We start from the raw sequence: 144,179 nt of genomic DNA, 5'->3' as shown, positions 1-144,179 counted from the left end.
GCTTTAACCAGGGCTTTGCTCACGTTCCCTTTTGCCCACATGAAGCCAGTTGTGCATTAAGAGATGACACAAACATCTCTTGAAACAAGAGATTTCTTCTTGTTTTCTAGAAGAAATAGCGAAGCTGGTCTAGCGCTTGGTGATATTTCCAAACAGTCCTTTTGTGAATGGCCGTGAGAAGATGTCCTTCTTCAGCCAAGGATGAAGCCTTGTACTTTGTATTATTTAAAGTACCTGATGCCATGCTACACAACTAGTGTGTGTGCATCCATCCATCTGACAGATATTTATTGACTCACCTACCAGCTGACTCCCTGGGAAGCCAGAGCAGTTTGCCAACTAATATGGTTAATTGGGATTTGATAAGTGCTATAAAGACACCAGAGATTCAGCAGTTTCTCCCAGCTATCGAACTTATTTTGGCTAATGGATATCACTCCCACTGCCATTTCAATCTTACAAAGAAGAGGATTGAGTAGTCAGAAGGTGGAAACTTAATAAAAATTGAAAGTCAGAGATGGGAGGGAATGAAAGCAGCAGAGGAAGGAGGAGGCAGAGACTGGATGGCCAGCAAGGCCTCAGTGCCCTGCACAGTTTAAGCTGAGCCAGGTATTCTTCCTGTTTCCTTGCTTGATCTTTGCTTGATCCACCCTCTTGCCGACGCCCTCACCTGGAGGAGTCAAGCCCAGCACAGATGCCACTGAGACAGGTCAAAGCCAGGGAAAGGTCCTGGGATCAAAACTTGGCTAAGTATGATCCAAACTTCCAAGCAGTCAGAAGTAGAAAGAGCCAGAAGATAAACCTAACCCATTTTTGAAGGGGTGCCAAAGGTGAAAAGCAGGAAAACCAAAATTACTCATCAAGTCTAAAGGGGGAGCACAGAGCCAGAAGCTGAGAGGAGAAGAGGAGTCAAGCAAGTCAGTGCCAGGTAAAAACAGAAATAGAGGTTGAAAAAAAAAAAAAAAACAAAGCAAAGCGAAATGAAGGGTCCAAGACAATAATTGGGAGCATTCCTTGGGGTTTGATAATGGATTTTATGGGTTAGCTTAAGTTAAAAGCAAAAGATGTGAGCGGGTACCTTCCTTCCTTCTGACATTATCTCCCACCTTGTCAACAGTCCATTGTTACCAAGGCATTAACAACACTTACCAAACAAAGTCTAGAAGCCCTTTGGGCAGTCTTGCTAAGAACCAGCTTAGTCTAGACTGATTTGGCCTTGAGGATGACCACATCTCCTCAGGACAGTTCTCCCTGGATTCCTCCATTGGCTATTTTGGGAAATGACGCACTTGGACAAATGGTCTACCTAAATGAATGGTTCAGGTCTGAGCAGCATGAGACACTGGCAGATAGGAATGCCTCCCTTAGCAGCAGGAAATTCAGCACTTACCATGTCCCATGCGGCATGCTCTCCCAGAATACTTTTAATATGATATCCCAGTGTATTTAACATTTTAAAATTACTCCATTTGGTTAAAATCAATCAGATTTTTTTGAGGATCTTGGTCTTTCTCCAGCCCAGTTTAAACCATAATTTCCTGAAGACTAGGATTATCTCGCCATGTTCTTTTTCACGTCCCCGTCGTTTCTAGTCAAGCCTCAAAACGTGAAGTCTGCACTGTGGGTTCATAGCACCTCAGAGATCATCTCGATTCTCCCCATCCCACAGTGGGAAAGTGACCTCAGTCAACGTGGAGTAGAGTGTTTAGTATCAGCCTTAAAATAAGTGTTTTCTTTTTTATTGTCTTTTCTTCCTGTCTGCTTTTCAGAGTAGAAGCAACAGTAATTTAAACTTTTCTACTATGTGACCTACACTCCACAGGTACCTTATAATAGCTGAGCCAGGGCTTAACAAAGGAATTGGGTGTGTGTGGTATTTGTGTGAGCATGTGCTTGTGTGTGTGTGTCACAATCTGATTGCCGATGTGGGATGGGAGATGGGAAAGAATGTTTAGGCACTTGTGTATTTATATCAAAGAGATGGTAGGACCCACAAAAGAGAATTCATTTTTTGTGATGTTAATGTTATATTTTGGGGGGAGGTTTTGGGGGAGGAAGATTTGCTTCTAAGGGGTGGACTCATATCTCTGTGTGGGGAGGCTCAGTTATAACGACAACTGAAGTCTCTCCTGGCGTTGGGATATTTCATTCTCGTAGGGAGAAATGCAATGCTCATCCCTCCTCCCTCACACCCCCCACCACTTCCTTGGTGCCCTTCCAAGGTAGGGCCCTTGGTGCTGGCTGCTCATTCCTCCCCCAGGGGTGGCTTTCCAAGGCCAAGAGGGCCAGAGAGGGCTGCTGCCAGAGATGCTTCTGTTCTGGCTCCTTCTCACTCCCCTTCCTGTCTGCTGGGGCTTTTGGTGGCAGCACCTAGTCCTGACGGGGTGAGAGTACCACCCTGGAGCGGATGGTGTGTGCACCAGCAAGCATCCAGTCAATTCATGAGTTATCCTCTGCGTGAGCTGGGCTGTGATGTGCCGTTATCTTCCTGCTCCCATTTTACACTTCACACACCAGCTTTCTCTCCAGACAGTTGTTTGATCACTAACTACTTCGAATATCATGACCATAGGCTCATTTATTTTTTTCTGTTTTAAAGGATGGTGCTGGTGTGCACAGGGAGCAGCCACGTCAATTTACACATTTGCCAAGGTATCCGATTGTGAGCTGCCTATCAAGGTGCTGACTTTAATAAAAGCTTATTACCATGAGCATTATTTAGCATTTATGTGGCTCCTCACAATTGTTTACCCATTATTTCTCAGCGCTCCCCTGTCCAGGTGATCAGTGTTAGCAACCCGCATTGTAGAGGCAATAAATCCGGGGTCCTGGAGAGGTTTTAGTAATATCCCCAAAAGGACACAAAGTGAATAACCACAGAACAGTGACTTTCCTGGAACCCCTTGAAACTGGCCTGGACCCCTCTCCCTCTAGCATACTTGGCGAGTTCACTCATTCCATCATCTGGTTTGCAGACCTGCACAGGGTGGGCTCTTCTCACAGATTGCAGCTCCGATACCCTGAGGCCTTCCCTGGCAACCTTATCTACAACAGCATCCCTTCCCCAAGGCTCTATCACATTCCTGTGTTTATGGACTCCACAGAGCTTAGTGCCACCTGAAGTTCTCGTTTATGTGAAGTTGTGTGTCTTTGTGTTTGTTGTCTGTCTGCACCATTCAGGAAGGTCATCACTATGAAAATAGCAGTCTTGCCTGGGTTGTTCATGCTGTGTCCATCCTCTTTGTTGAAAGCACCTGTCATTACAGTAGGCACTCAGTAATGCTTGTTGAGAGAATGACAAGGACAGACCCTGTAAATACTGTTACTCACACGTCATTTTCTTTGCCTTTTCATCTCTTTCTGGATTTTCTGGCCATAGTCACACATACAGTCAGTTATTCTCAATTACGCTGGAGCTAATGATCCAGGCTGTGGATGGCCCAGGTCCTTGGCTTCCTTCCCTCTCTGGCTTCCTCTCCTCTGGAGATTCCTCCAGATCTTTCGGTCTTTTCTGGCCTTAGTTGAGAGGGGTCGAGAGGAGAGTAGGGCAATGAAAGTCCTATTAGACAATCTTGCAAGTTCTAATAGCTTTTGACAGGTACAAAGTTGAAATTATTGATCTGAAGATTTATTTTTTACCTTATTTGTGGATTTAAAAAAATGCATCTGTTTTATATATGCAGTACAGTGAAAAGTGCTTTGAAGAAGTTAAAAGCACTGGATAAATGTAAGAGAGAATTATGTATGCATGTAGTCCCATTAACCTTGGTAATTGAGACTTGGTTGTAGATTTAAAATATAATTAGTTTTGATAGAACAGTAGCTCACACTTTTCTAATGGGTAGAGCCAGACGAGGCTTAGAAAACATACCTTTGGTACATTTTATTTTTGAGCCATCAAATCAAGACAAAGCTTACAATCCCTTCAGAGGCTAAAAGGGTGGCAGTAGTGGTGATTTCTCATCAACAAGTAAGAATAGGCAAATGGTCTTAAATGATTGAGTTTTCTTGCTTCAAATTTCAGGACAATGAGAATACAGTTTCCTCCGAAAAAATCTTAGGCTGATCTTGGGAGAAAGACCCCCTGGATCATCTAAAAATAAAGTTTTCTATTTAAAGGTTGGTTTTAATGTTCATTATAGCCCTATGTGCTACCAGAAAATGGTTTGCCTTTTTGTTTTAAACATAAGGAATCAATATAACGCCTTATACCTGATAACCTGTGCTGTTGTATTTGGTCCTCCCTACAACTCTGTCCATAGATATTATTGTTGCCACTTTATAGATGAAAAAATGGAAGCAAAACCATTAAGTGCCTTCCCCAAGGTCATAAAAGAAGTCACCAAGAAGGTGGTGTGGCTCAAGTCTCCTGACTCCAGTTTACTATTCCCCACAATAATGTTGGAAAACCACATTGGAAGGGGAAGACTCATTCCAAGTACTGCTGTCACACCAGCAAGCTTCAAAGGTCAGGCAGATATTTTACTTTACGGTTAAATTGGCCACGTTTGCTCAGTGTGTACTATATCACAGGCCCTGTGCTTTGCCCTGGGAGGATTCAGAGAAAGTAAAAGACGGATTAGACTTTCCTGGCTCTTACAAGCTGGTGGGAATGGGAGACACATACATACAAACGTGGAAGGGCAAGGGGGACAGTGCACTAAGAGAGATACACAGCTCTGTGGGAGCAGGGGAGGAGCAGTCTCTGAACACGTTCCAGGAAAGGGGTCACCTTCCATGCCAAGATGAACTTTGCATGAATAAAGATTTAAGTGAGGACAGATTGAGAAGAGTGAAGAGGGGAATGGGGTATCGACCAAATTTCATCCACCTGCAATTTTACCTACTCAAATTTTATCTACCACGGCAAGAAGTTAGTGTCTAATATTTTAAAATTACTTTTAAATACAAGTATTTGCGTATTAGTTATATAAATAGAGGTAAACACCAGAACAACTATGATAGAAACGGCTCAAGTGGTTTCCATGGGGAATGGAACTGGGGGGATAGGAAGGATTGGGGTTGTGAGGTGGGGGAGGGCCTGCCATGGTTCTTTATAAAGCCTTCAGTACTATTTGGTTTTAAAGGCACAGGTATGGATTCCTTAGGTAAATATTAATTTTTAAGTGAGCCTTAAAGAATGAGTAAGGTTTCTCCAAGGAGAGGGAGGAGGGTGGGTATTTATAGCAGAAGACCCAACATTAACAGAGAGAGGCGGCAGGAGAGCAGAGGGAAGAGCAGGTAACCCATTAGGATGACTGTGGAACACACCTCCCTGCGTGGGGACACATGAGCTGGTGCTTGATTGCACAAGGCCTTGGATAGAAGGGCGCGCACAGACACACACAAACACACACACACACACACTCATGTGGTTGTCGGCAGGAAAGCAATAAAGGGTATTGGGCAAAGGGGTGATATGCTCAGAACTGAGCTTTACGTACAGCAGTGGTTCTCACCTTGGAGATTACCTTGCTTGTTAAAATTGCTGGGCCCCACATCAAAGTTTCTTCTTGAGTAGGTCCAGAGTGAGGCCCGAGAATCTGCATTTCTAATAAGTTCCCAGGCAATGCTAATGCTGCTGGTCTGGGAACCACAATTTGAGAAGCAATAATAGAGTAATCTGGCAACAAGGAGAAGTCGAGACTAGAGTAGTGGGAGAATGAAGGTCAAGGGACTGTTCCACTAGGACAGAGCAGAAGGAAGGGGGCCCTGATGGGGAGTGACGGTGAGACAGTCCAGAACAGCAATCAAGAGAACAGACTGACTGCTTCAAAGGATAGAGGACCATTGGGCCATGTTCTGGGTCACACCAAATCACAAATCACTGTGAAATCTCCAGTGCTTGGGCCAAGTATGCCAAGAAGCACCTGAAATTCATTTTTAAAGCAGCAATCCTGTCTAGAAATTAAGCTGTCAGTTTTACCTTACTTTCCCTTTCTTCCCCATCTCTAACCTCATTCTAGTGCAATTTAGGTTACAACAGCATCTTCCAGGGAGAGCATTCATATCTGCACGTGGTCAGAAAGTGTATCTGTCTGTATATATAAAATCGTATTAAAGCTGGTTTCCTTATTATTCCATTTTAGAACATCCCTGTAGCTAAATGGTGTTCAAAGTAAACATGGAGAACAGAAAGCATCCATCTCTACCTAGTGGGGCAAAAAAATGACTGAATTCCCATACCATATAAATACCCCATGAAAACACAGAGGAATCCTTGATCCACCCAACATTCACTGAGTATCTGCCTCGCGGCAAGCACTGCGGATGTGCTTGGATACAAAGATAAATAAAACGTGGGCTCCACTCCCAGCAGTTCAACATCTAGCAGTCTTTGTCCCATGCTCTTAAATCTTGCTAAGGATTGGGTTTTGTTTGTAATAGAAATTCTAAAGCAGGGACAGAAGAAGTTATCTTTTCTAAATTGCCCACCTCTGTTGTCTAATTATTCCACTGAGGAAAACACTTGGTCCTGGGTTACTTCGCTGAGCTCAGATATGTTTTGCTGACACACAGAGTCTGGGCAGCATCCAGCCCCCCGTTTACTCCCTGGTCTTTAAGTCTAGTAAGTATTTTATCATTTACACCTTTCGATGTCCAAAGAGAGTGCCGCTCGGGGTTTGACACATGTAATTTCCTTTACTACCTCCCCAAATAACGGGGTCATTTCAGGACCAGGACAGTTTGGCACTGGGACGTGTTTCCCAGAAGTACTAATAGCTCGAGAGAGGAGCAAGTGTCTTCACAGCTGCAGGTCTGGGTGCCGAACTTTCTACTGTCGGTGACAATCATGTCCCAGTGAAAATGTAGAAGTGAACCAACCCTGAAAGGGATAAGGTGACAGGGAGTGGTGTTTACTTGAGTCAGAGAGTAACTGAAAATGACTTCTGCAGCTGGAATCAAACAAAGGGTTGAAGGTCAACTTCCTCTTTGATTTTGGCTAGTCAGCAGTTCAAGCAGCCTTTTCAAATGTTTCGTGTCTGCTGACTTGTCCAACTCTATAAAAGACCCCACATCTTGCACCGACCTGCACCTCTTGGGCACTGGAGCGAAACAAAAGGAAAAATGTTCCGTCTTATTAGAATTAATGAAGTCATGCCACTCACATCTGTCCACGTTACTCCACTTTGGTCACCACCATTGTGGTCCATGCTGACATCATTTCTCTCGTAGATTACTGCAGTGGCCTTCTCACTGGTCTCTCACATCCTGTTTACCCCATCCAAAGCATTCTTCACATTAAATCACTGTAATTCATTAATTCACAGTATTAATTCACAGTAATCTTTTGGAAACTCAAATAATACAACTAAACTCTGAATACCCTACACATATAAAGAAATCCTAACTTAAAAATTTCCCCTGGCTCCCCATTGCTCCAAAGACTTAACTAGTTGATTTGGCCCAGAGAACTCTGCTTAATCTGTGCCTCCCACGCTTTTCCCTCTTCTTGCTGCATCACGTTCCTCCCTCCTCACTCTCTCTGCTCTCATCACCCAGATTCCTCTGCCTGGAACACTTCTCCCTCCCTGCTTTGCCAAGTTGTCTCCTACTCACCTTTTACCTCTTAAGCCTTATCAGCTCCTGAGGGGTGGGTGAGGAAGACCCTCTTCTCCTTGGTTAGGCCAAATCCCCATGTTTTGAACTCCCTTGGCACCGACAACCAGCTCATGAACCCTTCATAGAATGTAACATGGGACATTTACACAATCTTGTATGATTAATTTCTGCCTGATCTCCCCTCTAGACTGTAAGATCCATGAAGGCAGAGACTCTACCTTTTTGCTTACTATTGTATTCCAGAGCCTGGCATAGTGTCTGGCACATGTTAGGTACTAAATAAATTCATTCTGAAGGAAGGAAGAATGAATGAGTGGTAAATTGATACTTCTACAATAATAAAGAGGAGGCCTAGCATTTTAAATGAGTGATAATAATGGGTAGCACATATTAAACTTCTAGTGTTAGGTAAACACTGTTCAAAACTCTTTACTCATTCATTCCAGTTCCGAGGACCAACCCTATCAGTACACGTCAGTATCTGCACATAATAGATGAGATCTGAGACTCAGGCTACTTGTGCAAGGCCAGGCAGCCAGTGTAAGGTGAAGCCTTAACAGTTGTCAATGTTGTTACTCTATTTATTACTATTCTCACCTTGGTGGAGTTCCTAAGAGTGCCATCGTCAAAGGGGGTGGTGTTGGGCAGGCACAGCCCTGCCCCCAGGCCTCTGAGCGCCTGCTAAGGCTGGGCCTGGAGTGAGAGTTTGGGGGCCCAGGGGCTGTGAGGGCCTGCCCACCGTAATGGAAATGGCAGATGGAGGAAAGGATCCTTCAGGCTGGGCAGTGGGGAAGATCACTCAGGCATCCAGAAACCTTCCTCAGAACCTGTCTTTGAATTAAATCTCAACTCATATCTTCCAGAAGCCTGAGGTGAGATGTCTGGCCGTGTTGCTAGTGCCGTCACCCTCAAGAAGCCAAACAGGCTCTCAGTCTCTCAGGCCCTGCCCCCGGACGTGGCCCCGCCCCAGAGCATGCTGGGCAGGACCTCCCCATAGATCCCTCCCATTGCCAATGTATTCCTCCAGAGGATTCTGAGCTCTGCTTGGTGTTTCCAGCTGTGATGAGGTAAATGTAGTCTTGGTCCTCTGGAAAAGTAGATAATTAAGGCAGATAGTCCACACATGTGAAAGTGTTGGGACTTGGAAAGGGCGGGCAGATCCCAGGTTGGGAGGATTAAGGAAAGCATTGAGGGAAACCTTTCAGGATGGTGGGAAGGAAGGAGGAAAGAAGAGATGGAGGATCTCGTTTTGGTTTTGGTTTTGTTTTGTGTTGAAGTGTTTATGAAGAAAAGTTCCCATCTGATGACTTCTCTGTTTCCCTCTGGTGGTCCAGCACATATGATCAATGAGCGAGGAGTGTGGACAAGGTGTAGGAAAGTGGAATTGTTTTGAGAACTTAGGCAAGCGAGTTGACTGAGAAAACAATCACAGAAGCTCCCCCGAGACAGGGCCTCTGTTTGTTGCCTCCACTGGGTGTCCCAAGTGCTTGGAAGAGCGTCTGGCACATGGTAACACAGGAGGAATGACTGGATTCAGAGGCAGTGGTGGAGCTGAGCAACAGATGTAGAACAGAAGTTTATGGGGCACAAACACACTTGTGTGATTTTATCCAAGAGGAAGCAGGCCCTTATTTGAAGGCAGTTCTAAAACAGGCAGAGTTGGATTTTGCTAGACAGGACGAATGAAAGAAGGGGGTAGGCTGTTTAGAGCAGAGCAGTATATTTAGGTTTAGGACTAGGTGATGCCCCATGAAGTTTTCCTTGGAGAGGGAGGAAATGAAGACAAAGGTTGTCAGGTGAGCAGGGGAAAGTATAGAGTGGCTTGTAGTTCCTGAATAGGTTGAGGCATTAGCATGCTGAGGGCATAAGCTGAGAGGATAAAGGGAGGAATGTCAGACTATATTTTTTCAGAACACACAAGTGTTGCTGGTGATAAGTTCTAGGATATGGCCATAACTGAACTGGAATGAAGGTAAAGGACTCTAAGATGAGAAGGAGCAGTGAGAGATCAGATCATTGGATGGTCTATCTGCATGGATGTTGGGGCCTCTGATTGATTCCTTCCACTTTGAGTTCCTTTCCTGTCCACAGAATTGGCATTTCCTCTAACTCTAACCTTCAGTCCATGGCATGACTCTGGACAAGAAGGCAGAAATGGGGTGGTGAGAGAGAGAGCTGAAGTAGACATCCGTTTTGTTTTTGTTTTTATTTTGACACTCAGCATTCACTCACCTTCCAAAAATAGTCCTTCTTTTGCCCTCTGGGGATCTAACCCCGTTGTCAGTTTCAGTCCATGTCAAGTGGAGTTGTTTATCACTAACGCTCTTACTTTAAAGGAGGGCATTGAAGTCAGGCTTGGCCAAAAAGATTGGTCCATGCTTTTGGCAACAGTGATTGGTCAGGGATGGGCATGTGACCCAACAGGAAACAATAAGGCACAGTGGGACTTTTGAAGGGACTAGTGGGAGAAACAACCCATTTTTAGCTGCGCTTTTAGTTTGGAAGATGTAGCTACGAACTTGCCAGACAGACTTACAAGGTAGCCAGTCCAGAATCTAGAGCAGAGAAATGGATAGAAACTGAAACTTGATGACATCAGCTGAGCCCCAATATGAATCCTCCTGCGTGAGGGCAGTCTTACTCCCAGAGCTTTTTCAGGTGCCTGAGTCAACGGATCCTGTTTTTAAAGTCAGTTGAATTGTACTTGCCATCATTTACATCCAAAGAATCCCTCACAGCGTAAGGGGGCTCTCCATCCCTGGCTCCCTCTTCTGTGCTAGCACTCTGAATATACATTACCTTCTCTGTCCTTCAGGTCGTGCCCTTCTATAAAAGAGGGTAAAGAAACCTACTTCAAAGCATTGTAAAGTTTAAATGGGATAATATACATAAAAAGCATAAATTTGTTTCACAACATTGAAGTACAATAAGCAGTACTTAATTTTTCTAAATTAAATCTGGCTCAAAGACCCCATTTTCAAGGGTAGGAAGATATACAATAGTAGTCATTAATGGGAACTTTTTGCCTATTTAGTTAAGTATTCACCATGAAATATGTAGGTAAGAGCCTGTGATCTTGAGTCCATCTTGGTTGCCCCTGGGATTTTCATTGCCCAAGCCCTTCAGGCCCATTGAAAAGCCAGTGGCTGCACAGCCTCTGTGCTAAGTGTGAGCAATGCCGTGTCTTGCGACAGCTCTCAAGATGATGGGGCTTGATGATTAGTCATCTCAGCATCATCACTTCATCCCTTAAAACATTGTGCTGTCTCCTAGAGGACTTCCACACAGAACCCGTCCACCTAAGGGACTCGTCTCTACATCCTGATTCTCAGGGTCTTGGAGCCACTGCTACCTTTAGGCAACTCTCCTTCTCTCACCCCAGCACTTGTGTCAACCCCTATCTCCTCTCTCCTTGGAGCAGCCAGCTAAAGTCTCCTCCCACATGAGGGTCTGGACAGGACTGTACAACAGGTATCTCACAACTTCTGTTTGGGTTCGGTAAACATGAAAGCCATTAATAACTCCTGAACCCAGAAGCCCAGAACTTCCTGTAAGACAAATGAGGAAAGGTAACTTTTATTCCTTCTGGAGTCCCCTCAGGTGGAGGGTAGAAACAGCATTATCCTGCTTCAAATGAAGCTTGCCTCAAGCTGGGCAAGAATCCCTGCAAAGGAAAATTACCTACTCTTGTCAGCCCAACCCCCTCCCACAGTGAAGCATTGCTAAACTTGCATAATACTCAGTTCCTTCTCTACCTCCTGGCCCCCATAGAAGGAAGGAACAGACCCCGAGTCTCCTGGGAGAGATAGGGAGGCAGCCTCCACAAATCTCTGAGCTTCCACTTGGCCTCCCTAAGGAATACCAAACGTGTCCTTGTGACCCCAGGAAAATAGCCTAAATTAGGCTCTGATCCAGGGCCAATGGAAGTTCCAGAGGAAAGGCCTCAAGAGGAGCCCCGGGGCCAGCCCCGTGGCCAAGTGGTTAAGTTCGCACGCTCCGCATTGGCTGCCCAGGGTTTCACTGGTTCGGATCCTGGGTGTGGACGTGGCACTGCTCCTCAGGCCACATTGAGGCGGCGTCCCACATGCCACAACTAGAGGGACCCACAACTGAAATATACAACTATGTACTGAGGGGATTTGGGGAGAAAAAAGAGAAAAAAAGAAGGAGAAGATTGGCAACAGTTGTTAGCTCAGGTGCCAATCTTTAAAAAAAAAAAAAAGAGAGAAGAGCCCCTTCTCATAGCCTGGGCCCCTTCATTGTGGCTGCAGATTACGGCACAGTTCTGAGTGTTAATCCATGTGAAGGCTGCCTCAAGAAAGCTGATTCCCTTAGGCAGCACCTGGTACCAGAGAAATTCACAGTGCCTGAAGCTGAGATCTGGGGTTCCCATACCCAAGCCACATCAAGGTACCAGTCAATTCATGCATTTTATTCGCCCTGACATTAGGTTTGGAGTGTGGGCTTGAGGGTATAAAAATTCAGGTAACCCATTCCCATCACATTCTATGTCACTGAAAATTCTTCGGGTGCCACAGAGTACCATGTAAATGAGACCCCCACCCCCACCCCCATGCCCCCCAAGCTGCACAGCACTGATCTCTGGGTATAAGCAGCAAGCCCATGAAATCTGTTTCTGGAGAAATTCCTCCTCATCTCTCCAGTCACTGTTCAGCTAATACGTTTTCCTTCTTTTGGTAAGAGTCCTGCTTTCCCATAGGAACTGGAATCTGGGAAAAAGGAAAACAGTACTAGAAGCAGAACAAGAGTGTGGGATCACTCCTGGGTGGTACTGTCACCTCATTTGGACAGTTCACTGCCTAGATGTGCTGAGTGTGCAAATTCTGTCTCGTTGCCTCATCCAGTGTTTCTCTGAATAGAAGCAAATATCTGGGCACCAGGTATGACTTGTTTTGTGACCCCAGCCAGTAAGTCAGCCCTTTTGAGCCACCACCTCTCCCTTGGTTAGAAGCTCTTTGGCAATGGGTTCATGGAAAACATCCCAGAATGGGAGCTACATGCTGAATTCCCCTAGTACTGGCTTTGCCATCGATTGTGTGATTCATTCTCTCTGATGTTCAAGCTGTGAGAAGCAAATTTGAAATGATGGATGTGCTATATTAACTATATCAATAAGAGCAGAAGTTAAACCTTGCAAGCTGTAGGGTTTGCTTCCTCTATAAGCCTGGCTATCTCTATGGGAACTGAAGGTTGCTTCTTTAGGCCTATAGTCGGGGAGCTAGAGCAGAGTGGAGATACGGTGGCGGAGCGAGGATGAGCCTTCTTGCACCTAATTTTTCCTCCCCTCTAAGTCTGAATACTGGCAGTGGTGAGGCAGGTGGTTCTAAGGGCTCCTTTCACTTTACCGTTCATGATGACCCCACACCGCCTTTACCTCCATGCCACCTTTCCCTCCTTCTTTGGATGCTTCAATCTCTTTGATGTTTTTCTTACCAGACGTTACTCCGCTTAGCCATTAAACAGCTTTAACTTTGATGACGTGGATATGGATGAGCACAAGGATCCACTTGGTCCCTTTGGTCACTTTTGCTTCAGTGAACTCAGTGGGATGTCCAAGAAGAAACCCTTGTGTTAGGAAGAGTTCTAAGAAGGTTCCAAAGATCCCTTCTTTTGCTAGTCACACCCTTGTATAAACTGCTCCCCTTGAGTGTAAGCTGGACCTCGTGATTTGCTTCTGACTAATAGAATAAGGGAAAGGTGATGGGATATCATTTCCCTCATTAGTTTCCAAGATTGTGACTTCTGTCTTGCTAGCAGACTCTCTCCTGGCTTTGATGAAGCAAGCTGCCATGTTGGAGAGGCCTACATGACAAGGAACTGAAGGTTGCCTCCAGCCAACTCCAGCCAACAGCCATCCAGGTATTGAGGCTCTCAGTCCAACAGGCCTTGAGGAACTGCATCCAGCCAGCAACTATAGAAGTGAGCAAAGAAGTGTGTATTTCCCCAGTCAAGCCTTCAGCTGAGACCCCAGCCCCAGCTGCCACCTTAATTGCAGCCTTGTGAGAGACCTTGGAGCAGAGAACCCAGGTAGGCCTTGCCTAGATTCCTCACCAACAGAAACTATGAATTAATAAATACTTGTTTTTTTAAGCCACTAACTTTTGGGGTATTTGTTATATAGTAACTAACACACCCCTAAATTACTGTAACCTTGGTGTAAGATGTAGCATGGATGGGAAGGCAGGCACCAAATGAGAGGACAACCTCCTTGACAACATTCCTGGAGATACTGTCTTTAATCTCGAAGACTATCCCAAGTTCTCTTAGCTGCAGTGGTATCATTGTGCTCCCCCCAGCCCTGATTAGTCTCCAGGAGGTGAGGCCTAGGTAAGGTAGTGCTGGGTGGAGTGGATGGCCAGGATGTGGGGTGTTAATCTGTCTGGAAGGGACATTTTGAGCTCAAAGTGACCCTCAGGGACCATGAGGAGTGATGATGAGGTCATTCTTCCTTTCCTCATCTTTTCCTTGCTTTTTCACTCACTCCACCATTCCTTTTCCCCTACTTGTTGTCTCCTTTTGCCCCAAGTTCTGGGTGGCTGCCCGACGACCATTCCTACAAATGATAGCCAGGTGATCTCTTGGTCTTGCAATAATTCTACCAAGCTGGGCATCCTGAGGAAGTTTCCCTCGGGAGCGGCTCTTCCCATTCCTTGAGGTGTCCTCACATGCAGGGAGACCTCATTGTTGAGCTCAGAATGTGCCTTCCAGACAGATTACCACCCCACATATAACAGATTCTTCGGCGGGACCCACCCAGTTCCTGGACCCTGCCCTGGCCACTCTAGTGTCCACAATCGCAAAACCCATCCATACACACACCTGAACTGACTGCTCACCTGTGAGATACTCAGGAATCAGCAACTTTTTCTAAATGAAGGTAAGTTACCGTTTTCAGGAAAAGATTCATATCTCTGGTCCTTTTCAGAGCTGCAAGGTCTCTCCTCCCGTCTGCTCCAGGAAGGGTAGAGGAAGGGCAAGGGTGAACTGCCCCCCATTTTCGTTAGGGTCAGCTGAGGCGTGGGGACGCGGCCCACCACCCAGACCTCCTGAGGGAGAGAAAGGCTCTTAGGAGCAGGTGACATTCATTTCTCACCAAGAGATCCAAGAGCAACATTTCCCCCTGCCACTCACCTCAGGGCCTAAACACCCCCACACTTCCAATTCCAAAACTTTCTGAGGCAACAAGGGGAAATTCTGGCTGTATCCCTCTAGAGGAACGCATCCCACCCTGCAGCTGTGTATAGTTCAGGATAGTGAGGGAGCAGATGGAAAGACAAGTTGAGCCAAATTCTGAACTTGAAGGGTTTTTCTCATTTTGAAAAGGCCTGGAAGTTTTTAGAGTAAACTTTTTGTACTTTTTATGAAAAAGTAAAGTGTTTTAAGTACAGGACATGAGTAAGGTCAAATACAGGACCCAAGATAAAACTGAGAAAGCCACTGTCAGGCCCTCTACAAGGGACTAGTCATCTTGCAGAAACCAAAAGAGGAGATCAGTCAGAGCTGACTTCCCTCCTTCCTTTCCCTGAGCATAAGTGCTGGGAACCCCAAACCCACTCCCCCAAAGCACCACACAGAGAACACTACTCTCTCTTGGCAGAAACATTTATTGAGGATGATCAGTATCCTTGGTTGTGCTAACTATGGTTCTCATCAGAGGATGTGTTCTCGTGAAAACGGCAATGCTTTCTCCACAAGGACTGAATGATTTCTTTGGGGACATTTTTCCTCCCTGGAAGTGTTGGAGAAGCATTTCCTGTTTGAATAGAAGAGTCAGATCTCTGAACACAGTGCTTTCATTAGAGGTGAGGGTGGCCGGAGGGACGTGGGATACATCATGCATGCAGGTGGGTCTTGGATGGGGCACAGACTCCCTGTAGGGTGGGGAAGGGGGTTGACTCTGGCATAAATGCTGGTCCTTGAAGGCCACAACTTTCCAGGGCTGTCTGATCCTGTCTCTTTTCTGTCTAACCCTTGTACGAAAACTCTTGTCAGGAGGGACAGCATCTTGGCTGCAGGATGTGGTCCTTGCCCATTCCCCTGGCTGTGGGTCAGAGAGAGCCCCGTAGTTGGAGGGATGTCCCTCGTCAGGCTCTACCTGGGCCTGCAGTTCCCCCTTCTGCTGACTTAACTCTGCAGCCTCAGGTTCGTATCTCCATGCCAGTTTCTCCTCTAGGATCTTCCCGATGGCTGCCATGAGCTCATGAGCTTCAGGAGGCCCACAGCTCACGAGAGCTGCACTTTGAGCTGGGTCTCGGAGCGGTGCAAAGGTTGACGTGAACTTGGCTTTTTGCTGGGGACTTTCCTGCCCTGTGATTTTTTTCTTGGAATTAATCCACTGAAAAAACTGCCTCATTTTTTTTCTGAAGTAACTTTCAGGAGGAAACTGTTCATTCTGTGACAGATACGGGGAAGTGCCCTCTAATTCTCTGTCCTCAATAGAGTGGCTCTTCTTTCTGGCTTTAGATGTCCCAACTCCTGAATCCTCGCTTCCACATTCTCCTGTTCTGGAGTCCAGAGGTCTCACTGTCTTTGCAGCTGGTGGGAAATTCCTATCCTGGCATTTCCATGAGACATGCTTAGAGGCCCAGGGTTCCCGCCAATCCCCATTGTCCTCCAAGTGGACTTGCAGTACCTGGGAAACTCCCATGTCCCCACTGGAGACGCTCTGGGACTGAGTCAGTGAGGAGTCGGAAGGCAAGCTATCTGAAGTAAGGGATATGTCAGCGGGAGAGCCTTTAGGCTGGCTATGTTCCTTGCTCTTCAATTGCAACTTCAACTCGGTAAGGAGCTGTTTTTTAATGTCTGATGGCTTGGAATCTTGGGGAACTGGTATTTTTGGTGAGGGACATTCACTGGTCAGGGTAGTTTCTACTTTGCTCACATTGATATTTACCGTTTGGGAGCTTCCCAAGTTGTTGGTTGTCAAGATGTCACAAGATTGTGATGTAAGAACGCACAGCTCCTCAGCCTTGAATATCTCCCTGAAGTTCATGGTGGACGTGGAAAAATGTTTTCAATTCTTCTCCACCATCTTTTGGCCCTGAATCATGTCATCTCTATCACTGGAACTTACATTCTCATCCCTTGGCACATGTCCAGCCCCAGCTTGCCTTGTGGGCACCACTCGGCTGCATCTGTTATTGTCTAGTGCAGTCTTACTCTGACTCACTTTGTCTATAAAGCTGTGTGTGAGGATCTCTGAAGTCTGTCTGCCATGCTGGATTGCCTGGATGTCCTTGGCAAGCTCCTGGTCGATATCAGAGTGGGATGGTTTTAGGGCCCCCTGTCCTTCGTTGCCCACAGATGAGGTAGCAGGGAGTGGAAGATCCAGGATGGGGACTGAATTCGTTGTTTTCACCTTATTTCCCTGAAAACTTTTAGAGCTTCCCTCAAGGGGCTTGGAAACCTCAGCTTTTGGAATCCACCCCAGAAATATAGGTGGCTGAGGAGAGAAAGTCAAATTGGGGAAGAGGCCATGTTTTGGCTTCTCTCAACTTATAGGATTTTATGGATTCAAGAACTTTGAGGGGTAGGCCCCACCTCTGACTCACGTGAAACCTTATAATATGGGCTTCTAGCACCCGTCGGGTGTTGGGATCCAGAAAAGAAAGCTCTGGAGTGGTCATCTGGGGGTGGACCCCACCTACTGTTATGTTTTTCAAATTTCTGTTTTCCATATTGTTCTGGGAACTCCCAGAAGGAGGGGATGGGTTGTCCTCAGCCAGCCATGAATGACACACCCCGAGGGGGATCCTCCCCACAGTGATCTGCCAAAACTACTGGCTTACATGTAATCTAAGAATGGTTTTCATTTCATTCTGGTCTGTCTCCTTCCTTGAGACATTTAAGAGTTCATTCCCTGAGTAATTCCTTGAGTGACACACACAGCTACTTTTTGTCTCTGAGGCAGCCCTCAGACTCTTTAGTAGGTAGCATTCTGAGACCCTTGGAGGACTATCTTCTGGGCTCTTCTCTAGGATATGTCCAAGATTCCTCTTCATGTCCTGCCTTAGTTGAAACTTTGTTGAGATCGTCTCATGGAAGCTTCCTGGGAAACTCAATTCAGTCTCTGCTAGATCCTTGCTACTCTGGCCCTGAAGCTGACGGAGCTGTGAGTGAGTGTGTCTGCCTTTTTGCTGAGATGTTTCTGTACATTTACACAGAGACTCTAGATTCCTACTGGCATGGAGGCAGCAGTGTGAGAATAGCCTCCTTGGAATGTGGAGCTCCATTTTATCCTGGGGTTCACTGGTGATATGAAAATGGCCAGGAAGGACAGAGACTGGTACATAGGCATGGGAGGACTGGCTGACCAAAGGAGGGGTGAGAGCTTGAGGACAAGTGGCTTCTTGAGATTTTTGGAATGCAGGGACTAAACCCCACAGACTTTCTTGTTGCTTCTGCAACATATGCCATTTCAGGTGTTGATTTTCAGTTGAGATATGAGAGTCTGACTCAATCTGGGATCTATGGAAAGACACTCCATGGTCCCTAATCTGGGATGGAGAAGAAGATGGTAGGATTGAGAGTGGGGATTGAAGGTGGGCATGGGGCTGGACCTGAGTGAAAGGTGGGGGCTGGGATTGGGGGTTGGTCTGAGAGAAGGGTTGCGGATGTACATCGGAGAGGGGAGGAGGGTGAGAATGGGGAAGTGGTGGAGATTCTGGATCCCACATCTTGACTGCAGAAGCATTACAGATTCCATTGAATAAGACAAAATGAGACCCTAGTGGGGCACTACTACTAGAAACCAGGAGAGTGGCCACCAGGGACTCACTGTGCAGAGAGGGAAGACCCCAAAAGAGCTGGGTATATTTCTGCTGCAAGTTTTCTCCCAAAGTCTTGACATACAGTAGCTGTTGACGAATGCTCAGCTGCTCTGGTTTGCCTGTGATGTCCCAGCCAGTTTTGGGGGCTGTGGTGTCTTGTACGTCAAGTGGCTGCAATGAATTCCCTGAAGACATCCGTTGGTTTTCTGAGCACATTTGTTTTGAAAATAGTCCTTCCTCCTTTTCTTTCTTCTCTAAAATCTGGAAATCCATTCTCTTTTTTATTTGTCTTGCCAAGAATGCCTGACCGTTAAGGCCAAGGAAAGAATGGCTGCTGGCCTCCATGTGATTGGTAGCAGAGTCTCCCCAGAGACAGGTCTCTAGTAGACAGAGGGAAACTTGCTCTCGTTGAAAATCAGAGTGTGATAATGTGGGGAGGAACATGTTCCTGGCAGGAGCCTGACAACAAGAGAATTCTGAAATTGACAGACTTGAATGGTCAGTGCCTCTGACTGTTGGGACATAAGTGGACAACCCACCAGGGCTATCTGGAGATGAGTTCTCTGGAAGAGACTTCAATAAGATGGAAACCGATTTAGACTGAGTCACAGTTAAAGGGTGGTCTGTCGGTGGTGAGACAGACAGGCTTGGTGGTCCGTGATGACAAGCTAGTGAATCAAGCTAGTGGATTCATTATCTGGGACAAATTTGGTAAGGCGTTAATATCTTGGGAAAGGGTGCGGTCAAGAGAGAAGATCGTATTCAGAGACAGAGTGGCCTCTGGTTGGAGAATAGGATCCATTGCCTGGGTGTCATGTGGTGGGAGAGGGGGAAGGGCAAGGGGTTGGGGTGGGGAATGGTCTGCTGGGAATTTGGACTCCAAGGGAGGAAAAGGCTCTGGTGGCATAGAGTGACCCGGTGGTGAGGGTGAAAGAAAGTCAGCTAAGGGTGTCATTGGGTTAGGTGAGAGAACAGAGGGGGGCGGTGGGGATGGGTCAGGTGGTGGGGATGGTGTTAGGTCTCCTGGAGGGACTTCTGAGAAGGCGGAGGACAGAGTAAATGATGACTCAGTCCCAGAAGCTATGGAAGCCAGAGAGGACACAGAGGCAGTATCATCTTCCAGGTCCTCCAGGAACAGCAGCCAATTGACCTCCACGGTTGTGCTATTACACACCTCCCAGGAGGGGTCTGGACATAGCAGTTGACGAAAGCAGATGGTATCGCGATGCTGGCCCCGGGGACTGAAGGAGACAGGATATACACAGCTGCAGCCAGGACCAGAACAAATATATGGGGCCCTGGCAGGTCTGACAGAGGTAGGGGCACCCATTGCATACTGTCCTTTCACATCCCCCCACTTCCTTGAGCTCACAATCTATGTTGTTTCCTTCTCCCCAAGACTTTCACAATCTGGATTTCAAAATCTGAGGATTTTCCCTCCCTTAGCAATCTCACGTTTCACTGAGGCCCTAGAAATTCTGAGACCCTACTAAGAAGCAGGATACAGGAAAGAAGGATTGTGTTTAGTCACCTTTGCAGCAGAGAAAGCACCTTCCTTGCCTCCTCTGCTTCGCGCTGGCAAGCTCTCCCACCTGGGAAACCAGAAAAGTGATGAAGACAGAAGCAAAGAGATCTTTTAGGAGGCAGAGTAGAATGTCCTTTATGGTACCCTTGGTAGATTGGACTTGGAGAGCTCCAAGAATTAGGATTCAAGATCGCACGGTTAATGATAATAATAAAGCTCACGTATGTATGTTGCTTTATCATTCACAAAGGGCTTTCATTCATATATGTATGTCATCCCATGTGAGGCTCAAAAACACCATGTGAGGAACATAGGTCACTGGTTACTCCAAGGAAGAATCTGATCATCCAGGAAGTCAAAGTACTTTCACAAGGTCAGGAGACAGAAGTTCTGACTCTTGACATCTCATATGGCCACTTATTGGGCAACGCCCATTGCCCAGGTCCATCACTGCTTCATGCCCAGAGCTGGGCAGAGCAGGAATCTGAGAAATGTTTCAGGTTCTGACTGCTTTCCCATGAGCCTCTCCTCTGAGGGCTCTGTTTTCTGAGAGGGACTGTATCTAGTGACTGACATCCTCAGAGACCATGGACCTGGGACCTCATGGAAAAGACAGGAAGGGTCACCCTTGGAGAGCTCAGGTGGGATAGGTGGAACCTTACCACTTGGTGTTCCACCTTTTCTTCTCCTCTTGGCTCTGTCCTGACACTGAGAACAATAAGAAAAGAATGAGGGGCTGGGACTCATTGGTCTCACTTCTCTGTTTAGGAAAGTCAGATATTTGTTATCCAAGAATAATATGACTCTCTATTTTAATTCCTATAATTTTGCGTTCCTTCCTTTTATTAATTTTTAAAGGTGATAAAATTCTTTCAGTTTTTCCTTCTTTGAAAACCTCGAAGGAGGATTTTCGGCTATGAGGTCCACACTTGATATTCTCAGTCAGAAGTCCTCTGCTCAAGGAGGGCATAGACTCTGAGGCCCACAGTCACATCTGTGCTTCCTCAGATAGGCCCCTGTATCCTGGGACAGAGCTCTTGCTCCAGCATCTGCTCAGAGACTCAGCTCTGTTCTCCTGATCTGCCCAACACGAAGGAAGGCTTGGCAAGTGGCGCCTGACATGGCAAGATGACTCATGATCAAGTGCTGGGAACGGTGTTCTCCTACACAGATCTGAAATGCTAAATAACTGAATCAAGGACTACAGAATCACTGTTTGGGATTTTATTTGGGAACCTACCAGCACACCCAGACAGTCTGTGAGCTTTAAATGGAATCCTTAGTCCTCCCTGAAGCCCTAGTTCTGCCTGTTCTCTTCCCCTAAGAGAGCAATGGTCTGTCCTCTCCTCAGACTTCCCATTTTAGGTGTCTCTCTGGCCCAGCCAAACTCATTTAAAAATGTGAGAAAGGGAACAGGAAAATAAAGAATTATTCTTTGAGGAGTGACTTTTGGTTCCAGCTCCAACACTTAAAGAGCTTGGGAGTCTTTACTACGGTCCTTAGGAGAAGCAAAAGCTGAGCAAACTGAAAATCAGTGGCTTTTCTTGAAGTCACCAGAGAATTGAGGTTGCAGGGCAAACTACTACCCAAAATCTTCAGAGAGGGTGAATGCAGAGAATCACAGTTAAGATCAGCTTACCTGGAGCAGAAGCCACTAGAGCCATAAACTGGTAGAAACACGTAAAAGACACTGACAAACTGCTGAGGATGCATGTGGGCTAGCATGAAAGTGAGAAACTCCTGGAGGACCGTTTAAGGGGAGGCCCCACCTACTCGTGAGTTTTACTTCCAGGAACCCTACTAAGTTCTCACAGTGAAGAACCATGAAGAAACTCTGATGTTTCTGGCACGGGAGGGTGGGGGAGAAAGGTTACCATTTTGAAAGGATTTTGAAATATCCCGAATGTGCTCCGTAATAGAAGCCTCCTCAGCAGGGGAAAAGACTACCAAGCCTTATCCCACGTGGGTGAAGGGCAGTTACCCAACTGCAGCCCCCTGTAGCCTTCCCGTCTCATCTAAAGAGTTGAAAGAAAAGAAAAAAAAAGCTTAGAAACACTTGTGAACGTCACAACCCAGGGACACAGGCCCACTAAAAGATTTAATTATATCCCCTCCCTTAACACCTTCCCACCGAGTCCCCAGGGCTGCAGTATAGTGATGGGATCATAGCTGAAAGAGTTGCAAGGCATGGGCTCTGTTTAAGGAGGAGATTTAGGGGAACCTAAAGACACAAGAAACACAAAAACAAGGACACTAGAGGAAATGGAAGCCTCTGATACGCACAGCTACGGTAAATATTAAACACAGCCCAACACCTAGCCAGATGAGCATAAAACTTCACACTAAAGGTTTATTTATTTCAGTTCCTATTTCCTAATACAGCGTGTCTGGCTTTCAACCAAAAATTACAAGGCATCCTAAAAGGCAAGAAAAAACAGTCTAAACAGACAAAGCAAGCATCAGATCCACATTCACATTGACACAGGTTTTGGAATTATCACACATAGAATCCAAAATAACCATGATTAGTATGTTAAGGGCTCTGATGGAAAAAATAGATGGCACACAAGAACAGATGAGGAATGTCAACAGACAGAGGGAAATTCTAAGAAAGAATCAAAAGGGAATGTTAGAAACCAAAAACACTACAAGAAATGGAGAAGGCCTGTGATTGGCTCATCTGTAGATTGCATACGGCCAAGGAAGGAATATGTGAGTTTGAATATATGTCAATAGAAACTTTGCAAACTGAAATGCACAGAGAGAAAGAAAAAAGTTTTAAAGCCCAGAATATCCAAGAACTGTGAGACAGTTTCAAAATATGTAGCATGTGTAATTGGCATACCAGAAGGAGAAAAGAGAAAGAACAGAGTAGAAAAATATTTGAAGTAATGATGGCCAAGGATTTTCCAAAATTAATGACAGGTTAACCATAGATTGTAGAAGCTCAGAAAAGACCCCAACAAGATAAATACTAAAAAAGTCTATACTTGGACATATCGTCTTCAAACTGTAGGAAACCAAAAGATAAATCTTGAAAGAATCCAGAGGAAAATAAACACCCTACATCTAGAGGAACAAGGATGAGAATTGTGGGATTCTCATCATAAACCACGCAAGCAAGAAGAGAGTGAAGTGAAATATTTAAAGTGTTGAAAGAAGAAAAAACACCACCCACCTAGAATTTTCTATCTAGTGAGATTATCATTCAAAAGTGAAGGAGAAATAAAACCTTTCTCAGACAAACAAAAACTGAGGGAATTCATCAGCAGCAGACCTGCTCTGCAATAAATATTTTTTAAAAGTTCCTCAGGGAGAAGGAAAATGATAACTTGGATCCTCATTAAAAAGAGGAAGAGAAGGAATAAATTAAGGTAAAATGAAACTTTTTTTTTTCTTATTCTCAATTGAGCTAATAATAATAGTGACAATGTATTGGGTGATTATAGTATATGGATAAGTGAAAGGAATGAAAACACTGATACAGAGGACTTACATTAGTTATAAATGTATATTACAAACTCTACAGCAACCACTGAAATTTTTTTTAAAGAACAATTGATATAGTAAGAGATGAGAGAAAATGGAATCATATAAAATGCTTATGTAAAACCAGAAAACGCAGAAAAAGAGAAGAAAAAAGAATAGATATAATGAATAGTAAACAGTTATAGACATTGTAGATATGAGTCCTACCGTATTTTTAAAAAATCACTAAATATAAATCGTGTAAATTCACCAGTTAAAAAACAGAGACTGTCAGTGCATAAAAAAACAACACCCAATTAAATATTGTATACAAAATGCCCGCTTTAAAAATAAAGATACAGATAGATTACAAATAAAGACAGAGAAAAATGTACCATGCTAACACTAACCAAAAGAAAACAGGAGTAACTATATTAATTTCAGACAAAGCAGACTTCAGAACAAGGAAAACTATCAGGGATAAAGAGGGGTATTACATAACCATAAAGGGTCCATGCTCCAACAAGACACACAGTCCTCAACATGTATACATCTAACAACATAGTGTCAAAATATGAGGCAAAAACTGGTAGAACTGCAAAGAGAAATAGTTGAATCCATTGTTATGTTTGGAGATTTCACCCTCTCCCTCAGAAATGGACAGATTCAGCAGGCAGAAAATCAGTATAGATGCAGTTGACCTGAACAGCACCATCAGTCAACGTGATCTAATTGACATTTTTTAGAGTACTTCATCCGATAATACACATTCTTCTCAAACTCTCATGGAACATTCACCAAGATAGACCACGTTCTTGGCCACAAAACACACTTTAACAAAAATAAATAGAGATTGTACAAAGTATGTTTTCAGACCATAATGGAATTAAACTAGGAATCAATTACAGAAGGATAGCTGGAAATCCTAAAATGTTTGGAGATTAAACAACATGCTACTAAACACATTGGTCAAGGAAGAAGTCTCAAAGTATTTTAAACAAAATGAAAATTAAAATAGAACTTAGTAAAATTTATAAGGTATAGCAAAAGCAGTACTTAGTGGGAAATTGATAGCATTGAATGCATCTATTTGAAAAGAAAGATTTGATATTTCTGAGGGACCTGATTTACTTACCTGATTGATGTCTCTCTCTGTCCGAAATATTGGGAAACATGGACTCCTCTTTAGGTAGCAGAGTGACAGAAGAAGGAGCCCCACCCCACACAGGAAGGCAGGGATGGGAATACCTAGGAACTCAAGCTGGAGCTCAGCCATGGTGCATTAACATTCCTCAGACAAAGAGGGTGATCTGCATCACCAGAAGTGCACTGCCACCTCAGGCAGCTGGGCATTAAGAGTGCACATTCTAGACTAGAGTTCCAGGCCCGCATCACAGAGCTTTAGCATAGACACCAAAGGTCCTTGAAGGTCGGGGAGGGGAAAACACAGAAGTGATGAACCCACAACCCTTCCCCCACCATCCAGGCCAGCAAATCAGTGCACCCCTCTGAGGCCCTTTAGATACTTCCAACTTACCTTCCAACTCCACATATTCACCATAGCATATATTTCACCTTGGTGAAATTTTCTATTTATTCTGTTACCCAGCTATTACCTAAGAGCCTTTTATTGCTTGGCGATCTCCTTTTGGACCCCCACGTCATCTTTGAAAGTCGGTCCTGTGCCCAGGGATTTACATCCCCAAGATCTACTCGGCCTTCAACTAAAACTTCCCCTCATACATAATGTGTTTTTACCTGTATGAAACCAGAAATACACTCAGCAGCAGCCCCACCTCCCATTATCTCCTCAAAAGAATCCACTATCACCAAAAAGCATGAGAGAACAGAGTAGCCTGTATCAACCAACAGAAAGCATGAGAAAGAGGGCCACAAGGGCGTGGCGCATCCGTGGACCCAGGGCAAACAACTTGAAAATGTTTGGTAGTTCTTCTTTTCCCCGAATCCCTCTTAGGCTAGTCAGCCTCTAAAGGTTCTCAAATCTGGCCTCCTCCACCCATACGGTGTCTCACCCTGCTGCTCCCTCTTTTTCTCTGCCAAATCCCCTCCTCCCAGCAAAATTTTAAACTTTTCCATTATTTTACAGAGCAATTGTGCTGGACCATGACCTGCAGAGTCAAACTCATCTTGATTTAGGGACTAGGCTTCTCTTTAGCATAACTTCTAGTGAGCACAGTTGTAATCATATTTGACAGTACCTTTAGATTTTGTTTGAATCACACCTATGGTTACTTCTTCCATGAAAGGTTTTATGATTTTTTCCCCATCTACTTTCTATCTTTTCCCCAAAATTCCCATTGACATCTCTGTACCTTTTTAAACAATAATGTCATTATTGTTGATGGTGTATATATATTTATTTCATCTCCCCCCACGCTAGCTAGTCATTTAATAGTTATAACTTTTACAGCTTCATTGTTTAGTGCTAAACTGCTGGAATGAAGCCCTGTGTCATGTCCTCCCTTTGCATGCCCACATTCCCTCGCTGAGTCTGATGAATCTATCTTGGCCGCAGACACCCAATCCTTTCCCTCCCATGTGAGAGGGTTTACCAGTAATGACAGCTCCTTTCTTTCCCTGTCTTCTCCCTCATCCACAGCTTCACCATCGTCTCTACCCAAAAGGAAGGTACACTTCAAGCCCACCCCTCTCATGTACCCTCCCTCGACTGCAGAAGGTCTCTGTTCAGACAAATCCCTCTATGTATCTTTTCTTCTCTGGCATTGCTTTTTTATAGCAAGTCTGGTCCTGACTGCCCCTAAGGTCCCCAGGACTGATGATTGTAAAATCATCCTTTAAAGTCTGAGCAAGATAAGCTCCACCAACAATAGTTTCAGGTGGGGCCGGCCCCATGGTCGAGTGGTTAAGTTTGCACACTCTGCTTTGGTGGCCCAGCGTTTCGCCGGTTTGGATCCTGGGCGCGGACATGGCACATTCATGGACATTCGTGTGTGTGTGTGTGTGTGTGTGTGTGTGTGCGCGTGTGCTGATAGAGAAAGAGGAGGGAGGGAGCGGAGACAGAGACAAAGTGGAGAGATATCGAAAATGGGTCAAAATACTAATGGGTACACCTGGATAAAGGGTATATGGTTGTTTATCATCCATGCAACTTTTCCACAAGTTTATCTTTCAATAAATACATTTTAAAAATGGACCGTTGGCTGTTGTCCCAAATTTTGCCTAACCTTTGAGATTTCTGGCTTTGATTCCCACAGCTGCCATCACTAGCGTACCCAAACCCCAGAAGTGTGCAATGGTGACTTTAAAACAGTTGTCGCAGGTTCTGTCCCAGGCAAGAAACCCTGGATCCTCTTCGCACATTTAAAGTGTGCTAACATTCCAACAGGGTTTCACAAAATACTGGAAAAGAGCATCCCCCCCAAAATTTTTTTTAAAAAAATTATGCATAATATAAAACAAAAACCAAAGCAAAGAACAAAATATTCAACATGTGTACAGCATGAAACCCTTAATTTCTTCCTTATCTGGTGCCACTGGGTCGTCCGTCTTCTGGGGTTTTGTGGTGTGAGTTGGTTTGCCGGCACTTCCTCTGCTCTGCTAGTCAGTTACCACTCCTGCACCGGATTTCCGTCTTCAAAAAATGTGTTGACATCTTTTGTCATATCTTCTCCCCTTCTTGTCATCCTCAAGGGCCTTATTCTTTTTAAATCCTTTACTTGTTTTAGCAGCTTTATTGAAATAGAGTTCACATACTATACAACTTACCCATTTAAAGTGTATAATTCCATGATTTTTAGTATATTCACAGATGGGTAACCATCACCACAGTCAATTTTAAAGCATTTTCATGACTTCAAAAAGAAACTTCATAACCTTTAGCTGTCATGCCCCTGTCCTCTCATCCCCCCAGCCCTAAGCGACCACTAGTCTACTTCCTCTCGCTCTAGATTTCCCTGTTCTGGACAATTTCGTATGAATGGAATCATATGAGGTTCTTTGTGACTGGCCTCTTTCACTTGTGCGTAATGTTGTCAGGGTTTGTGCATATTGCAGCATGTATCAGTACTTTTTATTGCCAAAAAATATTACATTGTGTGGATATACCGTAGTTTATTTACCCATTCGTCAGTTGATGGACGTTTAGGTTGTTTCTGTCTTTTGACCGTTATGAATAATACGGCTATGGACATTTGTGTACAAGTTTTTGTGTGGACGTATGTTTTCATTTCTCTTGAGTGTATAGCTAGAAGTGGAATTTCTAGGTAATATGGTAATTCTGTGTTTAACTTTTGAGGAACTGCCAGACGGTTTTCCAAAACAGCTGCACCATTTTTCATACCCACCAGCAGCGTAGAAGGGTTTCAGTTTCTCGGCCTTCTAACACTTGCTATTATCTAACTTTTTGATTCTAGCCATCCTGTGTGTGAAGTGCTATCTCACAGTGGTTTTGATTTGCATTTCCCTGGTGACTAATGATGTGGAGCATCTTTTCATGTAATATTTTACTTTTGGGGAAGGAGAGGAGATAAAAAAATGTTTGATCTCCTGTGTTTAACTCATCATACAGTAGCTTGTTTTAAATGTATTACAGGAAAAAAACTTTCTTCTAAATCTTTGAAAACACTTGCATGGTGATGTGAAGTCCTTATCACATGTACCGTTTTCTCCTTCTGTGCTCTCTACGTGCTGCAGTCACTGTGTGACTGAGGGACCGCAACATCGTGCACTGCATTTGCTTAGGAAGATTCCTTTCTGCGTGGGGTGGAGGGAGGAGTTAACTCAGTGACTTCTCAGGCTTGACTACAGGGCTGAGCAGAACTGATGGCCAGAGCATCTAAAGCTCAGTGCGTTTCCTCCCCATGGCTCTGTCCATCTGTTTTGGGTCAGTGAGCTCCACAGGTAGTAAATGTCAAAGAAACATGAGAGCTGTGACATGGGCACAAAGCATACACCTGAGAGACGGACGGCAGGATGTTCCCATGGGCTTTTGCCCCTTAACCGTAGTGTAGGAGACGGGCCGTATCACACGTGCCAGATGATAACAGTGAAAGTGGGGTCAGGGGTACATGGGAAGTTCCACTGCTCTTGTGCGTGTTTAAACATTTCTGTAATAGAAGCTTAAAATAATGAAAGAAGCTGGGTGCCTCCTAAAGAGAGGGAGGGGACGAGAGGATACCTGGCAAGGGGGCTCAGTCCGTCAAGATGAGGGTTCAGCTCTCTCAATAAGGACATTTCAGGAAGTGTAATCATTGAGGTTAGGAAGGAAACCTCTTTTCATATAACAGGAAAGAAGGAAAGGAGGAACGGGAAAAGGTTTTTGTGAAGCTTTATTGACGGAAAGTTCCTGTCTCCTGACTTCTAGTTCCTCTGTGATCAGTGGTCCAGCACATCTACTGAGCAAATGGAGACAGCCTAAATTTGAGGAAAGTGAAGGAGATTTGAAATAAATTTGAGTGTCCCTGGAGAGAGAATGGAGTAAGGAAACAGCGACCTAAGCTCCATTTGTTTTGTTCTCATGTTAGTAAGCATGGGATAATTCTTTGTGGAATGAGTGAGTGATTTCCAGCTAGTGTTGGGGCTGAATTTACTGTGGCATCGGTAGACTCCATTGTGAGATTTAATCCAATAGTGATCAATTAGATATAGGAAGGCATTTCTGGGAAAGGCAGAGAGATGGGATTTTGCCAGACAGGAAGGATTAAAAGGGATTGGATGGGGCCCATTAGTAGCGGAGCTTTTTAAATGTTGGTTACCTGACAGACCATCAAGTCTACCCCGGAGAGGGAGGAAATGTAAACAAGAGCTTGACGGACAGACAAGGAGTAAGTGGAAAAATGAATGGCCTGGAGTTGAAAAGTTAACAAGGGGCATGTGAATCAGAAGAATGAGAGACGAGGCCAAAGGGTGGAATGTCCGACTGTAATAATCTGGATGGCTGAAGTGTTCCTGGTGATAAGCTCTGGAGTGTGGCAGTAACTACACTGGAATGGAAGGAAAGGACCCTAAGATGAGATGATGTAGAAACTGAGAGGCTGGTCTTTGGCTGGTCTATCCACATCGATGGTAGAGCCCTCCGTGGCCTCCTCACCTCTTCAAGTCTCCTGCCCTGGGCCCCATCCCCTTCCCAGGACCTCCACAGAATCTGCATTCTTTCTTTGACCTCAAGTTTCAGACATTGTGGGGTCAATGGCATAACTCTGGACAAGAAGATACAAGTGTGGAGTGAGAGAGGCTGTAGTGGACACCGGTTTTGTTTTTGGTTTTTGTTTTAACACCTAGCGTTCACAAGTCTTTCTGGGAAAACTACCTCCAGTGCCCTCTGGGATACTCACCCCATTTGTGTAGAGTGTGCCTGCGTGCGTGTGCGGTTTTGTTACAATAGTTACCATTATACTTGTATCTTTTCTAATGTCCTCAAATTCCTTTCCCTTACTTGGAGTCTTATTTCGTTTGTCACCTATATCTTGACCCCCTCTTTTTACTTACAGGACAATCATTTTATTCTATTTTTCCCTTTTTCTCCTCCCTTCCATTTTTAAAATCATGTTGTTTTTAGAAAACAAAATTGGTATTTTATTTTTCCACCCTTGTAACCATCTTTATTTTACTTAGACATCTACAACTTAATGTATTTAACGCTCACCATCATAATGCTTTTTGAATTTTGCCCCAGTTGACACTCAGCCAATTTTTGAGTCCCAGTCTGTCTAAGTGGAGTTGCCTTTCCTCCCAACCCCTATTGTAAGGGTGGGTATGTGTGCAGTCCATGGTGAGACCCCCATATATCTGTAACCTGGTGCATAGTCTGGGACTCATCTCTGGTTCATGAGCTGCAGGTGTTCTGGGGGAGACCAATTCAAGGCCGTGAATATCAGAGGCAGCACTTCCATCCCGACAGGTGAACTGTACACACTAAGGGCAAGATCTTGTATATTCTTATTAAGCATAGATGGAAGGAAGGCAGCAAGATCACCTTCCCCAAAGAGGGGGATGCCATGCCTCATGACCTCCCTGCAGATATTGTTTAGTATTCAAAGAACAGCCCAGTGCCTTTTTGGAATAAGGCATCAGTGTGCTGTGCAGTGCCTGGATCAGCCTCAAGGTGGTGATGCCTGGATCAGATTGAGGAGGGGGCGGGGGGAACAGGAAACAGGACAGGGTCACCATATGGATGATGAGGCATAAAGCTTTGTTCTACCAGCAAGGTCCTTCTTTCCCCTCTTCATTTTTTCTTCCCTCCTCGCTTACTCCAAGTCATCTTTTCCTTACTCTCAGCTTTATTTTATCCTGGGAGGTAGGTGGCTACCTGGTCAACATTGTTACTACTGGCAGCTGAGTGATGCTTTTGCTCTGCAACAAAATGTCATTGGGCAGTCTGAAGAAATACCTACAGAGGGGAACCACTTCCCCCAGGTGCCTTTCCAGTAGGGAAACCTCAATGTAAAGTTTAAAGTATTCTTCCCTAACACTTTAATATGACTCACATGACAGATTCTTAAGGAGTGTCTGTGCTGTTCCTAGCCCCTCCCCCACCAGCCCAGTATCCACTGCAGCAATACCCTCCCCCACCCCCCAAATCCCATTCAGGGTTCACCCACCTGTGGGGTCCTCTGGTCACTGACCTCTAAATCATGATGAAGCCACTGTTTTTTCTTCATTGTTGATTTATGAACTGCATACCTATTCTTGACCCTCTTCGGATAGAGAAGACCTGTCTTCCCTACTCTCTGAAGGATGTAAAACATTCAGTGAGCGGAAGGTGTGGGCTGCTCTACACTTTCGTTAAGGCTAAGCGAAGAGGCAGGAGGCAGAACCCACCTCCTCAAACTTCATCAGGGAGGAAATGGGCTTTTGGGGGCACGTGATATCTCTTTGTCAACAAGAGCTCCAGAGCACTGGTGACCTTTCAGAAGCCAGAGGAAGCAATCAGTAAGAGCTGAACTCACTCCTCCTTTTCCCTAAGCACAAGCCCTGAGTTACCTGAAACCCATGCCCCCAACACAGGACGCAGAAAAGACATCACTATTATTAGAGAATCATTTATTGGGGAGAATTAATATTCTCCACAAGAAGGAATTATTTTGCGGTGGGAAATTTTCTGCTCTCGAAACGCTGGAAAAGCGTTTTCTGTTGACATAGAGACGGATCCCTAAACATAGTGCCTTTAGCAGTGGTGAGAACAGCTGGAGGCCCCTGGGCCGGCTTGACGCCTGCAGCTGGAGCTTGGATGGGGCACATGCTCCCTGCGGGGCACAGATAAGGGACGCTTCTGATCCAATAGCTGATCTTTAAGCGCCACGACTTTCTGAGGGTGTCTGTTCTGGTCTCTGATCCGTCTAGAACATGTAGGATAATTCTGGCCAGCAAAGACAACTTCTTGGTGGCAGGACTTGGCCTTTGGCACTTTACAGGAGGGAGCCCTGTAGTTGGAAGGATGCCCCTGGAGGGGCTCTGCCTGGGCCTGCTCTTCTGCCTTCTGCTCAGTTTTCACAAACTTCCTCAGGGAAGGAAGGGGCTCTTGAGGGCGAGTGACCTCTGTTGCACACCGCTGCCCCAGTTTCTCCACTGGGAACTTCCCAGGGACCGTCCTGGTCTTCTGAGCCGTGGTGGTCCCAGTAACGGCAGCTCTCCCTTTAACCAGGCCTCTGCTCTGTGCAGATGATATGGGGCGGCCCTTTTCCTGGGGATGTTCTTGCTTTTTGCCTTTTGTCCCAGGACAAAGCCATTGAAAAATGTGGTTCATCTTTTTTCTGAACAGACTTTCAGGAGGAGGCTGTGCCTTCTGTGATGAGGTCTGGGAAGACTTGCTCCCAAGCGTCTCCTCTGATGCTGTGATCTGAGTAGGGAAACTCTTTCTTGTAGGCTGGGATGTCCCCAACCCTGCATCCCCTCCACCAAGCTCTTCTTTATTGGGGCCCGGAGGGCTCAGTCTCATTGTAGCTGGTGGGAATTTCTTATCCTCGGACCTCTTTAGGTCTTTCTTAGGGACCCAAGGCTCCTTCCGCTGCTGCCTGCTGATTCCACTGTCCTCCAGATGGACATGCAGCACCTGGGAAGCTCCCATGTCCCCACTGGAGACACCGTGGGCATGAGTCAGTGAGGCCTTGTAAGTCAAGCTCTCTGAGGCAGGGGCCCTGTCAGTGTGTTGGCCTTGGACCTGGCTCTGATTCCTCTTCTCTAGTTTCGACTTTAATTCCCCAAACAGATGTTCCTTAAGATCCGATGACTTTGGGTCTTGGGGAACTTGTCTTTTTGGTGCAGGGCTTTCAATGGTCCCAGTAATTTCTATTTTACTGTGATTCTCACATATCATTTGGGAGCTTCCTGGCTTGCTGGTTGTCAACACATTACCAGTTTTTGACTGCACAGCGTTGAGCTCCTTGGCCCTGAATATGTCCCTGGTCGTGTTGTGCCCGGAAATGGGTTCCGACTTCATCTTTTTGTCCTGTCGCCCTTCTCTTCTATCACTGGAACTCACTCTCTCATCTTTTGTCTCATGTTTGGCACCAGCTTGCCTTGCAGGCAGCTCTGGGGGGCATCTGTTGCCTAGCTGAGTAAATTTCTGACTCGCTTTGCCTGTGATACCACATGTGACAGGCAGATGAGTCTGCCTGGCACCCTTACTCCTCTGAACAACCTCTGCAATCTCTTGCTTGATACCAGAGGGTGATTGTCTCGGCACCCCTTGTCCTTCCCTGCCCATAGGTGAAGTAGCAGGGCAAAGACGATCCAGGACCAGGGCTGAATTTGTTGTTTCCGCTTTTTCTTGAAGAACAGATTTAGAGCTTCCTCTATGGGGCTCGAAGCCCTCGGATTTGGAGTCGACTTCCAAAGTTGGGTTATTTGAGGGGGGACAGTAGAAATAGGGCAAGGACTGGGATGCAGCATCTTCCAATTTAAACGCCTGTATGGATTCAAGGACCCTGCAGGGAAGGCCCCACTCCATCCTCATACGGAAACTTTTAATATGGGTTTCCATCATCTGTTGTGCACTGGAATCAATGAAGCAAAGCTCCTGGAAGGTATTCAGGGAGGAGTCCCCACCCACTGAAGGTGGCAAACTCCTCTGTATTATTTGGGTGCGGGATTTGTCAGAAACCAGCAATGTCTGCTTGCTAGCATGCCATGAACTGCGCACCGTCCCAGGGAGCTGAGCCTCACTGATTTCCTCAAACTTCTTGCTCAAATGTGCTTTCAGGACATTTTCAAGTTGTTTCTGATCTAGACTTTCCTCCAAGGCCCTTGAAGTTTTCCCTGACAGACTTGCCTTGTGACTATTTAGGTCTTTCTCAGAGTCATCTGCCGGATCTTTATCTGAAGAGCTCTCTGGGTCACTCAACAGATGAGCTTTTGGGCCGTTCTCTGGGCTGTGCCCCTGATCCTTCCCCATCTCCTTCTCTACCTGAAGCAGTTCTGAACCCCTCTCATGGAAGCTTTTGGATTGGCTCAATCCAACATTTAGATCTTTGTTCACCGAGATCCATGAGAGTCCACGATTGCTCTCTGACTTAGCTATCTCTGAGAAATCTCTTGGAGGCATCATCAGTGACAGACACTCACAGATCCTGCGGGGCAGGCCCCACCGGTGTTGGATGAGCCTCTTTCGAAGGTGATGTTCCAGTTTCTTCCTCAGCTCATCACTGAGAGGAAACTCTACGGGAAGGGTGGAGATGGAGGCATGGGCCTGGGAGGCCTGATGGTAAGGAAAGTTGGGAGCTGAAGAACAAAATTCTTCCTGAGATCTTTGGACTACAGAGGGGGAACCCCACAAACTTTCCTGTTGCTTCTGCAACACTTTCCATTCCAGTTGTAGAATTTCAGATGAGGTGAGAGACTCTGATTCATCCTGGGGTCTATGGTAACACACTCCACAGATCCTTATCTGGGGTAGAGGACCAGATGGTAGGATTGGGAGTGGGGATTTAAGGTGGGCCTGGGACTTGACCTGAGTGAGAGGTAGGGGCTGGGATTGGGGCAGGGTTTGAGGCAAGGGTTGGGGCTGGATCTCAGGCAAGGATGGAGGTGGGCGATGGAGAGGTACTGGGGATTCTTGGCCCGTGGAGGCATTTGAGATGGTATTGAAAAGGAAGATTGTGGTGCAGTCACTTGAGTCACGGATAGCAGAGGGCAAGGACTCGCTGTGCAGAGATGGGAGACCCCAGAAGAGCTGCATACATTTTTCCTGTAAATGGTCCTCCAAGATTTTAGGATATGGGGGCTGCTCATGCATGTGCAGCTCCTTTGGTTTGCCTGCACTGCTCCAGAAAGGAAGGGAGAATGCTGAGTCACACTCATCAGCATTTGACTCTGACATTTTCCCCGAAGGATTTAGTTGGTGGCCTGGCCTAAGTTTTTTTGGAAAAGAACCCTTCTCCTCCTCCTTTTCCTTACACATCAGGAAATCACTCCTCTTTTGGACTTGTCTCTCCAGGAGTGCCAGGACATGAGGGCTGAGAAATGAGAGGTTACCAGGCTCTATAAGGTTAGCTGTAGGGTGTCTCTCCAGAGAGGACTCTGGAGAATGGAGGGCAAGAAACTCTCGATTAAAATCACGTGGTGCCAAGGTGGAAGGTGCTAAGAACAAGTCTTTGGCACAAGCTTGCCACCAGGATAAGTCTGAAATTGACAGGCTTGAATGGTCAGTGCCTCTGATTGTTGGGACATAAGTGGACAACCCACCAGGGCTATCTGGAGATGAGTTCTCTGGAACAGACTTCAATAAGATGGAAACCGATTTAGATTGAGTCACAGTTAAAGGGTGGTCTGTCGGTGGTGAGACAGACAGGCTTGGTGGTCCGTGATGACAAGCCAGTGAGTCATTGGGATTCATTATCTGGGACAAATTTGGTAAGGGGTTAATATCTTGGGAAAGGGTGCGGTCAAGAGAGAAGATCGTATTCAGAGACAGAGTGGCCTCTGGTTGGAGAATAGGATCCATTGCCTGGGTGTCATGTGGTGGGAGAGGGGGAAGGGCAAGGGGTTGGGGTGGGGAATGGTCTGCTGGGAATTTGGACTCCAAGGGAGGAATAGGCTCTGGTGGCATAGAGTGACCCGGTGGTGAGGGTGAAAGAAAGTCAGCTAAGGGTGTCATTGGGTTAGGTGAGAGAACGGAGGGGAGCGGTGGGGAAGGGTCAGGTGGAGGGGATGGTGTTAGGTCTCCTGGAGGGACTTCTGAGAAGGCAGAGGACAGAGTGAATGATGACTCAGTCCCAGAAGCTATGGAAGCCATAGAGGACACAGAGGCAGTATCATCTTCCAGGTCCTCCAGGAACAGCAGCCGATTGATCTCAGCAGTTGTGCTATTACACACCTCACAGGAGGGGTCTGGGCATAATAGTTGACGAATGCGGGTGGGATCGAGAGGCCGGCCTAGGGGCCTGCGGGAGACAGGAATTAGAAAACTGTAGCCAGGAGCAGAACAAGGAAAGGAGGACCTGCTGGCCTGTCAGGGGAGGGGCCACCTGAAGCCTGCTGCCCCTTCACAATGCCCCACATCTATGACTTCACCATACACCCAGCAGCCCTCACCCCAAGGCCTTCATTCACATACCCGTTCCTATGGCAAACCCCTCCCATGACTACTGCAGGCTGTACTGAATCCCTGGAATTGCAGAGAACATGTCAAAGAGGGATCAGGAAAGAAAAGACTAGTCACCTTTTCAGAATAGAAATTAGCCTCCTTTTCTCCTCTGTTTCCCTCTGGTAGTTTCTCCAACCTGGGAAACCAGAAGAGCGAATTACATGTAATAAAGGTAGAAGCATAGGTGTTACACAGGAGTCCCTTTATGGGAGACCCTTGGGATATTAACGGGATATTAACTCTGAAAGCCCCAAGAATCAGTAGATGTGGTCAAACGGTCAATGATAATATTAATAAGGTTCACATGTGTTTGTTGCTTCATTTATAAAGTACTGTCACATACATTATCCCATGGGATGTTCAAAACCACCATGTGAGGAACATAGGTCAATGGTTACCTCAAAGAGGAGTCTGATCATCCAGGAAGTCAACGTAGTTTCACAAGGTCAGAAGACAGAAGTTCTGACTCTTGGCGTCTCCCACGGCAACCCACTGGGCAACACCCATTGTCCAGGCCCATCACTGCTTCATGCCCAGAGCTGGGCAGAGCAGGAATCTGAGAAATGTCTCGGGTTCTGACTACCTTCCCATGAACCTTTCCTCTGAGGCCTCTATTTTCTGAGAGGGACTCTATCTAGCGGCTGACATCCTCAGAGACCATGGACCTGGGACCTCATGGAGAGGACAGGATGGGTCACCCTTGGAGAGCTCAGGTGGGATAGGTGGAACCTTACCACTTGATGTTCCACCTTTTCTTCTCCTCTTGGCTCTGCCCTGACGCTGAGAACAAAAAGAAAAGAATGAGGAGCGAGGACTTAGTTGGCTTGCTCCTCTCTCTAGGAAACTCAGATATTCATCCAAGATTAATGTCACTCTCTATTTTTATTACTAGCACTTTGTGTTCTTTCCCTTTCTGAATTTCTAAAGGTGATAAGATACTTTCAATTTTTCCTTCTTTGAAAAACTCGAAGGAGGATTTTTGGCTAGAGTCCACACTTGATATTCTCAGTCAGAAGTCCTCTGCTCAAGGAGGGCATAGACTCTGAGGCCCACAGTCACATCTGTGCTTCCTCAGATGGGACCCTGTATCCTGGAACAGAGCTCACACTCCAGTGTCTGCTCAGAGGCTCAGCCCTGCTCTCCTGATCTGCCCAATACAAAGGACGGTTTGGTCGAATGACGCCCGTCATGGAAATGTGACTCATGATCCAGTGCTGGGAACAGTGTTCTCCTACACAGATCCCAAACTCTCTAAATAACCTAATGCAGGGCCGTGAAATCACTGATGGGATTTTATCCGGGAATCCTCCACCACACCCAGATGGTCTGTGAGTTTTAAATGGGAAACAGTCCCAGCTGAACCCCTAGTCCTGCCTGGCCTATTCCCCTAGAAGGATGATGTTCTATCCTCTATTCAGACTTGCCATCTTAGGAGTCTCTCTGGACCAACTCATTTAAAAATGTGGGACTAGAAATGGAAACAACAATAAAAAATGCCTGTTGGTGGCTTGCCCAGGGATCCTTACCTTTTGGTAGATTTTGGTTTTCCAGAAGGTTGGTAAAGATGGAATCCCCACCAGGAAGCACAGGAACAGAAGAAGCAACCACAACCCACACACGATGGTGAGGTTATAGTCACTATCTAAGAATGTTGAGCAGATGCTCAAAAACAACTCAATATGGCTATTCAGAAATGAGAGAACATTCCATTGACTGAACTCCATTTTCTGAATCGCAAGGCTGCCTGAGGCAACTGAGCTCTGAGAGTGTCCGCACTTGCCTATAATCCCAGGCCTGCATCACAGAGCACTGAAGAGTCACAAAGGGTTTCAGAGGGTGGGGGAGGGGACATGAAGAGGGTGTGCCCATGGCCCCTTCCCCCCACCAGCCCAGCTGATCTCTCCATGCATCCTGGGCCCTCCAGGTCCCTCTGCCCTACCCTGCCATCCTATTTTCCAACTCTGTCCGTTCATGAAATCATACAATTACATTAATGAAATTTTCTGCCTGTTCCACCTGTACTCCAGATATTACCTGGGCCCCCTTTACTGTTTGGAGAGCTTGACTTTGGTTTCACCAATTCCACTGCCTCGAAAGTCTGAAATGCTCCCTGGAATTTTTGCTTGTACCCAGACATTTACACTCAGAATCATATATGTCCTCAAATCCATCTTTCCTTTAGAAAGTTTTTGCCTTACATGAACCCTGATATGGAACTTAAAGTTCTTCTGTACTCATTTGGTTTTGTGAATGTTGAATAACAAATTTTAGTTTTTTGCTTCAGTCAGCCTTTACCATCTTCAGCCAGTGGGGCTGACTCAAATAATTGAAATGAGTAATTCATTACTCAACACTCACAAGACTAAAATCAGTGCAGGCGTACCTCACTTAATGAAAGGGAAATGTTTAGAGAAATGCATCATTAGGCACTTTCACTGTTGTGTGAACATCACACAGTGTACTTACACAAACCTAAGTGGGAGAGCCTACTACACACCTAGGCTATGTGGTGCTACCCGTATGGGACCACTGTCATATATGTGGTCCATCAGTGACCGAAACATCGTTAATATTGTTACGTGGTGCGTGACTGTGGTGGATGACAATGACAAAATGGAGTACCATTTTCAAGGCTTCTAAAATGGAGCTGGGAGGCCATTAAGGAAGTGGGGCTTATGCTTGTACACCACATCCACCACCAGATGTTAACTGAACTTTTGAGCTTTACCTGACAGCAGAGGTCACATCTTGAAGTGTTTCCTCATTCCAAGAAGGGACAGTCTGCCTAGGACCAACTAGGTTCTGGCAAGTCAGCTCACCCCATGCCAGAACCAGTCAGTAACTGTTCACTGTAGACCTTTGTAAGCCTGTGTCCTTTCCTTTTATCTACCCCTGCCTCCTTTGTCTTCCTAGGAGCACATTTGAGCTTCTACTCGAATCTACATCTCCTGAATTGCAATTCTTGAGACCCTCAAATAAACTTTTTGGTTCTTTTGCAGTTTACGCCTCTTATTTGCTGACTTTACATGGTGACAGAAGTGGGATCCCTAGCTACTGACCTTCAATTCTGGTGCCACTTCACAGACACAAGCAAGGTGCCTGCAAAGAATCTTTTGTGCTCTGTCGTCTCCTCCTGGTGGCTCTGGTTCCTGGTGGTAAGTCCTCCTGGGCCTGGACCTCCCATTTTTGGTAGAGGTCCAGACTCTTTCTGTAGGCATCCTTTGATACTGGTTCTGGCCATCCTTCCGTTGTCAGCTTTGTTAGAAAGGACACAGGCTTACAAAGGTCTACAGTGAACAGTTACTGACTGGTTCTGGCATGGGGTGAGCTGACTTGCCAGAACATAGTTGGTCCTAGGCAGACTGTCCCTTCTTGGAATGAGAAGTTTCTTTGTTAGAAACTTCTGTTTCTTTCACTCCTTTTTGGGGCCTTTGATCCTTTGGTAAGTTCATACAAATGAGAAATCCATTTTCTCAGAGGACCACCAAAGAACAGCCCCACTCTGGGACTCCTGCTGGTTTTGTCTTTAAAGAATACAGACCTTCTACATGTAGATTTCTGTCCCACTGGGCCCAGATTACTCAGGGTGATTTAAGGCTTCACTGGCCTAAATGGGGCTCCTTTGAAATTCCTAAATTGGTTTATCTGTGCACTCAATTGGAAAAAGCCTATCAAACCAAACAAATAAAATGGGAAACTTTTTAAAATTGGTATCTTGAGGCCTCTAAATGAAACACTGAAAAGGACACTTCCTTGCAAACCATAACAATGTCATAACTAAGAATTTCAAATGATTAAATGTAAATGCCATCAATAAAAGAATATTAACTCCTGCTGTATTCGTCAGGGTTCTCTGGAGAACCAAGGAGATTATATAATATAATATATATATATATATATTAATATTGCTATATAATAGAATATATAATCCATTGTATCTATATTTAAATTCACTTATTTAGTTCTATAAATTACATATATACACACAAAATTTATATATGAAAGAAACTTTGGCCTCACCCCTAACTGCCTAAAAGAATTTAAGACAGAAGGCCTGTTCCAGGAAGGAGCTGTCAACGTAGGGAACTCTAGATGTGGTAGAGAAGAAGGTACCTAGCCGGGCCCATTTTACACAAGTTCTCTCTCATTTATTTAGAGATGGCCCAGCAAACATTTGGTTTTCTGTCTCCTTGTGAATTGGCTTCCTCCTCTTTGAAGTCCCAAACCATGACCCCCAACCCCGCGCCTTTGTAAAATATCTAAACCCTAACCATAGGCCTGGCAGACACGCTGTGGACTGAGCAGCAGCATGAAGACCAGGGTCAACCTGATGACATTGTGGGTGGGACTACTGGCTGTTTGTCCTCCACATCCTTGTCCTGGGTGCCCAGGAAGGCAGTCACCCAGCAACTTGCAGTGAGGTGTGGCGTGTGACTATGTTTCAGCCAATGCAATGGGAGTGGAAGTGGTGTGTGCCATTTCCAGGTTGGAACTTTTGAAAGCAGGTGTGTCTTCTCCGTGTTCCTTCTTTCTCCTTGTGCAGATTGGTTGCAGACAATGCTACAGGCATCAGGAATGGCGGAGCCAAGAGACGGGAAGTCATGGGTGACTGACACACCCTGTGGAAGAGAACCACCTGCCCAACACGAAACCCACCTTGGCCTGTAAGGTAATCAGACATAAATTTCTACTCTCTGGTTATTCTTTTTAGGGATGTGCTTGTTATTTTCTTAACTATTATGGAAATATTTCAAATATGCAGAAGAGTACATAGTATGACCTCTATCTCCGGCCCCAATATCCAGAAAGAACAGACGTTCAATTCTGCCCTATTTGCTTCCGATGTTGCATTCATTTGCTGGGGCTGCCATGACAAAATGCCACACGTAGGGTGGCTTAAACAATAGAAATTTATTTTCTCACGGTTCTGGAGGCCGAAGTTCAAGATCAAGGCGTTGGCCGGTTTAGTCTCCTCTGAGGCCTCTCTCCCCGGCCGCTTCTCCCTGTGTCCTCACACGGTCTTCCCTCTGTGTGTGTCTGAGTTCTAATCTTCTCTTCTTACGTGACTATCAGTCACATTGGATTGGAGCCTACCCATGTGACCTCACTTGACCTTAATTACCTCTTTAGAGGCCCTCTCTCCAAATACAGCCCTATTTTGAGGTCCTGGAGTTAGGACTTCAACATATGAATTTTCAGGGACATGATTCAGCCCACAACGATATCTGTGTTTTTAAGAAGCAAAATGTTGCCGTCACACCTAAAATTCACATTTCCATCCCGTTCTCCTCCCTCCCTCATCATAGGTATCAATATCCTAAAATTAATTACATTCTTTATGATTCCAAGAATATCCATGTGCATGGCTCCATTAACAAAAGATTACATTTTTATGCAGAGTCAAGACATACATGTGTATGTCTCCGTTAACAAATTCTTACATTGTTATGCACTTATAAAATGTACGGGAACAGCATCACACTGCACATGTCCTTCTTTGATTGGCTTTGGGCTATAAATGGGGAAGGAAAAACAGCAGCCGAGGGTAAGAGAATAAATAAATGGCTTATGCATAAAAACCCAAAAGGACAGATTTCCAAGAGCGTCCCAGTTGGTGACCATGTGGAGGTTCTGGGAGAGAGGTGGTTCTGGGAGAGTGGTTAACTGGAGAGGGCGTGGAAGCTCAGTGCCCTTTCCCCATGTCTTGCCCTATGCGTCTGTTCCATCGAGCTATTCCCGAGTCATATCCTTTTCTAATAAACAGGTAATCTAGTAAGTAAGAGGTTTCTCTGAGTTCTGTGAGCCGCCCTAGCAAATTCGTTGAACCGGAGTAGAGAGTCTTGGGAACCTCCTACTGACAGCCAGTTGCTCAGAAGCATAGGCGACAACCCAGACTTGCTGTTGGCACCTGCAGTGGGGGCAGTCTTGTGGGGCTGAACCCTTAACCTGTGGGGTGTGATGCTGTCTCTGGGTACATAGTGTCAGAATCGAGTCGAATTGTAGGACACCCAGCTGGTGTCCCAAGAATTGCTTGTTGGTGTGGGGGACTCCCCCGACCCCCAACCCCACACACATTGGAATTGGTACCAGAACCTAGGAACAAACTGTGAAAGATAAGCGTCTTAGCTTGGGTTCCCATAACAAAATGCCATAGCGTGGGTGACTTAAACAACAGAAATTTATTTTCTCACCATTCTGGGGGCTGGAAGCCTGAGAGCAGGATGCCAGCATGGTCAGGTTCTGGCGAGGGCTCTCTCCTCAGCTTGCATAAGGTCCCCTTCTCACTGAGTCCTCAGATGGCAGGGTGTGTGTATGCGTGTGAAGAAACAGAAAGAGAGATCTCTTCAACTTCTGATGAGGCCACAGTCCTATCTGATTTAGGTTCCACCATTATGACTTCATTTTCACCATAATTACTTCCTAAAGACCTTGTGTCTGGACATGGTCACAATGGGGGTCAGGGCTTCCATTATATGAACTGTGGGGAGACAGAATTCAGTCCATAGCAATAAATAGAGAGCAAATAAATAGAAACAAAGGTTTGGCATTTCTCTTTATCATTTCCTTTCTTCCTGACTTTACTGTCTCGCTCTTTGTCTAGCTTCTTGAGCAAGCAGCTCGTTGGTTTCTAATTTTTCTTTTTAGATAAGTATATTGAAGCTATCTTTCTTCGAAGTATTGTTTAATTCCATCCACCAGATTTTGTCACGTAGTGCTTACAGCTATAATATTTCCTAAGTTCCATATGAGATGCCTTTCAACGCAAGGTTCTGTAAGTTCCCGGCCATTATTATTATTTTCTCATCTGTCGCTCCTTTTACAAGTATGTAATGTTCCTCCTTGTCACCATGTTGGTTTTGTCTGGAGCCTTACCTCCAGATTTCTATAGATATACTTGTTTATTGACAAGTAAAGGACAAAATGAGGAAATATCTTTGCTATATATAAGCGTGGTATCAGTCTACACTCCTGGGACAGTGTAGACTTCTAATCTGTCACTTATCCACCTTTGTGAAAAGGAATTCTAATATTGGCTCACTGAAGTCATTTTGGTCAACAGCAGAGGAAATTGATAATATGTATGTTTTCATCAGTCAGATAGTCCACGTTGTGCTGTATTCACAACAAACTCCTAAGTCTCAGCTAAAAATAACCAAGGTTTATTTCTCGAACATGCTCCATGTCATCAGGGGCTGGCTCTGTATTATCCTTGCTCAGTCTGGAGGATTGAGTAGATGGCAGCTAAAAGATGCTCGATCCAACTTCTTGCACAACTGCCAGGCAGGAAAAACACACTCCCACTGTTTGCCAAAGGTTCTGTCTGGAAGAGACAACCTCACTTTTGCTCAAGTTTCATTTGCCAAAGGCTCACAGAGTCACCTCTGACTTTAAGGGGCCAAGAAGATACATCCCTTCTGTGGGCCAGAGAAGAGCCGACAATGTCTGGTGAACAGCAGTAATAATAACTATACACTGTGCTCTATTGTGCCTTCCAAAGCTTATTTTTGCTTTTTGTTTGTTGATTTTTCAAAAATTCCCTTCAGTTATGTGAGTTACCATAAATCCTTCTAGTCAATTTCTTTAATAAGAAAACTGAAGTTAGCCAGAGTTAGCTTCTTTCGCTTAAAAAAAAAAAAAACTAAGGCATTAGATTTGGCGTTATAAATGTCACTGAGCGGCTTAGGAAAGTGAACTTCAGTTTTTACACCTTGGGCTGGTTTTGAAGAAAGGGTACACACCGATTTTTCAAGGATAAGGTTTTAATAGGAAAAGAAGCAGGGCATGGCATGAGCCAATATTTAGGTCCGAATAATTATTGGTGGCTGCAGCATGTCAGGCAGGGAGCCAGCTGTTTTTGCATATGCTCTCTAAGTCAATTTAATTCTTTATAAAAACAATATGAGGTGAGTCTTACTATTCATCACTTACATATGCAGAAACTGAGGGTCAGGGAGGTGAAATTACCTGTCCGAAAGTCACTTAACTAGCAAATGATGGCTTTGTTTCAACTCCATCATCTGATCAGGCAGAGGTGAAAGAGAAGAATGCAATGTGTGCTTTTGGGTAGTGGGTACTGTTCGGTTTGGCAGGACTGTGGGATACATGCAAGGCGGAGGGGCCCTTGAGTGCTAAGGCAGAGAGTTGGAGTCTATCAGGTAGGCAGTGAGAGGAAGGTTTCTGCATCAGAGAGGGCACTGGTGGAGCCATGCCTCAGAAACATTGATCTGCTATTGTCCTCTACGATGAAGAGAAATGAGGCACGCTGGAGGCCTGGAGACCAGTTGGAGGAGCATTGTAAAAACTCTCGTAGGCCTGAATGGGCATGGGTGTTGGCAGTGGAAAAAGAAAAAAGTATTCTATCGAGTCTCCAGATGCCCAGGGAATTGCTGAACGAAGTCTGAGTTCTCCCTATGTAGATAGCTCGTACTTTTCATTATAGGTTTCTCAAGAACTTGCTCCCAGAAAAAACCTGGATGGAGAACAAAACAGGTAAGTGCCCAAGTGAGAAATCTACAAAGCTCCTCTCCCCAAAAATCACCTCTTCCCCATCAGTTGTGGGACCTATCATTTTACCAACGGGGTTCCGTTCTTTCAAGAGTCTCTTATTTAAGTAGGACTATCTGTGGACGAGAGGGAGAAGGGACACTGGGAAGTGTCCTCATTAGCAGCATCCAGGCAAGTAACATAAATGTATGAGGGCACTCTGTGGGGGCACCGTGACGAACAGGGCACATACTCCATGTCAGGGGGGCCTCTCGGTTCTGGCTGAGGGGCCCAAAGTTGCTGGATCTACTATTTCAGCAGAAACCTCATAGCCAAATTTTTTGGGAAAGTCCTCAATTTTACACCACTGCAACCAGTTTCAACTTTTTAATATCACTGCGCTGGCCACATTCAGCTCTTAATTTGTTAGCAGTTTGCCACCTCTAGGTTAAATGTTAGTACCATTTCATCAAAACCTTTCCAAATTTGAAAGCACATCTTTAGTAAAACTAGCTACAGAGCAAGTTCATTTGGATTGCCCAGAGCGGGGATAGAGAAGTCCGGGAGCTGGGCAGGGACTGTCAGGAGGCCCCTGGACCACGTGCTGGGCATCCTGGTGCCTTAGCTTTGAAAGGGAGATGGAAGACAGCAGTGACAATATTTGCTGCAACCGGGCCCTCCTGGGCGACCACCCAGAGCTGGGCTTGGAGCCGAAGGAGGGATGGGCAAGCTGTGCTGCTCCCAGCTCCAGTTGGCCCCTTCCCATTAACATTACAGGAGTGCAGTTGCGTGGTGTTTGAAAAAGCATCCCTAGTTCCACGAAACGATTTACAGGACACCAGACTCTGCATTTCAGAGGTCTCCGGTGTACCATAAAAAATATATTCTAAAGGAATAATCTTTATCTGAGCTGAAGCTGCAGTGAAGGAAGCTCACGTCCAGCTGAGAGCAGCCGTGAGCTTCTGTTCACTCAGGGAAAAGTCTGTGTTCATGTTATTGGAGCAACAGTTTTTTCTCTCTTTGGCACTAGGTATCTAGTTAATATTTAGACACTATATACATTTTCTTTCAACTGTTGTCCCTTGCCGGGGTCCCGCCCCGGCGGAGTCCAGGTTCCTGAGGGATGGACGGCGTCGGCACGATGAGGGAGGGGGCAAATAAAGGGGACGTGAGACTTGGGTTGGTGTTAGCAAGTCCGACTTTACTGTGCACAAGTGTCGTTTATATATTTTTCAGGATTAGTACAGAAATAGTTTTACAAATATTCTCAGAGAGATAAGGAAGTAAGAAACGAGCACAAGAATATTTATTAGCATTCCATTCTATAGAGCATAAGGTTAATGATCGTCTTCTCTGCAATTAACTAGTGTTTGTTGTCTCTAAGCTAAAGGAGATAGGTACCTAGGCATCTGTTGTAATTCATGGTAAAGTTAAATCAAAGAGAGAAGGTCCAGGCCTCCGGACAGGACAGCAGTCCGTCTGGTTACATCCTGGTGGAGCCATCCCTGCCTCCCTCAATCATTTATGCCATTAGTGTAGATGGTTAATGGGAACAAAAGGCGACTCCAGGGTGTCTTATCCCCAGGGCTATCTGCATTCTCAGCGGGCAGTTAAACATCTTTACTTTTTCGCGCCCTTTAGGGGGTGGAAGCATTCCTTTGTCTTTTAGATTGTAGAGCTAACGGTCCCTTAAGTACACTGCCGGAGAAAGTATCATATTGTTAGTAAAATAAAGGGCTGAAAAGCTAAACTAAACTATATATCTTCAAGAATAAAAAAGAGAAATAAGTATACACATAACCTTGATAGAAAGCATGCATATAATTCAGAAAATATCGGGGGTGTTGGCCGGCCATCCTTCACCGAGGGGCATTCTTGCACCCCTCGGCCCTTCTACTCACCAATTATTTATTATTTATTGCTTTTAGGAGAAAACCTCTATAACATTTTAACAGAAAGCAGAAGGTCAAGAATAATATATAGATACTTCTTGATCAACCAATTAACCAACAAACTTAGAAGGACGATGCATATGTATATTTAGAGAAAGAACTGGAGGGAGAAGGAAACATTAACCAGATGGAGGCCATAAACCTAATTCGACATCTTATCTGGGCAGGATTCCTTTCTGATTGTCTCAAATGGGACTGTGTGCTCCTCCATTAATTAACTGAAAAATATCTTGAAAGTTACCTGCAGGTGGTCACATTCTCTTACTATATCTAATTTTCCCAGGAGGTAGTGCCTCCCAAGCAGCCACCCAAAGGAGTGAAAACTGGAGGTTAAGAAAGGAAAAGGAATGAAGGGCAATTAGAAGCAGCACAGGTTTCAGAACTATGTGAGGGGCTGGCCGGTTATTCTTCACCAAGGGGCGACCCTGCACCCCTCGGCGTTAATCGGCTGGACCCTGTCAAACAGCCGATCAAATGATGTAGCCACGGCTCCCAGCAGTCCCTGTTATGTGATCAAACAAAACTGGAGATGCCAACCACATCAGCCCTGTAGGTGAAAGCAGACCCTCCAGGCACCCAGCTGTGGCTAGCAGGGTAAACAGGACTCACTGGAGCCAGCCTCTGGGAAAGACTGGCGCCATGTGCGTGCAGGGCCAGCCCCTGACCCCAGGAAGCAGAGTTCGCTGGAGTGCCTCAGTTGACCGCTCTGCCTCTTCCTGCCATTCCAGCCTCGCGTTTCCTCTACCTCCCTGAGCAAAAGGAAACAGGAAGCAAAGTCTAGTCTTGAATGTTCCAAAGCCTTATGATGTTTACCATTCCCCCCAGGAGAGGAAGGTGAGGGCCGGAAATCTCTCTGCAAAGAAGATACTTTTTTTTTTTTAATTCAATGAAGTGACGCACAGACACAGCAACACAACTTCTCTCTGCTTATAAGTTGTTAAGAGTGATGATAGTCTCAGTCTATTTTAGTCCAGGGAAATCCGAACTCCTTTAGCCGCAATGGCCCCCAAGGGGCGCATGTGCATCTGTGGTTCAGGGTGTCCAGGAGGAGACAGCCTCTCCTTTTGGAGCAAAAAGCATAGTCAACCGGTGGCGGGACAGAGGCAAAAGCTCTAGGGCAAGGAAATCTGGGGGTTTGTGTCAAAGCTCCACCAATCAGGAGCTTCAAGCTAAGATGGGGAGGCTGGAAAGATGGAAGTTGGCATGGGAATCCTGGTATGGACAAGAAATTCCTCCTGGGTCAAAGGCAGGAGGATGTCCAGGAAGGGAGAAGGGCGGGTCATGGATGGACCGAGTTTGCTTGGAGTCCCATGAGAAACGGGGAAGCGAGAGCTCACCACCTTGTGGCCCCCAGCTTCCTGGTGTGCGGCTCTGGCGGCAGGTGTGGGGCTCTAGTCTCTGAAAGTATTGGGAGAGGGAAGGAGAAACTGGCGTCCCAGGCTCCCAGGGGAGGGGAAGCACGCGGGGTTGGGCGGCAAACCCCTCCAGCGTGAATGCGTTGCGGGGCGGGGGGCGGGAGGGGGGGCACGATCTCCGCTTTGCCAGGTGCCCCAGCCCTAGCGCACGCCTCCGTTCCGCGTCCCAATCCACAGGCGCGCGCGAGGCGCACTCACCCTTCTCTCGGCGACGCGCGGGGCGCGGCGCGCGGCGCGCGCACGGGCCCCTCCGCGGCCCCTCCGCCTCCCCTCCGCGCCTCTCCTCTCTTCCGGCAGAAAGTTAGCAGTGGGGAAGGAACTCGGGGCTGCAACAGCGCGCGGCTGCAGAGGCTGAAGCAGGAGCCGCGGCGGAGCCGGGAAGCGGGGGCGCTGCAGACGGAACAGGTGCAGCCGACGGGTCAGTGCGCCCCCCTCGGGGGTGGTGTAGGGCCACCCGGACTCCGCGGGAAGAGTGGGGAGTGGGGCCATGCAGCCGGGCTCTCCCCTGGCGCAGCGGGACAGCGGCCAGGGCCGGGGGTGCATTGGAGTCGCTTCACGCAGCCGGGGCGCCTGGGCGGCGGCGGCGGCTGAAACCATGTCCGGGCAGCGCCGGGGGCTGCTGCCGCGAGCCGGGAGCCGCGGTGGCCCCGTGGCCCGCACCTCCTCCGCCTCCGCCTCCAACTCTCACCGCGCCGCTGCCGCCCAGCGCCTCTGCTAAGTGGCCGCCGGCGAGCAAGTTGCTTTTTCTGTGCACCTTGTCCCTGTCCGTCACCTACCTGTGCTACAGCCTCCTGGGCGGCTCGCGCTCCCTGCAGTTCACCCTGGCGCTGCAGGAGCCGCCGCGCGCCGCCGCCGAGCCGCCGCGCGCCGCCGCCGAGCCCCCGCCGAGCCCGCCGACAACCCTCTCTGCTGCCGCCCCCCGTGCACCTCAGCACCCCCTCGCAGCCGCCCGCGCCGACGCCGGACAACGCGAGCCGCGGGGAGCCCCCGGAGCCCTCCGAGCAGCCCGCTGCCCCCGGGGCCGACGGCTGGGTGTTGGCAATCGGCGGCGGGGGCGCTCGGGACACCTGGCTCCGGACCCCGCTGGCCCCTGGCGAGATGATGACTGCGCCGAGCGCGCTGCTGGAGTGTGAAGCGCAGGAGACCAGCACCACCGACGAGGAGCTCGCAGGCCTGAGAGCGGCCAACGGGAGCATCGAGAGGCGCGGCGCCCTCAGCACCCCCGACTATGGGGAGAAGAAGCTGCCACACGCACTCGTCATCGGGGTCAAGAAAGGAGGCACCCGCGAGCTGCTGGAGGCGATCCGAGTCCACCCGGACGTGCGGGCCTGCGGACCGTGGGCATAGAGCCACACTTCTTCGACAGGAACTACGAAAAGGGGCTGGAGTGGTACAGGTAGGACTCTGGGCTTGGCGCAGGGGATAGATGGGTGGGGAAGACCCAGAGGGAAAGCTGCGGCTTCCCACGCCCTTGGATATCCAGGCACTTCCCCGAGAACCCTTCGCCCCACGAGGGCTCTGCGGACCCTGGCGGGCCTGCTCGGGGGAGCGCGGAGAGGACTGGAGGCTGGCCAGGGATTGCTGTATTTCAGGGTTAGGGGAGCTGGTGTCACACTGCCCTGCCTGCCTCAGGCTCCTCACCCAGGGAGGTGCTTTCTGAAGCTGCCTAGCTCCACGCCTGGGAATCCCCAGCCCAGGTGCCCGCGGGGTGTTTCCCAGCCTGGGCTCTTGTGGGGCTCTGCGCTGCTGCGTTGGGGACGCTAAGGCATGAAGCAGGATAGCTAGATTGACTGAAGGGCTTTGAGATCTCCTGCAATCTCTCAAAATCGCCCTCAAACGTATTTGCGTGTCTGGAATCCGACTTTAGTATTTTCAGGTTAGAGCAAAATGAACAGGGAACAGTTAAAAAGATGATGCTGGCGAGTTTTGGCTTGCTAGAAAAGACTGAGGATGTTCCCCATCTCCAGCAACCCTGGGTTGCTTTGGCATCAGGAGCATCAAGGTCTGCACGACAGTCGGTGCCCTAAGAGTTTTTACATCCTGCACCCCTGCCCTTTCTTACCGTCGCCTCCTTGGCAACAGATTAGAGCTTCTGTCTTGTGAGATGTTCATCTCCCTTGTCTTCCACCGTCTCCCAGCGGTGAGGGAAAGGAGAGGAGAGTAGAAAGTTAAGTGCAGGTAAAATAACTTAGTGATCCGGCTTTCTTGCCCGCCATAACATTTAAAAAACACTGGAGCAGATGCCCAAAAGGCAAACCTCCTTTACTCCCCACCCCTTTTTAGCTCTTTCTGAAAAACATCTGGATGGCTGGTCCCATCTCTGTTGCGTCTCAGTAATTAATTGGAATTGTCAGACAAACACAGGCTTTGTCAGCTAAAGTGGTATTATCATCTTCACAAGGCCAATAGGTAAAATAAGGATTGTTTCCTGACGAGTTGCCTTGCTGTTGAAGAGATGTGCTTTCTAAGTTTAAATTGCAGCCTGCGACAGTTTTAGAAATAACCTGACTTCAGAAATATATAGTAAATGTGTATTATATAATAATACATATTGCTGTATGTGTGTATTATATAACATCTATTATATATGAATATATAATATGTATTGATTGATTTCTTCCGCTTTAGAAAATACGCCTTATGCTTTCAAAGCTTGAGAAAAAGTACACTTAGGCATAAACATTCCAGCAGGTTAAATGGAAACAGCAAACGTGTCTGTTAATGTCTCGTCTGTTTCAACAGACGAGTTGCAACATTTTAGGAGGCTTCAAACAGCCCCTTCCTATCAAAACAGAAACCAGTCAATGCCTGCTTGAACTGGAAAATCAGTATTTATAACATTGCAAGTCATGGCTTCGAGTTTGCGATTATAATTAAAAAGGTGTCAGGATGATTAATGCAACAACAGCAAACCAGAGAAGGAAGGGGATGTTTGGGAAGGTTTCGGTTGTTTAATTGTTGGTTGTAGGAATGTTCTGATTTCTGCTGTGGGGCAGCTTCAGCCCTATGAGGGTCACTGTGGTCTTTTCCTGTTCTAATTTTAAAGCTGTGTATCTTGTGAGAAGTGTCAGATGCCATTTGGGGGAAAGGAAGGCCTGAAGATCAGACCTTTCCAACGTGTGTTGTGTTGCTTTGTGGCAGCTGGAAATAGAGATGGGGGTGTTTGACTCAGGTGACTTAAAATAACGTTGATGACGTGTGCGTGGTGGAGTGCGTGTCAGGAAGTCCCATCGTAGGGTCTGGAGAATTTTCTGAATGAAAGGATAGAAGATGCCAGATTTTCTCATGTTGTTTTACACTGTGGCTGGGAAAGGAAGGTATGAACCGGCCTCGCTGTCATGACATGGCTACTGAAGATGTCATTCCAGCTCGGTGGTACTCTCAGCCATCACTTGTGGTATTTGGACCTTGTGGTATTGCGTGTCAGTATTTGGTAGCCACCTGTAGAACTGTTCCACTGGAGAGGTGTGGACAGAACTGGATCCTCTGGATCCTCACTTCAGAGGACCATGCGGTGTCTCTGTGTCCTCGATCTGCTACGCCAGTGACTTGCCTGTGGGAGACCCTTATGCTCAGTGGTGCCGATTGGAAGTGCGGGAGGAGAATCTGTCTAACATAGAGGTAATCATTAGCCACCCAAACCTGGCTGTTGAGAAGACTCCCAGAAACCCGTTGGACCTGCAGGAGCCGAGTGGGCTGGCACTGGCCTTGGACCGCTCTCCAGCCTTATGAGGGACAGCAGTGCTTTGAGGACATTTGTGGGAATTTTACTTGCTGCACCTCTTCAGGCTCCTCTCTCTCCCATGTAGGAAGAGGGGATGACAACCTCACTCTATTGTAGAAAAGGAAACAGTGGCATTGATTCAAACCAGTAACAGAAACCCTTCCTCTTGGTTCCCTGGTGCAACTGCGTCTTTTCAGTGGTGGCATCGCTACTTAAATGGTTATACCACGTATTCTGCCTGAAATCTTACTCTACTGTTTAACTGGTTAGAGATCCACAGGTTAATTAAAGGCTTTGATTTCCCCCCATATATTTATTTTGTTTTTGTTTTTCTTTTCAGCGTGTTTCCCAATAGCCTACTAATTCTGCTAGTGTTTCTGTTCTGGTTGTGTTTTCAGCAAGAGGGAGAGCGAGAAGAAATTGGGGCTGCTCTCGGCACAGCTGGCTTGGGGTTTCCTCATATCCAACTAGGCAGCCCTAGCAGTTTTATTTCTGGTGTTCCTCAGGCTGTATCTAAATCTGGGTTTTGCTTTCTCCTGTGCTGTTGATCTAACGTGAGTCAAAGACACATCTGAGATGAGAACATGTGCATTGGATTTTCAGGGCAGGGTGGACTGATGGATTAGGATGTGTGTGTTAAAGCTATGGAGAAGCAAGCCTCACTTGGTGGATGGACAGAGGCCAGTGATTAATAAGTGGGAGTAGATTAAACCCTCCACTCCTTCCTCTGTCCACCCCCCAAATAAAAGGGTAAAGCCAGAACACACCTTTCAGTATGAGCTGATACACTCTGGCTGGGCAGAGACCTGAACTCTCCTAAGGGATGGGACCTTGTGGCAGGCCAACTGGCTGCCACAGCAGAACTCATCAAAGTGACAGAGACGACTCGAGCTGTGGCCTCCCTCGTGGTTTACAGACTGAACAGTAACCATGACCACTTTGCTCTGGGAGCCACTCAGCTCCAGGGTGCTGAGAAGGGACCCTCCACGGTTTCCAGTTGTCTGCAGTGGTAGCAGTTAATAGGCAGGTCCCATTGGCTGGGGGAAAATAACTCAGGAAAACAGCTTCAGTCATGCTCATGCCACACAGAGGAAAGTGGTCAGCAGCGTTATTCGCATGTGGTATTTGGAGAGAATGAAAGAGGACAATGGAAAGGCACTGGCATTGATTGAATGCCTGTGATTGTGGTGGTTGGTGCTTCACAGACATGTTATCACATCGGGGTGTCATGATGAGGCTGTGAGTTAAACAGCAACATTCCTGGTTTACTCTCCAGGTGGCTCCCAGAGGGTGAACCACTGGCTGAAGGTTGCTCAGCTGGTCAGTGGTTGAGTTGACCACATCTGTCCAATTTCAGAGTGCTGGTTTCTTTCCCTGTGCCACGCTGCCGCACAGAAAGTACTAGAATGTGTTTTCCTTCTTTCATTCAACAAACACTTAATAACGTTTACCATGTGCCCAGTACTGTTTTAGGTACTGGGGATAAAGTGGAGAAGAAGACAGAGGGAGGACCTGTTCTTGTGGAAATGGCATCTTTTAGTAGGGCGTTAGGGGAGACAGCAAACAAACGAGTCGTTCTTTTAACCTTTTTAATGTGGCTGTGGAAAACTTAAAATGACACTTGTGACTCCCATTGCATTTCCACTGGGCAGGGCTCCTGTAGAGCAGTGCTTTTTAAACTTGAAATGCACATGTTAACATGCAGATTCTGATTCAGCAGGTCTGGGGAGGGACCTCAGACTCTGCATTTCTAACTTCCCAGTTGATGCTGATGCTGCTGATCCCTGAACCTCACTTTGAGAAGCAGGAGTCTAGAGAGTAATTGGGGTGTGTGTGTGTGCATGCACAGATATTATTTTGAGTCAAATGGTTAGGGGAAACCTCTCTGGGGAGGGGATGTAAATGAAGTGAAAGAGTAAGATCCTTCCATGTGGAGATCTAGGTGGAGAGGTTTCCAATAGAGGGAACAGCAGGTACAAAGGCCCTGAGGTGGAAACAGGCCTTATGGCCTTAGAGAGTGTTCTTTCATTATTTCAAAAGCAAGGTGTTTGTAGCTGGACAAAATTGGGTTTTGCAACTTACTAGTTAGATGATCCTGGTTGGATAACTGATTTAACATCACTCATTTCAGTTTGTTTATCTGAGAATAATTCCTTCCTTGCAGGACTGTTGAGAGGAATAAATGAAATAATAAAAGTGAATGTATTTTCTAAGCAAAAAGTGAGTATCCTAGACCAAAAATCCGAATGGACTCAACTGCTAGGTTTTTCCATTTCTCAAATCCTTTTGGTCTCATATGCCTTACCTTCTGTCACAGCTGTCTTAATACTGAGAGAAGAGTCTGTTATTGGGGGTGTTTTTAGGAAAAGTCTAATAATGATTGGCTTTGCAGTCTACATCTGCTTAACCTCTTAAACCAAGGGTCACCAACTCACATGCCTTCTGGGCCCACAGCGATTGTATAAATGAGTGAAATAGACCAGGTGGGGAGAAACTGGGATGCACATGCTCTGTCTAAAGGGGCAGCTACTCTTTTCCACGTGCAAATGTGGCATCAGGGTTATCAGATCTTCCACTTGGTGAGAGAAACTGGAAATCCAGTTTTTGATGTGAAATTATCTGGTGTTTAATGTTGGCAACAGATGGAAATTTCTTCCGAGCGCAGTGTGGGCTAGCACTGCGGACAAACAAAACCCACCTGTGGGCTGGGTACAGCCAGCCGGCTACCAGTCTGTGACTCTGGCTTAAACTCATTTCGGAAAGTAACTGGCACACCCGTACCCTTTGTGGTTGTCAGAATTGTGGCTTCTGTGTGCTATTTTAGGTTAGAGTTTTCCTCCTTTGCAGATTTTGCAAGAGCGTGGGGCAAATACCTGCCCGATACATTGCAACAACAGCAAAAGGAGCTGGGTAGAAAGAGGAACATTGAGGCAGAAAAGGACAATTCCCCCCAAAATTTCCCATTTGTTCCCAATGAACATTTTCCAGAAGTTGAGAAAATTCTCAGCTTTTCACTCATTAATGAGGCAGTCCCCTATTTGATCCATATTGATAAACTATACTTATATAATAGGTTCTGGTCAGGTGGAGAGTGAGAAAAATTGGATTCTGGCTTTGCCTTGCCCCATCCTAGTTCTGTTGGGCATCGGGTTACTTATATTAAATTGTTTCTTTCTCTCCTTTTCTTTTCTTTTCTTTTTTTCTAAATTCCTGTTTCTTTTCTGATGAGGTTGTATTGTCTCCGTAGGGCCCATTGGCCCACTAGAATGCTTTGGTTCTGGAGCAGACGTCTGTGTTAGACCCTTCAGAGGAAGCACGAGAGCACTGTAGGAGGAACATTATTTGGAGCCTGTTTTTGTATCTCTGAGTCAGAATCTACTGCATCCTCCTTGTGTGACCTTAGACAAGTTACTTAATATCACCAAGCCTCCAGTTTTTTGTCTGCAGAATGGGCTCAATGTTACTTACTTGCAAGTGATTATGTGAGGGTGAAATGAAGCGGCCCTTAAAAAGTGCCCCCACGCAGAGTGTGTGACATGATGAATTTCTTCTTCTCCTTCTCTCCTCTCTCTCCTAATTATCCTTTTCCTTTGCTTTTCTCCTTCATTTTCCTTCAATTCCTTCCTTTTATCCTGCCTATCAGTATGGAGGGTCCTACAGAGAAAGCTGTAATGCATTTTTCATTAACAAATCGTCTTTCATTTCAAGATTATGTCTGAATGAGGGATTTCAAACCCTGAAGCGGCTCTTAAGTAGCTCTCCAGAGAATAATCCAAACCAATTCCAGAATTTGGTCTACCGTGACATGAGCCGAAGGAGGAGAAGAGTCTGATTTCCTGGGGTACCTGCAGCCAGCCTTCTCCACTAAGCGGACGGGGTATGGAAGGGGGCAGGCTCTCGGGGCTTTCCTGCTCACATGTTCTTGAGCCCACTGTAGGAAGGAGGCCGCTTGCAGTGGAGAGGGACTGAGGCATTTAGAATGCCGAGGGAATGCTTTGCCTTCCATTTTTCTGCAGAGCTGAAGGCACTGGAGAAGGCAGGACTGTTCTGGCAGACCCCGCCAAACTCCCTACGTTGCGATTTGGCCACTTTCCCTGGAGTTCTCTGGCCATCAGAACATGATTTAATTATTTTAACTTTTGTAAATCATACCAGGCATTTTTAGTTTTAAATTGAGTCAGGAGAGGGGCCTTGAGACTTTAGGTGAATGAGAGATTGCTAGGGTTGTGCGTTAGAAAGTTTTAAAGGTTTTGGGTTTGCATAATGGATGCTATTTCTGAAACTGATTGAAACACTGATCTTTCAAGTCATCTCTTGATTCCATTGGTTTCTGCGGCTTGACAAGCTCCTCTATAACTGTTTTGGGAATTTCAGTCTGAAATTATAATTCACTAAGGGAGCTTTTCAGCCCATCTTGCCATTAATTAAAAGCAAGCGGTTGATGATTTTTTTCTTAACACTCACTAGTTAGGCTTGCCTGCCTTTACTTTTTTTTTTTTTAATCTTTATTTAAGAATGTGTAAAGCATATTTACAGGGAAACAAAGCAACACATCAATTAGGCAATACTTTTTTGGTTGTGAATGATAGAAATTGAGCTTAAATTATTATAAACGAAAAAAGATGCTTTATTGGCTTAGGTAATTAGGAAGTCTGTGGGGTAAGTGGCTTCAGGAAAAGCTGAATCCAGGGGCTTGAATGATTTGACAAGGTCTCTGTCTCTTTCCATTCTTTGCCAGGTTTGTCTCTACCTTGCCTCATTCTCAGATAGGTTATCTCACTACATTTTAGGCAAGATGGTAAGCAGGAACCCATACAAACATTATATGTTTATTTAATTCTTTTGGAAGTAATATATATTTTTTAAATTGAGAGGTTTATACTTTCCCCCAAATTACAGAATTGTTAAACCTCATTATGGAAGTCTCTAGTGTATTGTTTTCTTCTGCATTGTGTTGAATTGTAAATGCTATTGAAAATTCCAGAAATATAAAATTTTCTAAATTTTATAGTCTCTTTTCTTGGTCTCTTGAAAATTTTCAGCTAGCTCTATTCACGTAAAAATACCCTCAACCAAAAGCAGTAGTAAACCATAGAGAAGGAAATAACTTCTCCATTAAAAGACAGACGGCTCCACCACAAAGGCCCATATGAAATGACCACACATTCAAGCAAAGCTGAGTTCCCGAAGGCCAAGAAGATTCCGTGATGGATTGCCTCTAAAGGAGAAGCGTAGACCCATATTTTCATGAGTACAGTTTTGCTGATCTAAAGATGTCTGGGCACACTGAACAAAGTACTTTACTTATAAATGTAAGTTCACATTTGTGATGTCTGATCACTGAGATAATTAATAATGAGGCTACATGAAACTTAGGGTAGATAAGTGATTTGGAAAAAATTTTTCTTAAGAGTTTCTGCAAGAAATTCCTGGAGATGCCTGTGGTCCAGGTTGGGTCATGTGCTCATTCCTAAAGCTGTCGTTGTGTAGTACCCTGATCGGGCCTGGCTGATGTAGCCACCCCTTTGGCCTGGAGTGGTGGGGGGAGTAAGCAACCAGGGCTAGTCCCATTGAGACCATAGGGAATAGTTTCCCCATGAAGATGAGGTGTTCGAGGGTTCTGTTGCTAGAAGAAGTGGGGACCAGTCTAGCCACATGTTTATTAAACCTATAAAGATCTACTTGGGACAGGTGTATGATCTCTCTGAGTATTTTAACCCGGAAAGAGGGACAAAGGGTTAATTTTGGGAGGTTCCATGCACTTGTTATTTTAGTTATTCATTCATTTATTTATTCATTAAACATGTATTGACTTCCAACTTTGTGCTGGGGCAGACATGAATCAGTCATGGCCAGTGATCTGAAAGAGCCTGCAGAGTGGAGAAACGGACAAGTGAATGGTTAGCTCACAAAGTAATAAAAGTCCTGACACAGTGGGGTTTATTCCAGGAATGGAAGAATGGTTCAATCTTAGGAAATCTAATAATTTGACTTATAATTTGACTTATTCTTAATACGGGTAAATGAGAAAAATTCTGTGAATTATTTGATGGATGCTAAAAGGCAAGTGATTAAATTAGCATCTATTTCTAATTTTTAGAACAACTCCTAATAAAGTGGGATCTTACCCAAAGCCAGCATCATCTTTTTTTTTTTATTAATGTTATGGTAGATTACAACCTTGTGAGATTTCAGTTGTACGTTATTGTTAGTCATGTTGTGGGTACACCTCTTCCCCCTTTGTGCCCTCCCCCCACCCCCCCTTTTCCCTGGTAACCACCGATCACATCTCCTTGTCAATATGTTAACTTCCACCTATGAGTGGATTCATATAGAGTTCATCTAAGCCAGCATCATCTTTAATGGTGTAATACTAGAAACATTCCCATTAAATCCAGAGCAAGACTAGAATGCCCATTATCATCACTATTATTTACCATTGCTCAGTAATTAATAGATGATGCAGTTAGATACAAAAAAGAATAAGAAAGGGGGAGGTAGAATTATCACCATTTGCCAGTAATTTCATTTCTTTTGGAAAATCTAAGATAACCAATACCCCCATGAATCTATTAGAAACAATAATAGGGTTCATTAAGGACACTGATGAGGAAATTACTATGCAAAATCTGTAGTTTTCCTACATGCCTACCCCAACCGTTTTGAAAATATAATGAGAGAAAATATTCTATTTATAGAACCAGCCAACCAAACAGAATAACTTGAAATATATTTAGCAAAAGTTGCAAGGGACTTGTAAGAACCAAATTTTAGTACTTTATGGAGGGGCATCAAAGAAAGAGGAGTAAATGGAAAGTGACCTCTTTCTCTTGGCTGGCATGTCTTTTTTCCATCCCTCCCCCCCCATCTTGTCCCTGGCTCTTCCCTCCTCCCTCCCCCCTCCCTCCTCCTTTGATTAGAGTTCTTTGCTGCTAAGTTGAGGGTGTGTTTGAGAGTGGTCTGAAAGTATTGGTTATATGAACGTGGCGAAAATGTTGTACTTCATGTATAGAATTCCCTTACTTTCCACATTACGGAGAAGATGGTAAGACAGCTGTTACTGTTTAGATTCATAAACAGTGGGGTGGGTGCTGATTGTTTTCTATCCCAATTCAGGGGTGGTAGGACTGTGCCAAGGTGTGGATTAATAGTTGAATTGGTGTAAATCAGTAAATTTACATGCACTCCTGTTGTTGCAAAGCAAAAGTCCAGTCAGGGACAAGTGATGGTTATTCTCAATGGGACAGGGAGATGACGGTGTGGATGGGAAAGAATAATGGTGGCGGTGGTAGTGACAGCAGTGGTGATAGACACATATTGTATTCCTGTGCGTGTGCCAGGCTCTGCTCCAAGCAGTGGAGTCATTGAGTCTTCAGAGGACCTGGCGAGATAGGCGCTGTGATTTTACAGGCGAGGGAGCTGAGGCACAGAGAGGTCAAGTAACTTGCTCGAAATGTGGAGTTGGGATTCAGACCCAGGTGTTTGGCCACAAACATGCAGCATTTCCTTTTATTTGTTACAAATCTCTTTCCCACTGGAGGTGGTGTCTTTCAGCATGACGGGAGTGAATAATCACTGCTGGCGTTCCCTTCTAGGAGCTTGTGATTTTCTGCATGCAGATGGACTGCTTGCCTACCAGATGGGCTAATTGAGGCGGTCTCGGCCCAGCAGCAAACTGTGGCAGTGGCTTCCATTCTGGGACCAGCCTCATTCCCACTGTTCCCTTCTCCTGAAATACTCGGCCCCAGATCCTTAAACTACCATCGGCTCCTTATCTGTCCTTCAGGTGTCGGCTCAAATTTCAGCTCCTGGAAAATACCTCTCCCAGTTACCTAATTTAAAGACCCTTTTCCACGTCTGAGCTTGTGATGCTGTTTTATTTTCTTCAGAGCATTTACTACTTTCCAAAATCATGCTACTTAGTTACTTCTTCCTCACCAGAAGGCAGATTACATGAGAGTGGGGGTCTTGTCCATCTCGTTCCTTGCCGGTGCCCAGAACAGTGCTTAGCACCCAGCAGGCACTCCGTCATGGTAGTTTATTAATCACTAATTCTGAATCAATGAATTAATGAATGGAAGGAGGGCCTGCTGTGTGCTAACTTTTGTTGCAAAACTCCAGGCTTCTGAAAAGAAATGACACTCACGTTTCTTGGGAACTCTGGCTAAGAATTGTTGTCAGCTCTTTCACGTACTATTTTTGCAAGACTATTTTGGGTACAAGAAAGAGAAACCCAGGGGCTGGCCCCGTGGCCGAGTGGTTGAGTTCGCGCACTCCGCAGCAGGCGGCCCAGTGTTTCGTTAGTTCGAATCCTGGGCGCGGACATGGCACTGCTCATCGGACCACGCTGAGGCGGCGTCCCACATGCCACAACTAGAAGAGCCCACAACGAAGAATACACAACTATGTACCGGGGGGCTTTGGGGAGAAAAAGGAAAAAATAAAATCTTTAAAAAAAAAAAAAAAAAGAAAGAGAAACCCACTCAAACAAACCATGTGGGCTCAACAGTCTCCCACAAGCTGCCTACCGCACAGGACATCACCTCCTTTATTCCTCACTGCAGCCTCATGAAGTCGAGACTTTCTTATCCCAGTGTTACACAGAAAGTGAATGTGACCTGGAAGGGAGGGCAGGAGTCCCAGGGTCACACAGCAGGCTGGCACAAGCCAGGTGTCTTCACTGTAACGTGGCTTTTGGTTCCTGGCCTTTGTTGCTGATGCTGCCGAAGTTTTAGAAGAGTTCAATTACTCCCGATAGACCATTATGCTCTAAGAGTGGATTATGTTTCTCTAAATGCGTTATCGAAATTACATAGTTGGCATTTAACAATCAAAACATTACGCTGAAGTCCGTGTTTGATATGTCACTCACTGTAGGTACAGGGGCACCCTTCCCGGTGCCTCCTGGCTGAGCCTTCTGCAGGGGGCTGGAGGGTTGGGTGTCGCTAGAGCTGAGGAAGTATTTGAGCCTAACTGCCTGAGCGCCTGTGTCACAGGGCAGTTGGACTGTTTGGAGCCATGTTGTGTTTTGAAAGAAAAAGCTGAACCTGAAGTCAGAATTAAGGCTTTGAGTCTGAGTTCTGTGTCTACCTTGCCTTGTGCACATAGGTAAGTGTTCAGCCTTTGAGCTTCTGTTTTCTTATCTCTCAAACGGGAGTACCAGTCTCTAATAATTCCGTGGTGCTTTTGCAAGGATAGAATGATGATGCTGTGCTGGGATCTGCTTTGTCTACGTCTGTTAGTTGTTATTAATCCATGCACGTTTTCGTGAATTCCCCCAGGTAACTGGTTTTCTGGAATATTGCCCTCCAGGGAGTACCTGAAATACAGGACGAGCATTCTTATCATAAAGTTAGATTAAGAAGTTTAATTTACAGAAACTATTACACACCATGGATATCAAACATCGTGAGGGCAGACTGCATAAAGATCCCGGAATTCTGGAGAACCTCTGTCTGCATCACTCTTTCACCCAGCTCAGGACCACTGATGCATCATTCTTTTGTACTGAAAACGTACAGAGCGGTGGGGTTTCTCATGTATGCCTCCAAAAAGAAATTCTTATTTTAAACAGTGCAAGATGTATTTTAGATCCTGTCTATCTTTCCATTGTCTGTGGCCGTGGGTCCTCTGATTCTCTCAGAAGGAGGACGGATGCAGGAACCGTGCATTGCACAATTTTCAGGACAGATTTCATTTCCAATGCTCACGTTCGCCGTAGGCTCACTTAGATTTCTTTTTGGTACCTTTACTTTTGAGTTGGAGGGTACCATCTATGTAAGAACACGTACATACCACGGTTAGAGCAATCCTACCTTCCCTTCAGTTTGCAGAAATCTCAGCTGTCTAGCAAAAAGGCATATGCAAATTGTTTTATTTTCAATGGCTAAAGATTGGAAACCAACTCAGTATATATCAGTATGAGACTGGTTAAATAAATTATGGCATGTCCACAGAAGGGTTGCAATGCACTGTTCCAAAGAATGGGACAGCACTGTGCTGATAGACATGAAGCCATCTCCGGGGTCCATTGTGGATGACAAAACCAGGGCGCAGAGCAGAGAGTGGTGTAAATCCTTTACACCGTGAACTTCTCTTTTTAAAAAATCATATGAGTGTATTTCTTCAATTGAAAATAGGTAATGGAGGGGCCGGCTCCGTGGCCGACTGGTTAAATTCCTGTGCTCCGCTTCAGCAGCCCGGGTTTTCGCCAGTGTGGATCCCGGGCGCAGACACGGCACCGTTGATCAAGCCGTGCTGAGACGGTGTCGCACGTAGCAGGACTAGAGGGACCTACAGCTAGAATATACAACTATGTACTGGGGGTCTTTGGGGAGAGGAAGAAGAGAAAAAACAAGATTGGCAACAGATGTTAGCTCAGGTGCCAAGCTTTAGGAAAAAAAAGTAAAAAAATAAAAATAGGTAATGGAAAAGAGTGAAGATTTGTAAGCGTCTAAGATATTTTAGCAAAAACGTCCACCAGGAAAACTCGGTTGTCTAATGTTGATACTGTGTTGGTTTTGCTTGAGAATTGCGTGCTGAGCTCTCCCAGGGTGGAGGGAACCCTTGGGGATCAAATAGGCACTTGGAAAGAGTTCACCTCTGAGAATGTCCACTTCCGCCCTGTCTACACCTAGGGAGGACCTGCGTCATTCAGTCATACTTAACCCATTTAGAGGCAGCCTCTTTAAAGCTGAGTTATGCCAGTCGGTACATCTCATGACTAGAATTATGATCGGCTTCTAGGGTTGCTGATCATTCAAGTGTTTTATGGAAGACTAAAACTGGGGAGAAACACATGCACACTCTCACACACCCGTGCACGCACTTTAAAATGATAAAGTCAGTATTTATGACTTCAACATTATGGACCTCGTGGAAGAGCCGGGGTGGGCTTAAAGAGAGGGGGTTTGGCTCAGCGTGGAGACCCTGGAAATGTGTATTAGACACTTCACAGCACTTGTCACCTGTATTTAATCCTACTCTTCTATTCTGATTGGATTTTCAGTAGGTTTATGTTCAGGTTTTAGCATCATTCTGACCCAGGCTCAAATCTCAGATCTGCTAAATCCTAACTGCCTTGGGCTAATTGCTTGGCTTCTCTGAACTTTATTTTGTGATCTTGCAAAGTAGACAGTGTAATACCTTTGCTATAAGGCTGTTGATTGGGTTAAGGGAGATGAATTATACAAAGTGCCTAGCCTCATGGCAGCCCCTGGTAGATACTGATTAATTGATAAGTGTGTCTCGTTATGATGATGTTCTGGGAAGAGAGGCCTTCTGTTAGGAAGGTGTTAGTGGGAATTAAAGAAGATCTCTGCAAGGCTGAGAGGGCCAGAGCAACAACACTTTCAGGAACAAGGAATCAGAGACCCAGTGGGGGAAGCAGCTGTACAAACCAAGATTCCAGAAGAATTTCTCACATCTGTTTCTCAGTAATGATAATTAAATTTAAAATCCTTGAAATGTCCTATGGAGTTTGGGAGGGCATCAAGGAAGAATCTGGAGAGATGGGGCCCCACTGAGGAGCCAGGCTGGGAGCAGCAAATCAAGGAATTCAGTGGGGACAATAGGAGTTCCTTTCTGGGATCTCCCTGAAAAAGTATCGGGACACAGTACTTGGAAAATGACCCCATACATCTAATGGTGTGAAAATCCTGTGGTTTCTTTTATTGGGCACAACTTCTGTACGTATGCATATCAGCCCTCCCAAATCCCAGGCTTCCTATACACTTCATAGCACACCTGCCTCATTCTGATCCAGGAGATGCAGAAGGCATGGAACACATTCAGCTTCCCTCATGGGGCCAGGAGTCCCAGCCCATCCTCGTTTGATGAGGTGTAGTTCGGTTTAACAACGCCACCCGGGCATACAGGGAAGCGATAGAGAGGACGTTCCTTTCTGGGATTTCAAACCCAAAGACAGATTTCCAAGTACAAATTAGGGATATCTCGTATTGTAAGAGACTTGAGGCTTCAGATTCTCACTCATCTCCTTTCCCTTCCTGTTGTCATGGGGACTTCTTTTCCCTGAGTGATTACATCTTGCACTTTGTGTATTGCTTCGGGACCATCGAGTCTCACGTGGGACGTTTTTCACCGCTCGTGGTGTAATACACAGAGGTAATTTCTTTCAAATGATCTTTGCTTGAAGTGGTTTTCAATGAATTCAGAAGAGTCAGAGAATGAATGGAGGACCGACTTTCGAGCCTCGGGTCCAGGCATGGAGCATCTCCCCTCAGCCTTGCCAGAGTGTTAAATGTGGGCTGTTCAGTTGCACTGATGGCACAGAAATAGACAGCTATCCATTTTATTCTCTTGTTTGACCATGAAAGAAAACATTATGTAATGCTATAATCTGTTTAAGTCTCTTCCAGATCACTTTTGAATGTTTTATTTTATTTCTGAAATGGAATGTTGGGATGTTTTCATCAGAAGGGAATAGCTATTATTTCTCCAAGGTGGAGGTTAGTTGTTGCACTGGGGAAACGGTTAGACAAAGCAATCTCGAGGACAGCGTGGTGGAGTCTAAAATTATGCCCTGTGTGTTGCACAGGCAGCCTCTAATAGTTATCTATTTTCAGTATTTTTCAAGGCTCTTGCATACATGGTGTTTTCTTTCCTCTTGTTACTTTGAGCTCAAACAGTGAGAAATTTGACACTAGAACACTTTCTTGGGTTCTTTGCTTCTTGTTTCATTTTATTTCTATTCTTTTCTTTCCCTCTCTTCCTCTTTCCTTCTTCCTGTCCCCCCTTCATCCCTCCCTCCCTCCCTCCCTTTCCCCTCCTCCATTCCTCTCAGGATGGGGCCTCCAAAACCAGCTTCAGGTTCAGTAATTCACTAGAAGGACTCACAGAACTCAGAAAGGCTGTTATAGTTATGGTTTATTACAGTGAAAGGATACACACTAAAATCAGCAAAGGAAGAGGACACGCTGGCCAGAGGCCAGGAGAAACCAGACCCGAGCTTCCAGTTGTGCCATCCCAGTGGAGTGGCACAGACAGTGCTAATTCTCCCAGCAGTGGTGTGTGACAAACGTGCTGAGTGTTGCCAATCAGGGAAGCTCTCTGAGGCTTGGAGTCCAGGAATTGTGTTGAAGGCCACTTGTGTAGGCCTGGAGTGCCCACATGACTGACCTTAGGCACTCGGACTCCAGGTCCTCCACCCTCCAGAGGTCAAGCTGATATGGGCTGGCCCAGGGTCCCAGGAAAACAGAAACAGCTTCTCATTGTCAAACACATTGTTTGCATAAACTATTTGGTGTGGTCCAGTGTCCCAGTATACAGAGACACTCTTATCAGGCAGCATATTCCAAGGGCTCAGAGGTTATCTTCCAGCACATGGTCAAGGGCCAGTCCTTTCTTTGGAATGTGCAGGGTTTGGGCACCCCACGCCTGCTGAGCAGACCCTTTAACGTGTGCTGCCATCCCAACACGACTCGAGGTCAGGCAAGTCCAAGCTGCTGGGAACGTAAAGATGCTTCCTTGTATTATATGCAAATCTGAGAACTTCCTTGGGACTAATAGAAGATTTACTCTTCTCTCTTGGCCGTCCCACAGTGAGTAAACAATGTTTTTAGGACCTACTTTGGAGGGAGAAACCTTTTCATAATGTTTCAAAGGAGCAGGGAGTGTAATCATTTTGCTGCACTTCCAATTGGCCTCTCCTGATCCAAGATTGGGATAGAGAAACGTCACAGAATCCTTAAGCGATGTGACTAGAGATGGCCTGCCTTCTCTCGGAATCCAGGGAACATTTCAGTCACAGCAACTGGATCAGGCTTTCTGTTTTTCAAACTTATGTCTTTCAAACAAATATTGTAGTTTCCCCCCTCCTTTGGTCTTCCTCTCACTCCTCTCCCTGCCCTCCCAAACCCTGGGGACCAGGTGAGCATCAGGAAAAATTGCCAAGTGGGCCACGCTTTTTGGAGGCGCTTTACTTCGGCTACCTTTTTACATTGTATGAGTCCTTTCGACACATGTCTGCTCAAATCAATTGATATTCTCATCCCGACCGACTCATTTGATGAGCCACACTGATATGCCATCTCTTAGGCTGACCCTTGTAACTCTGCCACCAAACCATAGGAAATGCATGATTATTTTCATGCTAACAAGCCCCGGAGAGCAACAGGTGTTTCCTTTTCTAGCTTTTCACAGTGGCACCCATTGACCTTCAGCTGACATTCTGGGTGTCACAAAGGATGGTCAGAACCTGGGTGATCCCATGGATCTCTTGATACCCTGAAGAAGCCTCAAGAAATGGCTTTGCCAATAGTCTTGTGCAGTCTCAACCGATCTAACAATAACAACAACAAAACCTCAAAGGCACCCCCCTGCTTGAGTGGGATCAGTTAGATTTCTGGAGAGAGGCAGTGTAGCTGGGTTATCAGAAGCCGTGTGTTTTAATTGGTGGTCTTGCTCCTGCTCCTTTCTAGCTGTGAGACCTTGGGCCTGTCATCTACCCTCTCAGGCTTTCCGTTTTCTCATCAGTGACACGAGGGTAGCAATAGTACCTACTTCCTGGCATAGTGATGCTGATTAGGAGGATAGAGCACGTAAGGCTTTTAGCAAGGTGGTTAGCACACGGTAAACAGCCATACAATGGCAGCGTTATTGTTGGCAACATTCGTAGTAATAATAAAAGTAATACATTCTGATGCAGCCGTGGATCACCACACCTACCTTGTAAATTTATGGGTGAAAGGTGCCTTCCCAATAGATGGTCTCTGAGCTCCATCCCATGTAGGGAATTTCTAGAACCTTCTACCTCGGCTTCCTCTTCCTCTAGGATATGGGGAAATGGAGACAGTGGATGACGTTTTTTAGAGTTTATCAAGATGGAAGCACTGCATCTTATTATTAAAAAAAATGGTGATGTGAGATACACTTTTTTTATCTTTGGTTATTCTTCTTATTATTTTTGAGGAAGATTGGCCCTGAGCTAACATCCGTGTCCGCCTTCCTCTACTTTATACGTGGCATGCCTGCCGCCGCAGGGCCTGGCAAACGGTGTGTAGGTCTGTGCCTGGGATCCGAGCTGGTGAGCCCCAGGCTGCCGAAGCAGAATGTGCAAACTTAACCTCTGTGCCACTGGGCTGGCCCCTCTTTGGTTATTATTTAACTGAGTAATCTTGACTCTCTCCATCCTGAACCTGGGTTCAGATAACTGGACTTGTTGGATAGTCTCCTCATCAAGCATCTTGGTGCAGGGTGACAGGGGAGTCACCTGTGTAGTGAACAGGTGAGGGCAGCAGTCTGCGTGTGAGTTAGGCTGGGCTCTTTGAGCTCAGAAGCACTGGGCAGTGGTGTGTAATGGGTTCTTGCAGGTTGCCTAAGTTCTAATCCTAGCTTGGCTGCTTACTGGCTGTGTGACCTTGGACAAATTACTTAACCTTTCTGTGCCTCAGTTTCCTCTTTTTTGAAATCTAGATACTCATAGTACCTATCTCATAGGGTTACTCTGAAGATTGAATGTGTTAAACAAATGTACTGTGCTTAGAATGATAGCTGGCATGTATAATAGATGCTGCATGGATGATAGATGGTATTATTAATTGTGTGAAGATTAAGTTCACTCCTACAAAAAAATGTGCTCTCTCTCAAAATTTTTTAAACCGTGACTCTCTTGGTATGTCTTTATAGATGTTTATTTACTAAAAGAAAAGACATAGGGCCATGTAATCATAAATGGCAGCCGACATATGGTGCTGGTGCAGGACTGTGATGGGACTGTGGCTGCTGGGAGATTTGGGGCCTCACCCAAAGCTACAGCCCTGATTCCTTTCTAGCCCGTTGCTGCCCTTTGCACTGTGGGCTCAGTGTTGTCAGAGCTTATGTCTTGCAAGAAAAACCAGAGATAGGAATTTTTCTATGAAATCTCCCAGGTCTTTTTTTTTTTTTTTTTGGTGCAGAAGATTAGCCCTGAGCTACCAGCTGTGCCAGTCCTCCTCTATTTTGTATGTGATTCGCTGCCTCAGCATGGCTGATGATTGGTGTAGGTCCGTGCCCAGGATCCAAACCTGTGAACCTGGGCCACTGAAGTGGAGTGTGTGGAACTTTAATCACTGTGCCCCGGAAGTGGTCCCCTCCCCGTTTTTTAGATTGTTACAAATGTATAAAATCAGAGGATAGGCCAAAGAAACCCATCTGTGCAGGATTCCCAGCCAGGTCTCAGAGGCCTTCCTCCTCGTTTGTTTGAATGAGGACCCAGGCCCTCAGAGGGGCACAGCATGACTGTGAGCGTGTTGGCTTGGGGGAGAGCGAGGACTGGAAACCAGGCCCCTAACTCCCAACCCCAGGGCTGCTTGCCATACAACCATTTACTCAACACATGCGGATTGTGTGCTTCTGTTCCCGGCACTGTATGAGGTACCAGGGTACAGCGGGGCCCAGGAAAGACACAACTCTGCCCTCTGAAGGAATTTACAGTATGGTGGAGCACTCAGCCAGAAGCAAGTGAACCATCCCAGGCCTTTCTGGTTTCCCTAGGAGGCCGCAGCGAGTGTCACGAGCAGACCTGCGTGATCAGGACAGGTGAGGTAGTGAGTTGAGGTGGCCTTTCCCGTGTGACACAGATGTATACCAACAGAAGTCTTTGAGAGAGAGAGAGAGAGAGAGTGCTAGAAGCTGAAGGGGTCACCTGATGGTGGGGATTTCAGGCTTTGTTATGGGCGGGTGAGGGGGCCAATGGCTACTTTGGCCCAGTGGAATTTTCTTGCGCGTCTTACATCATTGCCCCTGGGACACCCACGCCAGGCTATGGAGGGCTGACCCTACCAAGAGCCTGTCTACAATGCAGTGTGCTTTGCGGATTCTGAACGAGCCGTTGGTTTAGAAAACCCTCAGCAGAGTATTGCAATGAGTGCACTCCCGATGTCCGTGCACTGAAGAACTTGGCCACCAGCCCCTTGAGCTCTTGCAGAAGAAGTCTCATTCCAAGCCTAGATAAGAAGCCAGCATGCTCCACCTGCCCCAACATTTAGGCCATCAGCATTATAGGGCATAGTAGTCTATAGTGTTTAGATTAAGTCAGGACTCTGTCTGTTGCAAGTGACATCCCCTTTACCCAGAAAGGAATTTATTTCCTCAACTAAGTGAAAAACCAACGTTGTCCAGAGGTTTCACGCCAAGCTGCACCCAGAGCCTCAAAACCATCAGTGTTCCGTCTCTCTCCAGTTCTTTGCTGTGCTCTCTGTTGGCTTCATTCACAGGCAGGTGTCCCTTACGTGTGGCTGCCAATAGTTCCAGGCTTACTTCGAAATGGCCTGCTCACAGCAGAGGAAAGGGAATGCTTCTTTCTCAGTAGACTCAGTGGACGTTCCAAGACTGATTCTCATCGGCCCCAGTTGGGCTGCATCCCACAGACCTGGGTCTCCTGCCGCCCCTGGAGCTAGCGTGAAGGTGGCCTGCCCCAAACAACACAGACTAAGAAGAGGGAGGGATGTCCCCAAAGGAAAACTGGGGTACTGATTACTACAAGATGGAAGAATAAAAGTTAGGCAGAGAGGCTCTGATGGGTCAAAGTCTCTGCCTAAGATCTTGGACCAGTTTAATTTCCTTAGTCACTAAGTTCAACTTCGCAGTGCTTCTCACAAAGGCCCCTCCGTCTCTCCTAGTCTAGGCTTTCATCCCTTCGTGCCTCAGAGTTGTCTCCAGATAGGCCTCCTCATGGTGTCTGAGCAGAAGTCACAAGATATTTTCCAAGGCTGTCATGGTCACAGTTCTCCAGAGAAACAGAAACAATAGGAGACAGAGAGAGAAAGCTAATGACTGATTATAAAGAATTGGCTCATGTGATTATGGAGGCCAGGAAGTCCCACAGGCTGCCATCTGCAAGCTGAAGAACCAGGAAAGCTGATGGTGTAGTTCATTCTGAGCTTGAAGGCCCAAGAACCGGGAGTGCTGCGGTCCGAGGGCAGGAGAAGATGGATGTCCCAGCTCAAGCAGAGAGAGTAAATTTGCCCTTCCTCCATCTTTTTGTTCTATTCAAGCCTTCAACAGATTGGATGACGCCCACCCACACTGGTGAGGGCAGATCTTCTCTACTCACTCTACTGATTCAAATGCTCTTCTCTTCTGGAAACACCATCACAGACTCACCCAGCACTGTTGTACCAGCTATCTGGGCATCCCTTAGCCCAGTCGAGTTGACCCCTAAAATTAACCATCGCAAAGGCATAGTAAGGGAGCTAACTGGAGCGGTGGTCCAGAACAGTGTTAGAAGAGCATGTCGTTGAGGATGTGACCACTCTTGGTCATAATGTCCTTACAGAATGACCTTGGCTCTTTAAATGTTGCGTATGATTCATTTGAAGGGAGAAAAGAAACTGTGCTATATGAAGTCGCCTATTAACATGTATGAGGTAGAATTCATCATATGAATTTTGAGGATGTTGCTGTGAGATTACTTGCTGTACTGCACATATGAGATTCCTAGCACTCACTGGATACTCAGTAAGTGTTCTCAGATTGCCTCGAATCTAGACAGTGCACTCTTGTTTGTGTGATCCCTAGGAATAAAGCATTGCCAATTAAACCATAACAATCCTTTTGCATTTAGAATTTTCACATTTTGCATTTACTGAAAGAGCCTTCCTATGCTTGGACATTATCTTCTATCACTCTTGTGATTCATGTATTGGAAAAAGTAAATGCAATTAGTTGGTTCATGTATTCCTCAAATTTCCTTTTCGGCGTTCGACTCTCTAAGTCACCCCCAGGTTGCAGTGTCCTTCCCTGGCATGCTCTTCATAGTACTGTTCATAGTTCCATCAAGGCCATTGCTCTTGCAGCATTTTTTGCAGAGTGCTCATTATGGTCCCCGGGATTTTCTTCCAGGCTGTTACTGGTCTTGGTGCACAGGCCCAGGCAGTAACAATATGTCATGACGACTATGAGACACATTTTTATTTCAGACAGGTTGAAATGTGAATAAAAATATTCATTTGAGATTGATGAAATATGGTATCTTGCTCACTTTTCTCTGCTCTCCCATCTTTACTAATAGCAGCACCAGGGCAGCACACCTTATATTGCTCACTGAATTGTATGCCCTTTCCTGATATGTGCAGAAAGTGTGTGGGTAACTGTGCTTCTGTCCTCTGCGCATTGTGTCTCCTCCAGAAAGTCTTCCCGGTGGGCAGCATGCAAAGTCAGTGTACAACAGCTAAGCCTTTATGACTGTCAACTCAGCTCTCCCTCTTTCCCCATCACTCATTGTGTGCCAGACACACTGGCTGTCTCTCTCTGTTAATTGAAAAGCCCACGCTCCGTTCTAACTCAGGGTCATTGTCTTTGTTCTCTCCTTCATCAGTGGTTCTCAACAGGGACAGTTATGGCCCTTCCTCTTGGGAAGTGAGTGGGAGCATTTTCAGCTGCCCCAGTGACTACAGAGGGGAGCTTCCATAGAGATAGGTGGGTGGGGTCAAGAGATACCGCATGTCCTGCAACGCTCAGCACAGACCCACATAAGAAAAAAACCCCACTCCATACGCCAATAGACCCCCTTCAAGAAAACCTGCACCTCCGTGGCTCTTGCCCTTAGCTTTGCCTGGCTGTCTCCCTCTTCTCACTCACTCACAGCATGAATGGTCTCCTCTGGAAGTGTTCAGAGCACAGCCTGCATCCACAGGCTGCAGCCCTGGTCACTTTCTATCATGCCACTTCGTTTATTACTGTTGTACACTTGCCACTGCCTGAAGTCACCTTGTTTATCTGCTTACTTCATTATCGTTTGTTTGTGTCCTTCCACTAGTGCATATACTACCAGAGAGCAAGGATCTTGCCTGTTTTGTCTACTGCTGTATCCTCAGCATCCAGGAAAGAACCTTGCACTTGATAAATATTTATTGAATAAATGAATGAACAAATGAAGACTTAGAATTGTCTGCTAGTTATCTGAAGCCTCCAATTAGACAGCAGCTATTTGCATCTGCCCACTTTCCCTGTCTCCTCTTTAGTGAGTGACATGCTTAAAAAAAATACGGAGCAAGCAACTCAAAAGACTCACCAATAGTTGGCTGTCATAGTGACTGCGATTCCTGTTCTTTTTTTCCAAGGAACTGTTGACATTGCTCATCATTGTCAAAGTGAATTGGCTGGGTGATGTCTTAAGCTGATTGTTTCCTGAAAAGAAGCAAGACTCCCTGGACATGTCTGTCTCTTTGGGATGGCAATACATGGGGGAGATTATGATGTTGGTTATTGAGAGATGTCCTTTCCACTTAAGCTTTCTCTGAGAATGCCAGTGCAGGTTCACAGACCTTTAGATTACAGGGGAACAATGTATTCCAGCTTTGGCATCTTTCTGTAGTTGAAGTGATTAAAGTAATGATATCTCTTCAAAGCTTCCTCCGAAAAGATAGAGATAAGACTCAGGAGAGGCTGTTTAGCCAGTGCTCAGGGCTCCCTCTAAGCATAGGACATGTTTCTGTCTGTTCCCTTAATATAAATATTTGCCTGCTCTGAACAGGTCCAGTCTCTTAGATGGAATGAGCCTCAAAGATGGAATGAGCCTTAGGTTCCAGGTGACTCCTTTGACGGATGGTGAATGAACTTGGTCAAGGTGGGACAAGTAGTTAGAAGCAGAGCCACGATTAGCAACCAGGTATTCTGGTTGTGGCTCCTTTCATGTAGAAGAGTCTTGTTGATTTTGTGGTGGCTGATTCAAACCATGCAAAATGAAAGGATGGTTAAACAATGATCACTCCTTTGTGGTAAGCACTTTCCATGCCGTTTTCTCCCTCCATCGTAGCAACCTATGAGGACACTACTATGTTACCCCTTATGTAGATGAGGAAACTGAGGCTCAGAGAGGGGGAATGACTTGCCCAAGGTCACACAGTGGCAGAACCAGGGACTCACATATTCCCTGCCCTTCCAAACCTACATTCTTAATTGCTATAGTGGGTGGGGTTTCCCCCTCCCAACATTATTTACTTTTTAATCTCTCTGTTTACCAAGATCCATGGAAAGAAAGAATGTATGAGTAAATATAGTTGAAAGATATGGTGAGAGTTTCTTATTACTAGATTTTTAGTTTCTGTCTCGAATCTGTCACTATTGCATTTTTGATTATACTATACGGTTTGTGTGTGTGCACACTTTACTTTTGCAAAAGGTGTTTGAATTGAAGAGATTTCTATTTTTGAATCATTTGTCTTCTTTCCTTCCCATGCAGGACTTTAGCAAATGTTGCAAAATTCATTGTACACAGACATTTTTCCGTTCCATTTTGCATTTGAACATCAGAGATCTATCATAAATTGTTTTTTTTCCCATTACTTTAAATGATGTACTCCTCAGTCTTTTTTGTTTTGTTTTGTTTTATTTCTATGTTAAGGAAAGCATTTACCTTGCCGAGATTTGATTTTAAGTACCAGCACTGCATTTCCTTAAAGGATGCATTCAAGAAAGAAGAGGAAAAAAAAAGCAATGGGTCCAGATTGGTAGGACTCTATGTAGCCAAATAAAGTCCTCAGTCATAAAGAGCTCTTCTCAGTGAACTTGAGTGAACTTCAGACTCAATCAAGTTTTAAAAATAAAAGAGGCTATTATATCATCTTTGTGTGAAATCATAGTAAAATATGCTCTGCAGCTTCTAACGTCCTCTTGCCTATATTATTTCCTTTCGTTGATTCAGCTTCGTTCAGTGAGGTTCGTTTCTACTGTGAATGTGTCTGGCCCTGTACTAGGTATTGCCATGTGGGGGAAGCACGTTTCTTGCTCTCAAGGAATTTGTGTTGTTCTAGAGAGGCGTGGATACATAAAGAAGTGCGTGTTCTGATAGAGGTGTCTCTGAAGCATAGTGGTGATATATTGGCCATCACTCTCAGTGGCAAGTGACAGAAACCAACTAAAAGGAGAATTTATTTGCCTACATAACTGGAAAATCAGGAGGTTTGTGTAAATATTCAAATAGCTGCGTCTGAGTGTTCAGATGCTCCCCCTGCCCCCCAGTCAGTCCCTTGGCTCTTCTTTCCTTCATGTTGCTTCATTTGTGGACAAGTTCTCTCATAGTGGCAAAGATGTTTCCAGCAGCTCTATGCATTCATCTTACTGGCTTAGGGACCCTGGGTGGTAAAGAGGAAGCATCTTTCCTAATAATTCTACAAAAAGTTTCAGCGTTGATTTGGATTGGACCCAGTTGGGTCTTATGTTCACCCTAAGCCAACCGTGGTGATCAGGAGAATAGGCTATGCTTATTGGCCAGGTCTGAAACGTGGGTAACCTTGGGTTCTGGGGAATAGGGTCAACCACACCAGGAAAACATGACAGAGCAGGGTGGCTCCCAGAGGAAAGTAGGGTGCTGTTAGAAGAATAAGGGGGAATGGAACCTGGGCAAGTAAAAGGAACAGAGGTCTGTCATGCTTCTAAGTCATTCAGCCTCTTGAAAGGCTCATGTACTATCTTCTGTAGCATTATGCTGTTTCCATGTTTATCAGCCACTGGGTTCTCTTTCTGCTCTCTGTGTACAGTGTGTGGTTCATGGTTTGAGCCTTAGCATCTGCCTTCCTTTGTCTCTGCTTTCTACCTTCTCAAATGGGAATGCTTCATGGCTTCAGTTGTCACATATGCAAAGGGTGGTTTCGAATTCTTCATCTCTAGCCTTGACCTTCCTGACAAAGATGTGCCTCTGAAATCTAACGCTTCTCTTGAACCACCTTCCAGTTGTGTTACAGTCACATCAAAGTTTACATGTCACAAACCCAGGATATCAACTGTTCCACAAAACCGGAATCCCAGTGAGCTTCCCCAAAGCCCCAGGTCATTGAAGGTACCAGAGAGGTCCACAGTTCCCAGTTGCCAGCTCAACATTCCAGACAGTTAACTCTTAAGATCTGCTCCAGTAATGGGGCAATCATGGGAAGCTTGCATGTTTCAGCGTGAAAGAGACAGTGTAGCTTTCTGGTGGTGAATGCATGGGCTCCGAGGGCCAGAACTCTTGTCTTTGAATCTTGACTTTGCACTCATCCTCTCCTCTGTGTGACCTCGGGCAAGTTATTTAACCTTTCTGTCCTAATTAGCTCATCCATAAAAATAGAGGTAATATTAGTAACTACTTAAGAGTGTTGTGTGAATCAAATGAATTATACATCTAAAGCACTCAGAATAGTGTTATCACATAATCCCTTTAAAAATGTTAGATGTTTATTTTGGGAGCAAGATGAGGTGTAAATCGATTAATCAATCAGTGTATCAGGGAAGTTGATATCCTGTAAGACAGCTCATTCTTTGGTTTGATGGGTCTTCTTGTACTACTGACTCCCTCTGACTCTCACATCCTGCTCCACTTTCTTCTTCTGTAGCTATGCAGAGTGTCTTATTGTTCTAGAACATGATGGCTTTGCGAATATTTCCCATCATCTGTATCATCCCATCTCAGTGTTCCCTTCTTCAGGTTAGGTAGTCTAAATTCTTTGGTTGACGTTTTCTAGGCACTTGCCCACTCTCTCTGTTCCATCCTGGATCCCTTCAGTTTTGCCAGCATTCTTCTTCAAATGAAGTGTGCAGAAATGAATTCAATATTCTATCTATTGTCTGCAAAGCCTATTAGAAGGCTCATCTTCTCTGTTGTTTATACTCTACCTCCATTAATGTAATCTGACTTTGAATTGCCTTTCTTAAGTCAGCTACATCACAAAGTTGACCGATATTGAGTTCTGTCCCTAGGAGACATACTTTTTCCTTTGTTGAGATTTTGACAAAATGTCTTTTATGGTTGCATTTTTCAGTGGGTCTAGACATTTGCCTGAAGTTTGGTTCTGCCACCTAGCACGCTGGATAAGCAACCAACTTGATGTGAAGTGCACGATTGATAAGCTGCAGATATGAGTTAGGATTAAGTTCAACTGCTGTATATATAGCAGAAACGTTCCAAATAACAGTGGCTTAAAATAGGATAGAAGTTTATTTTTCTTTTCAATAAAAGAAATCCAGAGTTAGGCTTGGTCTAACGTAGTCCGTAATTTCTCCATGCCATTAGGGACTCAGGCTCCTTTTAGCAGGTGTTTTTCCATCTTTAATATGTTGCCTCAGGGTTCAAGATGGCTTCTGGTATTCCAGCCATTGCATCCATATTCTAATTGAAGGAATAGAGAAGAGCCAAAGAAAGGCACATTCCTTCCTTTTAAAGGAGTTTTCCTTGAAATCTTGAAAAATGCTTCTCATTGACCAGGATTTAATCACCTGGCCATGTCTAGTTGCAAAAGAGGCTGGGAAATACAGTCTTTTGGCTGAGGAACTATGTACCCAGATAAAAATAAGGGTTCTGTTACTAAAGACGAAGGTGAGTTGGGCATTGTCAGTCTTGGCCACACATGTGTTGGTGATAACATTTTGAACAGGATCAGGCATTGGCTCATGCATTGCACAGCTAGAGGTCTTCCTGAGTATGGCTCTGAGTAGATGATCAGTCCATCAGCATTTCTGAAATGTTTGTTCTCAGACCATCTGTATCCGATTTGCTACAGATGCTTCTTGAGGATGCAGAATCCTGGGCCATGTCCTATATTTTTATACACATTTTAAAATGGATTTTATCGAAGCATAATTTACATTCAATAAAATGCACAAAATTTAAGTGTGACATTGATGAGTTTAGATGAATGTATAGTCAAGTGCACCATCCAGATGTCCAGCACATGTCCATCATCCAAGAAGGTTCTTTTGTGCCCCTTACAGTCCCCTCCGCCACTGTGGCCCCAAGAAATACACTTTATGTCAGTTTATTTTTGCCTTGTGTAGAATTTTATATAAAAAGAGTCGTATAATATGTAGTCTTTTGTATACCATTAAAACTTGAGATTCACTAATCTGCATTTTTTTTGAGGACTGTTAGCCCTGAGCAAACACCCACCACCAACGCTCCTCTTTTTGCTGAGAAACGTTGGCCGTGAGCTAACATCTGTGCCCATCTTCCTCTCTTTTATGTGGGACCCCTGCCACACCATGGCTTGATAAGCAGTGCGTAGGTCCACGCCTGGGATCTGAACCAGCAAACCCTGGGTCACCGGAAGCAGAGCACATGAACTTAACTGCTATGCCACCAGACCAGCCCTTAATCTACATATTTTTGATAAAAATAAGCTCCGACTTGTCTTAACCATTGTTTCATTTGGTTTTAATTTCTTCATCTGGTTTCTGTAATATCATGGGACAATTTGTCAGATGTTATGTTTGGCAAATATTGAAACATAAATTATCCACTGCATACAGCCTTTCCCCTGCATTTTCCTCTGATTAAGTCACTTCTTCATTCCTCTTATCATGCATGAGTTGCTTATTACATAGGCTACATTGTTCAATGGACCTACCTTTTGATTCTAAGCTTACTGCATGTCTATTCCATTAGTCTGTGTGCTTCTTAAGGCCACTGCCTATTCTTTGCTCATTATCGAATCCCCAGTGCCTCTGACAATATCTGGTTTGGCCAGAGAAAAAGTATTTTCAAGTGACTTGAACACAGAATGTTGTTACAATTGTTATAATATGATGTAAAAGTGCTATAGGGCAGCAAAGGAATGCGGCTGAGGAAATTCAGAGAAGGACTTGTGGAGGTTGTCTTCTGGACCTTGAAGGAAATTTGCTAGGCAAAGAATGGGATTAGAGCATCTTGAATAAAGCAATCATTGTGCACAAAAACATGGAGATATGAGTGCACAGAAGTTACCTGAGGAGGAAGGAAGAGTTGCCAGTGATCAGAGCATGTGTCGTGTAGCAAGCAAGGAGGGGATCAAGCTGTCAGTCAAAAGTTCATGTTAACCATCACAGTTAATCAGAACACAGTGATAGAAATTGATGGCTGGTCTGGAAAAATACTCTCTGCATCATGCCTTGACACTAGCATTACTCCTCTTTCCATAGCTTTCTGGCCAGTAGAGGCCGCGGACATGACGGTCACGTAGCCGAGAGTGCTATTTCCGAAGGCAGAGACATGGTTCATTTTCAGCACCATGGGTTGTGGACAGCACCTGTTGCATCCCTGAGCTGTTGCTGCCTTCTACAGCCCAAGACTTTTGGTTTGTCTCGATGCGGGACAGGCCTCTCAACCTGTGGTGGCAGAGCACCAATGCTTCAGAACCAAAAAATAACAAGTACCCTTACTGGCACAAGGGTAGGCATGGTCTTTGCGTTTCCTCATCTAATGTTCACAGCTCTTCTCGGGCAGATGTCATTTTGGCTTTTCTTTTAGAGGAGGGAAATGAGGTATAGAGAGATGAGATGAGTGGCAGATTCAGGACTCAAGCCTGGGTCTTCCTGACACCAATATCTGCACTCTTAGCCGCTACACTTGTCTTCCAGCGGGCACTAACAGACTCTTGTGGAAGCCTTCAGCCTCCTTCAGATGCTCGAGCACGGATACGTCCTCTGCAGAGAACCAGCATTACAGGTAATTTATAGTTGGAATCTGGCTAGGGCCAGCTCAGTAATACTGGGAATGATGGGAAGAGAGAGGCTTTTCCTAGCTCGCTCCCTCGTGAGTTTGAAAGGGCACGCTCAGATAACATGTCAGCTGGCAAGCAGGTGTGTGCATCTGAAACGTTCTAGCAGTTGCACCTGTGAAAGGGAAGTTAGTAGCATCCAGGAATTGTCTCTCTCTCTCTCACACAAATAAAAGTCTTTGAAGCGCCGGTAGAAAAAAACCCTCAGCTACTTTCTCACTAATTTAATTTATAATTATACTTCCCTAATGGTTGTCTGGGAGTTGGTCGGTGGGAGCTCCAACTCCAAGTCTGTGGGAGAGATGTGTTGAGCTCTCCCCAGAGTCGCTGGTTCCTGGCTGTGCTTGGATGAGCATGCTCACATATGGCATAAGCATTTCTTTCTTAATGGTTGCATGCCACTCCTCCTCACTTTAAAATGAGCCCACCCTGTGCCCCATTAGCTGAAATTGACATGATGGTTATTTTCAATGCCATTTCTTTAAAGAACTCAGTCTCACTGTGCATTGCTAGCTTTCCCCCCTTGCTAAGCAGAATGAAGAACCCCTGGGAAAGTGTGGTGGCAGCTGTTTGGAAGCTGTGGAGCCCAGCTCCTGCCTTCCCACCTTCACATCTACAGCTGAGAGAGCATCACACGTTATACAGACATTAAAGCTTCCTCCCTCAATGCAGAATCTTCTGGAAATCTCAGAATCAAAAAGCTCCATGATAAAAATGCATGAAGTAATGTTCTTATTGGTAAACTTACATAGCCAGCTGAGATACTGCACATGATAATGCAATTTTCTATGCAAAAAGGGTTTATCTCCATCCAAATATTCTTCCAAATCATTATTCATTCTGGAGAAGTGATTGCTGTCCTAGGTTAACTGATTGAACTTTTGGAACCAAAGCTTATCTTACTGGCTATTGCCTGACTTCTCATAAATTGCCACTAGATTGGTAGGAATGAATATATGTACACTCCATTAGGAAATATTAAAGTTTTTTTTATACTGGTTTAGAATAAAAACAGGATTAAAAGGGGGCATTTCTGAGATTCAGTACAGCATGAAATTGAAATCTTTTTGGCGTATGAAATATACAATATGAATATTCTTCCCATTTTCTGATAGCTGAGGGGGTTAGGAAGAGCGGAAAAACCACTCCCAAGTTCACCTGTAGATGCTGAAACTGCAGAAGTGGGAAAAACCCATTTTGGTATTCCCAAAGTCTATGTCTGTTAATCGTCAGATTCTGAAGCAACAACAACAATAATAACAATGAAACATTCTTAAGCTTAAGTGTGTGTCAGGCACTGTCTCATATGCTTGTCTGTTTATAGGCAGATTTTTAGAGTTGTTAAAAAGCTGGAGCAAGACTGCCTTGGTTTCAAATTCATCTTCTGCCTCTCACATGAGTTTTGGCAAGCTCCTGTTCTCTCTTTGCCTCAGTTTCCCACTTTTAAAAGGGATAATAACAACTGTATTACCTCATGAGCCTGTTAACAGAATTAAATTATGTCAGAGATGCAAAATGGATCCTGAAACATAAGAAGCTCTAGATAGATGTTGGTTGTTGTTATTATATTATTATTATCGTCATTATATTTTGGTGGCTTTTCAAAGACCTCTGTGAGGTAGATATTATTAATCTTAGTCCCATTTTCCAGATGCTGAAATTAAGGTTAGTAATGTAGAAATTGATCATTTCCTGAAGAAGCAGGAAAAACACATACTTTTCTGGTTTGCCTTTGTGGTGTAACAAACTCAAAAAATTTTGTACCATAGAGCAAGCACTGTTTTCTTCGGCTCGTGTATTCTGTCGAGAAGGAATAGGACGGGCACAGCAACGTTGGCTCTGCTCTACAGCTTCTGGGGCCTCAGGTGGGAGAACCCAAATGGCTGGGTGCTGGAATCCTCTGGCTGCTTCTTATTCATGTTTCTCGGGCCTGGCCGGTATGATGTGAAGGCCGGGTTCAGCTGGGATGGTTGATTAGAATGCCTCATGTGGCCCCTCCGTATGGCTTGGGCTTCCTCACAGCATGGTGACCCGGGGTAGTCACACTGCGGCTCAGGGCTCCAAGGGTGAGTGTTCTAGTGACAAGGGTAGAAGGCACATGGTCTTTAATGGCCTAGCCTTGGGAGTCACATAGCATCACTTCCTAAACTAGGGGTCAAACATGGTGAGCCTGCCTAGGTTCAAGGGAAGGGAACACAGACGTCCATTTTCCATGGAAGAAGCGTCAGAGACTTGGAGCTGTGTTTCATGGCCACCACGCTACTGTTGAGACTTGATGCTACCTTTATGTCTCGGGATGGACCGCCATTACTCACTCCATGCGATACGTTGTAGCTCTTGAAAAGCTCAGAGTATGAACTGCTTGAGGAACTTTCTGAGTATTGATGAGCTCAGCCCTTGGTGGTACTGCCATCTTGAAAGCTATTTGCATTCACACTTACACAATTCCTCTCCTGTGTATATTCAGGTTCCCACTCACTCGCCCTGCCCCCATGTGGGGATGTGTGTGTGCGCGCGTGCACGCAAGTACAGTATCAGCCTCTCCTGTTTTCGTTATTCCATCATGTTACTTCACCCTCCTTTTCCCTTCTACTTCTTTCCAGTGGATTCAATTACTTCTCTTTGCTGCCTTAGCAATAAAACAGTTCCCTCCACAGCATTAGAATGAGTCTCTCTCATTATTTCATTTAGATTGTTGTGGTGTTTGAAAACTTGAGGACAGGGCAGGCAGGAGGAAAGGAATGTTAATTTGCAGGGAGTCCCTGTTGTGTGGTGGGAGTGCTGCCAAGAGGAGCCAAGAAGCTGCCACTTGATGTACTCATGGATACGTAAAGAATTGATGAGGGATGCTGAAAACCGCACAACTCCAGTGTCTGCTCATGCTGGGACTCATGACCTTACAGGAGGGGGCGCTGTGTAGGTCCTGGCCAAGCCCAGTTTGAAATGGCCTATTGGCACAACTCCTCTTGTCCATTTCAGAAGAGATATTTCCCCTGAAAATGTGTGTGCAGATGCGACTACATGTCTGTGTGCTCACGTGTATATGTGTGTGGCCTCATTCAGTTTTCCTCCATACTCTCCAATTATGGAAATGCTCTTTCATTGTGGTCATCACTGGGAAAATGCAGTAGGTGGCAGAGACTGAGCTGAGGATCCTTATAATTTGACTCACAGAATGTCAGAGAATGTTACACAAACCAAGGAATTAAGCTCTGTGAGTGCCAGAGTGACATTGATTATGTAGGAATGACATACGAATAATTACAAAGCACTCAGGGTTTTTGTTAGTAATCTGTGTTTAGAGTCCCCTTTCAGGAGTTTGAAATGTCATCAGGTAACTGAATAATGCTAACAGACCTGCATTACATTCCTGCTTCACACTGTGCTAAACAGGAATCATGTTTGTTACTAGACTGAAGAGCATCTCGGTGAAAAAAAGAAAAAAGGACTGGTGGGGAGTAAGCAGGACTAGATTTCAATCTAATTGTCTTTCCTGTTTTCCTCTGCTGTTTGGCTCACACACAGTGGTAGTATTGGTGGGCAATGAGGATTAGACCGTTTGCTGGAAGGCAGAGTGAGAAAGGGCTGGTTCTGCTGCCGTCGGCAGTGATCTCAGCCGAAGATGGATGGAAGGAAGTCTCAAAGTCATTATGCATTAGATGGTTAAAAAAAAAATGGCTTTCCCACTGTGTTTCTGTGAGTAGAAGTTTTAAATCTACTCCACGGCTTCCATTTACTTTTCTTTTTTCATTCTAAGATTAAATCTGGGCCTGTTTGAAAGCTTCCAAACCAGAGAATGATTCAGACCAGATTTGGGAAGACAGGTAGAGATTGGATAGGATGAGCCTTGCCAGTTCCATTTACTCTCTGAATGAATATGTCGCAAAAAGAGGAATTTCATGGAAGACTTTTGGGGTCGCAGTCACTAATTCTGCCAACTAATTATCAAATCAAGGTGTCGGGCTCTTCCCCAGCATTGCCCAGCTCACTCTAGATAGTCAAGTTCACAACTGCCAATGCTGGCTGACTGGGCCAATGGAAAGCTATCGTTAATAACCTGGAGACATAAAATGGAGGTGCTTTCGGGGGTGCAGACATGCGTGCTCGGATAAGAGAGACTATCCTGCACATGAAAAATGAGATCTTAGAGTTGTGCAAGAATGAGGGGAAAGTTTAGTCGTTAATCACATAGGTCATAATGAGGAGAGGAAATCACCGTGCTGAAAGGGTTTGTCTGAATGGATTATAGGCAAATTCAAAAGAAGGAGGAAAAAAAAGCAACAAAGGGCACTGCTGGTTTGGGAATTGGGCTCTTTAAAAGTCCTCAATCATTCTCACAATCAATTTTGCATTTCCTCAATAGCCATGTGAAACAGGGCTGTCTCTTCATCGTCTTAGATTAACCACTAAACTGCAAACCATACATTAAATGAAGTACCGAGTATTTGTCCTCCAGAAATACACTTGAATGTTGTTTATTTCCCCAGTAGGTCTGCTGTGATGCATTTAGGTGCCATATCGCTAAATACTTACTGTGCTTTAATATCTGCACCAGTTCGTCTCCAACTGCCTGACTTAGGAAGCAGCTGTGCGGGGGCCCCACAGTTACAGATAGAGTTTTTCTCATAAACTGTTTAATTGTTTGCTTCTGAAAACAATTCGACTGACAGTATTATAAAGTGAGTGTTGTATTGCAGCTGGCAATCCCCTTTATGAGTTTTCTTAGCAAAATACCATGTTGACATATGCTAGGCCCACACAGAAGATTCAGTTATATGGCGGCCTGATCTCCAAGGGAAATGTGCTCAGCAGAAGTTCCCCGGGGAAAATGACGCTGCTGAGGGTAAGGCGGTCTGTAAACCAGTGCTCTCCTGGCATGGGTTGCCTCTGATCAGACTGGCACTGGGTGTGGACCAGTGGTTCCTCCCCGCTCTGTTGCTGGGGGAAAACCCTGACTCCTTCTTCAGAGCTGAGTGAAAGTGCAGTGTGTGATGCTTCCCTCATGACGCTTCACTCATGACATCTGTCCAGCTCCGCAGGCTTTCACAGGGCTGCTGGTCTGCAAAGCCTGGATAGGTAAAGTGCTTTGGGAAGGAGGCAGGTGTGCTGATATCTTTGTTTCACAGACCAGGTCTCCTAACATAAGTGGCCAATGGGCGGAATGGCCTCCCAGCTCCCCAGTGAGGGTGCATTTCCTTTGGGTGCTTAGTTTCTGGCAGACTTTGTGTTTTGTGCTTTTCATGCACGATGATCTTATTTAATCCTCACAAGCACTTTATGAGTTTACACTCTTCTTATTATTTCTGTTTGACAGATGAGGACACTGTGGCTTAGCAAGTTAAGTGTTTTATCAAAGATCACTTAGCGATGATGCATGACAAGTCCTAGTCTCAAGCCCAGGTCTGTCTGGCTCTAAACCCCAGGCTTCTAGAGGAAATCTTAATAAGGACAAGAGATTTCTTATGCCTAGTATTTTTTTTTGATGCCTCAAAGGCCAATAAAAGCACCAAACAAGTGAATTCCACTCATTCATTTAATTCATATTTCCTCCTGCAGTAATCAATGTATTAAATTTTTCCATATTTATTCAGCATCTGCAATGTGTCAGACACAGTGGTAGGCATGGGTGTATAGGAATGCCTTCATGAAGCTTTCAGGTGGAGGTGAGTGGGATGCATAAAATCGACAGGAAAACAGAAATCTAGACAAAGCAATTTCAGACAGTGAGAATTACTAACAAGCACAGTAATGCAATAATTACTGACTTGATTGTCACTCTTATGATTGAGATGGTTGAGAAAGGCTTTTCTAAGGATATTTCACCTGAGTTGAAGCCTGAATCACGAGAAGGAGCTAGTCTTAGAAAGAGCTGGGGAGAGAACAAGTTCAAAATCCCTGGTAAAGGAATGAGCTTGTTGTGTGTAGGAACTTAAGTAAAGCCAGGGTGTCTGGACCAATCCTTGGCAACTATACCTAAGGCCCTGGTGAGGAACCTCCAGTCACACAGTCCACCCATCCCTGCTTCTGTCCATCCATATATCCAGTGTCCATAATCCATCCATCATACATCCATTTATGCATGGCAAAACCATCCATCCAACCATCCACCTAGCATTCATATATTCATACATTCCGTTATCCATATAGAAACTGTCCATCCATCCATCCATCCATCCATCCAACAAATATTCATGCAAGGCTGCTCCTTAAGTCCCATTGCTTGACATTGGAGCCCCAGAGATGAATAAGACATGATTCTTGCCTTTAAGAATTTCAAATACTATTAAGAGAGACAGAAATTAATACAAATAATGTAAAACGTGGGTTCAAATGTAATGTTGAGAGTACTAAAGTTGCTGAGAGAGGCAGTGATGAGCTCTGTCGGGAGTCAGGGAAGGCTTCACTGAGGAGGTGACATTCGAGGCATGTTTTGGGAAGGAGCTTTTCCAGGTAGAAAAGGAGGAAGAGGAAATGGCATGGCCAAAGGCCCAGAGGAGGGTAACCCGAAGCATGCATGCAGGGCATCTAAGGGGGAATGGAGTGAGACCGGGCAGTGCTGGGAGGGGAGGATGACCTCTGTATTCTAGGCCAGAGGTCAGGAAATGGAAGCCACAGGTTACATTGGGCTTGCAAGTCTGTGTTGTTCAGCCTGGACTGAACAAAGGTTTTAAAAAGTAAATCCATTTCTCAGTTTTTAATTTGGAGAGCTCGCACACAAAATTCCAGATTTCCAGCTTGTCTTGGAAAAATTTGGCAACAATGGACCCACCTTCCTGCAGGGTGACAGTGGGCTGGCCATCCAGTCAAGGCTGCCCTCTTCTGTTGGGGCATCTGTTCCCCAGGGGCCTAGGCCTGCCCTCCCCGTTTCTCCCCCTGACACTGCAGCTGAGTATCAGTTTTCCTTTGTCATCCCACTTGCGTTGTTGTTTGTCTTAGAGTAAAGAGGAAAGTAAAATACTTCTTTTCCTTCCGTCTCTATTAAAAGAAGGCAAACAAAAGGTAGACTGAGAGGTCTGTCTGTTTCAAGAAAGTGAGAGAGAAAACATATTTCTTTGTAGAAGTGAAGACTATTCCTTCATCTTTAATATGCAAACAAAGTATGTCAGTGTGGGAAGGAAGCAACCCTAGGTGGCATTATAGAAACACACACACGCACATGCACACGCACGCGCCTGCCTCTTTCCTTCATGTGGCCTGTTTGGCCCTGAAACACTTTGGAACCTATAAGACTTACTGCCGGCCTCAGGGGGTCTGGAAGGATTTTAAGCAGAGGCGTGACATAGGTGGTGTTTGATCAGCGATTGAGTAGGACCACTCTGGTGACAGTGGGAACGCGGATGATGATGATGGTTTTGCAGTGGGAGGTGAGGGGACTGGGCAAACCCACAAATAGAAAAGCTGTGACCGTTATGCAGTTGAGGAAGGGTGTCAGTCTGCATGAAAATAGGACAGTGGCAGGAGGAGTCGAGAGCAAGGGCAAGAGTGGAGGTTTAGACAGGACGTGAAAGTGATAACTCGTACGACAGCCATTTGTACCCCTTCCTCGGCTCTCATCTCGCCCCAAAGACGAAGACAGGTCTTCAGATTCAATATTGACCATAAACCTTCCCGTGGAAGAAGAGTGTCTGCAGCCCCTGGAAACCTACAGCGTATCCTCATGGTGAAACGGCTCTGTTGGTAAAAATGCTCCCGGTGTGAAACAGATGTCACTGGTGCTGGTGCAGAAAGATGAGGAAAGATAACGAATTACAATGGAGTTGAAAACACTGTTAAAAAAAAAACAAAAAAACCTAACAGCATAGCATGGCAAAGGAGCAAAACTGTTTTGAAGCTGCAAATCTTTCCTGCACCTGATGGTAAAAGCCTGTGAAACTTTCTACTTCATTGAAAGCATCCAAGCAAAATGTGTTACAGTAGCTCCCTTCAGCTCTCATCCTGTGAGTATGTCTTATATATTTAGTAAGATCAAGAACACGCTGAAGGCAGGGATCTAGCCATGTTTCCTGTATTATTTTAATTACCTGTTACTTGTGTTTTTAGTTTAATAAAATCAGTTTCCCATAGATTCAAGACTGTCATATAAGATTGAGCAGGTTGTGCACTGCACAAGTCTAGCAGGACACTATTCACATAGATCTCAATATGGATGGTGCTCTCTAGATTTATGCACTGTTCAACCTGTGCAGCTGTACTTACTGGCCCTATTAGACTGAATTAACTCCAGTTATCACACTATTTTGATTACTGTAGCTTTGCAGTACATCTGAAATCAGGGAATGTGAGTCCTCTAGCTTATTCTAGTATGACTTTTTAAAACTTGGGTTCAGATCTCAGCTCTAACACTTATAGGCTATGTGACCTCAGGCCAGTTATTCAACTCCCTCGAGCCTTATGTTCCTTACCTTTTTTTTTAGGAATGGCGCCTGGGCTAACAACCGTTGCCAGTGATTTTTGTTTCTTTTGTTTTTTTTTTTTGTTTTTCTCTGCTTTATCTCCCCAAACCCCCCCTGTACACAGTTGTATATGTTAGTTGCAGGTCCTTCTAGTTGTGGGGTGTGGGATGCCACCTCAACGTAGCCTGACGAGTGGTGCCATGTCCGCGCCCAAGATCCGAACCTTAGGCCGCCGCAGCGCAGCACATGAACTTAACGACTCAGCCACAGAGCCGGCCCCTGTTCCTTAGCTTTAAGCCAGGTCCAGTTACATCCTAGGCTCTGGAGCCAGACCACCAAGGCTTGAGCATCTCTTTCTGCCACCTCCTGGCTGAGCGACTTTCAGAAAATTCACTTAAACTGTCTCTGCCTTCCTTTATAATCCATAAACTGGGGATAATAATAGCACACATCCCATGGAATTGCTGTGAGGATTAAATGAGTTAACATGTGCAAAGTGCTTAGAACAGAACACTGCACACAGTAGGTCTTCGATAAATGCCAACTCCTACTATGATGTGCACTTGGTGCAGTGTCTGGTGTACAATAACTGCTCCGTAAAGATTATTATTTTAAATCTGCACGGACCAGGAACAGTTCCAGGGCCTGAGCACACAGTAGGTCGTCTGTTAGTTGAATGACTGCTACATGAGCCTTGCTGGTTTGGTTTTGAACAGACTAGAATGAGGGAACAGCAGATCAAGCAATTGAAGAGGAGAGTGGAAGGTTTTTCTTTGTTAGGTGGGTACTATATAAAAATAAGTTTATTTTTGTACTTTTAAATTTTGTTTTAATTCGTGTTTATTCTATCACCTTTTTACACTTTATAGTTTATTACCATTTTTATGCCTCCCTTTTTAATAGACTATTTTTTTAGAGCCAGATTAGTTTCACAGCAAAATTGAGCAGAAGGTACAGAGATTACCTGTATACCCTCTGCCCCGACGCATGCACAGCCTCCCCCATTTTCAACCTCCCCCGCCAGAGCGGTGCCTTTGTTACAATCGATGAATCTACATCGACACGTCATTATCACCCAGAGTCCCTGGTTTATGTTAGGGTTCAGTCTTGGACCATCCGTTCTGTGGTTTTGGACAATTTATAATGACTTCTATCCACCGTTATGGTCCCACGCAGAGTGATTTCACTGCTCTGAAAACCCTCTGTTCTCTCCCCCTTCATCCTCGCCCGACTCCCCATCCCTGGAAACCGCGGATCTGTTTACTGTTTGCATAGAATGTGACGTAGTTGGAATTGCATAGCATGTAGCCTTTTCAGATAATGTGTGTTTAAAGTTCCCCCACGTCTTCTCATGGCTTGGTAGCTCATTTCTTTTCGGCCCTGAATGACGTTCCATCATCTGAAATAAACACAGTTCATTTACCCTTCACCTACTGAACGACATCTTGGTTGCTTCCAAGTTGTGGCAATTGTGAATAAAGCTGCCGTAAACATCCGTCTGCAGGCTCTCATGTGGACGTGAGTTTCAACTCCTTTGGGTAGATGCCAAGAAGCATGGTTGCTGGATCAGATAAGAGTATATTTAGTTTTGTAAGAAACTGCCAAACTGCCTTCCAGAGTAGCTGTAGCATTTTGCATTCCCACCAGCAATGAATGAGAGCTCCTGTTGCTCCACACCATGGCCAACATTTGGTGTTGTCAGTGTTCCAGATTTTGGCCGTTCTAGAAGTTGCATAGTGCTATCTTACTGCTGTTTTACTTTGCATTTTTCTGATGACACATTATGTGGAACATCTTTATAATTTATTTTTATACTCTCTATAAAAGTAAAAAATATGTCCACCCATTACATCCTGGTCACATGTTGTGGAATTCCTGTGTCCCTTCCTTTTCTTCTCCTCAGGTGCCAAATGTAAGGGACTCTCAGACTCCTCAGCCTTTCTTCCTGGACACTACAGTAGAGCCTGTCTGGTGCAGGCGTCTGCTCAGCTGGGAGCTGCTAGAGAAGCAAAACCTCTGGAGGTCAAGGACTGAGCCTGTCTTGTTGACTGTTGAGTTCCCAGCCCCTCTGGTGTCTGGAATGTTGAAGGATCCCAATAAATGTTTAACATATATGCCCCCGGGTTGGGTCATTGAATGGAAGATAACTTTTGTCCTGTAGGGCAATGTTATCTTCCAAGGGGCATGGAGTTCCTGCATACTTTCTCTCCCCTGCCTCTGACCTGAGCCCCTAGAGTAATTGAAGGCTTTCCAGTATGTTACAAAAAGATTCTTCTGGTACCCAAGGTGGGATAGTGGAGACGCCTTCCTCCTTGGGTACCCTCTTTACCCATTTCCTCCAGTTCTCCCCAACCTAAATGTGAGGGAGGAAGAGGGAGTTCTGAATAGAGCAGGTACTTCCTGCTTCTTTCTTACTTATTTGAACAATGTCTTTGCTCTAGTCACTGTATCATTCCAATCCGATACCAGTAGTGATTATATCATTGATCCTCTTTTCAGTTATTTCTAATTGGTTACAGACATTAATCACGGTCTCTGCATAACAGATTGTATCTGCTGTCAATACCTGTGCTCAGATAGCCGTTGCCTTGTAGATTTAACCCATTGTCAGGATTCTTTGAGGGCACCCAAACTCGTTGTCTCTTATGTTGCCATTGGGCCAAGACTGCTTCTCTTTGAGTCCTTCTTTCCATGTGGCTGTCACTGCCAGAGTCCTCAGGAGGGTCGAGACCGTCCAGGGGCCTGGGCTTTCTCACTTCTCCGAACTTCAGAATGGATAATCCGTTTGCTGATCCCCCGTCCCCTCCAAGGGCATAACGACCACCTCGGCTCTGAGCACTCAGCCACCTGGGCAGCTCCTTCTTTGCCCTGTGAAGGCAGGTGGAAGAATGGCGATTGGGCGCTCACAGTTGTCTGCAGGCTCCAGATGGTCGTAGCCAGAGAGGAAGAGGGGACTTTGGTGTAAAGAAAGGTACTGAAAAGGGTCACCATGGCTCAGAGACAGCCTCCTTGGGAACAGGAAGTGAGAGGCTAACCGCAGTCACTCAGGTGCCCAGTACATGATCAGAGCACCATTGATTAAGGCGCCTCACTAAAGACCCCAACAGCTGGTGTTCGGCAAGAGCTCCCTCTGCCCCGGCCAGTGTGTTCGTGCTTTTAGGGACTGTCTGATGGAATCTTCCCTGCAGCCCTTTCCTTTCTCTCTTTGCAGCTTCTGTTGTGTTGTAGGCACAGTGCTGGTCACTGAGGATGCTGAGATGAACAAAAGAGAGCACAGCCCTGCCCTGTGGAGCTCACAGTCCCGTGGTGCAAACCGGTAGCAGTGAAATAACCACATGCGGTGACAGGTGTTGGGAAGAGAGGCTGTGGGGCCGCCTGTGCGGGTAGAGGGGCCGCATGCTTGCAACAGGCCCTTTCTGGAGGCTGGACAGGCTGGGCAGGTGGAGGTCCGAGGGACAGCAGGCTTCGGTGGCTGGAGAGTGGAGGGAAGGACCTCCTAGCGAAGGGCCAGCCATGGAGCAAGAGCAGGAGTGGAGAGTATGCACGTCCGAAGCCCTGGGAGATAGGAAGTAGGTGTTTCCATTGTTTGTAAATAGGAAAACTGAGGCTAATCCAGATTCAGAAATCTGCCTGAGGCGACGCATTAGATGGCAGACTGTATGAGTTTGCTCCAGCTGCCGTAACAAAGTACCACAGACTAGGGGCGGAAACAGCGGGAACTCCTTGTCTCACGGCTCTGGAGGCTGGAAGCCTGACATCAAGGTGCCGGCAGGGCTGCTTTCTCCATTGGCTTGCGACCGGCCATCTTCTTGCTGTGTCCTCACCGTGGCCTTTCCTCTGTGCTTGTGCGTCTCTGGGGTGTGTCTCTCTGTGTCCTAATCTCCTCCTATAAGGACACCAGTCGTATTGGATTAGAACCCACCCTAAGGACCCCATAAGCTGAATTACTTCTTTAGAAGCTCTGTGTCCTAAGACAGTCACATTCTGATTACAGGGTGCTAGGGCTCCAGCATATGAATTTAGGGGACACATTCAGCCCCCGGCACTGACCTTCCCAAAAAGAGGGCTTGGTAGAGTCTGAGGAGGCGGGTGGGGGCAGCCCGGGGGTGCTGAGTCGGAGACGAGGGGGAAGAATTGCAGCGCCGCCCTGAGGCGGGGCTCCGAGCAGGAGTGCACAAAACGCAGAGGCTGAGCCAGGCCGGGGAGGGTGACCGCGCCTTGCCAGTGGAGTGAATGCATGTGCACTGATCTCCCCGTCAGACACCAGAGTCGGAAAGAGCCAGGTCAGAGCCGGGGCCAGCCTGGGGCGAGGCACAGATCCTGGGGAAACCAGAGTCTGGTCAGAACCCGCTTGGGTGGATTTCCTGCAGCCACATCTTGCTCTTAATTACAAGCAGGTAATCATTGTGCGTCATTCTGTAGCTACCATCAACTCAGATGCCCCGTACCCCCCACTCAATACAACTGTCTGTGATGATGGAGATGTTCTCTGTGCCCTCCAAGATGATGGCCGCTAGTCACAGGCGACTGTTGAGCGCTTGCAGTGTGTCTAGTGCATGTGGCTGAGAGCTTTTACTTTTATTTAATTTTAGAAAGTTTACTTTTAAATTTAAAAAGTCACACGTGGCCACCACATTGGATAGCCTCGTCCTTGACAGTGCAGCTGCAATCATACTGATTGCTAGATCAGCCAGGAGGGGTTTGGGATCTCCAGGAGCAGGGTGCGGGGATGGGGAGCCCCTCTGAGAGGTGCACTTGTCAGCTAGAGCAGTTTGTCCACGTCTGCTGGACGCGGAGACCCAGCTAGGGGTGGGAGGGAGCCAGCTCTTGTGAGCTGCCCTCCCATTTCTCATTCTAAAGAGAAGGCAGGGCTCACTCATTCAGCAAATGTTTCTGAAGCGCCTCCTCTGTGCCTCTGATCTCACGTCACTGCGGGGCTCCACTGGGGCAGTAGTCAGTCCCCAAGTATACTGTTTAGTGCGTGGTTGCCATGTGCCAGCCACACACTCTTTCTGTTATTAATTTAATCCTCAGAGCCATCCTCTGCGGTAGATACTATCTTTCCCACTTCAGAACAGAGGAAAGTGGGATTCAGAGATTTTGAGTGACCGCTTCAGCAATTGGAAGAGGCCGGATTTGAAGCCAGGTCCCTCTGACTCCAGAGTCCACACTGGTAGTGTCTGTTCTCTTTTGGAAGATCTCATTGGAGAGGGGTGCAGGTGAGGGGAGTGGGCCAGGGAGCACATCTTGTTGACTTTTGGAGATGCTGTCACTTGCAAGGCCAGCTTGTGTGAGGAGGACGCTGAGGGCGAGGCATCCACAGGCATCTGCTGAGAGACTTAACTCAAGCAAAAGCCAGGGAGGAAGCTGACTGTGAAAAATGGTGAACCAAAGGGGCAGGTCGTCTGGACACAGGGAAGGGCTAGTCTGTTGGGTCGTGAAATGCATATTGGGACAGGGACAGGCAGCTGGGTGCCCAGGAGGGAGCGTGGGAGTGGAAGGGCTTATCTCCTCCACCTGCTGTGCCCACTTCCTGCACGCTGCCCCTCTGGCCTCTGCATCACATGCATCTGAGAGCAGCAGCACGCTCGGGGTAGCAGCTGCCTGATAAGAAGGCTGCTCCGACCTTGACCTCCGGCAAGGTCATCTGAGACCTGGAAGTTAGGAGAGGAAACAGCAGGTTTAGAGGAAAAACTGGCCTTTGGGGAAGTTGCAACAACTTGTGATTTCTACGGCTGTTTTGCTTTCTGCTCAGCTGCTTCTCCAGGATGGAAGACAGCCCAGGCAATAGGAAATGCCACCTGATGGCCAGCTCTCCAGTCTCCTCCCAGCATGCTTCAAGCGGATTGTGAGGATAATCTTGGGAAGTTTAAACCCAACCAAGGCCCTCGGGGTCCAGAGCAGACATTTTCCTGCCACCTCTGGTCAGACCTTTGAGTGCCGAGTTATTCATGCATTTACCAAATATTTCTTGAGCGCCGGGCACTGTGGTGGGTCCTGGGGTACGGGCATGGACAGGACAGCACTGTCCGAGGCAATTACCAGAAGGACGCAGAGAAGTTAGCCAGATGAGGGCATGTGGCTGGGGGAGAGACATGGAGTATGCAGGCAGAGAGAAGGAATGTGGGCTCTGAAGGGTGCATTCAGGAGACAGAAAGACATTCATTGTGCCTGGATCTTAAAAGCAAGGAGGAGGAGTAAGAAGTGAGGCTGCAGGGGGATGAGGAAGATCAGACGATGAAGGGTTTCCTAAGCCGCAGTACGTAAACAGATGGTCTCTTAGGTTGACGGCAGTACTGAGCCGCTGAAGATTCTAAGCAGGGGTGCGACTTGCTCAGATTGGAATGTTTATAAAAATTACTCTAGCTGTGTGGGGCTGGAGAATGGATTAGTTGGGGGCAAGAAAAGATTCAGGAAGAACAGTTTGAAAACTAGCACAGGTGATGGCCTGGATTGAATTAGAGACGCAGAAGCCGGGATGGAAAGAAGGGGAGGGGTCAAGAAATGAGGATGATTCTAAGCACTCGGTGAAGGAGAGCGCAGCTTCCAGGCTGACTTCTGGCTCAGGCGACTGGGTAGAAGGAGGTCCCAGTTAGTGATGCAGGAGACACAGAAGGATGAGCAGGTCTGTGGGGGAAGATGGTGAATTCTGTTGAGGACATGTTGGGACATGAAAGGGAGGTGCCCACTGGCAGCTGGACTCGGCGGCCTGGAGCTCAGCAGTCGACCTGGGCTGGAGGTGATTTGCAGAGCTGCAAGGCAGCGAGGGTGCGAAGGGCTTATCAGTGCCTGCTGCAGAACGGGAGTGCCTCCACGGACGAGGAGGCGGAGGCGCAGAGAGGCTGAGGACCATTCAGGGCTTCGTACCCAAGCTGAGATTTGAACCACACCCTTTGTGTGTTTGTGTGTGTGTGCGTGTGTGCACACGTGCACGTGTGTGTTTTCCCCAGTAGGCAGTCCTGTCATTACTCATGCCTGTGCCAGCCAGTGTTTGAAAATATCACAGTTGCCTTTGCCAACTTGGTGCATAGCATTGGCTTAATTCTGTGGGACATCTAGCATTGAATGCCCCTAGAATAGGGACGGCACATTGATACTGGAGCTGGGGATTCAAATTGGCATTAGCTTGGTGGACAGGCAAATGGAGGGAGCATAATGTAGCCATGCGTGGTGAATGCTAGATTCAGAGGGTTCCTCTTTTGCACCCTGCCATATGGGCAGTTTCCGTGGCCATGAGCGTAGATCTTGGTGAAATCGCTTCTCTGCTGAAGAACGAGAGATCAGAAGATAGTTCTGCTCAGTGCTGCGTGTGCATGAACTCGCCGCGGTATTATTTGAGGTCAGAGTAACCTTGTGAGAGGCCACCTTCTGATCCTGCCAGCTGTCTCCTTTACCTGGAAAAAAGCTTAGCCGTAAAAGAAGAGAAATAGCTTAAGGGGAAGGATGGAAGAGAGGGGAAGAAATAAATAGCCGAGATGGGCAGCACAGCCATACTTGTGAACACTCTGGGCGGTTGGAGCATGGCAGAGTGGAGTCTGCGTGAAATGTCTTGTGAAATAGCAGAGAGCAAGGCCATAGCCCCTGGGCTTCAGAGGCTGTAAGCTTATTAAAAGTTTTGTTTTGCTCCGTGGAAGCAGACCCTGTTTGTGTGTGCGTGTGAAAAGGAAACAAATCCTGGCATGAGATTCCGTTCCACTGAATTCATTCGGAAAGATGTTCCTGTTCGGTGGGCCAAGACGTTATGAAAAACCATAGACGCTGCTGAGAAGCTGTCCTAAGGGGTCCGGCTTGTCAAGACCCAGTTCTGAGCAGCTGATTGCTGCTTGCCATTGTTCGACCTGGACTGGGGCTGAAAATGCTGATTCCCTGAATGTCCCTAAAATAGAGGCCAGCTCAGACCGGGCTTAGAGCTGGGGTGAGAGCACATGAGCCAGATTCTAAATCAGATCGAAGCAAGAGGGGTTGTCAGTGCTTTGACCAGAGAGATTCCCTGGGTGTTAATTCCACCCTCTGTGAGTAGGACTCGGGACTGGAACGCATCCTCAGCTCAAGGTTGTGGCCATCTTCTTGTCCCTTTTAGCCCTGCATGGGCCGTTGTCTTCTCTGCGTCTCTCAGTGAATTTACTTGGACTAGTGCAGAGAGAGCATCCTGTTGGCTTAACCAAGTACCATCGCCCCTAGTGGGCAGAGCCCTCTGTACGAAGCCTCATGGTAATCGTTGGCCAACCTATGGAGGTATCTTCTTTGAGTCAGATGCTGTGTTCCAGTCCAGTCAGTGGCCAACTCAGACAAAGCCATGTTACTTTGCCAAGTGGGCAGTGCTGGGAGGGGGAGTTTGAAATGGCTGGACCGTGGCCGACTTGCACACTCCCAGTATCTATTGTCGGGGCAAGGGCTTGGCTCAAAGCTAAGTTACCGGACTGGTTAACGGCTGGTGTGTTAATCGGCCGCTGTGTTAGAGAGTGGGCCCAGGAAGAGCAGGTGTGTTGAGTAGCAAGTCCAGAATCCCAGAATGATGCAAAGACCTTCCCGGGCTCGTCTAGTCTATTCTGTCAGGGATGTGGGAATCTCTCTGGATTTGGGTCAGAGGGCGAGGTTGAAAACCAGACACCACCACTTAAGAGCTGCTTGGTCTTCGGAAGCTTGATTAACCAATCGGAGCCTCACCTCTCGTGCTGTGAGCTGGACCAACAATGCCCCCTCCCAGGGTTGTGAGGATGAGGTGAGGAAGGTACCTCCCCTAGCATCTGGTACCCGGAAGGCACGTAATGCCTTCGTCTCCTTCAGTGAAATACCAGGGACCTTTCAGCATAGGGTCACTTGCGGAAGGAGTGTGTCCACCCAGGGGCAAGAGAGTGGGATATAAGTTACATAAAGATTTTAGTTATTGCAGCCAGAAGAGTTTGGCAGACGGTGGCCAAACTTTCTAGGTCAGTGTCTGGAGAGGAGAGATATAGAGAGTGTTAGTGGTGATAATTTTGTCTGTCTGTCTTTCCTGCTCACTCACTCACTCATCTGTCACTTCTCTCTCTCTCTCATCTACTTTTTGTTCCATCTATCAGTCATCTATGTACACACACCTCATTTTTTAATTAAGAATTATTTCTTGAATGCCTAGTATCTGCCAGGCACGGGGGGTACAGTGATGAAGAAAACAAACCCATGACTTCATAGAGCCTGCGTTTGAGGCGTGGGGTGCAAAAGATGATACATGAAAACTAACTCATGGCAGACGGTGACAGTCTAATGTGCTTCCGTGTGCACTGCTTCATCTTATCCTCGCGGTACCTCTGTGATGGAAGAGGGTCTCATCATCCCATTTTAAAGACAAAAAAAGTCAGACTCGGGGAGCGGGGGGTGCCTCGATTTCACCAGGTGGACACAGCCTGCCTGGGGCAGAGCTGCCTGACTCGGCATCCTGCATTCTTTTGACTTCCCCATAATGTAACTTCCTTGGAAAAGGAAGAAATATGAACTGACGGGAAAAAAGAGAAGGTTTTCAAAATAAGAGTTTGTAAATCAACCTTAAGAAGTTCCATGAGTTGCAAGGGGTAAAAAATAGCTCACTCGGTTACCTTTATTTTCCCTTCTGGTTTTAAATTCCCATAGCACACTTTCTGTGAGCGGTGCAGGGGACTTTAGCTTCTCGCATTGCCAGGCAAATATTTATCCTTATGGATAAAGCAATGCCATAGTCGTCTTCACGGCCTTATTCTAAAACGTCTTCCCTCCCTCTGGAATTTTACACTAGGCCAGCATTCTTGTTTTTGTTTGTTTTTTGGTGAGGAAGATTGGCCCTGAGCTAACATCTGTTGCCAATCTTCCTCTACTTTAGGTGGGACGCCACCACAGTGTGGCTAGATGAGCGGTGCTAGGTCTGCGTCTGGGATCTGAACCTGCGAACCCTGGGCTGCAGAAGTGGAGCACGCACACTTAACCACTTGGCCACCGGGCCAGCCCCCTAGGCTAGCATTCTTGACCGTTCCTCTCCTCTCTTTGAGGATTTGTCAGGGGCTGCAAGGCAGATGCCCAGTGGGGCCGGGCAGGTGTGACAGTGCGTGAAGGGGGCCTGGTGGGAATACTGGTGACCTTGAGAGTGAGCGTGTGTCCTCTGGGGGCGGCCGTGACTCAACGCCATCCAGTCCCCACGGGTGTTGAGGGTGCACCGTGTTGCCAGTGCTCGTCCTTTGGGAGAAACACAAGTCAAGATTTCATGCACAATATCTTCAATTTAAATTTTAGTTCAGTTTCAACAAAACAAAATAAAACCCATAGTGTGGGCCAAACCAAGCATGCCCGCGGGCCAGGGTATTTTGGGTCATAGGCTGGGTTACAACCTGCTGTCATGGGACACTTCTCAGTGGAGAGAAGGGATGTGTTTACATCAGAGATCAGATTTGATTTGTTTGGCCCGGAGAGTTTTGAGACCCATTTTGAGTTAATGGCTAATATTTTAAAAGTGGGATATTTCACCCAAAGGTCTAGGTTTCTGGCTTCTTTAGAAAACAAAAATCAAAAGATGGAACAACACTGAGTCCAGTGTTACCCAGTCACAGACTCCTGGTGCTGAGTGTGGCACTTCCTTTAGACAGGGGCTGCCTAGTTTGCCGCAGTCCCCATCTATTGTTGACTTCTGGCCCACTGCACTTACTAATGTGATCTCCCTGATGCCTGTAGGCATTGGAGTTTGTGCTCACAGGTTCAAATCTGTGTTTGATCAGAACGTGAAAGGGGCATTCCAACTCACCTGACATCAGTGTGGGTTGACGGTGAAAATCAGCGTGCTAGTTCTCCCCAAGCAGAAGATCGCTCCCAGGAGCAAAATCAGTCCTGCTGGATCTTCCTAGACCCTTTTACTTTTTATCTGTGCCTGGGGGAAGATCTGTGTGTGTGTGTGCCTGTGCGCACACCTGCATCCATCCTGTGTGTGCACTTGTGCGTGCAGGGCATGGAGGTTTGATCTTTCTCCCGTTTCCCTCCATCTTCCCGTTTACCAAGCAGTTATCTCTGCTGTCTTCGGCTCTGGCTCTCAGGCTTGGGGAGCAACCTCTTGCTCATTGGTGCCGGGAGGACCAGGCATCCTCACTCTCGTGGTGGGCCCCTCTGAGTGGCTGGCGATCTTGCTGTTTTATGTGTTGTTCGCCTCTCACAACCCGTTTCTATCTGCGATGCTCTGAAATCCGTGGCAGTCTCCTTGAGATACACGTGTTCAGCAGCTGGGACCACTCAAAGCTTTATCCCTCTATTCTGCCACCATTGCTCCTTCATGGAAAGGATTTGAAAAGGAAACCTTGACTTTTAGATTGATTTTTAAATAAGCACCTATTTAGCTGTTGGTGCTTGAAAAGCAGCCTGGATTATAGTCTTCCAACAAGCAAACAGTATTCTAATTGATGCCTCTCCTAGCTGATGAAAGGGGCCTCCCCCCAGCCTGGGGACAGACCTGATATTCACAGGTTGTTGACAACAGCGGGGAGTGGGGAGAGGTCAGCGAACGCGGGCACAGGCGAGTGCTTTCTCCTCTCCTCGGTCCTTCCCCCGTGGACTCTTGTCCTGCCGCTTCCTCTCCCTTCTAGTTGATTGCCGTGGTTTTGGTGGTCATGCCAAGGTTTTTTTGCTGCATTTCTGAGAACAAAATGCAGACTAGGAAGTACTGTTGCATTGCTAACCCAGTGGTTTCCAGGAAAGATGATGGACAGAGTGTTTAAAATTGGATTGGAACTTAGAAGTTTCCAGATTCGTAGATGCCTCCCTCCGGGTGAATAGTTTTCTCTGCTTTTACTAGAGATGTCTAGAATCTAAAGTGCCTTTGCCAAGAGATGAATAAAAGCCTTTCCTCCTCCATCGGGCCTTACTAGAGTGTGAGAAAGAAAACATATTCTTCTTTCACTCCAGTCATGATGGCCTTGAGGAGAAGTGAATAGCCAGCATTTATTGACCACTCCTTAGACACCAGGCTTTGGGCTGAGTGCGTCACATGATCATCTTGTCCTCACAACCAGCTTAGGAGGCTGCTCTTGTTGTCATCTCCAGTTTACAGATCAGGAGACAAAGGCACAGAGAGGTTAGGTAACCTCTCTCAGGCCACACAGCGGGGGAGGGGTGGTACCTGGGTTTGAGCTCAGCCCATTCTTTTAAGTGGAACACACTCTGCGCTGCAGCCTATGTTGATACATTTCATCCGGCTGCGTGTTTCCTGATACTTTTCTCTCTGCCATTTACAGAGTCTGTGGAGGCCGAATGTTGCAATTCGTGAAGAGCGGTTAGTGTGCAGGACATTACTCATCATAAAAGTGAATAGTCAGTGTTTATGACATGGCAGGGACTGTGCTAAGTGCTTTAAATGCATTTTCACTTGGGGCTCTCATACTGACTCTGAAACGTGGGTATGGAAGTCACTGACCACGATCCTACCTCCAGGCTTTGAACCAGGATTGATGCAGTTAGAAGTGAACCCACCCTTTAATTTACCATGTTGCAATTTCATCCTCTGCTGTTCTCTCTTCAGTGTCTGGTTTGCTCCAGCCACAGGATGGCTCAGTGCTGTTGGTTTAACATGCTAAATGATTTCCTACCTCAGGACCTTTGCACAACCTCAGCTCTCTGCTTGGCACACCTTTTCTCCTCTTCTCCCCTCAGCAAACCATGCTTTAGCACCCCGTTCAGGTGTCACCCTGGGAAACTTTCGGCATCTTCCATGGAAAGAGCTAGTGGCTTCTCTCTGCCTCCTCCCCTGGAACCCTGCTGTCTTTAGACTCTCTTACTGCCCTCCTTACACTGTGTTGTCATAATTTGTATACCCCATGGAGTTGTAAATCCTTTGAAGTGGAGATTATGAAGGATGCATCTCACCCGACTGTGTGGTTTGTCACTCTCCCAGAACCTACTCCAGTGGCGGGTAGTCATAGGTGCCCAGGCACCAATGATGAGTCCCTGTCTCGCTGGTGCCTAGCCTGGAGCACAGGAACAGACATACTGAGCGCATATGACAGTGCTTGTATTAGTCAGGGCTCTCCGGAGAAACAGAGCCAAGAGGATATATAGAGACATATTTAAGGGGACATTTGTCATGGGAATTGGCTCACGTGGCCATGGAGGCTGAGAAGTCCCGTGCTCTGCCACCTGCGAGCTGGAGACCCAGAAACCAGGTGGTGGAATTCAGTCTGAGTCTGAAGGCCCAAGAACCAGGAGCTCGGATGTCTGAGGGCAGGGGACGATGGACGTGCCAGCTCTGAGAGACAGAGGGAATTCACCCTCCCTCCCCTTTTTCCTGTTTGGGCCCTTGACCGAGTGGAGTTGCCCAGCTGCTGTGCTGACAGCGGATCTTCTTTACTCCGTCGGCTGCTTTAGTCCCTTCCAGAAACACCTCGCGGACACACCCAAAATAGTGTTCTACAGGTATCTGGGCATCCCTTCCCCAGCCCTGTCCAGTGGACAAGATTACCCATCACCGTTCTCAGTATGGTTTTATTGATGGTTTTGTATCATTCTGACCCCCTCCCCACCTCTTTGTTACCTTCTGGCTTCAAACAGCGTTTAGTAGACGATGGAATCATTTTTCTCGCCCAGAGGTTGGCTGACCTCTTCCTGTAAAGGGACAGAGAGCAAGTATTTTAGGTTTTTCAAGCTATGTGGGCTCTGTCAACTACTCACTTCTGCCATTGTGGCGTGAAATCAAACTTTGTTTGCAAACATGGCAGCCGGCAGATGTGGCACACCGGCTGTCGCTTGCTGACCTGTGTTCTAGGAGATTCTTGTCGTGACAAATACTGGAAGATGATAATTGGGCTGCTCTTATCACAGTCAAGATTAGCTTAGTTGCCCAAGCCATAGTCTTAAACTGGGCCTTGAAGAAAGGATTGTGTGTTCAGTGTCATGCATAGCATCACTCCGAGTGCCTCACTGTTGGCCCATTTAGGTATCATTAAAGGGGTCTCGTAGGTTGTCGTGGAAAGGACCTATGCTTTGGAGTCAACTATTCTGGTTTGAATTCTGCATTTAAGCTGTGTGATCCTGGGTAAGTTACTGAACCCCTCTGATCCTCACTTTTCCCATCTGTGATACTTAGATCACCATCCTTACCTTGCAGCATTTTAATGGGCTGCAAATATTTAGCCTGTTTCAGGCACATAATAGGGATTGAGCAAATATTAGTTACTTTGTCTTCTTGCAGGCTTTTACCGCAAATCCCAACCTTTCAGCTGCAACATGGAAATGTAAACTGTAAAAGCCACTAGAGCCCAGGGAGGCCCAGTGTATTTGAAATTCTAGAAAGAGTCTTTGAAAAGTGAGAGACATTTAAGTCTGAGGAATTTGTCCTTTCTAACTGTCTCACCATTCTCTTTGAGACGGAGTGAGAAGAATTTGACATTTCATTTTCACACCTGAATGTTACAAGTCTAATGCAAGCTTGGGAATCAGAGGTGGCTGTGACGTCAGGGGACGGGGAACGGAGGTTGCAGACCAAAGGCAGAGATGGCCTGTTCAGCTCTGCAAGGAGGTTGATTGGATGCCTACAAGGTTATCAAAGGGACTCTTACGAACATTCTGGGACCAGGAGGAGTAAATCTTGGGATGCTCTATTGGGAAAAAGAAGTTGGATGAGACCCCTGTATCTATCTGTACGTGCCACACATCATAAGTATCTATGTCCCACAGCTCCTTGCGTATGGTGTAGGGCACCTAAATGTCGCAGAGAACTGTCTGGCTCCGCGTCTGCCCACACTTCGCATTCTGTTCCCAGACGGGATCTCCGCAAGCGTTCAGAAATGCCTCTCCTTGGTCCAGGCTGACTTCTGTGCTCCTTACAGCCAGTGTCTTCGTGTTTTTACCATTGAGCTTTGGCGATGTTTCTGTCCTATTGCCTGCACGTGGGGCCTACCATGACTGGACCCCTCCCCAGGCAGACCAAAACGCTCCTTCCTGTCCAGTCCCAAGGCATTCTGTTCATAAGCCCTCAGACCACTTATAACACGGAATGGACCTTCGTCGTGCCTCTCTCTCTAATAGATTAAAAGCTCCTTGAGGACAGAGGTCACATCTTATTGATCCTTTTAGCTCCAGTACCTGGCATGGTGGCAGGTACTTATTAGAGGCTTGATAAATATTGCTGACTTTGAAAACAGGAAACTATTTTTAAATTTGGAGATATTTTCAAGCTGACAAACTGAAAATGTCTTGAAACGCTGGCTGTCCAGAAAAAATGGTTTTGTGTTGACTTTGAAGTTGAGTGGCCCGTCCTTTTAAACCAGCCCCGCTAGGCCCTCGGCGAGTCTCAGTGCATCTTGGTGACAGAACGACATCGCCCAGAGGCCTGCGGTGATTGGCTGCATCATGGGGCGCACTGTCGTTCCAGATGTCGGTCCTGCGGGGTTTTCCTGCGGGAGCAGCAGGGAGCGGAGCCACCGCTCAAGAAACACTCCAGGATCTGCAGCATTGACCCTGAGAACCGTCCACGCAGGTGGGTCAGGCGGAGGTTCAGTCCACGGTGACTGGAGGGCAGGGCGAATGGGTCAAACCAGGCATTTTGTGGGAAGTGGTTAATGTTTAGGAAGTGTGAGCACTTGAATAAGAGTAAGCAGCCACGGCGAGAGCCCTTCGGGTGGCTTCTCAACCTGGGATTTAGCAAACGTCTGCTGGCTGCCCACCATGTGCTGGGCGCTCAGTGAGTTCAAGACCTTCTGAGAGAGGCACTAGCAATGTTTCCATTTCGCAGCTGGGAAAATCAAGATTCAAAAAATTAAGTAACTGTCGCAAAGACTTAGAGCTGGAGATTTGGAGTGACTGTGATTCAGACTCAGGTCTCTGTGCTCAAGAAATGCCCTCGTCCTTTGCTGTGGCAATGGTGGTTTAGACCATGAACTCGAGAGCCAGACTGGGTTTCAACGCTGGCTCTGTTACTTATGAGCTGTGTGACCTTGGACAACTTACTTAATCTCTCTGTGCCTCAGTTTCCTCATCTGTAAAGTGCGGATAATAATAGTTCCTACCTCACTGTGATGATCAAATGATGTCCTATGTATAACATGCCCAAAACGGTGTCTGACATACAGCAGGCACTGCACAAGTGTTTGTCATTATTACGTAGGACCACCTCTTCCATACAAGGCGCCTACTTGGTCTGTTGCATCGTTTTGCATGAATCTTGGTGGGCATAGCGCAGCATACTCTTCACCCACTGTCCCTTTCTCGGACAGCACTGAATTTCCAGGGACACGGGGACCTTTGACGCATCTTGCCCCAGCTCGTAGCTTAAAATCTGGTGATGTTATTATTTTTCTTCTGCACGATTGTGCATCGCAGGGATTTCTCTTGTAGCACTGACTAAACAGGATGCTATTTCTGCAGGGGCCTTGGTGACTGAGCTGCTGTGGAACCCACCACGTTTATGTGTAGTTTGCGAACTGGCAGGTTGATCCATCAAGAGTTCCAGGAGCAGAAGCGCACCTCATTCTGTTTTTCTGGGAGGTCCCCTGCCACACTGTCTGTGTGATGTGCCAGAGGTTGGTTTCCTAAGGGCCTGCAGCGGGAGGGACATCAGTACTGAGGGTTCTAGAGAATGAATCTGGACAATAAGTGTTGCTGGCCTGTGTCTGCAGGGTGAGCAACTGTTGCCTGCCTCTTGCCCTCCCATAAAGGGAGGCGGCACATGTCTGCAGAATGTTCCATGGCTGAAGGGTCGCGGATTCTGTCATTAGAAAACACCAGGGCTTGTTATATGTTTAGTGGGAAAAGCCTTCCCTACGTTGGTCCGTTCATCTCGCCTGCTGCTTGCAGACCTCCTCTGGCTGTGCGTTAGGTACAGAATCAACTCCAGAGTCCTTAGCATGACACACAGGCCTTACGGTTTCAGGTGCCCCAAGTCCAGCTGGGTGCAAAAAGCCACGCCCTCTCCCCCCACTTGTACCCTGTAATCACTTTCCACTGAATTTCTTGACTGGTCTCCAGATAGTTTGTACTTACTCATAGCTTTTGCCTTTGCATGTGCTCTTTCTTTTGTATGGTATGCCCTGTCTCCTCTGCTCCAATGGCAAACTCCTACTTATCCTTCAAAACCCAGCTCTGATAACGCTTCCTTTGGAGAAGGCTTCTGCAAGTCACCTAAGCCAAATTACTTGCCCTCTCTCCTGTCCTCCTCTAGCACTCTCTTCTCTGGTATGATAATGAATCCATTGACTTTTGTTATCTCTCCACCAGTGCATACTCCTTCATGGCAGAGACCGTTTATCTCTGACCTCCTTTATTTCTGATAGGAGTGAACCATGAGTTCAAAGTCCTGGCTTGCAGGAGTCTGGTTTCTGCAGGGCCGTGCCTGCTTGGCGAGTTCTCCTGATTCAATGCATTTATTTTTAGCAACAAAATTTAACGAAAATCCCCAAATATGTATGCCATCACTACAAGGTGCGTTATTCCGTGGGTGTTGCTTAGCCAATGCTCCCTCCCTGTTTTAATCCACTTCCCCCTGATCGGTGCCGTCCTGCACCCCTTTCTCTAGTGCTGCTTCTCTGAAAGGCGTTCCGTGTCTCCGCTGCCCCTGATGTGTGGGTGGGGAGTCTCTCTGGACTCAAGCACGTTAGCCTGTCGGCATTGGCGAGTGAAGTCAGTCATCTTGCAACTGACCCAACCTCAGAATTAACATTTCCAGTCCCCACTTTGTCTGTTTTGTTTGTTTCTCTAAAACCTGCTGGTCTCCTTCACACCTCCATAGCTTTGCCAGGATTCAGTAATGACTCATTTTTTTCAGCAAATGGTTATTGTTTACCTTCCATGTGTCAGGCACAGCTCTAGGCATTGGGGATGCAGCAGAAAGCGCAAGAATGTAGAGCTTCTACCTTGAATATATGACTAAATTAAATATTGTGACAGAAGATGAGAGCACTGTGGAGAAGAATGGAGGTGAAAGAATAAGTCTTGTGGATACTTGGGGGAAGAGCATTCCTGGAAGGGCTAACAGCAGGTGCAAAGGCCCTGAGGTGGAGGAGTACCTACCGGGTTTGAGGAACATGGAAGATCGCTGTAGAAACTCTGACTTTTATCCTGGGTGAGGTGGGAAGACATTGGAGAGCTTTGAGTGGAGAAATGCCACTGACTTCATGTCTTCACAGCATTACTGTGGCTCTTGTGTTGAGAATCGACTGTGTGGGCCAAGGGAGGAAACAGAGAGCAGTCAGAGAGCCCCGCAGTCATCCACGTGAGAGCTGCGGCGCATCGGACAGTGGTGTTCCCAGTCCGCGAGGACACCCTTCTCTGTGCCATCAGGAGCAGTCTTTCTCCTGTAAAATCGAGGGCCGGGGCATCCTCCTGCTGTAACTCTCCCGGACTTTCTTCTCCTGCCCTCAGCACGTTTGACGTAAACTCCTGCGGTAGTGATCATCACGTGCTGTCATCCTCACTGAGCTTTTCTTCCTGCGCTGGTTTCACTTCACTTGGGAATCCTTGGGAACTTACTCATTTGTGAATTCCCAGGGACTGGCACAGAGCCTGGGACATAGTAGGCAAGTTTGGAGGGCGGGACGCACATTGCAAAGCTACCTGGTGGACACCCCAACACCCATGCTCACCGTTTCTTGGCGTTCTAGAAGAGAGCTAGTCCAAGTCTTGCCTCTGCCTTGCCGGCTCATGTGGCTGAACAATTGTGCATTCTGAAAAGAAGAGCCCTTAGGGGGATGAAAAGATTGTAAGAAGAAGCGGATTTAGATTCGCTAACACTGAGCTAAGAACTGTGTGCATGTTTCCGGATTTCATCTTCACTCGATCTCATGAAGCATCATCTCCATTTTACAGATGGGATAACTGAGGCTCCAAGGCTTTAGATCACCCGGCCAGTAAGTGGCAGACAACAGTCCAACCCAGGTCTGTGGGCTTTGAAGGCCAGCGCTCTCCCCAAAGATAGACTGTTCCACCGAACCATCGGGAACCAATTCATCCTGCCTGATCGCCTTCGTATTATAAAACCTAGTGGGGAAGGCTGCAGCTGTTAGCTCTGGGTCTTACTCCAACTGTCCACCAAGGGATGCAAGAGTTTCTTGAGTAACTCAATTCCTTAGAAAATAATTTGCCTTCTTTTCACTTTCTGCATTCTCTTCTCTAAAAATTTCACATAAATAACATAATATACCATTATAATATTTTATAATACATAATATAAAGTATATTAAATATATATAGATATGTAAAATATAAATAGATATTATGTTATATATATATAAAGTCACCCAGGAGATACATGGACAAAACCTGAATGTCCCTTGATGGGGGGAGTTAAGAAAGGTGCAGCCCTGAAAAGAAACTGAGTGGCCCTATGACATGCCAGGACGGCGTGATTCCTAGGTGCATTTTAAGGGGAAATAATTAAAACAAAGCATTCTGTGTATCGTGTGTTTTCGTTTGCATAGAAAGAGGCCTGTGCAGACGCACACCGGCTGAGCTGTGGGCGGTCCTGGCGGGCGGGGAAGACGTTGGCACAGTGTCTGATTCTTCGGTGGGGCCAGGTGGACGGCAGGTCACAGGTGGGAGGCAGACTGATTTTTCAATAGATTCTTCTATGCTATTTGATTTTTCAAAGAATCTAAGATGCACACATATATGTACACATACGTATAAAATATGTATTTCGATTGGTATATAAGTATAATATATATATATAAATGTTGACATGTATTTTTTAAAATCTAGCTAATTTTAAGCAGGGCTTCCCCGGTGCGTGTGGTATCTCTCATACACCATCGCACAACTCTTTGGCTTCACAGACGGTCTCTGGGGACAGAGGCCCTTTGGTTGGGGACAGCCACTCTGGAGGCTGTCAGCTCTGCGTGGGCTGCCTGGCTCGCTGAGGCGGAAACTCCCTGGGGCCTGGCCTCATGCCCTCCCTTTGAGCCCTTCCCCTCCCACCCTCAGTCTGCTCCCTGCGCATCCTTCCAGGCTCAAGTCCTGCAGGATGGAGCAAGCCTGCTTCTCTTACGGCTCCAACAGGAGCTGACGTGAATCTTACTGGCTGCTGGCCTGCTTAACTTTATGTGTCAGCTTGGCTAGGCTCTGGTGCCCGGTTGTTTGGTCAAACACCAGTCTCGATGTTGCTGTGAAGGTATTTGTTTTAAATGTGATTAATATTTAAATTAGTAGATTTTGAGGAAAGCAGATTATCCTCCACAGTGTGGTGGTCCTCATCCAATCAGTTGAATCCGTCTGTCTCTATAGATCTATCTATCTGTAAATCTTTATCATACAGACATATGCCTACGTCTATATCTAGATATATCTATACTGTCTGTGTCTATGTCTATATCTGTATCCATTTTCTCTCTCTCCCCCACCTTTTGGTTCTGTTTCTCTGGAGAAACCTGAGAAATATACAGCTGTGATTGGCCTAACTTGAGCCATGGTCCTGCCCCTGATGCATTACTTTCTCCATAAGAATGCAACACACTGGGCTAAAGTTAGGGGTTGCTCCCTGGGCTGTGGGGGAGTGAGATCCGCCCTAATGACCATGGTACTGAGGATGGGAGAGAGGTAGTCTGGAAACCAGAATCAGGCTGTTACAGGAAGTAGAATAAGTGGAGGCTGGAGTGAAACACAACAAAACAGAGAACAGAAGTCCATCACTGTGGCTGTTATTATCTCCTCTTGCAAATGAATTAACAGGCTCAGAATGGTTAAGAGGCGTGGTTGAAGTCACACAGGAAGTTGGTAATTGAGCAGGATTCAAGCCTAAGTGTGTATGATCTTGAAGTCTTTATTCGTTCTTTGTCCCCGATCATTTCATTCCTTCCTTCATTTATTCATTTCATCATCCAGCCAGCCAACAGTAAACTAATGTTTACCGGCTGCTCACTATTGACAGACATGGACTGTGCTGGACCCTGAGGAATCCAGATCATCTGACCTTAAAAGTGTCCCTCACATGAGAAAAAAATGTTTCCTGTGCTGCAGACCGCTTTTCAGATATTCCAAACAAAATCCACTTTTCTCGAGCTGCTCAGAGCAGGCACATTCAAATCCGGATTGGTCTTCAGAGAAAAGTACAAACTCCTTTTCCGCTGAGCCAACTCATTTTCAATTCACTCCATGAAGTCAGGCAGAGTACCAGGAGGGTAAAAACAATCGTAACGACACCACCGCCCACTGCTGTTTACAAGAAGGGGCATTCCTGGTGGGGCAGAGGAAGATGGACGGCACCCGTGTGCCAGAGCTGGCATGGCGTCCTGGCAAGTGGCAGATTTATGGCTCTGGCATCGCCAAAGGAGGAGTCCCTTTCCACTGATGTCCTTCCGAGCTCCCCTGGTTGGTTATTACTCCGTTTCTTCTTAGCGTGAGTGATGAGAGGGTCCTAGGAGGCAAGTGGGTGCATGCAGGCGAGCAGTTGTTCCATGGATTTATGGTTTATTCTCTGCTCGAGTCACTTTCCTGGCTGCTGCCACTGTGAATGAGTTCCTCTGTGAGAGCAGCTCCTGGCCTCGCTGTGCCCACTGCTGCCTCCGGGCCTTTGCCTGACATGCCCTGCCTGTTACTGTAGGTCAGTCCAAGCCCTTCCCCTTCCATGTGGCCAAGCTGTAATACTAGTAATCGTGGTCCCGTTTGACATTCGTGTGGCACTTTACAGTTTATAAAGTAAGGTACGGTTTATAAAGCAGTGGGTCACACTGGTTCAGAGCACGGTCTTTGGAGCCAAACTGCCCGGGTTCAGATCTCAGTTTAGCCTTCACAGGCCAGATAATCGTGGGCCACCTACTCTCTCTCCCTCGGTTTCTGCATCAGTAAAGTGTGGGCAATCAGAGGGGCTCTTGTGGAGAGTAATTTGAGCTTATCCATGTAAATCAGAGGGTAAGCCCTAAACAAATGATTATTATTTTTATTTTATTATGTAAGTCATCCTAAAAGAAGGAGGAGAAGCAAAGAATTGGCATAGTGGTTTGTAATCTCAGCTCTGCCACTAATCTGCGTGAGCTTGGGCAAGTTATCAGTTTTCTGTCATCTGTAAAATGGGGAGGATGACAGTGCTCACTGCACAGGGTGGTTGTGAAGGTTAAATGAGATGTTGCCTGGTAAGTGTTGAGCACAGTCTCTGTGATGCAGTGAATGCCCAATGACAATCGTTTTTAACGGTAACTAGGCACCTTAGAAACATTTAACCACTACGTCAAGTGAGCTTGATTTGTGTGATATAATCCTAAAGGAACTTTATTTTTGTCTTCTATTGTTTCTTCAGATTTACTCAGTGGGGCTGATTCTGTTGCTGCCTCTGGATGAAAATTCTGGAAGGCCCTACTGACTTTTTGGTACCTATTCAGTAACAGAAGGTCCTACAGCCCCTGTAAGTTGCAAAACTCAGTTGCACATCAATAATTAACATATTCAGTCCAGTGCAATTGCTAAAACTTTAAACGTGGTTTCTGGGCTTGCCACATGCAGGGCAGCTTGCTGTCATGACAGGGAGGTGACCAGCTTCTATCTCCTCCCTCATCTGCTGACCACAGTTTCTGCCTTCTCCAGCGTTGGAGAGGGGACAAGGGAGAGGAGAGGGGACATGAAAGTGTTTCCTTGACTGGACTGTCGTGAGCTGGTATCAGCACACTTCCTGGAATTGGCAGATGTTTCAAGCAGGCTCTTTTGCTCGTGGTTGCTTTTGGGGTTTCTTTGGAGATTCCCATACACATCGACATCCCTAATTGCTGGAGCTCTCTCACCAGCGATTCTCTTGATGACAGAAATTGCATCGCTGTTTCTGCACTGTCACTTACAACTTCTTCTCAGCCCTTAGGAAAACGCGATTTCACTTCATCTCTTTCTGTTGAGATTCCATTTGTCCTTCCAAGTTGTCCTCTTGGATAGAACCTTCTCTCTTACACATGGCTCACGTCTGGTTCACGGAAACATGAGCTTCCCACAAACTCATTTAATCTTCACCTGCCTTTGTGTGATGAGTGCTGTCATTATCGGCATTGACGGGGGCAGAATCTGAGACGTTGAGTGTACACGTAGCATATCCAACATCACACAGCTAGCAAGTGATGAAGTCATGCCCTTAATCCAGGTCATCTGACCCCATAGCCGAGATTTTGACCACCCACGTTGTACTTTCAACTTAAAATTGAGCATAATTGTTTTCCTTCACTGTCTGAGAAAAGATGTGTAAAAATTATGTACAATTCTCCTTCTTGTCTTTTGATTTTTGGGGGAGTTATGGGAATGAAAATGTTCTAGTCATGCTTATCTAGTGTTTTCTCCTTTCCTGCTTCTCCCTCCAGAAAAGTCTAACCGTACAGAAAAACAAAAACAAACTCAGCCACCAAATAGAAAGACCTCTGTCTTTTGCTGGTGTCCATTTGCTCAGCATCACAGAACTCAGCGCATGTGCACTTCCCACGAGCTGTCTCTCTGCCTCCCACCTTTTCTGTGTGTTTCATACCAATTCTCTCTAGCTCACGCTTACATTTTCTCCACTGTTGGATCTTAACAATATAGTTTGGAATTCAATTTATAAGAAGAATATATTACACTTTACCAAGTTACACTGCATACCCTCTGAATCTGTTTACTGACATCTCTGGGGTCTCAGGATTACTTCAGAGCAAACTTGATTAAACACTGTTGGATTAGTTAAAGAGGGGTGCACATGCAGCTGCCTGAATAGCACACTGTTCTTTAAGAAAAATATTGGATAGGGGCTGGCCCGGTCGCTCAGTGGTTAAGTTCGCACGTTCTGCTTCTTGGTGGCCCAGGGTTCGCCGGTTCGGATCGCGGGTGCGGACATGGCACCGCTTGGCAAGCCATGCTGTGGTAGGCGTCCCACATATAAAGTAGAGGAAGATGGGCATGGATGTGAGCTCAGGGCCAGTCTTCCTCAGCAAAAAGAGGAGAATTGGCAGCAGTTAGCTCGGGGCTAATCTTCCTCAAAAACAAAAAAAGAAATATTGGATAATCCAATGCAGGCAAATCAGACATCAGCTTGTTTTGTTAATGTTCTGACCTCATTTAAAATTAATGAGATTTTATTAAATTAGAAGATCCAGATAAGTTAAAATAAAATTGATTCATATATTTTTGCAGAGGTGAGCGTACGAAATCAAACTTCCAGTCTTATTGGCTTACTAGTTTAAAAATACTTTTCATAAATTTTAGTTCTCTTGGGGTAATAGCTTGTCTGTTTCAATGGTATTGGGTGTCCTGTCAAATGCTTTTGTTGTAATCAGCATTTTCTTTCCCCACTTAACACAAAGAAAACCTAATCTACCCCTCATTTTGCTGCTTTCTTTGAAAAAAAGAGAAGGATTGGGAGCTATTTAGCCAATCTGCCTTGCTGCAATTTCTCATATCAGAGGAATCTCGTTCTTCTTTTTTTCCTTCATATTTTGTAGATTGCAAATATGTTTGAAGACGTCATTGTCAGTGAAAGGATTCTTTTCAGTTTTCCACTGTGTTTCTTTTCATCAATCTAATTCTCTCTTTAACTCAATGCTGCTTTTATTTATAGCTTGTGACTCCTCTTCCGAACCTTCTTCTACTTTCCAGAATGGTTGCATTTTTAAAGCTACGCCTGATTGCCCATATTTCCAGTTTTTGCAGTTAGAACCATGGGGATTTGGCTTCCCTGCCCTCTGTTTTAACATCAGCTCCATTCATGGCTGTTGTCCCTGAAAATCACATATCTGCTGTCTACCAGAAAATCAAGCCAATTCTTGTTTTTTCTGCCTGTGGCGTAATGACAATTTCCTGCTTTCTAGACACTTGAGTCATTTTGACGCTCCAGCTACTCGTGGGGAGAAATTGGTTATATTGAAGGATAGGGCAAGGTGACAGTGAAAAATATAATAAAGAATTCGTGGTAATTCAGATGCTGAGTTTACTTATTTTTTTACACTCAGAAGAAAGATATTTATGAGCATTGTTTTTGTTGTGGTAAAATATGTATAAGAAAATTTACCATTTTAACCATTTTTAAAGGTCCAATTCAGGGGCATTAAGTACATTCATAGTGTTGGGCAACTGTCACCATTGTCTGTTTCCAGAACTTATATATATCTCAGAGATTTTGAAGTACTTGGGTGACCAAATCTGTTAAACATTTTTAAAGCACTTTTTACGTCATTGTGTCATTTTATTTGTTCTTTAAGGTACATCTTTTCGTTTATCTAATTTATATTTATTGAGTGTTCCTGCTAATCTGGGCACACTTCTGGGCACAGAGAACTATAGTGTTAACCAGAAAGACAGGAAGCTCGTAGCTCAGTGAATTGGCTGGAGTGATTTCCAGGTCTTCTTCAGCTAGTCAGCATTTCTTCACCCGTATATGGATATGTTGTCCTTTTCAGAACAGTCAGACCAATGTCCCTTTGCTTCAGTCTTCACTTCAGGCTGCTTCTCAAACCCCATCCCAATATTATATTTGGACTTTCCCAATCCTACAAAGGACTTTCTATTCCTTCTCCTTTATAGATATGTACTTTGCGGTATTCTTTCATGGATGTTTAAATGGTATTATATTGTATGTATTTCGGAGCAATTTGCTTTCTTTTTTCCCAGTTTTATTAAGATATAATTGCCACGCAGCACTGTGTAAGTTCAAGGTGTACAGCATACTGATTTGACTTACATATATTGTGAAATGATTACCACAAGAAAAAACTGTTTTTCTCCCTGTGATGAGAACTCTTGGAATCTGCTCTCTTAGCTACTTTCAGACCCAGCATCCAGCAGTGTTCGCTGTACTCATCATGCTGTACCTTACACCTGTAGTACTTTTTTATCTTATCCCCAGAAATTTGTACCTTTTGATCATCTGCAATTTGCTTTTTTACACAGCAGCATTGCTTGGAAATCAATGCATATTGTTGTATTTATGAGTCTCTAGCAAATGCTCGTTGAATCCTTAGCATGCGGCAGGAGCTGTGAGCTAGATGTCTTCACCTCTCTTCCGCGTGTAACCTTAACAACAGCCCGGGAACAGAGTGTGTTGGCACCATCCTCATTTTATATACAGGAAAACCGAGAATCAGGGTCTTCAGGTGTTTTGTTCAGGGTTGCACAGCTGGTTAAGTAGAGTCAGGATTTGAACTCAGCTTCCTGACCTCGGAGCATGTACAATTACCATTCGACCAAGCTGCCTCTGCCTGGTCAAGTCAGAAATTTCAGTCATTCACAAAGATTTTATTTGTAGTTAGTCCAAATAAATAGCCCATTAATCATGCGGTCACACGTAAATACAACATTGCAAGTGTGGTGAGTGTTTCAAGAGAAGTGCGTTGCTCTGTGAGAGGGGTTGACCTTCACTGTCTCAGCTTCCCTGAGGAAATGGTAATGAGCTGAAATTTGAAGGATGAATAGAAGTAACCAGATGAAGAGGAAAGGAAGAGAATTCTGGGCGGAGGGAACAGCATGCACAGCAGTTGTGATCAGAGGGAGCACAGAGCTTTCAAAAACCTAACGTCCAGTGTGACTGAAGCACAGACAGGAAGAGAGGAAGTGGATGAGACAAGTGGGGAGAGGTGGGGTCCTGGGCAGGCAGGGTTCAGGGCCTGTTTGCCATCTTGTGGATTCTAGTCTTTATTCTTTATTCAAATAATTTCGAGCAAGAAGGGTGGCGTTTGCATTTCTAAAATATCACTCAGCCATACTGAGCACAAATTGGACACAGACCAGAATGAAGGTGGAGGCTGTTCAGTATTTGGCAAGCTGGTAGCTTGGACAAGGCTGGTGGTGATGGAGATGTAGAGAGGTGACTTGATACAATTGTATCAGCAGGATACAGCTGGACCAGTACAATTCTACTGTCAGAGGTAGAATCAGCAGGTCTTGGAGTTGGGTTGAATTTGGCCAGGGAGGGAGGGAGGATGTGAATCAGTAACATCTGGATTTCTGGCTTGAGCAGCTGAAATGGAAGGTGGCGATAGTCACTGAGCTGCGGAAGACTGGAAAATGGCCAAATTTGGGGCGAAAGATCAGGAAGTTAGTATTACTGTGCAGAATGGAAGGTCGGGTAGCTGATTTCAGAAGGGCCCTCCGACTTTACGGGCAGTGAAGCGGCTAAGAACACAGCCCCTGGCATCAGACAGCGACTGGGGTCCCTGCTCTGAAATTTTTGGCAGCTTCCGCTCGCTCCTCTGACCTCAGTCTCCTCTCAGGTCCCAGGGATGTTATCAGCCCCTGCCCTGATGTGCTGAGAGGATTTAGAGAAAACTGTGCATGAGGCACTTAGCCCAATCCTCCGTGCTTAGTAAGTACTCAATCTAGTTACCCAGATCATAATCGTTATCACCCGTTATTATTCTAAAATGATTTGTAACTAAAATATTGGAGGAGTTCGGAGTGACGGAGTAGATAACTCTTTATCTTATCAGTTTATACCAATTAAACTTTCTTCTTGACTTAACAGTGGACTCCCCAAACAATGAGATGTTGTTCCTCGTAGAGGACATTTTATTACAGGTAAATCAGGCAAATGGTCGCCTTTGAATAGATGTTGTACAAGAGCCACAATACATCATTGTAAAGGTCACCGGTGTCAGTTTTTAAATTAATTTTTCCCACTCTTAATAGTTCAGATCAAATTCTTGATTATATTGAGTTATCAAAAAAAATTCCCCTGTAATTTCAGAGGCTGGTGTCAGCCTCAAGAGTGACAGCCATGTGACTGTGCTGTGAGGGATGCTGTCAGCAGCATGAATGGGAAAATTACTTTTATGAACACCAGATTCTCATGGGAGGGCTCTGCCTCTGACATGTGTCAAGAAGGAGCTGCCAAATTATTCTCTTCCCAATACTTGCTAAATTGAAACCAATTCAAACATTGCCGGTTGAGGTTGAAACTTCTAGGCTATTAAAAATGTCACATAAAATGTGAGTGTACTTATTGGAAAAGGGTAAGTCTCCTTCTAGAGATTGCATAGGTAAAGCTTTCTGATTTTCGGAACGTATAATGTAGTTTCACTAAATAAATATATGCCGAAGCTTCAATGCCTTATCTCTATTTGAAAGAAATATCTTTTATAAGAAGAAAAATACTGGGTATTTGGAGAACAGATGTTAGCAACAGTCTAAGCATTGCCCGTGGCTTAGATGGAAAACTAGAGGAATGTGTGTTCAAAATCAGAGGTGGGGACGTGGTCCTGCCTAGACCTTGTTCATCTTGCAGACGTGGTTGGCCTGCATGGGGATTAAAAAGACAGTCCCAGCTAGCCACACTCAGTGGAGCTGAGTAGCAGCTGCCCACCTTGGACTGGCTTGTGCTCACTCTATTCTGTACTTTTCTGTCTTAGCTGTCTGATCCCTGTAGGAATTTGAGTCTGTAACCTCTTCCCTAAGTCTTTTCTTTTAAACCAGGGATATGCTGCCCCCAGAAGTCCATAGCACTGGGTGAGTGATGTGGGTAACTCAGAATAATACGGCACATCTTCTTGGAATGTTGGTTTTACATGACAATTTGGAGGAAATGTTTTCATGTTAAGACAAAATATGTTGGGATAGGTTAGCAAATTCACATGACATTCTGTTTTTGAAAAAGTAATAGATGAGATTTGAACATAACCTAGAGTTTGCAGTAGCCCAGTAGTCACTAGCTGGCCATGATCCCAGATGCGAAGGAGACTCTGAAAGTTTGGGGAAAGACAGTTTCTTCCAGGTTGGAAGCATACAACAAGCCCTCCTGACCAAAAGGAGGGTCTTCTGCTGTACAAACGCAAAGTAACTAATGATTACAAGGGCCTCTATGCAGTAAAAGCAGACCAGAATAGTGCTTTAATGGAATGAGTGTTTGAAACCTGGAAAAGAGAAAATGAAGCATCTTTCATTGAAGAGGAAAATTAGGAGGATCTAGTTATTTTAAACAAGCTGCTTAGTCTTTAATGTATGCTTTTTCCCCACCCCCACATAATGTATTCCTGAAAATCTGCCTGGAAAGTAGACAGACATATAGAGAATAAATGCTCTTGTGTGTACTAAAGAAAGTTATATATGAGATTTCAAAGGAACATCAAGCTAGATAGTGGAAAGGCTTGACTCCTGAGTGTATTCTTCCTTCTCCTTGGTCCATGAAGGATGCTTAGTGGGAAAAGTTTGGAATGGGTTGCCTAAGTCATGGACTTAAAGCTGGAAGTGGTCTTGGAAATTTTAACAGCCAGGACTCTTGGCTGCAAGTGACAGAAACCCAAGTCACTGCCTCAAGCAAAACAAGGAATTATTGGCTTGCAAAATTGGAAAGTTCAAGATTGGATATGACTATATTCAAGTTCTCAAAAATATGTCATCACAAGTCAATCTCTGTGAAGGATCTCTTTATCCCCCCTCTTTCTCTCTTTCTATCCATGTATCATTTATGTATTGTCTGTCTGTAGCTCCATCTATAATCTGTTTTCTCTTTTTTTATCTATCATCATCATTTCTACTTTTCTCTGTTTCTTCTTTATTCTCAGGCAGAGACCTACAGTGCGATAATGATGCCAAGGATTGTATTCATGAGTTAGTTATCAATCTCAATGGCAAAGTTTGCTGTTCTTGTCACATCATTCTACCAAAAAGCTGTGCTAAAATCGTTGGTTCTGTTTGGGTTCCATGCTCATTCTTAATCAGTCGATGATGTGGCCAGGAAATGGAATAATCTGATTGGCTGGGCCTGGGTCACGTGGGCTTGGGGGTCAGTTCCACCTGAAATTCCTAGTCATGAGCGTTTCTTACCGGAAGAAATTGAAGTGACAGCTACAAAAGATCTTATTTAGTTCTGATTTCTCACCTTACTCATAAAAGAACTCAGGTCCAAACAGATTTTTTTTTTATTGTTTCATGAAAAGATAATAATGAGTAGAACTAGATTTTTTAAAGTGATTTTTTAATGGAAATATAACACATACAGGAATGTGCACAAATCCTAACTGTACAGCATGATGAGTTGTCATAAAGTGAATATACTCATGTAACCACCACCTAGATCAAGAAATAGAATACTACCCAGAAGGCCCTCTCTTGTGTCCCTCACCATCACTACCATCCAACCACTGGGTCTATCTGGACTTCTATCACCACAGATTAATTTTGCCCATTTGAACTTTACATATATGGTGTCATAAAGTGTATAGTTTTTGTGTCTGGTTTCATCAGCCCCACATTGTTTGTGAGATCCATCCATGTTGTGGTTCATTCTTTTTCATCACTATGGGGTATTCCATTGTATGAGTCTGCTGAAAATAATGTATCTATTTTACTATTGATGAATGTTTAGAATGATTCTGTGTTTTGTTTATTATGAACAGTACTACCATGAGCATCCTTGAACCTTCCTTTGGTGGGGGCATATATTTTGTGTTGAGTATATTCCAAATAGTAGAATTCCTTTGTCATAATGTCAAGTTAACTTACAATTTGGGTGATAATTATAAACAGTTTTCTAAAACTTGCCACTGACAATTTTAATTCCCACAGCAGTGTTTGAGAGTTCGAGATACTCCACATCTTCATCAGCACTTGGTATTGTCAGTTGTTTTAATTTTAGCTTTTTTGGTGGTTGTGATGTAACTTATTGTGGTTTTAGTTAGCATTTTTCTGATGACTAACAGGACTGAGCACTGTTTCATGTGCTAATTGAACACTTGCCTATACTCTTTTGTGAGGTGCATCTTCAAGGTTTTGGCCCATTGGTTTTAATGGTTTGCTTTTTTTTCTTATTGATTTATGGGCGTTCTTTATATTTGCTGGATAAAAGTCCTTTGTTGTATATATGTTGTAAAAGTATCTTCAACCCGTCTGAGACAGGCCTTTTTGCTCTCTTCATGTTGTCTTTGTAAAGAGGAATTCTTGGTTTTCATAGAGCCTAGTTTATCAGTATCTTTCATTATAGTAAGTGCTTTTTTCACCCTGCTTAAAAATTAAGACTTCATCTCAGGGTCTTGAAGATATTCTAAGTCTTGTTCTTAAAAGATTAGTATTAAATTTTTCAAACTTAGATCTACAATCTATATGAGATTGATGTTTTTGGTAAGACATGCAGTAGAGGTAAAGATTCGTTCTTTTTCTTCTCCTTTTTTCTGATGGGGTGTCCAAATGACACAGAACCATTTGTTAAAAAGTCCACTCCCCTCTGCCCCCACTGCAATGTAGTGTCACTTTAGTCACAAATAAGTGACTGTATCTTTGTGGGTCTATTTCTGTGCTCTCTATTCTGTTTTGCTGGCCTATATGTCTATCTTTGAGCCAATTTCACACGATTTTGGCTCTTGTAGCTTTATAATAACTCTTGATATCTGAAAGTCTAAACCCTTCAGGCTTGTTTTTTCTTCATGATTGTCTTGCCTTGTCTGGGCCCTCTGTGTTTCCGTATATATTTTAGAATCGTCATCTCAATTTCTGCAAAAATAATTTATTGGAGTTTGGTTGCAATTACATCAAAACTATAGCCTAAGTTGTGGGGCAGTTGGCATTTTTATTTAATTGCTCTTTTAACCTATGAATGTGGTATATCCTTCCATTTATTAAGGTGTCAGTTTATCTCAATAATGTTTTCTAGTTTTCTGGTCTTGAACATCTTTTCTTAGATTTAGTCCTTAGTATCTGATAATGTTGCAAATGGTGTGTTTTAAAATTTTTTATTTTCTAATCATCTGTTACTAGTATATAGAAATACAATAGATTTTTTTTTAGATATTGTCCAAATGCACTTTCATCCTTAGTCACTTGACTGTATATTCTTTTGGGTTTTATGTATGTATAAGCCAGTGCGCTGTGAATAATGGCAGTTTTATTTCTTCCTTTCTAATCCTCTTATTTCATTTTGGTGTCTTATGGAAGTTTAGCTCCGATATATTCTTGGATAACGGTAGAAATAGCATCTTTGTCTTGTTCCTTATTTCAGAGGGGAGACATTCAACATTTCACATTTAATTATGATAATTGCTCCAGGGTTTTTAGGTTGCTCTTTGTCAGATAAAGGAAATATCATTTTATCAAAATTTGCTTATAAATGATCATGAATGGGTATTGTGTCTTATCAAATGACTTTTATACATCTGTTGGTACGATGTTTTCCTCTTTTTTTCTGTTAATATGGGGAGTTATGTTAGTTTTTCAAAAAAAATATTGAGATATATTATTATATTAATTGACAAGATATCTTTGGTAATTTTTATTTGGCATATTCACGTCCATGTTTATTAGAGAGAGTGTGCTGTAATTTTCCTTTCTTGTATAGTCATGTCAGATTTGGGTTGTTGTTTAAGGTAATGCTGGCCTCACCGAACAGGTTGGGAAATATTGCTGCTGTTGTTTTCTCTGTTTATTCTCAGGAAGGTTTTGGGTAAGACTAGTGTTAATTGTAACTTGAATGTTGGAAGAGTTCACTGGTAATGCTCTCAGGGCCTGGAGATTTCTGTGTTTGGAAATTTTTATTTGCATTTAACTTTCCTAACTGTTATAGAGTTATTCAGGTTTACCACTTCTACCAATTTTCTAAATTATGTTTTTCTAGGAATTTTTCCATTAATGTGAATTTTCAAATGTGTTGGCCTAAATTTGTTCCTAATTTCTTACGCTGTTTTTCAAATGTTGGTAGGATTTGTAATGATGTTGCTCCTTTCACTCTTGATATTGTGATTTATGCTGTTTCTCTTTTTTCTTGACCATCTTGCTGGGTGTTTATCAATTTTGTATGTCTTTTCAAAGAACCAACTTCTACTTCTTTGATTTTCTCTATTTTCATATTAAATTTGTCCTTACGTTTATTATTTCTTTCCTTCTCCTTTTTTGGTTTATTTGGCTCTTTTCTTAAGTTCGTGCATTAGATTAGTAGATAATTGTTTTGAGCTTTTCTTATTTTCTAATAGATGCATTTAAGGTTATAAATTTCCCTCTAATTACAACTTTAGCTATATTCTACCAATTGTATTTCTTTTGTTTGTTTGTTTTGCTTGAGGAAGATTGTCCCTCAGCTAACATCTGTGCCAATCTTTCTCTATTTTGTATGTGGGACATGCAGCGTGGCTAATGAGCGGCATGTAGGTCTGCACGCAGGATCCAAACTCGTAAACCCTGGGCCGCCGGAGTGGAGTGCGTGAACTTAACCACCATGCCACTGGGCTGGCCCCTACCGATTATATTTTTATTAATATTCAGAAGAAAATATTTTCTAACTTCCATGTTAATATGTTCTTCCACTCATGGTTATTAACAATTATATTGCTTAGCTTCTGAACATTTTTGATTTCCTAGTTTTTCTTTCATTATTGATTTGTTGCAGAATTGTAAGGTAGTTGAATGATGTACTCTGAATGATATTTGCTGGAACTTACTTTATGATCCAGAATATGATAGATTTTAATAAACATCCAGATACCCTTGAAAACTTTGTGTGTTATGTCATTGCTAAGTGTAGCATTCTATATATTTCAACTAGGTAAATACTGCTAATCATGTTAAGCTTAAAAAAATTTCTTTCTGGTATTTTGCTCTGCTTTTTGTACCAGTTGCTGAGAGTTACTGGGAGAGTTTGTTAAAGTTTTCTATTATGTGTGTGCAATTGCTTATTTTTTTTTAGTTATATCCTTTTTTGCTTTATATATTTGATGTTATGCTATTAGTTGCAGACAAATTTAGAATGTTTATATTTTTCGGGAAGATTGACCATTTTAGTAGCATAAAAGGTTCTTTATCTTTAGCTACGTGCCTTGCCTGAAAGTCTGCCTTGCCTTGTATCAGTATAGCTGCATCAGCTTTCTCTGATTTAGAGTATGCAGCATGTAACTTTTTCCAGCCCTTTCCTGTCAACCTTTATTTGTTCTATTAAAGGCATGTCACTTATAAGATCAGTATATCATTTTTTATTTTAATTCAGTCTGTTACTTTAAGTTGATGCGATTAGACTATTTAATTTAATTGCTAATATGTTGCAATTTTATATAACTATTTATTTTTTATCTTCCTACTGTTTTGTATTCCTCCCTCCCTCCCCGTTTGCTTTCTTTTTGGTTCGTTCAACATATTTTAAATTATTCTATTTCCCCCCTCTATTAGTTGGTACATGACCGTTTAGGAGTTCCGTAGGGCTTAAAGCATAAGTCTTTGAACTGTTACAGCCTAATAGTGACCTGTTCACAACTAATGCTAGGAATAAAGAACATTGTAACTTCTACCCTTTCTAGCCTTTTGTGTTATCGTTTTCATGCATTTTAATTCTACAAATATTTTATACACCATAAAATATTATACTTTTTTGTACAATGTTGCATTAAATTCATTCTCATATTTAAACGTTATTTATTCCTTTCTGCTTCTCCTGTTTCTGTTGGGATCGTTTTCCTCCTTCCTGAGTAATTCCTTGGCACAGGTCTGCTGGCAATTAATTCTCTTAAGTTTTGTCTCTTTGGTGGAAATGTTTTTATTTCGCCTTCACAAGTGAAGAATGTTTTCTCTGACTGGAGAATTTTAGGTTGGTGGTTATTTTCTTTCTCTGCTTTAAAGACGCCATTGCATTGTGCCCTGGCTTCTACTTGTTTTATTGAAAAATCAGCTGCTAGTCTAATTTTTGCTCCTTTGAATATATGTCTCTTTTCCCCCTTTGGATGCTTTGAAAATTTTCTGTTTCTTTCATTTTCAATAGTTTCTATATGAGTTAGTTAGGTGTAATTTTCTTCGTATGTATCCATCCTGGGAGTTGTATCACACACCTTGATGTCATTCACTAGATTTAGAAAATTCTGAGCTGTTATCTATTCAGATATTGATCCGATCCCATTCTCCCTATTTTTCTCTTGTAGGACTCAGAATTCCAATATGATAAACCTTTTCCCAGGGTTTCATACATCTTGTTCATGCTGTTCTCTGAACTTTTGGGATTTTTTAACTTTTTGTGTTTCAGTCTGGGTATTTCCATCTGTCCATCCGTCTTCCTGCTCTCTTCATCTTTGTCCAGTCTGCTGGACTGGATAACCTATCTACTGAGTTCTTAATTTCAGTTATTGTGGTGTTCAGTTCTAGACTTTCAATTTTATTCTTTTTTATACATTTCAGTTATTTGGTCAAATTCTTGAACATCTCATCTCTTTTATTGAGCATTTTAATCAAAGTTTAAAATTTGAGTCTCATAACCCTAGTAACTGAGTCACTTGTGGGTCTCTTATTTACTGTTTCTTTCTTTTCCCGTTGATAACTACTTTTTGATTTTCCTGGCAATTTTGATTGGATGTTGGACATTATGGACGTCAACTTGTGGAGGCTCTGGACGGTGCTCTTGCTTTCCGGTGAGAATTCACCCTTTTCTATGGCAGGCAGCAGGGGACCGATCATCTCACACCATCATGGATAGAGCTGACTTGAGGTTGTATTGCATTCTTTGTAAGGCTCAGTCTCCCTTTTGTTCGCCTTCATTCCTAGCCTCTCATCGTCTAGGTGTGCCAACTTAGAGCCCATGGCATTTCCTGGAAGGCTTCCCCTTGGCAGGTCTTCAGATCTAACTAAGTGTTGTCCCTCCAGCACCGTGAGACTGTCAGAACTCTTCGTGTTTTTGAATCCGTTTTGTTTGGCTTCTTAGCCTCTGGCCTGTGAGACTTCATAGATAAATGCCTCAAGAGGAAAACTGATGCTGAGTAAGTCTCACTTCTCTGTTCTTTCCTTCTGTCTCTGATCTTTCCTCCTAAAGTTCTGGCTAAGCTGGCAGCCCTGAACCCCCATTTCTATTACCCTCAGCCCCATGCAATGGCCTATATCTCTGCTGGTTTGTGTCCCTTGTATGGACTGCCCCTGTCTCTCCTTTCAGCTTCTTGACCTGTGCCAATAATTGACAAATGTCCTGTGGAAAATATCAGCATGCAGAAAATTGGGCTCAGCTCAGTGAGCTTTCCTTTCTAGGGTCTGGATTTTAAATTCTGGCTGCCACGGAAACTCTCTGATGCTTTCAAACAGATGAATTTTGCTGTGCTGTTGGCTTTTATCATTGCTCTTGGTGGGAGTGTTGGTCTGCTACAAGCTACTCCACTTTAGAAGAATCTAGAGGCTCAGAGTTTGATATTCTACTCAGATTTCCTGCCTGGGGCCTAATAGTGCTTGTCAATATCTGTTCGTTGTTGCCATTGAGCAACCAATTATGGCCTTGCCAAGATGAATGATTATCAAGGACACTTTTTTAGCATTTGGAGTTTATGGTTATTGTTCCCATCTATTAACACCTTCTGTAATCATTGCACCCTATAAGATGGGAATCACGATCCTCGTTCTGTAAATGAGGTAACAGATCTTTCAGGAGTGATGAAGCGGATCGCTCAAGATCACACAGGAAAAACTGCCATTGTTTGGACTCAAACAGAAACCATTAGACAATAAGTTTTTCTACTTCATCCATGTTACTTTTCCTGAAAGAAGTTTCTAGATATGGAAGAATTTCCAAGTATTTTAATTTATTTATCCTTTTATTTATTTATTTATTTATTTATTTATCCTTAATCACAAGTAATATGACAGGTAGGTACTTGGACTCTTATGGTCAGAGACCTGCATTCACATTCAAAATCTTCCATTGAATGCTGATAAGACCCTTTTTAAGTTACCTTTTTAATCTTCTATTTTCTCACCTTAAAAGTACGGATAATAAATTGTACCTTGTTCTCAGGTATGTTAAGAATGGCAAAAGAATGAATGCGCATGAAGAGCTTAGAACACCACATGCCGTCCAGCAGGAGTTCATGTTAGCCCTCATATTTAATTATAACATTCTTGTGCTGTTGCTATTGTTGTGTCTGACGCCTCTTGACCATTGCCAGCACTCCCTGTATTTCCATTTCCTTCCAAGGCTTCCCGTGTAATATTCAAGTGATGAGTTTGCAGAGATCCAAAAGCACTGCTCATAAACCATTCAGACAGCAGATGCTTACATTTTATTGCCAGGGACATCTCTGCTTTGTCTTCAGTCAGTAGAACCGTGAGTAACAGTCGGAATCCTGGGTTCTTGGAAAACAATGTTACTCGAACTGTAAGTTTCTTTACCCAAGCAAGCCTTGAGAAATCAAGAGCCTTTGAGGATATTGACTGGAGCAAGGGATTTCCTGTTGTGTCATCTTTTGGCTGCTGTCTGAAGGCGCACTTCATTCTCTGCTGGTGAAGCTGTCCATTGCTTCTCATATCCTGTCATCATAGAAGTGGCAGAGGCTGTGTGACATCCCGGAAGAAAGGAGTGTTTTGACATAAGTATGCGGTGAGCTTGGGGTAGAAGGAGGGGGCAAAGAAGTCAGCCTCCTACTCCACTCCAGAGAGGGGCAATTCCGAGAAGGAAGATGCACCCAGGCTGGCTTTTCTCTCTCTGGGAATGCAGAGAGCGGTCACAGAGCTGCTAGGAGGCCGTGATTCATAGTGTTGAGTGGGCCTCCGAGTGTGAAAGCCAGGATACAGGCGTGTATCAGTGAGTATACTAAGATGTGCTGCGGGAACACTTAACCCCAAAGTCTCTGGCTTACAACCACAAAGGTCTATTTCTCACATTTCATGTCCGTTTTGGGTCAGCTGTAATTATGCTACACAACTGATTTTCTCTGGGATCCAGGCTAATAGAGCTGCATTAACGTATCTGGTACATGAATGGTTTTATGGCAGAGAGAAAAGAGAACATAGCCGAATACCATAAACATACAGTGACTCTTAAAGCTTTTGATTAGAAATGTTTCCTTGAAACTTTCATGTTTCTTTCATTGGCCAAAAGAAGTCACAAGGACAATCTTGATGTCCTTGTGGGTGGAGAAAAATAATCCTTCTCTAGGGAGAGGCAGTGAACATTTGGAACAATACTGTAATCTACCACAAGGATGAGTTCATCCATAAAGAAAGGGGTTGGATGCCCAAGGATGGGTTGTTGAAGCAATCTGAATATCCAGCGCCAGCGGCTGGGAAGTGCTGAGCTATAGAAGGCTTTACAGCACCCTAGCCTTTCAGACATTTGTCTCCTGTCCTCTCTTGGAGCCTGCAATCCCGTTATGAGATATTCTGACCCGGAGACCTTTCTTCATCAGGAATGCCCACCTGCCTGCTCTGGCAGCACTTCCCTGGACGTTGAGCATAGCACAGATATTACATGTGTGATCCCTCTAAGGAGCAAATAAAGGCTTTCTTGAAGAACCCAGGTATGCAGTCTCTTTGGTGGTGTGTCTGAAGCAAGAAGATCCTGTGCAATTTGAGTACCCCAAGTGTTGGGGTCTCTTCAGTGAGGAAAAGCCACATTTGCATGTTTGTGGAGCGGACTGGAGCTGTAAGCTACAATTTCCCTGAGCCCTCCTTTTCCTTTGGTCGCTGCCGTCTTGAAGTGGAATGATGGGTGTTGTGAGTGGTTTCCATGCCACCTGCGCTCAAATTCTCGTTGTTACCTTCAAGTGCCATTTCTTTTCAAAGCTCCATGCCTTTCAAACATTCTCTACTGGCTGGATTTTGTAGGGCTTGCCCTCACAGTGAGCTCTTACTCATTATTTTTTGTTAATAGACGAAAAATATGTCCCCAATGAAATATTTATCATTTATATAGCACAAGTCATAGATCTTTAGAGACAAAAGATAAGCCAATGGAAAACAAAATTTGTTACCTTTAATTTCATGACCCAGAGATAGCTATTGTTTGTGTTTTAGTGTCTAACTTTGCAGACCTTTCTCTATGAACCATCACCAGCAATTTGAATGATATCATGTGCATGGTGATTAGCAGTGTGGAGGCTGGAGACAGCCTGGGATCCATCATAAGCTGGCCCCACTGCTCATGACTTGATGGTCTTGGGCGAGTTATTGAAATTCTCCAAATGTGTTTCCTCATCTGTAAAATGGTAATTTTACTTTTCACATGATTGTTAGGATCCTGTGAACTATTTCTTAAAATGTTCCTAGAATACTGCCTAACACACATACTAAGTGCTTGATGTTGGTAGCTATATTTTTCTTGATAATCTATTAATATATTTCTATATCAGTAAATCTACATTCATACCATGCTTTTTAATGAAATAATTATATTACAATAGCAGTGTATATAACATAATTCTTTGAATCAGTTTTCTATTGTAGAATATTTAAGATGCTTTTTTCTTTTTTAACTATTATTGGAAAAAAACTGTGTCCTCAAATATTTATCTGGGAGAAATCCCTAGAATTTGGATTACTGAGACAAATAAATGGCCAGTTTTAGACCTTTTGCTATAAATTTCCAGTGCTCTCTCTATAATATTTGCCGGAAGTCTCTGAGTCTGCTACACTTGACTCCATTCAATTCTATTATTTTTCTTAATGCTGTTTATTTGATAAGTGGAAAAAGTTGTCAAATTTTAATACAAATGTCTTTTAATTCTAGTCAAATTGAATGTTTAAAACATACCTTTGTTAGGGCTTTTTTTGCCTTTTTATGGAGGTGGCATCACCCCCTTAAATCTTTTGTCCATTTTTCTATTGGCCCGTCACTTTCTCTCCCTCTCTTTTTCCCTCCTTCCTTCCACTCCTCTCCCTCTTTCTCTTTCCCTCTTTCTCTCTCTGATGGAAATAACTTTCCTTTTCTAATTTCAAGTGCAGTACATGTCAGCTGGAATATAGATATATATCAAAGAGAAAATGAAATTTCCCATGAAACTATACCCTGAGACAATTTTATTTGCAGTGTCGTGTCTATCTTCCAAGATTTATCAGTGGTTCTCAGACTTCAGTGTGCATTAGAATGTCTTAGAGGGCTTGTTCAAACACAGATTTCTGAGTCCCATCCCTAAAGTTTATGATTCAGTAGGTTTGGTCTGAGGCCTGGGAATTTGCCTTTCAGACAACTTCCCCGGTAATGCTGATGCTGCCGGTCTGGGGACCACAGATTGAGAACCATGCTTATATATGCACACGGACAAGATATACATACTGCTCGGTGACTTGCTGTCTTTTGCAAAATTTATCACAGACATTATTCACGTGGTTCTGACCCACACTGGTATGCAGCAGAGTGTGTATTATTCCACTGTGTGGATGTACCTTATTTATTTGATATCAAAGGCATTTAAATTGTTGCAGCTTTGTTGTTATTACGATAACAGTACATCCTGTTTGTCTGAGTAGTGTATTTCTGCAGGCTTTTCTGTAAGACAATTTCCTAGAAGCCGAATTGTTGGTAAATGGGCATGCACATATAAAATTTGACACATTTCATTGCTCTCCAGAAAGATCCTACTAAAATTTACTTCTGCTTACCGGTGTAAGAGTCTCGGTTTCCTTACACTCTGGTCAAAGACAGAGTGTGATCTGACTTTGCCAGTCGGAGGAGAGACAGATTATATTTCACTCCTTGTAATACACTTTCTTTTGTTATTTGTGATGTTACGCATTTTAAATATTGACCATTAACATTTCTCGTTAGGGCATCATCTTTGCCCATTTTTCATTCTTATTGTTTCATAGAGGCTAGTTATTTAATGATAAATATTCAGCCTTTATAATACAGGTTGCAAATATTTTCCAATTTATCAAATACTTTTATTTACCTTTTTTGATGTGGAGGAAAAATTAATTCACCTTATATTTTATGTAAGATGTATTATATATTTTCTTTCATGTTACTTTCCTTCTTGATTTTATGTTTAGAAAGCCTTTTCCAATCTGATATCATTTGTTTATTCATTTATTCAACAATTATTTTTGCTTACTACTATGTACTAGAAGCTTTCCAAGGCACTGGGTATAAACAGCTAAAAATCCTGTCCTCATGAATCTTGCATTTTGGTATGAAGAGACAGACAGTAAGCAAAATAATAAAGAATTGATATAGGGGCCGGCCCTGTGGCTGAGTGGTTAAATTCATGCACTCCCCTTTGGTGACCGGGGGTTTGCAGTTCAGATGCTGGGCATGGACCTACACACGTCTCATCAAGCCATGCTGTGGCAGCATCCCACGTAGAAGAACTAGAATGACTTGCAACTACGATATACAACTATGTACTGGGACTTTGGGGAGAAAAAAAAAAAAAGAAGATTGGCAACAGATGTTAGCTCAGGGCCAATCTTCCTCACCAAAAAAAAAAAAAGAATTGATATAATATTTTAGAAGCTGATGATGCTATGGAGAAAAAAGCAGGGGAGGATGATATGAATATTTGCTTATATTTTCTTCAGTTTGTTTTTATAATTTCATTTTTCAATTTTTAATTTTACATTCATTTACAAATTATCTTGGGGTAAGGCCTGAGGTGTGGTTTAAACCTGTCTTTTATCTAAATTTATTTATTGAATATATTGTTCTTTCTCTATCTGAAATATCAACTTTAGGGTCCACTCAGTACTTACAGATTTGGGTCTATTTTCTTTCCTTTTTATTCTGTTTCATTGACCCACCTCTGTTATGGTCTCAGGAAGAAGGTTTTTTTTGTTCCTTTATGTATATTGTATTCTCTAATATTGCAACTTCTCCCTTCTTTTCACTCTTTTTCAGTCCTCTTTGGGCTATTCTGATCTGCTTATACTTGCTGATGAATTTTACAATCATATTGTCAAGTTTCAAATAAAATCACTTTGGGATTGTAGTTAATAATGTTAAATTTGTAGATTAATTTTAACGTCTTAAAATTGATACAGTATTGTCCCTCTAAGAACTTGGCTTGTATAACAGTGCATTCTGTTATCTTTATATTCTCCATCAAAGGATTAATATTTTTCATTTGGGTGGTGTGCGTTTCTCTGTAAAGCTATTTCAAGATGTTTTATATTTTTGTTGTTATTGTGAAAATTGCATACTATGCTTTTTAACTGGATATTAGTGCCATGTAAGGAAGCTAGTGGATTTTAAATTATATGTGAAATAATTTAATATGTAATATTAATTACATATGTATTCCACACACACACACACACACACAGATATGGCCTGGACTGCCTACTGAACAATTTTAATAAATTTGCAGTGGAATCTCTTGGACTTCTAAGTAGTATTGTGTGATCCACGAATAATGGATAGATGCCTCTGTCTTTCCAATTTTTATACAGTATTGCTGCATCTTCTATTTTCTCATTGCCAACCATTTCCAGAATGCTGCTAAGTAAAAGCTGAGACAATTTCCATTTCTTGTTCTTGGCTTTAATGAGAATCCCTCCATTGTCTCATCGGTAAATATGATGGAGCCCACATTTCTCGAACACTTAACATTTTCCAGGGCGTGCCTTGTGCTAGGCGCTGGAGGTCGGGAGCGTTTTATGTGTAGATGTTCTCAGCACTCACTTCTTGTCCTTTTATGACATGCCCTCCCTACAAGCAAGGTTTTTAAAAAATTTGTTAATTCACTCCTTATTTTACTAAGTGTTCTTACAGACTTTTTTTTTCCATGAAAGGTAAGTGAGGACTTCATTTCCTTGGTCCTTTTCTGTCAGAGAATTTCTTTTTTGCTGCTTTCACAAAGGGTTTCCAACCTGCCTGAAGAGACAGTGCCTGGTTACAGCTGTTTTTCATCAGAACTGCATACTTTGTTTCATTGTCTCTGGCATCTAATGCTGCGATGGAGGAGATTGCCAACAATTTAATTTCTGTTTCTTTGCGTTTGACCTGGAACCCCGCCCCTCGGGTGGAACTAAAGTATCAAGATGTATCTAAATGTTGCTGTATTTTTTCACTTTTTTTCTGTGGTAATAAATGAGCCCTTCCATTTTGTCTCTTTTAGTATGTTTTCAGTTTCTCTTTCTCTCTCTCCCCCCCTCTCTTCCTCTCTTTCTCCTCTCTCTTTCTCCCTCCCTCCTCCTCTCTCTCACCCTCCCTTCCCTCTCTCTTTCGCTGTCTTCTTCTCTCTCTCTGTCCCCCTCCATCTCCCTCTTTCACCCTCTTTCTGTCCTCCAGAGAGGCTCACTAGCCTCTGGGTGTGAATATGTTTGAAGTGAGGACCAAATGTGGTAATCCTGGGGCTGGCTCGGTGGCATAGTGGTTAAGTTTGTGTGCTCTGCTTCAGAGGCCTGGGGTTCACCGGTTTGGATCCTGGGTGCAGACCTACACACCACTCATCAAGCCATGCTGTGGCGGTGCCACATAGGGGAACTAGAAGGACTTACGAGTAGGATGTACCGCTGGGGCTTTGGGGAGGAAGAAAAAGAGGAAGATTGGCAACAGATGTTAGTTCAGGGCCAATCTTCCTCACCAAAAAGCATACCTTAAAAAATATTGGAAAAAAAGTGATAATCCTAGTTGTGGTCATTTAGTTTATATTTCATTCGTTGTATGTTTTCAGGGTTTCCAGTTTGTATTGTCCATCACCATCATCAACATAGCTAGAGGAGCCATTATAAAAGTAGTTTCTAATTAGCTTTATCTTTTTTTCCTTTTTTTTTTACATTCAGAAAGAGCTTCTTCAATTTGTTTTGCTCAACAAGGTGTTGAAATTTCCTATATTGTCAGTTCAGCTCTTTACCACCTTTTGTGTTTTAATTCTGTAAATCATTCTTTCTTTCCTTGAATTAATTCCTTAACTTGGTCAGCTTCCTCTTTTTTTCCCTCAGTAAATTGCCTTATTATTTCCTCTTACTTTACAGGGTCTGTGTTTCTGTGATTTCCTTGAGAGTGAAAAGCAGATGGTATCTAAAATTTCCCCGAGCAGTTTTTCTTGAAATACGATCCTCCGCTCTTGTCTGTTGGGTTCTGTTTAAATCCTCCTTCATGGTTACACATCTTTTTCACAAGCCTCTTGTGGTGGTGGAGGTGGTGTTTGTTCTTTTTAAATTTGTCGTTGAATGTGGACAGCCATATTCCAGCTTATTGTTTGCCCCAAAATTGCACAGCATTTTTCGAGGATGTTGCTGTGTTTACCCATGTGCTGTTGGGATCCTTATCTGCGATCTAGTAAGATTGTTGTACGATGAAGTGAGATAATGTGTTTCAGGAGCTGAATCCATTGGCTAATGCTTGGTATTAGCTTTTAATAGTTGTTACTATTATTGTTATTACAATATTTTCTCAAGTTGGAGAGGAGGATGACCAAGGTTGGTCTCAAAAGGTCAAGGAGACCACAGCCTTGGGTGGAATGTGAAGGGGCTTTGGAGACCAAGGCAGTCCTGTCAGCAACTTCTCCACGCTTGCTAAAACTCCATGCCCGTGTCTGTTTGGTTGCTTGGTGGCAAAGTGGTGTGACTGAATCAGGCTCCCTTCTTGATGCTACTGGCTACTCATCAGGGCTGCGCTCTCCCTCAGCTTCCTATCTTTTGCGTCTCTAAGAGAGTCCTTATGGGATGCTGTTTGATTTCCCTCAGGTTACATCTTGCTGTCAATACTCTCCAGAAAGGAAGTTGTCTGGTAATTCATTTCAGTGTCCTTACATCTGCAGCGTACGTCACCTATGTTTGTCAAAGTATTGACAAGTAGATGGCACCCTTCTGTAGATTCAGTGCTAGGGTGAAGTGCCCGTTTCATTTGTTCTCTGCTTGGTTCCTCTGTGTGTGAGTGTGTGTGCGTGTGTGTGTGTGTGTGTGTCCCCACATCAGAGATAGAACATTAGTCCAATTCTCACACCTCCATTTTCCCACAAGTCTTCTACTCATATAGTGCCAGCTCAGTTGTCAGTGTTCAATCCACTGAATCTCCGTGTCAATGGCACACACATGTACTGTGAGAGTTATCACAATCAGCTTTAATTATTCCTTTAAATTATTGTTCCCGGGGCTGGCCCCGTGGCCGAGTGGTTAAGTTCGTGCGCTCCACTGCGGTGGTCCAGGGTTTTGCTGGGTCAGATCCTGGCCGTGGACATGGCACCGCTCATCAAGCCATGCTGAGGCGGCATCCCACGTGCCACAACTAGAGGGACCTGCAACTAAGATATACAGCTATGTACTGGGGGGGATTTGGGGAGATAAAGCAGAAAAAAAAATTGCTCTCTTCAGTAGACCATGAGCTTTCATAGAGACTGCCCTTACTCATTTTTTTAAAGTTGAACTTTTTATTTTGAAATAATGTAAGTTCACAGACAATAGTAAGAAATAATACAGAGAGGGTCCACCTGTCCCTTATGCCGTTTGCCCGATGGTAGCGTGGTAATATCTCACAGAACTACAGTACAGATCCCAACTAGGATATTGACATTGATGAAATCCACTGACCTTTTTCAGTTTTCCCCACTTTTACTTGTACTCATTTGTGTGCATGAATGTGTCTGTAGGTTGTGCGTGTTGTGTGCACATGCGTATTTACTTCTGTGCAATTTTATCACATGCATAGGTGTGTGAGTCCTTTACCACAGGCAGGATACAGAAGCATTTCCATCACCACAAGGATTCCTCATGTGACCTTTTATAGCCACACACGTATTCCTCCCAACATTAAACCCCACAATCCCTAGACCCTGGGAACTACTAATCTGCTCTCCATTTTTATAATTCTGTCACTTCGAGAATGTTATATAAATGGAATCATGCTGTATGCTACCTTTTGAGGTTGGCTTTTTGCACTCAACGTAATTCCCTGGACATTCATCCAAGTTGTTACGTGTGTCAGTAGTTTATTCCTTTTTGTTGCTGAGCAGTATTCCATGGTATGACTGTAGCCCAACTTAACTGTTCATCTGTTGAAAGACTTCTGAGCTGTTTCTAGTTTTGCTTATTAGGAAAAAAGCTGCTACGAACATTAGTGTGCAGGTTTTTGTGTGAACATAAGTTTCCATTTCGCCAGGCTAAATGCCCAAGAGTGCAGTTGCTAGATCATATGACAGTTTCACGTTTAGTTTTATAAGAAACTGTCAAACTCTTTTCCAGAGTGGTGGTACCATTTTACATTCCCACCAGTGATGTGTGAGTGATTCAGGTTCTCTGCATCCTCGCCAGAGTTGGAGTTGTCACTGTTTTTAATTTTAGCCTTTCAGCCAGGTATATGGTGATACCTCATTGTGGCTTTAATTGGCATTTCCCTAATGGCTAATGATGTCGATGATCTTTTCATGTGTTCATTTGCTATTTGTATATCTTCAGTGAAATATCTGTTCATGTCTTGTTTATATTGTCCAGTTGGATTGTTTGATTTTTAACATTGGGTTTTGAGAGTTCCTTATTTACTCCAGATATTAGTCCTTTGTGGGCTATGTGATCTGCACATATTTTATTCCAGTTTGTAGCTTGTGTTTTTATCTTCTTACTAGGACCTTTTGCAGAGCAAAAGTTTTTAATTTTAATGAGGTAAAGTTTATCAAAATTTCCTTGTATGAATCTTGCTATTGGTGTCAAGTCTAAGGAATTCTTTGTCTAGCCAGGATCTCAAAGATTTTCTCTTGTTTTTATTCTAAAAATGTTATAATTTTACATTTAAGCTCATAACTTGTTTTGTTATCTTTCCTATAAGGTTTGAGGTTTTGGTCTATGTTCATTTTTCTTCCTGTGCAAATTGTCCAATTGCATCATTTGTTGAAAAGGCTGCCTTTCCTGCATTGAATTGCTTTTGCACTTTTGTCTGAAATCACTTGGGCGTATTTGTGTGGATCTATTTTTGAGTTCTCCATTCTGTTCCATTGATCTGTGTGTCTTTTCCTCCATCAGAGCCACACTGTCTTGATTACTGTAGCTATACAGTAAGCCTTAAAGTGAGCGATTCCTCTCACTTTGTTTTTCTTTTTCAAGATTATTTTAAATATTCTAGGGCCTGTACCTTGCTGTATAAATTTTGGAATACATTTGTCTATTTCTACAAAAACCTTGTGTGGCTTTTGATAGGAATTCGTTAAATCTATAGATCAACTTCGGGAAATTTGACATCTTTACTATGTTGAGTCTTTCAATTCCTGAACATGATATGTCTCTCCATTTATTTAGATCTTCTTTGATTACTTTTATTTGCATTTCGTAATTTTCAGCATACAAATATTGTACTTGTCTTGTTAAATTTACAACTTTTATTTGCAGAGGTTGTAAATGATACTGTGTTTTTAATTTTCATTTATACATATTCATTGTTAGTATGAACGTGCTGTTGGTTTTTGTGTGTTGATCTTGTATCCTGTCACCTTGATGAGCACACTTATTCCTTCTAGAAGGTTTGGAGGAATAGATTCCTTGGGATTTTTGTCAACAACCATGTTATTTGCAAATGGAGTAGTTTCACTTCTTCCTTTCCAGGCTGTGTAGTTTTATTATGGTTTTCTTTGCCTTAATGCAGTGGCTAAAACTTCCAGTATTATGTTGAATAAGAATGTTGAGAGTGGACCTCCTTGCCTGGTTTCTGATATTAGTGAGAAAATGTATAGTCTTTCACCATCAAGTATGATGATCTTTATCAAGTTGATTTAGTTCCCCTCTATTCCTAACTTGCTGAGAGTTTTTATCATGAATGGTGTTGGATTTTGTCAAATGGTTTTGCTGCATCAGTTTTTTCTTCTTTAGCCTGTCGATACGGTGGATTATATTGATTGATTTTTGAGTTGGCCTTGCACACCTGAAATAAATCCCAGTTGGTCATGGTGTGTAATTCTTTTCATACATTGTTGAATTTGCTAATATTTTCTTAAGGATTTTGCATCACAGTTCATGACAGATATTGATCTGTATTTTCCTTCTTTATATTGTCTTTGTGCTTTTTTTTAAACAGGATCATACAGGCCTCATAAAATTATTTGAGAAGGGGTTCCTCCTCTTTTATTTTGGAGAAGAGATTGTATGTAGTTGGTGTTTATTCTTCTTTAAAACGTTTGGTAAAATTCTGTAGCAAAACCATCTGTGTCCAGAGATTTTCTCTTTTGGGAGTGTTACAATCAGGAATTCAACTTCTTTAATAGTTATAGGGCTGTTGAAACTTTCTGTTTCATCTTCCTTGAGTTTTGATAGTGTGTGATTTTTGAGAAATTGTCCATTTCTTCTAAGTTGTTGAATTTATGAGCATAAAGTTGTTCATGGTAATTTCTTGTTATATTTCTTCGTTTTTTCTGTTCTTTTTTTTTTGTTTTTTTGAGAAAGATCAGCCCTGAGCTAACATCTGCCTGCAGTCCTCCTCTTTTTGCTGAGGAAGACTGGCCCTGAGCTAACATCCATGCCCAGCTTCCTCTATTTTATATGTGGGATGCCTGCCACAGCATGGCTTGACAAGTGGTGCATAGGTCTGCACCTGGGATCCGAACCGGTTAACCCCGGCCACCGAAGTGGAACTTGTGAACCTAACGCTGTGCCACCAGACTGGCCCCTCTTGTTATCTTTTTAATAGCTCCAAGATCTGTAGTGATATCTCCTATTTCATTTCCGATATTGATGACTTGTGTCCTCTCTTTTTTATTTTTGTCAGTTTTTCTTGAGTTTTAGCTATTTTACTGATTTTTTTCAAAGAACCAGTTTTTTCTTTCATTGATTTCTCTATTGTTTTCCTATTTTCAATTTCATTGATTTCTGCCTTTATTATTGCTTACCTATGCTTTCTTTGGGTTTATTTTGTTCTTTTTCTAGTTTCTTGAGGTAGGAATTTAGCTTATTAGTTTGAGATCTTTCTTCTTTTCTAAAGTTATCATTTAATGCTATAAATTTCCCTGTTTGTACTGCTTTAGCTGCATTACACGTATCTTGATATGTTTTATTTTCATTTTCATTTAGTTCTGTATATTTTTCTTTTTTTTGAGACTTCCTCTTGGACCCATAAATTATTCAGAACTGTGTTATTCAATTTCCAAATGTTTAGAGGTTTTTCCTGTTGTCTGTTAATGCTTTTTAGTTTGGTGTCATTGTGATCAGAGAAAATAGTTTGTTTGATTTCAGTTCTTTTAAGTTTATTGAGATTTATTTTATGTCCCAGGGTATTAGCTATCTTGGTGAATATTCTGTGGTGCTTGAAAAAATGTATATTCTGCTGTTTTTGGGTGGAATTTTATGTATATGTCATCTGAATCCTATTGGCTGATTGTATTTAGACCTTCTGTATCTTTTCTAATTTCCTGTAGTGGTTCTATCATTTTCTGAGAATGAAGTGTAAATGTTCCCAATTCTATCTGCAGATTTGTCTATTTCTCCTTTTATCACTATCAGTTTTTGCTTAATGTTTTTCAGGCTCTGTTGTTTGATAAGAAACACATTTAGAATCATTCTCTTACTCATTTTTATATTTCTAATACAGGGCCCAGCATATAATATGTGCTTTCAATAAATATTCCCTGAATTACTTAGCAAGTTAAAATTAAATAAGTACGTAGGTGAAAGATAGAAAATATTTCATTTTCTCAAGCTGCAATTCCCCCCTCCCGGTTGTATCAATTATGCATCATATAGTGTTCAATTAAATCTTATTATTTCCTCATTTATGTTTATTAGTGTTGATTCAAAAATTTAGTTTGAGAAGGAGCAAACTTAGCAGAAAAAGCACAGACTTTCAAGTGAGATGGATTTGATTTTAGATATGAGCTGTGTGGCCAAACAGAAAATTTATCCTTTTTACTTTTCAGCTTTTTTGTCGGAAAGTGAAAATCATGACAGTCTATCCATTAGGAAACTGTTGGTGACAGAACTTCTGGCTTAAATAACAATAAAAAATTGGTTTATTTAACAGAAAATTTTGGCAGTAACTCATCCTAGGTGTGGCTTTATCCAGTCCCGAGCTTCATTTTGTCATCAGGGAATCTAGCTGTATTTCTTGATGATTCTCTAAATTTGGTCTTCCCTCAGTGCCAGTTTTATCCTCCTAGTGGCTTCCCTCATAGTGGCCAAAATGACTTTCACTGTTCCAGACCTCACAGCTTCTCACCTTCCCACCACAGCTTGCTTGGAAAGGGTGAACATCTCTTTGGGCCGTGCCTGCAGGGGCTTGTTCCCCAGAAGTGCCACAGACGTTTTCTTGCTTCTCATTGGCTTTCGCTGGATCACATGTGCATCCCTGAACCAATCACCATAACTAGTAAGACAGAGCTAAGAGTGATGTCAGTCCCAGTCATACCACTTGCCTGAGAATAAGGGTCTTTGTGGGAAATGGAATGCAGGGGTGTCAGACAACACATATCTGTTGTAGTTGCCAATATTTCAAGATTGTTATGAGGATTAGAAATAATATGCAGAGGGTACCCTTTGTAGAGCCTGGAATGGTTGGTTACATGTCCAGTAACTCTTGATATCGTAATGATGATGATGATTTGTAGAGTTTAAGTAGATGTCTCCAGAAGGTTCTTAGAATATTGTAGGGATGCCTGCAAGATAATTTGAGTTTTGAAAGTGGTTTTCTTGTGTATGTGAGGAAGATTGACCCTGAACTAACATTTGTTGCCAATCTTCCTCTTTTTTGTTTGAGGAAGACTGTCATTGAACCAACATCTGCGCCAATCTTCCTCCACTTTATGTGGGATGCTGCCACAGTGTGGCTTGACAAGCAGTGCTGGGTCCGTGCCAGGATCCGAACCTGTGAACCCCAGGCTGCTGAAGTGTGGTGCACAAACCTAACCACTATGCTACCCCGCTGGCCTCTGAAAGTGTTTTTATCAAAAATGACACTTAACTTCTGAGGTCCAGGGAGATCTAATGACAATGGACTGTTAGCTGATCTTTCTATCTGTGGTCTAGCGTCCTTCAGACCATTCTCCATGTCGCCTCCAGGCTGAAATTCCTAACCTATAAATCTGATCAAATCACTACCCCAGTCGCAAGCTTCGGATGTCTCTCATTGTCTACAGCAGTGCCTTTCAGACTTTATTTGCATATGAGTCACACAGAGTATTGTTAAAACTCAGATTTTGATTTGGTCATTTCTAACAAGTTCCCGAGTATTGCTGCTCTGGGGGTGCCCTTGGAGAAGATAGGCCTATAGAATAAAGAGCAAACACTCTTATGTGGCCAAGACCTCAATAATCTGACCTCACCTACATCCGTAGTCTCTTCTCCCATCATGCCCCAGCCTGCCCCACGCATTGCAGCCTTGCCTAAATGCTACAGGCATTTGCATCCCATTAACCTTTCACAAGGCCGTCTTTCTGTTTGAAAACTGTGTCCCCTCTGCCATCTTCCTTTCCAAGTCTTACTATTGCCGAATAATCTTCTAGTCTTTTGTTGGAAAGTTTATTTGACATGCCTTCCCGTGATCAGTTAAGAGCTCTTCCTATACAGTCTCATAGCACTGGATTCTTTTTGTCTCTGCCTTCCTATACAAATACTATTTTCTTGGTGATAGAAAGGGCTGCTTTTTTTAATGTTGGTAAAAACAACAGAAACAGTTTATTATGTGCTGAATCCCGGGTTAAAGACTTCCCATGTATTATCACATTCAGTCTCATGTAGTCCTCACGTCTACCCTGGGAGGTAATTATTTCTTAACGTGTTAATCAGGACTCCCACTTGCAAAGGACAGAGTCTGGACACTGAATTCAGTTGACCCTTTAAAACAGAAGACTTTGTTGGTTCATATCACTGAACACTCCTGGGAGTAGGTATAGTCACACATATGGTTCAACCACAGACTGGATGAACAATATTCATGGTATATCTATCTGGCAAAGGACTTATGTCCAGAATGTATAAAGAATGCCTACAAGTATATGCCTACAAAGTATAGATACACAAGAGCATTAAAACGGGCAAAAGGCTTGAACAGACAGTGTGTGAAAGAAGATGTACAAATAGCCAATAAATGGGGAAAAAAATGTTCAATATCATTAGTCATCCAGGAATACAAATGAAAACCACAATGAGATACTCTTCCGCAACCACTAGAATGGCAAAAACAAGCAAAACAAAACAAAAAACAAAATTGACAAATCAAGTATTAGGATATGGAGCAGCTGCTGGTACGTTACATTGCTTGCTGTGGGGAATATCAAATGGTACAACCGTTTTGGAGAACTGCTTGTTAATTTCTTATAAAGTTAAACATCCGTTTACCTACTGACCCAGAAATTCCACTCCTAGTTATTTACCCAAGAGACATGTAGCTGTGTGTCCACAAAAAGACTTAAATAGCAATGCTCACAGCAGCTATATCACAATAGCCAAAACCTGGAAACAACTGAAATGTCCATCATTGGGTGAATGGATAGATAAATTGTGGTATATATTGACAGAGAGGGATATTATTCAACAACAGTAGGACAAGCAACTGATATATACAACAATATGGCTGTAGTTCAAAAACATTTTGTTGAGCAAATGAAGCCAGACACAAAAGGATATTTTTGTATGATAATATTTATTCATGATGATAAAAGTAAAAAAATGGTTGTTTCTAAGGGGCAGGGAATTGATCCAAAAGGGGCGTAAAGGGACTATCTGGGGTGATAGAGGTGTTGTGTATCTTGTGTTCAGTGGGGGTTGCTTGGAAGTTTGCACTTGTCAAAACTCATTAAACCAAACACTTAAGAACTGTGTATTTTATTGTAAGAAAATTATACCTCCATAAAAATAATTATATAGTACAGGGGAAACTTGAAATAGAAGATGCTCACTGCTGTTACTGTGTCCATTTTATAGTAGAGATAAGTTTGAACTCAGAGACATCAAATGGCTTGCACAAGTTCACATAGCTGGTATGTGGTCTGCAAAGACTCCCAATAGCTGTACACTAACCACTCTATCATTCCATCTTCCTGGCATCTGCTACAAGATCTGGTGTGTAGTAGGAGTTCAGTGAATGGTTATAGAGTGAATGAAAGCGTTTGTGATGAGTGCTGGTAGAGTTGTGCCTTACCCAGGTAGTGGAGCCACAAATTCAGGAAGGAACGAGAAATGTAGAGGTGTGTCCTCCTGCTAGGGTTGGTGCAAGGGCTGGCCCTGATACCCCCATCCCAGGAATAGTTTATGTTTCTGGGAATGAACTGTACCTACAGCAGCTAGATTTGCAGGACTTGTGGGAATGAGCATGTTGGTAGATGGACCACGATGACCACACAGTGCCATGTCTGGGTCTATATGTAGCTTTTGCAGAAAGCGAGTCTGAACCGCGTCGCCTATTTCCCTGCTATGGAATGGGAAATGAGAAACAAGAACATCTTTCTCCCCGACGAAGGAGTTCCCAGTGATTTTTCTGCACAAGGGGTTGTGTCACTTCTCTGCTTAAACTCACTGGTGTTCCCCATTGTCGAAGCGTGAATCCCACCCAACTAAGGATGTCTAGAGTCTGTGAAGCCCTCTCTATACAATTTTGGGGACCCTTTTCAAGAAAAATGGAAATAAAAATATATTTCAAGTAAATAAACATGACCACGTGAACATGCTGTAGGGCTCCTCCCAAGGTCTTGGATTGGCCCCAAGCAAGTGAGGGGCTAACTAAAGCTTCACCTTCGTTAGCTTCGGGGTAAAATTGCCTCTGTGCCCAAAGATTTTCACGTAATCTGATTCCTTCCTATCTCACTCAACTTGTCCCCTTACTGCTCATTTTTCCAACCCTCCACGCAGTTCCTGCCTCATGGAACTTCCCGGAATTGACTAGGCTAGTGGTTTCAACATCCATTCGGCCCAGTGTTCCCTGTCTATTACAGATATTTTGGAGGACCTCCTGAGGTGAAATTCATAGACAATATAACCGTTCCACATGCCTCATTAAAAAATCAATATTATCTAATTGTAATCTAAAGGAGAAATAAAAATGAAATAATTTATTATAAAATAATATACATACCAATATGTAAATGCTTGGTTATGATGACACCAAAAGGCTAACCATGTACCCCTGATTTACGAACTCCCACTTTCCTCCCCTACCCTCACCCCATAGGGCTTGGTGCCTTCAGCATTGGGAAGCATTGTACAGGATCATTTCTGACTCTGGTTTTAGCAGACCCTATACCTTCTCTCCGGGCTGCCTTCCCCCACTGGTCCTATCTTCTAAAATCCTCCAGAACCAAGGCTCAGACAGTGGCCCTCATCTCAGCCCTCCCAGAAGCTTCCATTGACAGCTCACTTCTCCAGAGGCGATCGATACCTTTGTCATCTGTACCTCCAGCATCCGTCCAGACTTGTGGTTTGCCCTAGCTGAACCACATCATTCCTACAAATTTATCTAAACCATTTCAGTTAATGACCAAGACGTTCAACTCCATATTGAGTGTTTCACATCCTTTTGTCTCAGTACAAATTAAAATAAGTTTTGAAGGAAGAAAATTGACCAAAACTTGACTCTTTAGAGATTCAAAGTAAAAAAATAAGAAAGTAAACAGAGGAAGAAGTCCCTAAGGACATGGAGCATTTCTGAAATGTACTCGAGATTTGTTCAGTGTTTATTCGACATGTAAAATTAACATGAAGTTGTCTTGAGACAAATTATTTTTTTTTAATATTTTTAGATGTCTGGCAATAAAGAACACCTGGATGAGTGGACAGACGCTCCAAAGGGAATTTAATTTTGAGGGGCGAACTGGGTCCAGGTGGAGTGATTGTTTGAGAGAAGTGGACAGGGAGGTGCCTCTTGGGATCTGGCATCCGGACAGAAGGCTCCTGGGTCTGCGATCAGCATGGGATGCCTTTCTAAGGGCTTGATATGGTGATGGAGGCTTCTTCATTGTTGGCCTCAGATGGGTGGCCATCTGGCTTCCTAGATGCTCCTAGGTTGATGGGGGACTGACCAGAGTAGGGGAGCTGAATCAGAGAATGATGACCCCCAGGGGAGGAGCCGTTAGAGCAGAAGGGAAGTCAAGGGCGTTTGGAAGGAGACAGATTTGAGATTGAATCTAAGCTCTGTCTCTGCTAAATAGGGAGATTTGGGATAAAAAATTTTACCTCCTAGTTCCCCAGTTTTCTCATCTGCAAAATGGGGCTAAAATAGCACATACTGAAAAATTCATTTTAAGTGAAAATTATACTTGATTGTACATGTTAAAAATTTAAGTCAATACCTGGAACACTGTCAGTAATCAATACATGATAGCAATGATTGCAGTCATTACAATTGGAATTATAAAAACAGCAATATAATAAGAATAGAAATTACAATAACAAAAAGGTAACAAGATCAGATCCCCATTGAGGACTTAGGGTATAACCCAAGAAAAGGCAGAAGCCCATTTAGATGGTGGCCAGGTGGTAAGGATGGGGCAAAAGCAGCCCTTTGGCTTCCCTGGGTGTCCAGGATCAGATTTCAAAGACACCAGTTATCTAATGCAGGAATAGTTCTTAATATTATTGTTCATGGTAACTTTTATTGTTTATCATAGTTTGTAGTAAAGAAGTCAATCCTGCCCAAGACATCTGGTCTTTGTCTTTGGCTTACTGGGAGGTGATCCAGTGTTCTGCTTGATAGGACATGGTTTTTGTTTTGCTTGGGACCTGGGGTCACACTGGGTGGTGAAACAATACGATTTAGGGTGGGGGATGGCCACATGTTGGGGTAAGGGTGAGCCATGCCAGAAAGGCCAACAGTGTGATTTGGGGTGGGGGCTTTGGGACACGGGTGGAAGGGTGGAGACTGAGACTGACATCAGCCACAAGGGCAATCCCTCATGTTGATATAGTGAAGTCCCCTGAGAACTCTGATCATGGAGGCTCAAGGAGCGTCCTTGGGTGGCACTGTTCTGTGCATATTGTCACACATGGATGCCAGGAAGGTATCGTGTCCTTAACTCCATGGAGAGAAGACAACGGGACCTCCCCTTTTAGCACTTTTCCTGGACTCTACTCCATACATCTCTTCCTTTGGCTCATCTTTTCTGTATCCTTTCTCTGTGTAAGCTATAATTATGAGCATAACAATTTTCAGTGAGTTTTGTGAGGTTTTTTAGTGAATTATCAAACTTTAGGGTATTTTTGGGAACCCATCAAACTTGCAGTTGGTGTCAGAAGTGAGACAGTCTTGGGGACTGTGCCCTCTAACTTCAAGTTGTCCTAAACCCTCACAGATAGGAAGCTCACAGAAGGTATAAAGAACATTTAAATTCATCCGTAATCACACCGTTCAAAGAGAATCACAGTTTTATTTTGGTGAACCTCTTTAAACATGTGAATATTTGCAAATCTTGTATGTACCGACGTGTAATATAATTTAAAAATGTGTATACCCTAAGCATTTTCCCACGTTATTAAATATTCCTCAAAACAGAACATTTAAGGACAACGTAATATCCCATGGATCTCCTGTAATTTAATCATTACCCAGTTGTGTTTTTAAGTTATTTACAGTTTTCATTATTATAGTTAATTCTTGGATGAACATCCTTGAGTTAAACCTCCACATATGTGCATGATTATTTCTTTAGGATACATTCCTAAAAATGCAATCGTTGAGCTTCCTATATTCTGCCAAACTCTCCTAGAAGGTGGGGCTGGCCCAGGGGGTGGGACTTTGGTGTCTACATCCAGACTGGAGCAGCACACACTCCCTGGAACAGTAGAACCTTGGAGGGCAAACAGAACTCAGACCTGAGCAAACTCAGTGACCCACAGGACTTGTTCATATCAAGTACAAGTCACATCGACTATGCACTTGACTTTGTCAAAAATTTTAGAAAGCCTTCAGATTCATAGGGTGGGCTCTCACAGCTCTTTGTAGGGGCAGTCTTGATAGAAAGTTCTCCCTTCTGAGCGGAGTCAGCCAGGTAGCCTTTTGCTTTGCATAACATTTTGCTTTGGTATCTTCAGATGGTTTTGCTTTCAGAATCGCAAAGACTGAGCTCCCTTGGGGAAACTGAGGCAGTTACCTTCCATCCCTGTCTCTCGTTGATCTAAATGTAAACAGAGTCATCATATACTCAGTGAAGCTAGTGACCATTAGCTTGTGTTCCATTTGCCACAGAGCTCAGAGGGCAGCCCAGGACTAATGCACAGTTCCTGAAATGAATACACCTTGAGAAGTATCCTCCATCCTTCCTTTGTCAAGTAAGCTGTTGGAACTCCTGTGAAAGATTTCTGGATGTGGAGTTTGGAAAGTGAAAGGAATGAGCCTGGGCAACACTGGCGCGTAGTGCCCCTGTCTAACTCTATGTCGCAGAAGTTTATGTTCCTGAAATGTCATTTCAGTTCTAGGTGAGAAGGTGAATGGAGAGGGGAAAGCAGAGGGCTATGCCAGCTTCATGTCAGGCAGTTTTCAGCTGCCTTTTCTCTAGAGCATTAGTTTATTGATGGTAGGTTGTCTTTCCAGCAAATCTCTTTTGATTGCAAGTGTGTAATGAAGGCGTATTTTAGTGTCCTTCTAGCTCTAGGGAGAACTCAAGCTGGTTCCTCTCATTCCCACTGAAGTGTCAATGCCAAGGCTGATTCATCTAGATTTTTAGAGCCATCATTCCATCTTGAGGGCTTATGACTACTCTGAGCCATCATAAAGGGGATGTGTCTATGTGGGGTAATTCAGATGGTGCTAAGCAAAGTCTTAGGGCACAGACAGGTTTCTCTTTGTCAAGGATGCTGGCTGCTGTCCTTCCCAGATGCCCAGGAGAAGAGCAATTAACATGATGGTGCACAGTGCTCACCTGAATGGTGGAAAGCAGGCCTCAGCTTCAGCCTCCATCCACAAAGCTCCTCCAGGTCCAGGGACCCCAGCCTCTTTCCTTCATCGGCAACGCCAGGCTGTCATTCACACTCTACTGGGGTGACCCTCGGCAGGGTGCTGGAGAACTCTCGAATCCTGTTCACTTTCCTGGTCCTCCCTTGGGAAGTGAGAAGAGGCTCCTGTATACCCTCCTGTCTGTGATTTTATCCTTAACTCTTGTATTCCGTGGGACCTGGTCTCACTGGGTGCCCCGACAGGGGTCTAACCCTCATGTTTCTCTTTTGCTGCTTTTCCTGAGTCTGTGAGATTTTTTGTGGCGGGAGAAAACCTCATGCTCACAGATCAATGAGCGTATTCTTCTATGCCTATTGTTCAGTGCAGGATTTTGGTCTTTTGAAACTCAAAGGATACGGGCTCTTGAAACTCAAAAACCTTTTTTGCTCAAGACTGTAGTCCTTGCCTTGAGTTTCAAAGGCCTGTTTTGAACCTCAAAGACCAAGCACTGATTCTCTCTCTCTTTGGATACCTGCTAGAAAAAACCCTACACCGAGTCAATGGGTGTACAATGCTCTAGCTATTGAAGGGGTA

General features: G+C 44.5%; 1 pseudogene; it reads left to right on the top strand.

Annotated features, from left to right (window-relative positions):
• The first annotated feature begins 47,547 nt into the window (after positions 1–47,547).
• LOC139040245 (heparan sulfate glucosamine 3-O-sulfotransferase 4-like) lies at positions 47,548–102,713 on the top strand (annotated as a pseudogene).
• The last annotated feature ends 41,466 nt before the right edge of the window (positions 102,714–144,179 follow it).

Source organism: Equus asinus, chromosome 14 (genome assembly GCF_041296235.1).
Source record: "Equus asinus isolate D_3611 breed Donkey chromosome 14, EquAss-T2T_v2, whole genome shotgun sequence".
Taxonomy (NCBI): Eukaryota; Metazoa; Chordata; class Mammalia; order Perissodactyla; family Equidae; genus Equus; species Equus asinus.
This window is presented reverse-complemented; position numbering and strand designations above follow the sequence as displayed.